Here is a 144,179-nt window from a genome sequence, read left to right as displayed (position 1 = left end):
CCTAGAGGCTTCTCCATGAACCCATCTGCCAATTGCAATTTCATTCTGGTAGCTCTCAAAGCTGGTTTTCCCCATTTTTTCCAGATTTCCTTGGTGGCAATAGCGACTCCTGCTCCACTGTCAAGAATAGCTTTGGAAACCACTCCTTGGAATTCTAATGGTAGCGTGGTGTTTCCATCTTCTCCCCGCAATACTCTCCAACCTTGTTTAAAGGTACTGTCCTAGTGTTTAGTTGAGGCCTGTCCAATTATCTGATCCCTTCCTGAAGCTTCGAGGTGGGGTTTTTCACTCCAAATTTTTCTAGGCATTTGCCTACTGTGGTCCACATGTTGGGTCGTAACCTTAGGAGTTCAGCTAATGTGATTGTGCATGCCACCAGGGTGGACAATAACTCAATAAGCCCTTGTGAATCCATCACTTTGTTAGACGAAAGTCTTTGAGATGGGATTGCTCTCACCTCAGACTTGGCTTCATACTCTCCTAGGTAAGAGGGTAGAGTTTTCAGCGAGTCTGGTTGGCTGTGCCCCAAACTAATTGATCCCTGGTCTCCCCCTTGTGAATGTATATCAAAGTTCATTTGTGATCTTGCCTCAAATTCTTCAATAGGAGGTAAGATATCATTTTTCTCTTTTCTCGTGTTGTTCATGTGGTAACTCACCCTGTTAGCTTCGAGGGCCTCACGGATTTGCTTCCACAGATCATCTAGACCGTTGCAATCCTTACCCATTTCTATTAATGTTTTAGGTTGGAACCCGTCACTTGTCTCATCTGTTGTATTTGGCAGTATGATAGGCTCTCCCCTAGGCTCATAAGCATTCGTGAGTCTTGCCTTCATTTCTACTTGTTCCTCTAAAGTTGGTTTGATAGGGTTGGAGCTGGTACTTCATGCCAATTTGCAGTAAAACAACTCTACAATTTGCAGGCATAAACAATTTCACTAAACCAAGTGAGCTCAATTTGGGATAAACAAAACCAAACATAAAGCACATAACCATATATGCAAGTAGCGAGTAAACAAAGTGCCACAAGAACACTGTTTGTGAAGATTTGACAATGGTCTAAAAAACATGTAGAACTTATAAAGCCTCTGATTGAATGTTAGCTGTAGCCACACGAGCATATGCAACTCTCACTCTTGCAAGAGTAAATATGAGAACATTAAATCTGTGTACAAACTGACAAAACCTATTAAAGTGAGTAAAAACTCAATCACTATCAAAGTGGGAGTCACGCTCCACCACTAAACCATTGCAGAGTAAACTGCAAATATGCACAAAGCATGACAATCTATCTCACTCTTGAACAATCGGCTCTATGGATCACTACATCTATCTAAAATCCATGTAAACTTGTGAATCTTCCACCTGCCAAGTGTACCTAATTCACTATGTATTCGCATATACATACATAGCATAAAACTACACAAAACCATGCTAAAAATACTCTCTAAAATGACCGACATAATCAAACATGAGCACAATGCTTGTGTTGCATGATCTACACTAGAAAGAACGTTCAACCTGTGAGCAAAATGCTAAAATCTGGTGCACACTATCTTGTTGATAAAAAAGCACATTGATAAAAACTCATACACAGAACAACCAACAGCCTATGCTTGTTAATTCTATCCAAGAGCTAAACTCGCTTGTGAGAAATATGCTCCAAAATGGCCCATCGGAGCTGTATGTGTCAATGTGTGTCATGAAATAAGGATAGGTTATTGTCGAGGAGACTATGTCAGATCCGAGTTGCTTTGGATGCGGGCTAGAGAAGAGCCAATGTCTCTCTCTCTCTCAATTTTTCTCCTAGTAAGTCAAGACCACGGTGTTGAGGAGAGTTCATCGGAGCAAAAGCGCTTTGGAATGGGTGTGGGAGGGGAGAAAATGTCAAGGATACAGTGGAGGAGAGCCAAACCACTCTTTCTCTCTCTTTTTATGTCAAAACCAAGAAGAACTCCAATGCCATCTTCCATCACCGAAGGGAAGTGCACTGATGTCAAATTGCCAAGTCAATGATGAAGACGAGAAGAATGTCGATGCTATCTTCTACCACTGTACGGAAGTGCATCAATTCCATAGCTTCCAATGATCAAAGCTAATGATAAGCTGATGCAAATATGATAAAAAGGTGTCACCAAAAAAATGTGCCTCTTATGTGTCAAGAGGTGTGACCATTGCTGACTAGGATGATGATTCGATTCTGGGAGATGCCTGACCTTAATCATCAATGTTCAAATATGATGCCTATGTGTGCACGCATGTTGAGAGCCCATGAACCCTTTCTCTTTTCTCCATGACTTCAAAAGAACTGTGTGTGTGTTCACACACACTAAGAGAAGTTTTTTTTTTTTGTTCCCTGCAGAACTATGTGTGCATGCAACACACACATTTTTCTTCTTCTCTGGATGCCTCTCTCTCTCTTATATATATACATACACACATATATATATATATAGTAGCACTACAAAAGGCCAATAATGTTTCCCATTTTCTTGCTTGATTCTCTTTATAGAGATTCTTGATTCCCACATGTGCTGGCTCTTGACTTGCCTTCAATTTCCCAGCATTGCACTTGTTTTGTGTGTGCTGCCCAATTTGATGCAATGCTCTCGACCTGCTTGACTCTACAGATGCTTGAGTCCCTTGCTCAATTTGAACTAATTTTAACCCTTCTATGATGATATGCTGGCCACTTTGCCTCTGCCTTCTAGATGTCCCTCCTTGCTCACTTTTGTTGGTGCTCGACTCCAACTACTTGATTTTATGTACACTTGACATAGTTCCCTTGACCTTGGATCTCCTCTTTGCTTTCAATTCCAAGATCTACCCCTTGAGGTTTTGATTTGTTGCCCTTATTCAATTCTCCCTCCCTTCCTTCAAGGTCTTTGATGCTTTATTTCCTACTCACAAGATCTACAAACTTGCTCTATTGCCTTTGACTCTCCTGCACAAAAGATCCCAGATCCAATTTTTGCTGAGAATTCATGATACCTCTCAATATTCTAAGCTTCTTAAGAGGGGATGCACATGCCAGGGAATGTACTCAAGCTCTGATCCATTTCCTCCATGTCTAATGTGATCAAGCTCAGAGTATAAGATGTAAAGTCTACTATTCAATTAAAGTAGGGATATTTTGAGAGAATGCAACAATCCATATAAGATAGAGGGGAAATCATCGGTAGACATAGTGCTTATAAATAAAATAGAGGATCTTCAGGAATTGAAATAAATACAAGAGGATGAGTGATGATGTCTAAAGGAAGTATTTAGTAAACTTTGATGTCCATAAGTACTTTAATAAGGAAGGTATGTTTATGTGCAGAGGTATTCTAGGAATTCCTAACATGTGTCCTATGTACTTATGAACTATGAAAGGAACATTACTAGGCAATCCTCTTGTTACTGTCCATAGCTATTGCCGGATAATGTGGTGCCAAAAGCTACTTTACTACCTCTATGTGTACTCCTTAGGTACACAGGTACTTTTATAGAGTTCCCTCAATTTTTTTTTGTTTCCATAGGTGTTCCAAGTGTGCCTATAATAACCGTAGGTAATCTAAGAGATCCCATAATGCCCTTAATTTTTTTTGTTGATCTCCATAGAAACCCTCATTATGTAGTATTTAGTTATGTAGTTACTTTTATAGGGTTTCCGCAAGAGCTATTGTTGATCTCGATAGGGAATCTAGGAGTTCTTACCATGTGCATAGGTACTTTTTATGATTTTCATAGATCTCTAAACGTAACCTAGGAGTGCATATAATGTCCATAGGTACTTGTGTACTTTATAGGAATTCCTTAGGTGCCTATGATGTGCATGAGTACGTATGGTGTTCATCGACACTTCAATACAATTTAGTGTCAAAGGCATTTCTACCTTCATTATTATTGGCTATTCCATAAGTACATACGTACTTTTATAGGATGTCCTCAAGAGCTATTATTGATCTCCATAGATACTCATGAGTGCCTACAATGTCCATATGTACTTTTTTTTAATTGTCATGAGTGCTTTTGTTGACCTCCATAGCAGGTACTGAAAGAGTGCCTATAATGTCCATAGATACTTGTGTACTCCATAGGAACTCCTTATGATGTGTATGAGTACATATGATATCCATAGACATTGCAATACAATGTGGTCTCAAAGATACTTTTTTACCTTTATATGTATTTGATGGGTACATAGGTACTTTTATAGGGTGTCCTTAGGAGCTATTATAGATCTCCATAGGTATTATAAGAGTGCGTATAATTCCCATATATCCTTTTTCAAATACCCATAGGTAATCCATGAGAGCGTACAATGCCCATAGGTACTTTTGTTGAACTCAATAGGTGCTCCATGGGTGCTTATGTTTTCATACTTTAAAGTAACTATTCGCATAAGCACTTTAGATATACATATGGTGTCCCTCTTCACCTAAGTTATTTGTATATATGAAAGAGACCTAGCTACAGGGGGACTCATGAAATCTTCTAAGGAATTGTGACATGGAGCCTATGGCTCAAAAGATAATGATATGTATTTTAGGGCTTAAAAAATGTTTTGAAATAGATAAGCCAATGTATGTTGTGTAGTATGTGTTGGAGTAAAGCCCCATGTGGTTAGGCCAAGCGCCTGCCCACTTTACTTATTCATTATGTACATAATAGAATAAGGGGCCATATATGTTGCTAGTGAGTTTTAGCCCCTGCAAACACGTCTTCTCTCTTCTTCATTGTTGCACACACACACACTCACTTGTGGACTTCAACAAGTATCAAACATAGAGGATCGGAGAGCACCATTGGAGCTTGGCAGGGAAGCACGCGAGAAAGCAACAAAAATTGCAGCACATTTTTGCAAATATTTTTTGTCATGTTAAAAGGGTTCCATTCAAGCCGATTCTCGCATTCCCAGAATGATTTTTCGTGGTTTTCAACTTTGTAGAAGAAAAAATCTTCAAAGTCTTCACACTGAGTTTGAGATACGTCACTCAGACTGCCTATAGGTCGTGTAGATTTTGCAAATCAGATTTCTATTGCTTAGAATCAGTGTTTCAGGTTGGTTCTTGAGAGAGCTAAATGTTTTTGCATGCTCTACAACTTTGCAGAAGGAAGATTTTGCACGGTTTAGGAGATATCTACTTCAGACAATAGGGTAATCTACTTTTGCAGGTTCTTCTGCTTACAGGTCCTTTGCATTGCAAGAGTTGTTTGGCGTATGTACATATAAACATATGCAGAGATACACTTGTAGATTGATATGCAGATGATGTATGCATATTGTGGTGATTTTGAGTGCTTTCTAAGCTAATTTTCTACATCCAAATAGCTCGCATCAAGGACTTCATTGACGTGATCATGATCGTGTGATCACGTTAATAACGCAAGTAATTACACTAAAAAAAATGTGATCACATTAATTGTTAACGTGATCTTGATGGTGACCTTCAAAAACCAATAGAACCGGTCGGCCCGCCAGGATTTTCATTTTTCTGATGGGCCCGACTGTATATAGTAAACCTCTTCTTACTTTGGCATTTTAACTAGGCAAATCCCTGGGGAGTGTATTTGAGCACCGGGTATACTCATCTCCTTGTGAATTGACCTAAGGTTACAAAGTCACATGTCCTTTTTTTGGGCCGAACGTGATTCTTAATTTGGTAACTACTTTTAAAATATTTAAATCCTTCATCAAACATAAAGGTACGAAACTAGAACAATTGAGAATTTGGAGAGTTATGCTCATTGTAACGAAGCCATTGGTCCATAAAAGGGCCGAAGTTGGTTTTAAAAGACGAGCATATTTAAATAACGAGTTGATAGTCAAGGGTCAAATGCCCTGTACTAGTGTATTGGGTATATACAGATCCTTGAAGTCTTGCATTTGTCACCATCATAGATTTGAATTGATATACATTGTCACTGCAGAATATGAGAACTATAATCCGTAATTGGGTGAAATTAGCTTTTATATATTGAATCGGATGCATTAGGTCTCCCCAATCTCAGAAAAATAAAAAATTCTTTCAAAAAATATTAAGTGCATAAGTGAAGGGTGAGCTTAGGAAATGAAAAGAAAGATGAAGGTGGAAAGTCAAAAGACAAATGAAGGTGAAAAGTCAAAAGACTTTTTGTGCCCATATAAAGAGGCGTTTCTCTTCTCCTTCATTTTTTCTTTAGCGTTTTCTTCTCTTCTCTTTAGTGTTTTCCTTACACTCTCTCCTCTCTCTCTTTGTCTCTCTCTCTCTCTCTCTCTCTCTCTCTCTCTCTCACACACACACACACACACACACACACACACACACACACACACACAAAATTTTGTATCCGTCCTTCCAAGCTAATACTATTCCAAATCTACGTGCTTCGTCATTGCTCATTGCTATGTGCTAGAGACTAGCACGTTGTTTTTTTGTTGAGGGAATCTTTGAATTAAGAATACCTTCACTATTGCAAATCTACGTGCTTCGTCATTGCCCATTGCTATGTGCTATAGACTAGCGCACCGTTTTTTTTGTTGAGTGTGTCTTTGAATTAAGAATACCTTTTAATTTTTTTGAAGCCATTAGGAATACCTTTTAATTGGATGCATAAGGGGGCTACAATCCTTGATTGGGTACAAAGTAGTCCTCAATTGTGTAATTGTATTGAAGATTTCATTGCTTTGTTTTATGCATTGGTTTATATAGGGAGTGCATTATGTATTATGAAATATTGTTAGTGCATGAGATGGTCAATCATCAACATTATTGCTTTCGTGTGTGTTTTGAAAATAATTATCATCATTTCAATGTAAATGTTGATGATTCTTTGTAGCATGTGAAAATAGTTGTGTCTTATTATTTTCAAATCATCGCAGAGGATGTATAACTAATCATTATATTTATAATTGCATTGACAATTTCATATTATTTCTGTATCCATAATGCCATGTAGAGAGTGCATTGCAATGTGTATGTTCGCTTAGAACATATATCGTCGATGTGTGGAATTGACTAGAGTGCATTGTAAATCTCATATTGTGTAGATTTGATTGCTTTCTTAGTGATTGTTTTTCTAATATATATTGAAAAAAAATTATTTTTAAAACTGAACATCTAGTTCTTATGTCTTCAATATTAAATTGAAATCAATGGAGAAAAATGTCGGTACAAGTGATAGAAGGCAAAGAATAAAAAAGCCCCTAGAAAACATGGGTTTTGAATCTTAAATAATAAAAAATCTCCCAAATTTGGCATGAAAAACAAACTTAGTATTGGAGTATAACTTGGCCTAAACAAGTTGAAGGTTTAGCCAGACAATTTCTACAGAATCCTTACAAAGTTGTCATTGGTTCATAAGCTCTAAAAGCCAATCATTCAATTCTACAAATAGTAGAAGTTGTTTTTGAGAATGAGAAATACTCAAAATTGACAGATTTATTGAAGCGAATGATGGATGGAAGTAAAGTGATCATATTTATGAAATCAAAAAGAGGTTGTGATCAAGTTACTAGACAACTTTGAATGGATGAATTTGCAGCTTTATCTTTCCTGATGATAAGAGTCAAGCTGAACGAGATTGGCTTCTTTCTGAATTTAGATCTGGCAATATCCCTATAATGACAACAACAGATGTTGCAGCTCGGGGTTTGGATGTGAAGGACATAAAGCACAAGAAAGCAAAACACCAACAAAGACCGCACCGACATTGACAATGAGGTCATGTCAGGGACGGAATGAATTTGGAGGGAGGGAGTGTTAATCCATGGGTCAACAACACAACATAACTCAATTTCCATACCAAAGCCTTATTTTTTATAGTTATGAAATGATGCGGATTATGGTTAAAAACATCATTTATAATAATGAGTAGTTATTCTAGTTGTAGAAGCCGGGGTGCAATGGCACTTCCAGATTGTAAATACAAAGCCATTTGACCCCTTGAACTCTATTTTGATTTAGCCTATGGTAGCCTTAATATATAAGGTACCTAGGTCATTTTGTAAAGAGAACTTAATCATAATCAAAGTTTTAAGCTCTCATTGACCATGTGTGAGAGAGCAAGAGAGAGAGTGTGAGCTTCATCCTGACGCTACTTCTTGCTCGCTCATCGCATTGGAGATTCAACTGCACCATCATGATTGGCTCGGAGAGAGAGACACAACAATGCCAAACGCTACTTCTTGCTCGCTCATCGCATTGGAGATTCAACTGCACCATCACGATTGGCTTGGAGAGAGCTACACAACAATGCCAAGCATTCCTCGTGAACCGGAGCACGTCTACTAAGGCATCTACGAGCTATTTGTGGTTGTAAGTGTATCAAATGATGTCTGTTTTTTGCATGCAAGTAGTCATTATAATTGTGGGGACACTAGGTAGCTCCCGCAATAGAGGTAGTCATTGATCTCTCTCTCTCTCTCTCTCTCTCTCTCTCTCTCTCTCTCTATCTCTATCTGTGTGTATGTGTGTGTGTGTGTGTGTGTGTGGCTCAACAAAAAACACCCAACGGGCCCGATTAGGGCCCTCTATATATTAAGTTACATCCCATCGGGCTTTAGGGTTTTCCCGACGGGCCCGTATGGAAAATGCAAAAGCCTAGCGGGCTTTTTGTGGATTTTTAGATCGCTCTGAACCGGCTTGTTTGTGATCATGTTAACTGTGACTATGTATAATGCCAACAAGACCTTGTGATCACACAATTTTGTTGGTAATTATGTAAATACTAAATCCCTTGCTCGCATTGAGCATGTTGGTTCTTTTGTTTTGTGAATATATGTTTTTCTCTTAGTGAAGAGTGTGGGTTGAAAATTTCAGCAAATTTATGCGCGTACGTTGAGAACATTTTGTGGATGTATACACTCTTGTGGACTCTCAAGATTCAAGAGTGGACAGGTTATGTGCATTGTTGACTTGTGTGATAGAGTAGATTTTAGAAAGTGTGGTGTATAGATTTGCAGAGAGTTTTGCAATCATTTCTAACATGACTGTGAGTTGAATTTTTGGCTGATTCGGATGCTCATTTGATACACATTTTGTGCATGCTTGATGCTCGTTTATACTGCCATGTGGATGCATGATGTACGCTTTTTGATGGATGATATTCTTTGCCTTGCAAAAGCATATGTGTGCTGATTTTCAGTTATTTTGAGCATCAATTTCTGTTATATTTTGGTTGGTTCGCATCCAGGTTTATGCTAGTATATGCCTTGCTTGTAGAGTGCGGTTGATGCACTTTGTGTATATAGGATTTGTTTTCCAAGTTCAGGGAGTTGAGACATTGGGGAAACTCATGTATGCTTGAGTGCAGATTTTGTGCATGATTTGCTCATGGTTTTGAGCAAGTCATGATCTGCTCATGGTTTTGAGCAAACCATAATAATCATACATGCCATAATCATGCTCAAAACCATGATTTGCTCATGGTTTTGAGCATGTTTATGGCATGTATGGTTATTATGGTTAGATAGCCAGGTTACATAGCCAAGATACTATCAAAACTCTACCGAATTTTTTCTTGTGTGCTTATTTGTTTATGCGCATGGTTTGCAATCACATTTGATTGCATATGTATGTGGTAATATCTTCAGAAGGAGATTGCTGATGATAGATTCATCAGTTATCAAGTAGTGCTCTTGGATTAGAGCGATCTTTTTGGCATCGTTTGAGCGGTTTTGCTTGGCCATATTTTTGAACAGTTCTCTTGGATAGCTTATACTACCTTATACTGTATTTTGACTATACTTGATGTGTGAGTTAGCCGGGATTTGGCTATTCAGTTGATTGATTTGTGTTTGATCTTCTCACAGATTATCACCATGGATTTTGCAAGTACATCATTATCAGCGGTTATGCTTTTCCATACGCAATTTAATGGTTCAAACTTTGAGCATTGGAAAGCAGGTATGCATGATGCATTCACTCAGTTGGATCAAGTGTTGCCACTATAGGGTATGGATGCTAGGCCAGACTCTATGATTGATGAGTGGGAGGACTTGGATGAGCTTGCACGTTCAACGATCATGTTACATCTTGGTGAGTCTGTTTATCGCATTGGTTTCGATGCATGCACAACTAGATATTTATGGCAAATATTGTGTACTTCTTTTGGCACAAATGATTATAGAGAGATGCCTATTATCAAAGGACAATCTTGCAGATATAGAGATGTTGTGTGTTGGCATTGTGGTTATACATGGCATGTATGTAGGCGTTGTTCTTGGTGGTTGAGACAACATAGGAGATAGCATAGGAGAGATGCTACCACTTTGGATGATGCGAGAGCAAATCTAGAGTATGTGGCTATGCATGACGAAGATGTGGACTTTGCTTCCATGTTTACTCTTGACTTTTTTATGTTGATTTTTGACAACACATTACCTTTGCATTGGATACTAGATGTGAGTGCTAAATTTCACATCACACCGAGTCCTGAGTGGTTGATAGTTCAATGCATGATATAGTTGGTGCAGGAGATGTGAGACTATTGTTGCCAAGTGGTGCATCATATGTGTTGCAACATGTATGCCATGTGCTAGGTTTGATGCAAAGCTTGATCTCTGTGAGTCAGTTATGAGATAGTGGATGCCAAGTAGTGTTGGATGAGCACATTTTTAGATTGCATCATGTACAACTAGTCATAGCAAGTGGTGCTAGTGTTGGCATGATTCATGCGATGCGAGTAGTCACATGCGAGATGGAAAAATATTTGTGAGTACATCGCCATGCAGAGAGATGAGGCATGTCTCCTTTGCGGACAGGTTGCATGATGCTCTAGTTTATGAGAATGTTGAGCTAGTTGTGCAGACATTTGTGCAACAGGGCATGCCATTTGTGGATGTGATGACGGATATAGATGGCTTGTGCACTAAGGATTTAGCCATGATTTATCCATTCATGGATATGCTTAGGCTAGAGGTTGATGCATGTGAGTTTGAGGTAGGAAATTCTCTTTCCTCACAAGGTTCAGGATAGACGGATGCGCTTGGTGTGCATGTGACATGTGATGGACACAAGGATGGATTCCAAGGATTGGATTTTGAGTGTTAGGGTGATTGCCATGGGCAGAGGTCTGAGCCAGATCTGAGGTGGTCAGATTGGTAGAGATTGCAAGGATTGCATCAGTATTGGAGAGTCTCATGTATGAGACTAGAGATTGCATTTGCAGTAGGTGCATTTGTAGTGGGAGCAGTCAAGCGTGCAGTGACTGATGTTGGCCTTGATCATAGGGGCAGGTTGCAGCGTATGGTGAGATACATGCGGGATGTGTGTATCTTTGGTGAGAGGTATGTGCTCGATCAATCTATACTTCCTTTGTAATTAGAGGTAGATGCACACAGATTCAGTGAGCCACTGGGTGTTGGCTGAGGTCATACTTGTGATGGCCTTGTACAATTTTTGTACGATTTTCTTTTCTCTCTCATGGACACATTGGCCATTAAGTGGGAGGTTGTTGGGGTAAAGTCCCATGTGGCTGGTTAGACCAAGCACCTGCCCATTTTACTTATTCATTATGTACATAATAGAATAAGGGGGCTCACATGTTGATAGTGAGTTTTAGCCCTTGCAAACACAAGTCTCCTCTTCTCATATCTTCTCCATTGTTGCACACACATACACACGCTCTCGCTCGTGCACTTTAGTATGTGAATCCATCATGCTAGCTAATGTGAAGTATATAACTAAAATGGCAATTACTTATTCCAATTTGATGTACTACACTATTTGCATGTGAAAATGGATTTTGACCAAAATTGACAGCGTTTTCATTTTTGCATACAAAGTAACATATGTATTCACTAAAAGTTTTCATATGAAATCCTTGTTTTGTTAAAGTATGGTGCAACAAATAAAGAAGGAAGATAGGGTTTTCTTGCAATCTACATTGGTTCTTGGCTGATACAATATAGAGGGTGTATTTGTGATACCAAAATCTTGGTATGTGGTGAAGCTTTGTCTACTCTTGGTTATGCTAGTGTGCAGACATCATTACTTTAAACGTTTTTTTGCATATTGGGTGGGGGAAGAGTCGGCATGTGCTTATGATGGATGTGGGGATACCGTTGTCGGAAAGTGTGCGGTCTAGCTGGGAAGGTGTAGAACCTCTGGCTGTGAGAGTTCGTGATGAGAGTCACAAACCCTTTGCGAGAAAGCGTTTGTGGAGAATCACCAACCCTCTTTCTAAGGGTGACAGAGAATCTAAGAGCATTCGTGATAGCAAAGTCACAAACCCTCTTTCCTATCATGCTTGGAAATTGCTTGTTTTCGTAGTCGAGAGTATGATGAGAGGATCATCAAATCACATTCAATTTCACTTAATAAGACCATTGACAAACACTAATGTTTCAGCCATGAAACCTTGATGCTCATGCAAGCACAATTCTCAATCAAAACCCAAACCTCTTTCATGGTATCATGTAGCCTCGCCCCCAATTACATAGTCGTAGCATCTACCAGTTGAAAGGAATGCTCAAGCTTCCACCTTCTTGGAGACCATTTTCTGATTTTTCAGAGATTTAATAGCTTATATATTGAAGCCCAAACACCATTTTGATAAGTGGAAACCCTAATTCACTCCCTCACAAGCTTAGATACAAGATTGCGAAGAGGCGGGACTGCAACACACATAGATTGGGCAACCATGGAAGCTATTAAACAGTAGAGAAAAATTGCTGGTTTTTCTGTAAAAAGCCCCCTTCTCTCTCTTCCCCATGGCATTTTCAGTTGATGTGTCAATTTTTGGGCCATTTTGCTACTTTGGACCAAAACTAGGTCATTTTCAGCTCACTTTTGACCCAAAAAATTCCATTTTGGATGCAAAAAATCCCAAACGGAGTCAGAAAAATCCCTAAATTTGTGGGATCACTCGCATAAGCATAAAAAGAATAGATAAGCATCATTTTCCATCAATATACCATTTTGGGTCACTTTCGATGCAATTCTGCAACGACGCATGTTAGCTGCTATTTTTGGCAAATTTTGCCCGCATCAATCTTTATAGGCGAGATGAGTGTGCCACCATGAAACACTCGGAATATATACATTGTAAAACCAAATTAAGCATCTTATCAAGTGTAAAAGCATGCAAATGCGCCACATCCAGGGCCACGACTCCCCGGATAGGTATGTACGTGATAATGACAGCAGTAGGCGCTTCAACATATATCACAATATGTACATGATTGCAGTAGGCGCTTCAACATATCTCACAATATGTACATGATTTATTTTATTTGCATACATCGAGAAGTGTCAAGAGTGAGGTGAATGTTTTTATTTCACACTATGTACATGCCACGACACGACATCCACCCCCTCTGAACCTGCACATCCTTCGGTATGTGCCACAACAACATTTGTAGAGCATTAAAACTCATGGTCAGACGCCATATTCTCACTTTCATCCTCAGTTTGCATATACTTGGCTTCATTATCCTCTTCACTTAGTTGTGCATCAAATGGACTAGAATCCCCTCTTCTTTTGAATAATTTAATTCTTTTTCCTGTAATGGGAATTTTCAGCTCTATCCCATCTAGTTCACGCAAGGTGTAAGTTGCATTTCCATGCACATGTTTGAAAACATAAGGACCAAACCATCTCTTTGTAAGCTTCCTTATTGTAGAGTGCTGGTTTTCAAGGTTACTATCGTACGCCAACACCCAATCACCTTCTTCAATGTATTTCGATCTGAGCCTATGCATCTTGTCAAATCTGTCTTTGTTTTTCAACCTTGCATTTTTTCGTCGAGATTTTGCAAGCTCAATGTCTTTAGGCCTTCTTTCTAGTTTCCGTATGCGCAATCCAAGAAGGTCTTCTCTACTCATTCCATCTTCCCATGGAAATACATTCCATGTAAGAACTACATCTTCAATTGGCATCACAGGTTTTTGACCATGCATCAATTCAATAGGCATATAGCCAGGGACTGAACTATGTGTTGTACGGTCAGCCCACAATGAAAATGGCAGTAACCTTGGCCACTCTCCAAGCTTACCTTCACAAGCCTTAGCTAAAGCTTTGATTATTGGAGGATGTCCTCTTTCACTTTGCCATTTCCCTCTTGGTTATAAGCACAAGTTAAAGCTAGTTTGATGCTCATTCTAGAGAAGAATTCCCTTGCTTCATCAGCATCCAATTCTCCTCTATCTGCAATTATCTTTCCCACGCACCCACAGCGACAGATCACATCTTCAAGAAGAAATTTACATACATCTTGTGTACTCTTTGTCCTCAATGCACGCCCCTCAACTTGATTAGACAAATCTTCTCTTGCAAGCACCAAATACCTCATTTGCCAAAGTCCCAAAGGCATTGTAACCAAATCCACAACCCATTTGTAATGCATGGCTAATGTATAAGTAGGATGTAGTCCATCACGATGCCGTACATTTGAATGCATTTGGCATGCCACACAAGACTCCACAAACTCAGCCACATCCTTATACATCCCTTTCTACCAATAGAGCATACTTCCACAATGTGGTCTCCATCTTGCATGCTAGAATCCATTATAGCTTCAAGCTCAAGCATAGTATCTACATGAGAAATTTGTTCAAAGAAACCTGAAATGTATTCACTATCCTCTATGAAACCATTTTCTATCATGTATTTCTGTACACTATATACATATTGTCGTGCACTTCTTTTCATATCCTCAAGCTTCATAAAACATACTGACCCATGCTCTGTTAATCCTTGGAAACCTGTAGAAAAAGCTTCTTCTCGCTTTGGAATCCCTGTACTCTTTGAACTCTTTGTTCGCTTTTGGTAGAGGATGCTCACGAAGACTATTGCGGTTCCTCTCGTGATTCACACACACAGTCAAAAATTGTGCAGCTCGCTTCCCATCTCTGCTCTTTACCCTAGCATAAGTAGAACCATCATCCAAGAACTTTGTTTCCATGCAAACGGCTGTGATGTATGGCTGCCCAAGGATAAGAGGATAGGTAGACATCTTCGGCACAAAGAAATTTTGCTCATCCTTCACATTACCAATCGTCACTTTCACATTTGGACAAGTCCCATATAGCTCTCTTGATGAGTTATTTGTAGCTCTAATCATCCACCCATGGTCTGTGTCTATCGGCCACTTACCCTTCATGTAAAGACTCTTGGACATAAGATTGATCTCAGAACCATGATCTATCAATGCAACATATGGCTCCTCAAGATCACCCACCTTGACTAAGGTTCCTGTCGTAGCTCTTGCCCAATGACTTTTGGAGTAGTGGCTTTTATAGGAAGCTTCATCATCATCATCATCATCTGCAAATCGAGCATGTGCATCTCTTTGATGAGACTGGTAGCATCCTACCACATTTTCATCACAATCACTCTCTTGGACATGTATTCCATGTGCCTTAAGTGACTCCCCTTCACCCTCAGACTGTGGAGGAATAGACTCAGTGAGAGTTTGCCTCTTTCTTTTTATGATATCTATAATTTCTTCATGAAACTCGCGTTTAGCAATGCCAAGAACCTCACCCAAGGTAAACTCAACTTTGCTATTCAAAATCCTTTCCTCCAATACCTGCTTTATGTTTGTTGCAGCTTCAATGTTAGATTGTAGTTTGTATGCAGGGCCTTTTGCTTTAGCTTTTCCTTGCTCTTTCTTCTTCCCTGTAGGTGCCTCCTCCATAGGAATCTCAAGAGCAGGAGGCACATGTGGTGGAGCCTCATAAGAAGGTCCTGGATCCTTTCTTCCACCAGCTCTTGCAACCCTCTTTGAAGTAGAAGGACCTGCATCTCCATTCTCACGTCTGCGCTTCTCTTCCACATTTGCTTCATTGTAATTATAGCATTTTGCAAGATAGGAATGCACTGATAAAGAGTCCACAGGGTCATCCCAACCTGTTGTATGGAGTATGCAATCACCAGCTTCATGTAGCACCTGTTTAGTTACCTTCCCTTTTTCAGCTGAGGCGACTGCAAATGGCCACAAGCTATCAACCTCCTCAAAAGCATATGAAGTAGACTTTAATTCTTTCTTTGGAATGAGCTCTAGCTTTGCCCCATACATAGCAGCCTCCACTGCAAAAATAGCATGATTGGTCGTCATATCCTCCACTAACTTTTGCATACCTCCTTTTCCAAAGTTAGTTCCTAATGGCATACCTATCTCCGGAAGATGGATCTTGCCATCCTTAAAAAACACAAGATCTCTTTTTAAGGCATCACTGAAGCTATCACAATCCCTTCTGCCATGGTCTGTGCCATCACACCATATGCATCTGTGTACAAATCCTTCTTTGCTTTGGAATTTTTGTCCTGCAGGTTGTCCTTTCTCTTCAAGCCTTGTTAGCTTTAACTTAATTTCTCGCATGCCTTTAACAAGATCATCAAGCATTGAATTATCATCTTTTGGACTCACAACAGTAGGCTTTGGTGGAATCTCTGACGTGCTCATACCACTCCACACTCATGGAATGATGTTGGCTCAATTAAGGAGGTTGGTCAAACACCACGCTTTTATGTACAAGAAGGGTAAGTGAAAAAGGAAGAACCTTCAAATCCCACAATATGTGAGCCAATTACCTAATTCCATGACAAGTACACAAGCAACAACTATGATGGTCAAAGAAGGGACAACAAATGAGTGTGGGAGGCTAAGAGTAGGTAGAAGATATGTTGTAGAGCAAATTAAATGCAATTGGAGCGGATGAGTTTAACCTACTTCTCAAGGGCATACAACAAGTAATGCCAAAATGGAGATGGTGAGTGGAGTCCCATGCCAATTTCATTTTTAGCATTATGGTGACTACGAGAATCCTTGTGTGGTGTGATTTGACTCTCTTTTTGTTGTCTATAATTTTTTTTGAGCTGTATTGATTGACAAATACAATGAGATTTTTTGGTTTATATACACTCTATCCATTCTTATTTGTCCTAAACAACACTTATGTTTATTGATTGTATTAGATAAGGCAACAAGAGTGACTAGAGCCTCTCCAAGGTTTGTTGTGAGAGACAAAAAGAAAATTGCAGCGTTAAATTATCATTCATTAGCTTGGCTAATTTTTTATAATCTATATATCATTATCCTTTTACGTGTCCATGTCATTAAAAGTGATCTTGTATCTTTTAGATGGGGATGCAAGGGGATCATACACTGCAAAAGATGGACCAAGCATTGAAAAGGAAGCAATATAGTCAGACACAATGGTCTAGAGAAGCAGAGGTATCCAACGAAAAGTACGACCATAGAACTACTAGAACCCTCTAGTCACAACATCTTGCAAACCACGTGCTTGCAAGATGTTGTGAACTAGCATTTGATTTAGCGATGCATTTTTGTAATACAAGCTATTTTTATGTAGCTAATTTTGGAATGAAAAGTGTATCTCCTTTTGTTATTTTCATCTCACTTGTTCTCTCGTGCAACTTTGTGTGTGTTTTGAATGTATTCCCTACACATGGGTTCACAAATTCCTAGAGACAAAAACACTTTAATACTACCTATTGAAGAGATAGAAATCAAGAGGTATCTTCCTATTAACCCTCCATGATAATTTTGAGAGGTAGATAAATAAAAAGACAAGATATTCTATTATATGTGAATGGTGTCTTGATGCATATCTACACCATCTCAGATGTTCCATAAGTAGTCCCAAGCCTTAAAGTAACTACCTTTCAAAAAGTTGTGGAGGAACCCAACAGGATTTTAAAAGCTTTGATGCTAGTCAAGTCTTGTATGTTAGAGCATTTCAATATAAATTTTCACGTCACTATCCAAACTTGCAAGATTCTATTTGTCTTTTTGATTGCATTGAGTATTTTGCGATGGCATGCCACATCGGTAAATTTTGTACATTTGGATCTATGTAATGCACAATGATTACATACATGCTTCAAAGAGGTGCATCATATTTTAAGTGATTGGATTGGCTAGGAGTTGTGTGAAGTGGGAGAGTATACAGTCCTAGGTGGCAAGCCAATGTTATTCACAAGACATTGCATGCCTTCTTTAAGATGTACCAATAGTATCACAAAAGAAATGTCTTTCTCATAGATACATGGTCCAAGTGTATGTACATTAGGGTGGGCACTTACATCATCGTGCCTAAAATTAAAAAGCACCTATGGAATAGCCCATCACCATGTTAGGCGCTCCGATGTAAAGTTGAAGACCGAATTGCATTTGCCTAGAGCTAGAAGAGACCAAAAAACTCAAGGGAGGATTCCCATAAAGTGGTGACTATAAAAGTATTAGGATGGCTATTAGATTTTGATGTCTGAGAGGCTACCTCAGGCCTGCATATTTGACACTCACAATCACAACCTGCACCATGTACTTCATGTTACTCTACCTCATCATATTTAGTGCATCCTTTAGAAAAATCATCTAGACATGATAAATGCAACAATATGCATATTGATCCTTTAGTTTGGGGACAAAAAGGGGCTTCGAGCCTTCAAAGATTCATAATGAGAATACAACTTGTGGATTCTACTCCCTGCATCTCTAAAAAAACTCACCCCATGAAAATATGCATAATAATCAATTAAACTCACAATAATCTATCAGTAATCAACCATACCTTTATAGTACCTTTGTAAGTGTCTATAAGTACCTTGAGTTTGAGAAAGGTACCATGATCAAGAACTATACTCATCAAGTGGACCCCCGTAAGATTGCAATTAATGATTTGAAGAAATTGACTTTTCAAGAAAAATTGAAGAGACCTTGCAAAAAAATCTCCATAACTTTTCCACAATTGTGCTATAGATAATTTCAAGTTTCATGTGAATATTTTTTTTACTTGAGAGTTTATAAAGTTATGGAAAGTTCTAGTGTTTGGGATGGCCATTTCAAGCATATCATTTTTTACAAAGAAAAATACACTTTTGATGTATTTGTGACTTTTAGAAAGGGATACATTGCTTACCCTCTCCATTGAGGACTCAAGGGGGCAAGTAGCAGTGCTTTGGTAAGAAACAATTATTGGATCATTTCAAATATTCAAACTACGCATGAGAAACTTTGATACATCAATCCTTGAGACATAAGCATTCAAAACCTCAAATACTTCAAAATTTCCATGTAGATCAACTAAATGTGTCAAAGTAAGTGGTACAAACACAATTGCGGCACCTAAAACCTTGGTTTCAATGTTATTGTGGGGACTTAATATTTTCAAAACTTTTTGGACAATAAAAAAATTCAAGATAGAGTTCAAGCAATGAGATTTATCTGAGTGAGCGAGTCGGAAAAATACGTAGTTTCTTGGTTTCAACATATAAAGTCATTTGTAGTTGTGAAACTGCACTAGAATAGCCCCAATTCCATGAGAGGACATTTGGAAGGCCAAAATTATGCTCTTAGTCAGCACATGCTCAAATATGAAATTATGTCTAGAGCTTGCAAGTGACTTGGAAGCTAGTCCTTGAAGGCATTCCGTTGTTTTGTAACCGTAAGTAGTAACTCTTGGATTTTACAAACATGAAAAATTCATCTCTACAAAAGGATATAAGAATTTGACGGGTTTTTTGGCAAAGTAGCTTGAAATTTTACTAAAATTTACGACTCAAAACTTATCATAATTCTCTCCATATGGCTTGTATTTTGACATGGAAGAAAATCCAATGCTTTCTTTCCCTCATAACCCACCCATGGTAGAACCAAGGTGTAAAAAACTTCTTTTTAGCTTGACAAACAAATTTGTCAAAATTTTGGTAGAAAAACATGACACTTTCTTGTCTACACTCAAGTGTCCAATTACAAGACTAGTGTTAAAGGTAGATTTTTCAATATTAAGGTATTGCTCATGTTCTTTTAAAGGTATTTGTCTTTGTGTAAGATATTTGAAAGGTTGTAGTCTCAAGTATAAGGTTTTTAAGATGATATGTAATGAGGTCATGATATATAAGGTACATGGAAGGTAGTCTACAAGACTTTAGGGGTGTTCTAAAAGTTCTTCATGAAAGGAAAGTGCTTGGCATAGTATGAGGTGTCAAAGGGGAATGCTAGAAGGTACTTGTTCCAATCTTAAGGTATTTCTTAGGTACTTGAAAGAAAATTGTAAAGGCACTTTACATAGGTTTGTGGAAAGTACTTTTTTCAAGCTCAAGGTACTTCTAGGTACTTCCAAATTTATTATGTCCATGGTGTCAAAGGGGCATGTTCGAAGATACTTGTTCCAGTCTTAAGGTATTTCTTAGGTACTTGAAAGGAAATTGTGCTTTTCATAGTGCAAGTTTATATTTTTAATAAACCCTCTAGCTAACATAGTTAAGCCTATCAAGAGGGTTTTCTTAAATACACCATCTAATGCAAGTACCATTTAATCTAAAACTGTAAAAAAAGGACACTAAAGTGCCATGTTTTGGTACCAAACTAGTGTTAAGGTACTGTAGCCAAATTAACTTACCTCTTGAATACATATGGAATATCAAAAGTACATGAGATTGCACCTATGCTTCTTCAAAATACACTTGATGTACTATAAAGGTACTTTAATTATTACCCAAAAGCCCTATTGGGTGAAAGCATGTTAACCTGTCATGCTTTTTCATGTCCCAGACAATGCTAGCTAGCACAATTTTGACATATGCTAACTAGTACAATAACTTGAGCTACATCTCCAAGATCTATGACATATGATATATCAATAGAAAGCACTTGAAACAAGGAATCCAAATGTACAACCTCCGACAAATTTTGATATTATTTGTAAAAAATTTACCGGACGCCCAACTTTTCGAAGATGTGCTAACTTGAAACTCCTAACTAGCACAAAAAGCGCTACAGGTTAACATGCTTTCACCCTATTGTGATAGTATGATACTTAAATTGCACCTATGAAACAAAGGTGACACCTTCCTAAGGTACTTTGAGACTACATACTTGAGAGAGAAAAGTGCTTTGGTAACTACAAAATACTAATGGCTAAAGATAGGTAGTTTAGAGAGGTTGTTTAGGAACTTCACAAAGTGTAGGAAGTTAAAAAGGTACATATAAAACATTAGAAGATTTTGAAGATTATTTGGAGGTCCTTCTAAGAAATTATATTTCTCTCTCTAGAAAATTTTATTAAAATGCCTTTGCACTTATTGAGTACGTCCAAAAGGACAATTAGACACTCTGAAAAGTAAACCTAACTTTTCAGTGTTCCTTGAAAACGGTCACCTTTTCATTAAATGCAAATGTCTTCAATATGGCTCTACACGCTGTTTCTAGAAATTCCCTTTTTACAAAAAGTTAGAGTGCCCCTCGTGCACCATTCATCAAAAACCCCTTTTTAGGGTTTTTTTTTCAATTTCTCCCTGTCTGGGTATCAGAGCAAGGCAAATAGACATTGGATTTTTAGGTTTTTGGGCATTTTGGACGCATTGACGGTGTTAAAATCTTCAAAGTTTTCCACTAGTTGATACTTTTGTGATTTTGTTTTCTCATTTTAGTGATGACGAAAGCCATATTGAATGAGTGATGCCAACCTCGTGAAAAAGACACTTGCATTTAATGAAAATGTTATGAGATTGGGCACCCTCATATTGTATGTGGTTAATTGAAATTCGGATAGGTAGCTTAATGGTTAATTATGTGTTGTCTATTTGATTGTATTAATAGTCAGTTGATGATTACTTGTAGATTGAAATTCTGGGAGTTCAAAAGGAGGTGATGGCAAATAATAACCCTCTCAATCATTTTACCTTTGTGCGATATTTTAGAATTTTTATTCAATAAGCCACGTTGTAAATAGTTCTAGGGAGAACTCACCCTTCTGGGACACATGCAATAAGTGATGTGCTCAACTCAAGTACGAAAGTGGACTAGACGTAAAAGAGGGGTCTCCAATTTTGGCACCCAAAACTCAAATAATATATTAAATACCAAACTCCACAAGAAGGGGTGTAGCGGAGGTTGGGGCTATGATTTTAGGCCATTTACTTGCAAGATTCTTTGCTCTCCTGTCTTAAACTATGCTAAAGCATGCTGTGTATCGTCTAATTATGTCTATATATCTTACATTCTGTCTTTGTCAAATCTATTCTCTTTGTGTGTGTGTGTGTGTGTGTGTGTGTGTGTGTGTGTGTGTGTGTTGCCCAGTCTCGTAACATTGACAAGTTGATGGTGATGTATGTGAGGAGTTTTTGAATTGTCCAAGCAATCGGTCTCCCCTTCTCGCCCAAATCCAAGTACACATGCACATAGACTAAACAACACACACACACACACACACACACACACACACACACACACACACACACACACACACACACACACACACACACACAAAGAGAAAAGCTTCGACAAAGACAAAGTGTAAGTGATTGTAAGAGATGTAGACATAATTAGAGGATACACAACATGATCTAGCATAGTCTAAGAGAGAAGAGCAAAGAATCTTGCAAGTGAATGGCCTAAAATCATAGCTCCAAACTTTACAACACCTCTTCTTGTGGAGATTGGTATTTAATTTATTATTTGAGTTTTGGGTGCCAAAATTGGAGACCCCTCTTTTACATCTGATCCACTTGACTACTTGAGTGGAGCACATCACTTATTGCATATCCCATAAGGACGAGTTCTCATTAGAACTATTTACAAGCAACCATAGTGGCTTATTGAATAAAAAGTCACAAATATTGTGCAAAGATAAAATGGCCGAGAAGGTTATTACTTATCAGCGCCTCCTTTGCAACTCCTAGAATTCCAATCTACAAATAATCATCAACTCATTATTAGTAAAATCAAATAGACAGCACATGATTAACCATTAAACCAGCTATCCCAATTGTAGTTAACCACATACAATAGGAGGTACACGGTCTCGTAACAAAAAAGGTGACAATTTTCAAGGACTATTCAATCTTTTAATGAGTGGGTGATATCATTTTCATATTTTGGTTAATATCAGCCTTTCTTCTATGTAACATTTGTGATTTTTCTCATTGGAGGAGTTCTTTTTTCTCTCTACTAAAAGACCTCCAAGATTTCCTAATGGCATGTATATATCAAGAGTAAAACATCAATGGCTCCAAACAAGGAACCTTCAAAATAATGTAAGAATGTACCTTATTGTGTCATAGATTAATTTTCCTCCAGCACCTTTGAGAGTTAAACAAGGACCTTAGAAATTATTCCAGATGGGATCATAACTTATTTACTTTCCAACAGCCTAAATAACATTCTTTGGTTTTTGATAAACACATGCATAATATTGACATCTGGAGATGCCAAATGTTTGAAAGAATACGTGTGGTTTGTTAAGAAGATGCACTAGTGTATGCCTTAAGAAATATTGAACACCCAACAACTTTTGGAAAACATCTTTTTTGTTGGGAGAAACTTGTGTCTCAAATTGCTAAAAATAAAAAACTAACTACTTAATGTCCATGGTAATGATGCTACATTGTGGGATTTTGTGCTCGCATAATCTCAAGCAAAATGTCATTTCCTCACATTGATGTAGACATGTATTTTTTGATGAACTTCCAAAAGTCGTGCCACCTGAGACTAAAAAATGCTCCTAGAAGCTTCACCATCATTTTTAGCAATCATCATACATGCCATTCATTTAAACTTGAGGTCATCTATTGAGCTTGGTTGCATTTATACAATCATATAATCAAAATTATACGCATTATTTGGAATTATATATTGTATTTCCGAATAATATTGAAATAGAAGTGTAATCGAGGAGAACCTTTGATCGAAGAAACCTTCAATTGCTGAATAATACAATTATACAGCTTGTTATATATAAGAAACTTCGATCAAAAGACTACAGAATACTTGAGTTGACTTTGTGTTATTTGATAGCTACTATGATCATAGCTTGCAGAGAACTTAAAAATGATCTTGTAAACAATTTTATTTATTAGTTTGTGTTGTGCTAGAGGGTTACCTTGCACAGAAAATCACTTTGCAAGCATGTAGAACTATTCCGAGGTTGTCTAGATTTACAAGTCACACTCTTGTATCTTTTCCCTATATTTTACAAGGCAACATGCACTGATGCACCCTTATGTGCCTTTTGAAAGGAATACAATTTTTTGCATGAACAAAGCCCACACACATAAAGTATATGACCTTCCTAACTCCAAAGTGGATGGAAAATCCTTAACTGATGCAGACTTCACAAACAAAGACCACTTGAAATGCTTTAAAGAGGTTTCAAAGAGAGGCAGTAAAGTAAAATGTAGAGATGTGAAGCTGGAGTTCTGGAACAAGAACCTCCAAGCAATTATGGTATGGAGGTGACTAAAGCATTTTCCATGGGCCTTGTTTTCAAAGAGTACGATCACACATATGGATGCAGCCAAATTGCAAGCAAAGAATTAAAGAAGAGAAATTTTTCATTACTCCTTTTCCCCTTATAGTTTTTGACAAATGACAAGGACTCCAAATCACTTGGAGGCAAGACAAGAAAGTCCAATCCCCCTAGATTGGATGATGTGCAAAAAGAAAAATCATTTGGTCGACCATCTCTTGCAGATTTAGGTATTATTTACAACTTGATTGAAAGAAAGTATGCTTTGGCATTGTCAAAGTATAATGAAGCTGTGAGGAATCTTGAATTGCATAAGGCATATGTGCACTTAGATGAAGGTACCAATCTCCTAGTGACACGCTTAGAGGGCAATTGAAGGATATAGAGGTTGCACTATAGAAAGAAAAAGATAGCATGGATGCTATGGATGTAGTGCATGTGGAGTATCTTAGCAATAATGTCGCTAGGTTGTCACTGACAATCCAAAAATTGTAAGAAATTGTTGTGGACAAGGCACCAGCTGAGGCCATGGTTAGGCCTCAAGAGGAAAGAGATTTAACACACAAACTGGAGGAGTGAGCACGTGCATAGATGGATTTTGTGAGAAGCATGCAGGTCAAAAGAAGTACAAATTTATTAATTCTGCCTCCATCAAAATTTCCACCTGTGGATATGGGCACCTTTGCTTTGCACAAAGTTTAGAGTGCTTGTGGGTTGATGACGTATATGGTATTCACCCTAACTTCATTTTGTAGCATTGAGTTAAAACTTATTTTATCTATTGGCTACCAAGGGAACCCTACTAATTGTAGCTTCTTGTATGATATAGGTTTTAATAATGACCATAGATAGATCAACTGATATCACATAATGGTGGATACCAATGTTAGGGTGGTAGATACCTTTGGTAGATAATATAGTTATAACTATGAGACTGGTACCTAACAGGATCACATTCTAGCTACTAATCATTAGATTGTCCATTTCCTAGACTAGTAGACACTAGTACGGGCTATAGCTACCAGCCTCGTACTAGTCGATGCCATGCTATTCTGGGTAAAGGTAGCTACCATTATGGAAATGGTAGCTACTACTCTACCATGGAAGTCTTGATGGTAGCAATGTAGCTACTTCTTTTAGCTTAGTAGTTTCCAATACCACTCCCATGTTAAAGGTAGCTACTAGTATGGTAGTGGTAGCTACCATTAGATACCATTCTCCCATGGAATTCCTATTGGTATCAAGGTAGTTACCATTGTTAGCAAGGTAGTTACCAGCCCAGTAGTGCTAGCTATCATTCTACCATTAGCTACCATGCTAGACCATGGTATTCTCAGTAGAGTTTTAGCTACCTCTATCAGCTTGATAGCTACCAACCTCATAGTGGTAGAGACCTCATGCATGTCTTGATAAAGGTAGCTACCAAGCTAATAACAGTAGCTACCAATATATCATCATTGCCTTGATAGAGTGGTAGAAACTACTACTAGCCTGATAGCCACCTTTACATAGTTAGCTGGCATGCTACTCCTTAGAAACATTACTACTAGACTGGTAGCTAGCTACTAGTGTCATCTTGGTAGCTCTCAATCATCCAGCTACTACTAGGATCGCATTGGTAGATACTTAGATATCACTGATAGCTATCAAGGTAGGATTGGTAGCTTCCAATATAGCATTGGTAGCTACTTGCATAGTAATAATAACTTTTAGTGCTTTCTTGATAGCTACCACTGTCATGTTGTAGCGACATGTAACTTGAAGCACCATCTTTAATACTTGAATACTTGTCATGACTAGAGAGGTTGAGCTTGCCAAAAATTCAAAGATTGTAGGAGGTAACAATTGCCAAGAAAAATTTATGGAGGCATACATACATGTTGAGAAGGAACGTGTGCTAGACAAAGATGGTCCTAAGAAGGGAGATCAAGTAGAAGATGATCCTTTAGTAATGAATACCAAATCAATTGAATCCATAGACATCAGTCCTTCCATCTTGCAAACCATACAGATGATGCAAAGGGAAGGAAAGAGAAAGATGACAGGTGGTAATTTTGGCTCTGTTTTGTCCTTAAGGCAAATAATATTGTTTAAATTTTAGTATTGGTCATTGTTGCTTCTTTCTTACACATGAGACTACCAAAAATCCTACAGAGGATGAAGAAGGGCCAACAAAAAAATTGAAGAACCACACGAAGAAAGATGCAAGAGAATATATTTCCAAAGATGTTGGAAGAAAAGGTGCTACAAGAACTAGAGCATTAGGAAGAATATGAATCTTCTAGGGGCCCTTTGGAATTAGGGTTAATTAGAGGCCACCAATAGGAAGAGGGTGGTGGATACACTCTATACCCTCAAAAACATAGGGGGACAGAGTCGCCTTACACCTCTTAATGGCCTCTTACCTAGTGAGAAGGTAAGGGAGGTGGCTAGGGGGAAGGGATCAGGGGGCGGGGCAAGGGGGGGGGGGGGGGGGGGGGGGGGCACTTTGACTTCTTTTTCCCCACTTGTTGGCCCGGATTTAAAAATACACTAAAAATTTAAAATTTTCAAAACAATTCAAATTTCAAGTTTTCCCTCCTTAAAAGGTCCTCAAACCTATTTCATGGTCAAAAGAAGTATTTTTGACCTCCAAAAGTTAAAAATGTGCACTAAAAAACCCAAAAATGTTTTTTCTCAAAGAAAAAATCAAAACATAATTTTCCACCCTCAGTCTTTCCAAACCTATTCTATAGCTAAAAAGTGATTTTCTCTCTCTACAAACCCTTTTCAAAGCTCTCCATTGCTGCAACAACCACATGCACTCCCTATAGTCTAGCATTATCTCTCTGCTAGCTTCCTCCCATCTCCATTGTAGCACCAAGAAAGATCCTCCCCCATCTCTTTCCCTTGCCCACCACAAAGTTTCACACCAAGCTAGATCCTCTCCCTTCTCTCACCTCCATTACAACATGAAGCAATATTCTACTTCTTCTACTTTCATTCATTCACAGTACATGGAAATCAGTACTGTTGAAAGTGGCTAAAGTATGAGCTCACATGACTTTCATACCACAACAACAGAAGGTGTGAATAGTGAGTGTGCATTGCAAGGATTCACCTCCAGCATAAAGATAGAATGGTAAGAAAACTACCCTTGTAGCTTACATTTAGAGCTTAACATAACCTCCATCTTTAATTTTATCATGCAAGAGAGAATTAACCTCTTTATGGTTTTCAATGTTTAGGGCTCACACCTCATAATATTGGGGTGTGCTATTTTGATGATGGCTTTGGTATGCCATCTATGGTTGTGTAGCATGTGATTGAGTCTCACCATGAAAGTAAGTTGTGTTATCTATGGAGAATTATCTAAGATTCTCCTTCTAATTTATTCTTTATATAGTTATCACTAGATTATAAGAATTGTACTTTATATCTTTGTGCTCACAAAATCTGGTGTTTACTTACAGAGTCAACTTGTTTTGAGAGGACATGAGCAAGCAACCATGTGCAGAGATGGAAATCACTCTGTTCTTGGTCGGTGAGAAACCTTTCACTACCATGTTAAAATATGTAATGAAATTGGCCTATTAACTTGAGAATAGCGGAAATTAATGAGAGTACTTTTGAGAAATTACTTTGTGAGCATAGCGGGTGAACATAATTGAAAGGAGCAACATTAACATAGCATTTACTTAACTTGTAATGAATAATACTTTTGCAAGAGAGAGAATTTACAGAACATGACAACAGTTGAGGACCGGATTTATGTGGAGCCGGTCCCCCCTCCAATAGGAATTTGTATTATCATTTCTCCCATTAAGAGAGACTTGTTACAATACAATCTTTGTGTTCCTTGTGACCTAGGAGATGCAATGAAGATGGAAAGCTCCATGCATCACAAGCATAACATAAACTTTGAAGAAATATTTATCCCAAGCCTTAGTTCCAAGACCTCAAACACCTTCGAAGGTGGAGAGAGCTAGCAGGGAATAAAAGTAGGGAAGAGGAAGAAGAAACATTTCATAGGAGAAAGAATTAGCTCCTCACTTATCATGACTCTTCTTGCTAGCATACATAATAGCATAGTAATAAATATGGGAGAAGATGTCAAGCTTAAGCATTGAAGCATGGATCTTGGTTGGATTTGCACTCCATAGCAAGAGTGTTGGTGTAGGCTCTCAACCTCTACTTGCTTGGAGAAGAAGAGGGAGGTCTTGCACTTTGCACAATGCATAATGAGAGTGTGTGTGAGTGTGTGGGAGAGGATACCCCCTAAGCAACCCCCTAGATTTCTTTGGTCGACCCCCCCTTGTAGCTCATGCTTGAAGCTCATTGGACCCCTCCAGGCCTGGCCAATCACAAGCAGGAGGCATTACAAGCAACAAGGGTATCATTGGGACAAGTGTCCCCCTTTCCCCTTTGAGAGATAAGACTTGATAAATGCAAAGACAATTAAAAAAATCTCCTAAATTATCATTGGACCCCTTGGTGGCCAACCAATAGGCTTCAAGCACACCATGAGGGCAACATGAGGAGGAACTTGACAAGTGTCCCCTTTGCTTTCTTTGTACTAGTCATGCCTTGTGTGAGTGTGTGTGTGTGTGTGTTCTCTCTCATCCCCCCTAATCTAGGGCTCGTGCCCTCCTTGCAGGGATTGGCATTGACCTTTTGCACACCTCAATCCACTCAACTTGGGCTTGGTTCCCACCACAAGCTTGGCCCTTAAGCCCTTCAAGCTTGGGCCTGGTTCCCACCTCGGGGTTCCCACCTCAAGTACAACCCTAGCATATCAAGCATCACAAGCACCTCAATCATCCCAATCATCAAGCACCTCAAGCATCTGAATCATCAAGAACCTCAAGCACCTTAGTCATCAAGCATGACAAGCACCTCAAGCCCCTCAAGCTTGGGATGGGTTCCCACCTCAAGCACAATCCTAGCTTACCTAAGGTCAAAAGACTTTTACACTCATTATTGGAGGTATTCAATGAAGCTAATCCTAAGTTCTGATGCTCCATTGATTAGTCTTGCTCTTTCATAGACCATCTCTCATTTGGGCCCCTTTACCATTGGCCCCGTGTTGAGATAGATCTATAAGAGAACATCTATCTTAACCCTTGTTCCCATTTATTCTCCCACATTCAATGATCAATTTAATATGAAAAAACCATTTGGTTTGGTTAGATATTAGATTTAATGACATTATCTCTCTTTTGAAATCATAGTTGTCCTCGACTGTAAGGTAGAGGAGATAAGGCCTTCGTCATTAGTAAATCTTACTTAGCGGGTAGAGGATCCCTTTTTACCCTATGATATCTTTCCAAGATGGATGACTAATCCATTTGGTGCTTAGGAGACAAAGATGCCGCAAGCATGTCTTGTCTTTAGTCAGAGTGACAAATTCTACTTGGTGTTTGAGAGACATCGTCATCACAAACACGATTCTAAGCATGCATACTATTTAAATTTGTGCACAATTAATAAGAGAACTAGTCTTATAAGACAAAAACATGGGTCATTTAAAAGAAATTTGTACATTTTCTTACTCTAATGTAGAATTTTAAGCATTGACAAGGTTCATACTATCCTTAAGATGTATTCCTTGCATCCATCTAGCATCTTCAAAAGGATTATTTTTGAACTTAATAAGATACCCTCAGATAATCTTACCATGTTGTAGTACTTTGTCTTCATGCCAAAGGATAGCTTCGGGTTGTAGCACCTCGTCTTGCTCTTCAACTTCAGGAGGGTCTTAAATAATTGGTTCACTTGGTGGATCTCCTTTGTAGCGCTTGAGTAGGCTCACATGAAAAGCATTGTGTATGAGCCAATGGTTGGGCAACTTGAGTTGGTCGGCCGTCGCATTGATAGGCTTCAAGATTTGAAAAGGACCATAGTATCTTTTTGCTAGCTTAGCATAATACTTTTGATAGCCCGTAGGATTTTTGTCTGTGGTTTGCCTTAATCGAGACTTCGAAAACTTAAGCAAGACCCAATCATTTTCTATGAATGTTAAGGCCCTTTTGTGCTTGTCAGTAGCGGCTTGTTGCCTTTGTTGAGATATGGATACAGCCTCCTTAATCTTTTGAAAAGATTCTTGTAGATCACAACTATACTCGAGTTTCCATTTGGTGTGACTTAATAATCTTTTTGACAGGAATAAAGTGTGCTTGTTTGCTAAACCTGTCGACTATTGTCCATATTCGCGTATTCCCATGGATAGACTTGGGTAATCCAAAGATGAAATCCATGGATATAATCTCCCGTGGTGAATTTGGGACAGGCAATGGCTGGAGTAATCCAAGTTGCTTCCCTCTATCATACTTGGTCTTTTGGCATACTACACATTTTGAAACATACTCTTGTATGTCCACTTTCATGGTAGGCCAATAGAAATATGTCTCTACTCCTCAAAGAGTAGGTTGAATACCTCTATGCCCCGCATAGGGAGGAGCATGGGATTCATACATAAATTTCTCACCAAGGGAATGGGTAACACATAGCCTAATTCCATGGAGAAGATAAACAACCTACAAGGTGAATGGTTCCTCTTTCTTCCCCAAAAGCTTCTGCTCCAATTTGTGATTGTATCTGGTATATTTTACCCATTTTGTGTGAGCTATTTGCCCATTGGTGTTGGCCCAAGCTCATTTGTATCTAAACATCAAAAGTTCTCCTCTTTTGAGCTGAGTTTTTTGGGTGTGTGTGTGTGTGTGTGTGTGTGTGTGTGGAGTGGGCAAGTGGATAGTTTCTCTTGTCTCACTCCAGAGGTGTGTTCCCTGTCTCGGCCAGGTGTGTTGTGTAAGCTGAGTGGTGCCCCATAGTGTCTTTGTGTGTATCATTCCAAGAGTGTGTGCCGGGTCGTTATAGAGGCGCTGTGTGTGTTTTCATCCCGCTCACATTCTTTTGGCGCCCCCACGAAGGATCTTCTTCGAGTACCTTCTGCTTCGAGCTTCAAGCTTCGAAATTCGGGGCTACAGGTTACAGGTTACAGGTTACAGGTACATGTACAGGTGATTCACACAGGTACAGGTAGCTGGAGTACATTGATATACTAGCAGTGATGTCACTTGCAGTTGTTGTGGGTATGCATCACTTGGCGCCTATTTGAGCGCATTGTCTGCTGGATTGTACATTACTTGTGGAAACTGCCATTGTACGCATTTGTGGAGCCATACTTGGTTGTATTTGGCAGTCCCAGCTGTTTCTGAGACTTGGTCTGGAAGATAGTTATTTTTGAGACTTGACTATACGCGATTTGCTTTAGCCTTCGCGTGAGGGTGGATAGTGTGAGGTTTTTATTGAGCTGGGGGACTCTCAAATGTGGAGATCCTTTCGGTGATACAGGTAGCTGGAGCACCCTTTTTGTGACCTCTCCATAGGCTATGTACTAGTGAGTCCTATTTGATGCTCGGGTTCTATTGTTGACAATTTATGCATATATATACAGTCTATATTTTGGGTTCCTACTGCTCTACTTCTGGGGAAACTCTGTCAAAATTTTTCCAAGTTATGATGGCTGGTTTCTTGGTCTTTTGATCCATTTATGCTGTTATGCTGCTGAAATTTTGGCAAAATCAGAGGTTAAGTCAGGTGTGCCTTCTTGGGAGCTTCATGGTTGGCTTTAATGGATGATCAAAATGGCCCTCAATTCACTCCTTTTCATTTAACTCAAAGAATCCAGATAAATGTTCATGTGTCCAGGAAGATTTTTTTCCAGCAGCGCATAGTCTTTATGTCCGGGCCAAGAAGATTACGAGAGATTCTGGAATGTCCTTTGCCTGTTGTCATTCCGATGATTAACTATGAAAACTCATTTGATGTGCATGTGTTTGTCCTTATCTAAATTTGAGCTCCATTGAAGTTTCTGGGGATTGGGTAGTGAGAAGTTTTGGGTTCTTGCACATGTGTTCGAAGGGGTTCTCAAAGCTTTGTAACTTGGGTAGCCATGGCTTTCTCTTATCCGGAGTTTCATGGAAGAAGTGATGAAGATGTGGAAGATTTTTTGGAAAAGATGGAGGTTGCCTGCATTAGCAACCAGATTCATGACCTTGTGCAGATGTTACATCTTCTCCAAATTTGTTTGAAGAGTGATTCACGAGTTTGGTCCAAAGAATTTGAAGAGGAGTTGTGTGTGGCTGCTTCACCTGTAAGATTGAGTTGGGACAATCTAAGGCATGGATTGGAAGTGGAGTTTGTGAAGATAGAAGATCCTGACAAAGTGTGGCAAGAAGTACAGGCTTTAGTGCATAAGGAAGGTGAGCCAGTAGATGCATACATACATAAGTTCTCATTGGCATGGGAGAGAATGTGCAAGGCCTTAGCAGCACAAGTACCCCCGCCTGACATGATGAAGAAGGACATGTTCTTGGCTGGTCTTTGGGAGAATATACGTTGGAGAGTGGCGCTAAAGAAGCCTAGGACATATGAAGATGCACTAGAGGTAGCAAGGAACAAAGAGTGGAAGTTGAGAAAAATGAGCCAGTTAGGGGTGGAGTCTTTGCCCATGACAATGGAGAAAAAGCCAGAGAGAGGTTCAGTAAAGGTGTTGGCAATGGATGAGCTACCAGACATTTGTCCAATAGTACATGTGTGGCATAAAAGGAAATATTTGGGACAAGGTTATGTGGATGGCGGAGCCCAAATATGCGTCATAACACACTCATGCGTTGAGAAGATGGGTCTCACAGTGGCTGGGGTGTCAGGTTTTCGGATCAGATTGGCAAACCATCAAAAAGTAAAATGCTTGGGTGTTGTAAAGAGCTTAGAAGTGGAGTCATATGATGCAAAGGCAGTGGTTGATTTTCATGTGATGCCAGCAGGGTTGGGAGCATATCCTATTATACTGGGCAGACCATGGTTACGTGCAGTGGGAGCTGTTCAAGATTGGCGACATGGTACGATTAGCCTCTATGGAAAGGCAGGTACCAAGAAGCTTTATAATATGGACACAAGGAAACGATTAGAGGAGCTTTATGAAGATGAGGATGAGTCTAGTGATGAAGACTCTTCCACGGTGACAGATGAGGATAGGGATAGCACTACCAGAAATGATGAGGATGCTGATGTTGCATTTCTTTTGATGGACAAAGAAATCTAGGAGTTTGGTTTAGTTGCATTTGCGAATGAGGTTGAAGATGAAAGTGAAGGGCCTTATGAAGTGATTGAAGGGCTGATGCAAACCAAGGTTGAGTTGTCAAAGAAGCAGGAATTGATGACACAAATGATCAGTGGAGACCTCTCAGCTATGGAGAAGGATATATATTTGCACATGCTGGCTAGTTTTCCGGATTTGTTCATTACTTCATATGAAGAGATCAGAGGGTTCAAAGGGCGAAGAGATGCATATAGAGTTGAAAGAAGGTGCTAAGCCAGTGCGGCAAAGGCTAAGAAGGATGGGTCAAGAGAAAATGGAAGCCTTACGAGAAGAGGTGGACAAGTTGTTGAAGGCAGGGTTCATAGTCCCTGTGGAGACCACAGAATGGGTGAGTCCAGTTGTAGTCAGTCCAAAGAAGGATGGGAAGTGGAGAACTTGTGTAGATTTTAAACCCTTAAATGCAGCCACTAAGAAGAACCCATATCCTCTTCCATTCATCGATCAGATCTTGGATTCAGTGGCAGGTTATGAGAGGTACAGTGTGTGTGATGGTTTTTCAGGCTATTTTGAATTGAAGATTGCTCTTAAAGACCGCACAAAGACCACTTTTATTACGCCATGGGGCTGCTATTGCTACACATTATTGCCATTTGGGTTGTCAAATAGACCTTCCTTCTATCAAGAGAGAGCAAATTGGGTATTGGAACCATTCATTGGTAGTTGTGTTAAAGCTTTCATGGATGACTTCTGTGTCTACAGCAGTAGGGTTGAACACCATGAGAAACTGCAGATGGTATTGGCTCGATATGATGAATGTGGAGGACAACTAAATCCAAAGAAATGTCATCTAGCACAGCCAAGGGTGAAGTTATTGGGCCATATGGTGTCAGAAAATGGCATTGAGGCTGATCCAGAAAAGGTTAAGTCTATTATTCTTCTTCCATCACCTACGAGTACGAAGCAATTGGCAACTTTTATACACAAAGTGAAGTACATGGCAAGGTTTATTCCATTGTCTTCTCAGATTCTTTATCCATTACAACAAGTGGCAAAGCATGATCCATTGCAATGGGATGACAACTGTGAAGAAGTGTTTCAAGAGGTGAAAGAGGTGTTAGGGGTGTCGTCAGCCATGCACGCTCCTGATAAGGAGCAAGTGTTTTATGTAAATCCATCAGTAGGGGAGGATTCCATTGGAGCCATGCTATTGCAAAAGGGGAAGGGCAGCCGTTATATGAGGCCAGTGTATTGTGCAAGCCGTGTGAAGCTGGTAGCAGAGAGAAAATTCTCGGAAGTAGAGCTAGTGATGGCCAGTGTAATATTTGCTTGTCGACGATTTCGTCATTACTTGCTACCACAACCTTTTGTTTTCTTGACGAGTTATTCCTTTTTGCCACAGTTAATTAATGGCACTAACATGTCAAATGTGGTCAAGAAATGGGTAATTGAGCTGCAAGAATTTGAGTTCTCTTTTCTAGTGGAAGATAGTACAAGGGCTACCCTAGCTGATTTGTTGACCTATAAGGAGAATCCCCTTATTGTTAAGGAAGAGGTGGTAAGAAAGGTAGTTGAAGAAGTGCCACAGATCAGCAATGCACATGTGTTGTTCTTTGATGGTTCATACAGAAAGAGCCATGATGCGGCTTCAGTGGGTATAGCACTTTATGATCCAGAGGGGAAGCTAGTATGCAAGAGAGGGTTCAAATTGGATGCTCATAGTAACAATGAGGCTGAATATGCTACTCTGGAATCCGGATTACACATTTGTTTGAAGCATGGGGTTCGAAGGTTGAGCATAAAAGGTGATTCCTTGTTAGTGGTAAAGCAAGTGCTTGGTGTGTGGAAGAGCAAGAACACCTCATTGAAGGAAATGTGCTTCAAAATTAAAGGCCTGTTAAAAAATTTCAAAGCATGGAGCATCAAACACATTGAACGTGCTCTAAATGGAGAGGCACATGAAGCAGCTCAAGGCATGATTGGGGAGCTATTTGTGTTGAGGACCACTTTACCTCTTTATCATGGCCGGGAAAGTTTGGCTCAAGAAGAGAAGTTTTTGCTAACAGGAATCATTCCAAAGGAGATTCAGAAGTCTAAGAAGTATGGTTTTGTGCGTAGGGCATACAGGTACAAATTGATTGGTGATGTCTTATACATGAAAGGGGTGGGACCCAAGAGCCGCGCGTATGCCAAGGCCAAGGCCAACTCCCATCTCACATGTGGTTCTAGGATCACATACACCCATTATACCTGCTCAAATAGGAGATTTGGCAGCATTTGCTCAAACTATCGGTCGCTCTATTGCGGAAAACATGCGTAGTGCATCTGATAGAGAGCCTAGGAGCAAGGCAGTTCAAGTAGCTAAGCTCACACAGAAATTCAGTGGAGACGGAGATGCTAGGAAGCATATGGAAGTCTTTGAACATGTGTGCGATTCCTTGGAAGAGCACAATGAGCTACATAAGTGTAAGGCTTTGAGTTTGACGCTAAGCGGAAAGGCTGGAGATTGGTATAGAACCTTAAGAGTAGAAGAGAAAACGATCTACTCTACTCTTAGGAGACTGTTCTTAGAAGAATACATACGAGAGGGAGTACTTTGGGGTGTAGCCTCTCAGCTCCAGAAAGCCCAACGAGAAGAAGGTGAATCCGTGAGAGACTTCATTAGTTGCCTAAAGGATTTGAATTCTCGATGCAATCCAAACGAGAGATTCAACAACAACCAATTACTTGATAGATTCATTAGGGGACTACGACATGAAAGTATTTATAATGGCCTAGTCATTAGAGGTATCACTACTTGGGAAGCAGTCACCATGAATGCAATCCAATTGGAGGATAATTTAATGATTGTAGGAGAAAGAGTGTCTGCCGAGCCAAAGTCTAGTAGCTCGCAAGCATCAGGGCATGAGCCAATGAAGATAAAGCCAATCGTGAAAGAGCAAACGATATCTGAGATGACTTTGGCAGATCTCACCAAGGCCATCCAAGAAAGCCTTAGGGGTAATCGTGCTCCACAAAACACTCATATGTATCCAAGAAGGGAGCAACAATGGTGCTCAATTTGCTTGGGCCCACATACTACGAGTGAATGCCCTACTTTCAAAGTAAAGTTTAACGGGACTTGTAACGCGTGTGGTAGGTATGGCCATCAAGCGAAGGATTGCCTAATGCTTAAACGCATCATGGAAAATAGACCGCCTATAGCTTGGGCAGACTCACCTCGAGTTCCTGCATTGATGCCTACCCCACCCATGGAGCAACAGTTTCCATTACAGCACATGGTCCCTAGAACCCAAAATGTGGTCCAAACCACACTGTTGCCACCTCCAGTGCTAGGACCGCAACCCCCTCATCCAAGAGTTACACCTATGAACCAAATAGGTTGCGAGTCATCTAGTACTTATGTAGATTGCGAAGAGGACATAGACTCTAGTAAAACCTATGGAGTTGACATGCTTGAGGAGTGTCCCATGTACTATATGGAAGACCATTGGGGACAAATCAAACCGGTATATCAAGCTACTGCGCTAGTAGCAAGAGGCCAAAACATTAATAGTTTTTCCAGGAGACTACCTCTTCAGTGCTACGAATGTGGTGGACCACATCGAGTAGCTGAGTGCCCCATTAGAATGCAAAAGAATGCTGCACTAATGCAAACAAGTCAAGGGAGTGAATTGGCAATGCCAATACTCATTTGTAATCGTTGTGGCATAGATCATTTGATTGCACAGTGTCCTAACAATCCAAACGCGTCGAAAATCACACCATTGAACATAATAGAGATTGTTGATGGGACACCACCAACTATAAACATAGCACCAGTGAATGCACTCACACGGTAGATGCTCCAAAAGCAAAATTACATCCTCGAAGAGAGAGATGCTGCATCCATTGGCCGAGCGAGAAAGAAGAAAACACGAAGAAAGAAATCCCTTAATGCTTCTAGCTCAAAACCTAGTTCAAAGACTAACATAGGGACAGGAGAGGATCCCATGTATATGAATGACCACGGAGACCAAAACTGTTACTACAAAGGAAAAAGCCAGTGAGGAGGATCACGAGAGGGAATTACGACGAACACCAAAAGAGTATTCAAAGTTAAACCACCCAGTTGCGAACCCCCAAGATAAGCCACGAGAGACAAAAAATGAGGATTGCATGAGAAAGATTGGAACCTATCCAAACCCAACAGTAGAAATTGAACGAGTCCAACAACTGAGGGGTTTGGTGGAAGAAACTCAACAAACATTAGAACCTGAACCCAAACATATCCAGATGTCGGACACAGTGTTTCCCACACAAGTTCAAACTCACAAGAACTACAGGCCGTTAGCTATACCCAGTATCATTCGGGAAGAGAGTGAGGATAGGACATCTGAAAGTGGACACACACCTTTCCTACTAGAGAGAATGTTTGGTGAGGAAATGCCCGACCCCCTTGAGGAAGTGGAGATTCCATCTTCACCATTGTCTTGTCAGGGTCCTACGTCCCACAAGATGCCATTAAATGTTGCCAAATTGATGGATTTCATGTCTTCAGAAGTTAGAACCACCATCATGTCCAAACTATATAAAGACCCCGAGCTAGTCTCAGCTCTTCGAGCCTTCCTCAATGGAGAATTACAGGCCGGATTACCACAGTTTGCACATATGAACAAACCTGACTCGGTAATGAATGATGAGGAACATTTAGCACCACCATCTGACCTAGCGGGACATGAATCTGTAATTGAAGTACCCGTTAACAAGTTGGGGCAATAATTTGAAGGTGATGAATCTAATGCTACTCTACCAATCACTACTAAAGGATTAAATGTAAAGGGGATCCTTGATGGTGGTGCGGGAGTCAGCATGGTGACAAAGAGTTGTTGGGAGTCTATGGGGCGACCTCACCTTGAAGCCACAAGCGTAGTGGTAAAAATGTCTAATGGATCTATTGTTACGCCTATTGGAATGCTAAAGGATCTTAGAATCAAGGTCTTGGGACACAAGGTAAGGCAGACTTTCATTGTTATGGATTTTTCCAAGCATCCTATGTCATTTGAGATGATCTTAGGGCGTACATTCATGAGGGAAGCAAAAATGGTGCATGAATGGTCCAAAAACCACGTCTACTTACAGTTGCAAGACTCTGTCAATCGAGTTGATCTTTTAAGTGGTCGAACGCATCCTCTAGGAAATAAATTCATCATTGATAATCGATCAGCCACAACAATTCACTCAGCTCCATTACAATATTGTTACACGTGTAACGAAGACACGGATATTGGGGAGAACTCTCCTTATATGGATATCCTACCCGGAATGGCTGAGTCAGACAATGTCTATTGGGTACACCTAGCGGAAACTATAGATACATGGGGAGCTAGAGGAACAACCGGGGTAACACCAGATGGGGAAGAGATACCACACATTGCACCAGTAAACATGTTAGGTGTAGCGTATGTAACATCCGATGATAAGAAAGAGTCACACCTATCTGAGAGTGAAACCGATGATTCCTCAAAGGCTTCACCAATACACGTCAAAAACGGAATCTCAGGGATAAATGGATTCAGAACCTGAGGAAACATCGAGTGAGCCAAGTATAGAAACTGAACACTCAAGGCCTAGTACGACCATCTATGGTAATTTATATGAGAGTGAAGAAGATACAAGCGAAGACCTATCAGGCGAGTCAAGTTCAAACATTTACCAAAATCAAAACCTTAACAAGAAACAAAGGTCATATAAGAGACGATGATATCGAGCAAATGTGAGAGCTAGGATAAACAAGGAAAGATCTACTACAGAATGGCTTAGCTATCTAGGGGCATGTGATGCTCATCGAAAGCTAGTAGACAATTGGGGTGAACATCTTCAGAGTGTCATGTGGTGCAGCCCGCGACCCATTGACCTCTCTCAATTGGAGGTTACAGAGCCGAAATGGAGTCGAACTATAAGAAGACGTCAAAACCGAGAGTTAGCTCAACAACAAAAGGAGGCAGAACTAAAAGAAAGGTCTCTGTCAGGACAAGAGCCTGCTGACTTACATAGAGCTCCTGAACATTTTAAATCTTATACCACGGGGGAGTGAAAGGTTGTGTATGCCAAAGCCCAACGAATACCTACCAATGGAAGCAGTGGAGTCTATGATGGTCCAGCGGTAGTTAAAGAGATAGAATTAGCAGAACTAGGTGAGGAGTCTAAACCATTCTTTATTGCTCAAGACCTTACCGAAACTGAAGAGGCTATACTTAAGGAGCTCCTCAAGGAATACAAGGATATCTTTGCTTGGACATATCATGACATGAAGGGCGTTCCACCTTCTGTGGTGCAACATACAATTCCCATGATCAACATTGCTAAACCCGTCCAGCAACAACCCTATCCAATGAATCCTAAGTACGCCAAAATTTTACAAGAGGAGATTGAAAAACTTATCCAATGTGGATTCATATAGCCTATTGAGCACTCAGAATGGGTTTCTCCAATAGTCATTGTGCCAAAAAAGAATGGGAAACTAAGAGTGTGCGTGGACCTCAAGAAAGTTAATGCAGCTACTAGGAGAGATCATTATCCCTTGCAATATTTAGAACATGTGCTTGAAAGAGTTGTGGGCAAGGAAGCTTATAGATTTTTAGATGGGTACTCTGCTAACAATCAAATCACAATTGCATTAGAGGACTAAGCTAAAACTACTTTTATCACAGAGTTTGGAGTGTTTGCATTTTGTGTTATGGCTTTTGGCTTAACAAATGCCCTTGCTACATTCCAACGATTGATAAACACTGCGTTTAAAGAATTTCTAAGGGAGTTTTGTGAAGCTTTCCTAGACGACCTTTGTGTTTATTCTTCTTGGGAGAAGCATTTGTTATATCTACGAAAAATATTTGAAAGGTGCAGATTTTATCGCATCTCATTGAACCCTTTCAAATCCCAATTTTGGGTTAAGCATCTAGGGCATATAGTGTCCAAGAACGGGATATCCACAGATGAGAGTAAGATTAAAGCCATTGCCAATTTGCCACCACCTACTAACTATAAAAGAGTTCAAAGATTTATGGGCCATGTTGGTTATTATCGAAGGTTTATTTTAAACTTGCCGAGATAGCGCGTCCATTGTACAAGCTTCTTATCGAGTTTCACTGGATGAAAGAATGTCATCAATCTTATGAGTTATTAAAGAAGGCCCTAACAAGTGCTCCAATCCTGCGCACACCTGATTGGAATGTACCTTTTCATGTGCATATTGATGCATCAAATTTTGCTATTGGGTGTGTTCTAACTCAACCAGGAGAACATAAATTGGACTATCCTATTAGCTTTGCAAGTCGCCAATTAAATGATGCCGAGATGAACTACACTACTACAGAGCGTGAAGGTCTAGCTATGATTTACGCAGTAAAGAAATTTTGCTATTACCTTCTTGCTACCAAGTTTGTGTTTTATGTTGATCATCAAGCATTGCAATATTTGGTAAACAAGCCGTGTTCCACATGTCAAATTACACGATGGTTGTTAATTCTTCTTGAGTTTGACTTCACTGTTGTTGTGAGGCCTGGGAGGAAACATGTCATGGTGGATCATTTATCTCGTATCCCTAATGGCGAAGCTCCTACGGGGGTTGATGATGAATTGCGTGATACTCCTTTGTTCATTGTTGAGACAATTCCTGAATGGAGTGAAAAGATTGTTAACTTCTTAGTTAATGGTTTTCCACCGAAAGAGCTGCGAAAAGATATAGCTCGAAAATTAATCAAGGAATTTGAACCCTATTGCTTACTGGCTAGAACTCTCTATAAGAGAGGAAAAGTTGATTTTCTTAGACGTTGTGCCCGCGAGGATGAGTATTTATATATTCTACAAGAGGCACACATGGGCGTAGCTGGTGGTCACTTTTCAGGAAAGTTGACTGCCCGAAAGATCTTACAGTCAGGCTATTGGTGGCCCACTCTGTTTAAGGATGCATCACTTTTTGCAAAGGGATGTGATGAATGCCAACGCTTCAAGAAGCCACAAAGAAGGGATAGGATGCCTCTACATCCCATCAAGGTAACCCAACCATTTGAAAAGTGGGGCTTAGACTTTATAGGACCGATTAGTTCGGCTGCACGTAACACGCAATCACGATATATCATTGTGGCTACCGACTATGTAACCAAATGGGCTGAAGAAAAAGCAACACGAAAGGCGGATGCAAAAACAACAGCTAAGTTCCTCTTTGAGAACATTATCACACGTTTTGGATGCCCCTTTGAACTTGTGAGTGACAATGGAGCTCATTTTATAAATGAAGTAATAAAAGAACTCACATCAAACTTCATGATATCTCACCACAAGTCTACACCCTATTATCCCCAAGCAAATGGCCAAGCTGAGAGTACCAACAAAACTCTCATCTCCATTTTGACAAAGACAGTTGAGGCTTATCACACTGATTGCTATTAATTGCACACCGTTTAAGATGGTGTATGACCAAGAAGCAGTTATGCCATGGGAGTTTGTCATTCCTAGTCTTCGAGTAGCTTCTCAAGAAGGTTAGGATGGTAACCTCTTAGTGGAGCGATTATATATCCTGGAAAGGCTAGATGAAGAGAGGCAATTAGCTGTGCGAAATGCTCTAGTGAAGAAGGATAGGAGAAATAAGTGGTTTGATAGCCATTTAAAGGATAAAGACATCAAGGTTGATGATAAAGTTCTTATGTACGGGGTACGTAATGAAAAGAAGAAATTGAAATACGCTCGTAAGGGACCATATCGAGTGTGTGTGAAATTACCCCGCAAGGTACCATTCGTGTGGAGACTCTAGATGGAGTTGAAACCATTGGATTCCTTAATGGGAGTAAATTCAAAAGATATTATGATCCTCTAAGCCAGGAAGAGTTGCAAGCCATCCATCAAAAGAAGGCTGCCAAGGAACAAGCAGAGCTTAAAAAAATCCAAGCAAGAGTTGAGGCTCGAGAACGACAACAACATCTTAGACGCCAACGAGACGCTAATCTGGGAATCACGCAAGCATTTTTCGAGGACACAGATGACGACTCATTAGAATTGAGTCACCCCTACGATACCCAATTGAGCTAAATAGCCCCTATGGGAAAGTACTATACAATGCCTTATTAGATACGGGAGCTAAACACAATTTGTTGTCCTATGGAGTTTGGTGTCAATTAGGGAAACCGACCCTCTCCCCGAGTACGATGCAAGTCAAGGGCATTAATAAAAATAAAACTGTTATTCTTGGATTCCTTCATACCCCTGTTGTCTATGACAATGGAAGTCTAGTGCAAAGGTTTCTAGTCATGCCCGCGGGAGCTATGGAAGGCAACGTAAACCTGGGACGCACGTGGATGTTGGCAACCAAATGCACTATTGATTGGGATACTGGTAGTGTCACGACGCGACCATCGACTCTTACCCCTATCATTCAAGCAAAGTCACCTACGTTGCAAACTCTAGAAAAGTTGAAGGATAGCCAACATTCACAAGCCAAGGTGGTTAACTCGTCTTTGTCGGCTACCCATGAACCTAGCACTTCAACACTTGTAGTTGCAGCAAGCAGTAATATTGCAAGTACTCAACCTGCACGACCTAAGAGTACATATCAATGGGTCCCCAAGGCCTTACTTCCAACTACCTCAACCCTCCCATCCATTCCAAGAAAAAATTCCCCTGGAAAACCAAGAGCGCGCTCTAGGAGAGTCAAGACCAAATCACGATGGATTCCAAAACGACTATTAGAAGCTCAAGGCTACTATGATGGAAATGAGAAAATCTGGGTACCTAAACGTAAAATGTGTCCTTCCCTATCGACAACAAACCCAAAGAGTCAAACAGTGTAACGCTAAAGCCAATGGCAGACCGTGGGAAGGGAAAGATCACAGAATGCTACACACCTAGTCCAGAGCTAGTTTGGGCTCCAAGGCAAAACCAATTTATTCCACCTAGCTCAGGAAGGGGGGAGTTCCATGAAGCTTCTAGCTCCTCATGTAATACATCCATAGAGGTAAAAGCTTCTACATAGCCTCCACCTACAATAGTGGACCTCCATGAAGCTACAAAGGAATCCACACCTTCCATTGTTCAAGAATCACCTGATGAACCACTTCAAGTTTGATCCTGGGAGAGTACCTTACCACCCTTGCAACTCGACGAGGCACCTAAGGTAATAGAAAACTACTGGCAAAAATCTTCACCTATAGCAACTTGGAACAACTGGTTTCAAAGGGTGACGACATCATTTCAAATGGTATGATCTACTCAAGGAAGGGGGGAGTGTTTGTGGACATCCATTATTCACTTGCTTCCCTCTCAACCTTTCTCCCTGACCTCTTAATCTCCAATCTTAGGGAATGTATATATAAAGCCTTATACTCACAAAAACGAGATAAAAAAGTAAAAGAGCAAGAGCCATAACACAAAATCATAAAAACAAATTATGCACAAGAACACGACCCTTGTAATATTTGCACTCTAACCATCATCTATTTGCGTGTACAGATATGGCTAGTACGCTAGAGTCATCCACTCCTGCCTTGGGTGAGAGGTACCCTCGTTACTTTTCATAAATATTTCACATGGTCTTTCCAGTGCTTGCATGTGAATGGGATTTCATAGGTATGCTAGCATGTGAGAGGAATTTTGAGGAGTTAGAATGGCTGATACGTCTCTTGACCACGTCTGATCAATACTTAGTAGAGAGCGTTTCTCCAATTGCACAAGCCTACCCTTTTGACCAAGATGACTATAGGCGTCTAGTGACCTTCTTAGTAAACATGGGCACCTATGATGAAGAAGAAAATTTACAAGACTACACGGATGGCACATATGGTCTCATGGATAATGACTTTGTTTATCTCGACGACGAGGATAGGGGTTTAGCCTTAGGGTTTCCCCCCAACCTCTACAATATCCTATTCCCTTGACTCTCTAGGGGGAGTACAACTAATTAGGTTAGGGTTCCTTATGTTTTTTTTTCTGCTCAATAAGTGTTGGTACCTTTTCCCACTAATGTGCCTCCTGGAGGTATTCCTTTTGTTTCCTAGTGTGTACAGGAGCGTGTTGCTAATGATAGGATTTGGACGTTCATGGAATCTTTATCTCGACACACTCTTCAAATCAAGCGCAACCATCGACACAAACAGGTGTTTCTTGTCCATTAGCATTGCCCCTTATCTTTTTTGCATCTATGATTGTCTGCTTTAATTGTGATTGGTAGCCTAATATTCACCGCATTTGCTTAGTATCAAACATTTAATTCAATGTAATTTTTTGTCATAATCACTTTTCTAGGTTTAAAAATCAAGCAGTCCGACTAATCTAGTTTGACCAAGTTAGGTGTTATAGATCTTCTCTTAATACCATGGGGAATGCCTTCCTAATAATCAATGGTTACGTAGGTTCTTAATCCGATTTAGGCAGCATTGTGTGAAATGTACTAGGGCTTTCTAGTGGGCTTGACCCTATTGACCTTTAGCTTAAGTATTATAAAGGGAGTTTACTAGTGTGATGAGCCTGGGGAGGTGTATCAGTGTTATATGACCCCCCAAAGTTACAAAATTAAAATGCTGAAAATGAACAAACAAAAAATCAAAAGCCACAATGTAAAATCCTAAGCTGGAAGAGAAATCTCAGCTTGATTTGGTACTTCACTCACATGTATTGCCTATGGTACTAGAGCCCTAGAGGTTCCCAGTGTGGGCACTTTTCCTTGAAAAGCAAAAAACCCAAGGCATACAAAATAAGCACACACATCAAATTGAATCACTATGAAAAGACTTTGGGGGGTCAAAGAAAAGGTAATCAGTCAGGCGATGATTTCATAAGAAATTCCTTTTATCGTAGCTTAACTACAAGGTCCTCTAGGTATAGCCTCTAGTCAGCCCTCGAACATGAAATACTTGGCTCTCGCGATTAAACAACTTAATTAACCAGAGAAAATTAAGAAGCTTATCCATGGTATTAATAGTCGATCTCTAGTGCCTTTCGACCGTTAAATTAGTGACCCCACACTTGTTTAATTTTTTACCTTTACATCTGTTTATGCATTTGATTACATTGCAATTTAATGCTTGTTGCTGACAAATTGTTTAAAATTCTGTTACCAATCAATTGTCTACCTAAAATTGCATATGTTTTTTAATCGCTTATGAGAATGCAATTACTGTGCAATGTTGTTTGATTTTGCAGTGACTAATGAAGGCTAAGGACATTCATCTCAAATGCTCTTCCACCTCGACCTACGAGCTTCAACTCAATAGCTTCTGAGGACGGAATCTACATCAGGAAGGGGGGCATGTTAACCCTCACGGCTCACGGACACCCTATCACCTACGAGACGCACGTTGTAACCTACGGTGGACATTGTATTATTTATTTGGTAGAGTCAGGTACCGGGTTTGTCGGTCCAATAGGAAAAGGGTAAGAGTGATCTCCGATGAGAGGCGCACTCTAACTGGGACATTCAAGGGATTAGTTGGCTAAGCATGGGTGCCCAAGTGTGAATGGGGTGAGCTCATATAAAAGCCAACTAAACCTAAAATTCACGCATTCTCTCATTTGTGCAATAGAAGAGTGCTCTTGCTCCATATCCATCTCCATCTTCTTCTTCTTCACCTCCTTGTGTGTGTGTGTATGTGTGTGTGTGTGTGTGTGTGAGAGAGAGAGAGAGAGAGAGAGAGAGAGAGAGAGTGTGCGATCAAGCATTGCGGCGGCACGAAGGCGGTGAAGCGGTTGAGCGTGACGTAGCGGCGTCTCCTTCTTCTTCGCGGTGAGGAATCCTCCACAGCAGGAGCATAGAGCGGTGAGTGACACACCATTGCCCTCTTTTGAGCTTACTAGTTAAGCTAGTTGTGTGCTTGGAGCCGTCTGTGGCTCACACACAGTGTTAGGCAAGTCCCTTGCTTCGACAGTGCGGCAAGGAGCGCACAGTTGTGTCTCACTAGAGCACTACAAGTCTAACTCTATTTCTACAAAGTCTACTGGCACATCCTACACAAATAAATGCTATGTCACATCCTCTATAGCTAAATGTTCTACCTCTATCTCTACAAAATCTACTAGCACATCCTGCACAGCTACATGTTTTGTCTCACTAGAGCATTGTGGCTCTACCTCTATCGAGCTACAAATTCTACTAACACATCCTGCATGGATAAATGCTCTATCTCATGAGTATATTGGAGGTTGGTTATGAAGGAGACATACCTCGTCTCTCACTCAATACATGCCATCAACAAAACCAAAACCATGTCATCTCATACCTGAGGTACATGCATAGGATATACCAAGACAGTGCGGGCTCCCTTGGCAAACACTAGTGATATGCAATGCATCTGGAAAGACTACTCTCTAATCAATGTCTAACAATCACAATTTGCAAAATTGTCTCACTAAGATCAAGATCTATCTCAACTGAGGAACATAGCAACATGTCGTAGCAAATATGATGCACCATCGGGAAATGACAAGCAAACATCTCCTCCATTTATGATGTCAAATTCCTAACCATCGTCCAAGTGCACACAACCAAATCTACCACTAGAGAATGTGTTGACCCACTCATGATATGGTGTGACAAGGAAATTTTCATCCTCATCTAGCAACCCGAGAAGTGCCACCTCTAGAGGAGGACACGTAAACAGGAGGAATGCTAAAGGTAAATGTGACATTACCATCACTGGCATATGAAGCCATTTATCTAGCATGTGTCAAAACCTCATTTGCATCATGCATACATTTTTGCTACTACCTCATATGTCTAAAACAGTGGCACCTAATGTGCCCTATGTGACAACAATCCCAACATCCAATATATTAACAACGACAAGACTTCATCTCTCATGAGTAATGAAACTATCACACATATCATAATTGAATATCAAGAAACTATGGTGATAAATCCTAGGAGAAAATTGGTAGAGTTTCCCCTGTAAATTGAGCAAGAACTCCCGGGGGATTCACTTACAGTTATGGGGGGACGTCACCTGCGTGTAACCATATAGGAAAAACCCTCTATCTACGGACCCTATAACAATAGTCCCAACCCCTATCTATAAATGCTAAAGTGGTTATATACCCCCCTTTCTACGGTGTTTGTATATTCAACTTAACCCCCTCTATAATATATATACGAATTGTAGATATTGTCATCTGTTTAAAAAAATCTAGAGTTTCATTTGTACATTGCCACTAGTTTCAAAATCTCATCATAAGTATGTCTCCTATTGAGGAGGATTGCTACAAGGGTTTTAAGGCTTCAAAAATGGAAATAAAACTAAAACCTCCATATGGATAAATTCTCTAGATATCGATTACAATAATGGCATGGTCTCCAATAAAAGCATCACCAAATCTTGAGAAAAGTGTCGTAGATCTTCAAAGCCCTCCAAAGCTTTTTAACCTGCAAGAAAGCATCTATTCAAACTAAGCTTCTTTCTAGTTTTGTTTTTTGCAAAAAATTGAAGTAAAAGTCTTTTAGATCATTGGTTTCTTTTATGTTTATCAATATACATTTAAGTACATGTTAGACTAAATTATTGATGTAGAACATGATACCTTTCACGTAGTCATTGAAGATCTTACAATCATCAGCATCAAGTTGATATTTCCTTGTCTCCAAATCATATGATAAATTAGCAATGGAAATCACTGATTCCAAGGGGACACATTGATTGTCGATAAGGTCATAAGTGTAGCTCCTTGTTCCCTTTGCTTTTTGATACCATGCTAAATGTATCTCCACATTAGGAGGACGATCAAGAAGATCAATTGGACCTCTTACCTCTTTCATAGCATAGCCCATCTTTCTTCTCATTGCCATAATCCTGCCCAAGTACCAGGTACCTTTTGTCACACCATGACTCGTACTCGCAAGTTTTCCTTTCCTTCGACACTTAGAATTCTCCTTTGAAGAGGTGCTTTCAAACAAAACAACACAGTCTGATCCTACTACAAGGCCTCTCTGAAACTTTTGTTTCATATCAATTGAGAAGCAAATCCCACTTTTCACCTTGGTAAGTCTATCCTTGGACAATGTAGGGTTTCCATTCAACTGACTGACAAGAGTACTCTTGCAGATTTTCTTTCCATCAATTTCCACAAAAGGAGATATATCACTTGCAATGTTTTCCTCTTCATTGATTATAGAGTCCATAACATGACGCAATTCAGACTCAGCCACACAAACTTCATCTTCGACACATACACTCATTTCAAATCTTTCCTCAGGGACCTCGAGAGAAATATCATCTACCTTATCTGCTTCTAAGAGTTCAAGTAGGACACCTGTATCGAATAGATATGAAAGATCTCTTTCTTCCCACCCTTCATGCAACCAAGATTCATCTTGCATACCTAACAAGACACAAATAACCTTCGCTTCTTTTAAACCCTCTTTTAAAGCATGTACTATATGCTCATCTATAGCCACAGAGGTAAAATCTCCAAGATCAGCCATGGCAACACCATGTGCATGGTTCATACTAGACCATATGCTTTCTTGTTTGGAGTGGGCAGCTGGACAAACAAGTGTCTCTCTTGATTTCATCTCGGAAATTCTATTTAGTGCTCCTGCACTACTTAATAAGTCATATCCATCATAACATCTTTCATTCCTGACCATGCCACCAACTTTGCTAAAGAAATTCTCACAAGCATCAAAACCAGTTGAAGAGAATGGAACTTTTAGCTTAGGATGCTTCTCTCTGAATACTTTAACCAAGAGAACCACAAAGTGACATGATAATTGGATATCCAAAAATGTCTCTCTGCTCATGAAGTTTTGTTTTAGACTATATGCATCGTGGTTCATGATACATGCCCACCAGATCCTGGAGACATACATAGAGACATTAAAGATTACATTGGAAGAAGATTTACATAGTTCACTTAGAATGTAAAAAGTGTGTTTCATACCATTTAGTGCAATATGATTGTCTTGCATACCTGAGAAAGAATGAAACTTTTCCAGCGGCTTTGACTCTCTCATACAAAGTGAGAGTTGTAGATAAGAATATATCAATATATGTTGCCACTATTGAAAGATACATCTCTGTTGCCAAAGTTCTTTCTTGATGGATACCTCCTTCATCCCTCATAGCTTTCAAACATGCTTGCACTTTTCTTCCTGCAAGTCTTTCTGCGGACCTCCAATTTTGTCGATCCTTTCTCTCAACGTCTCCTTCTTGCAATATGTGCTCATCAACCTTGAAACGTTGGTAAACAAAAGTCACATGGTTCAAGGTAGCAAGATCCCTACCAAGAACAAGTCTTTTGGATGCATTGTCCAATGGATTAATTAACTTCTTTCCATTGTGAATAAAGTCAGATTCATGCAGATCCAAGATGTTACCATCAACATCCATGTTAGTTGTTAATGGCCAACCTTTCCAAGGGATTGAGAACCTCTTACTTGCAAGGGAAGTGTAGTCCTCAATCATGATCTTCCTCCGTCGAGCATCCCCATCGGAGGCATGACCAATTAAAGGGCCAACTACATTCTTCAAATATACATTTCAATATGATAATACTCCATCCCATTGTTCTCTTATGAAAAAGGAGTCAAACCTATTGCAGGTGAGCTGAACTAAAAGAACAACCTTTGGTAGACAATCAATGAGAGGATTTGCAATCAAAACTCTAGCATAATGTGAAATCTCATTCTCTTGGAAAGAATCAACTATTTTGTTGCATCCATCCTCCCCCTCCCCAACTCGCACAAGAAAATTTGGTGTGCATATGTGTCCCTGTTTTTTCCCACAAAATCCAACAAGCTCATCATTTTTTGCTATCCATCTAACCATTCTTTTGATGACAGTTTCATCTTCAGCAACAATGATAGGCACAGATACCAAGGAGAGATTGTTTCTTATCATGTGATTCCTATATACTTTTGCCACATGCTCAAACACATTCTCTCTCAGACCTGTCCTATACTAGATGGCCTTTCTTGTGGATCTCATTGTCGTGGACATGTGTGGACCACCTAGATTCAATGAGAGAAAATTGTGCAATCTTGTTCCACCCCATATTTTTATAGCTTCAAACAAATCCTTTGTTGACTTCGAGTACCGCTTTCCTTGGGGATCTCTACCAATGTTCTGAGAGACATCCATAAGGAACCTCCATAATGCCTTTTTTCCCTCAAACAAGCCGAGATCATGTGCATTAATGATGTCAGTGCAAAACTTTTTGACATCTCCACGACCCAAAGCTTCAGACATACTCTCTTGGAGGCTTCTTACCCTAACGCTTAAAGCTGCAACCTTTGTCCGTGTAAACCAGATGTCTTTCTTTAGTTTGTGAACAAAGAAACTCTTGGTTCGAGCAATGTTTAGTATCTCTGAGTTACTAAAGTAATCCAACCTTCGACCTCCCCCAGTGTCTCTAGCGCCTCGCTTGAGAATGTCGATAAACTCGCATGAGAAAATCTCGTTCTTTAGGAATTTAAGCACACTCACAACATTGAAGAGTGTCATATGGCACACCAAGGACATTCACTCTTTTGCACTTCTTGTGACGAAACGTACCAAGAATTTTTATCATTGTTGTACCAATCAACAATGATGCTTTCATGGACGGTTCACAATACCAATTAGTGCCCCCTTTGCTATCATCCAAGAATGGGTATAAATCAACTTTTTTGCCCCTTATTGTATATGATTTTTGCCAAAATCCCCAACAAAGAGACAGTAATATAGTGTTTTCTGTGCAAACAAGCCACAAAACAAATAAAATATCATGTGAAATACTAACTTATTGATTTATTAAAATATGGTGCTACCTTGGTTATCCATGGTTGAGGGAGTGCATGCCTCTTTATCCGAATCTGCATGCACATATTTTCTCATGTTAGAGATGTAGTAACAATTTCATATTGGCATTAAAAATGCTTAACTAGTTACCTAGATTGGTTTGAAAAATCCAAGAAGATTTTTTTGCTTCTCATCTAGTACATTATTCTTTCTTGGACGACCAATCTTCTTAGGCACCGCTTGCACATTGGGATAACCTGCTTGAACATGGTTCTTTGACTTCACGTGCTCAAGCATGCAATTTTGGAGAGACCTTGTCTTCGGAAACAAAGGAAGCCATTTTCCATCTATGTTGCATGCTATGAAGGCTTTAGACAAAGTCTTGTAGTCACCAATAGTTTCAGGGACCAAATCATTTTTTTCAACCCCAAAAGATTGAACCTCTAACATTGCTTGTTGCACCTTGTCCTTGTTACAAGCAATCATCTCTTCCTCTGAGATTTTGCTAGCTTGACTTTTCTTATCAGACAATCCCATAGCTCGCATATGGCTTGCTGTCTTGATGTGGGAGTTCAAAAAGTTGTATATAGTATCTGGGCCCCCTTGTCCATAGGAACTCTCACACTCTGCACACCAAATTTGAAACAAGGGCTTCCCTTCCTTGTCTGTTGACATCAGCTCAAACCTGTCATGTCGACCTTTTAATTGCACCCTCTCTCTAGCATTTTGGATATCTCTCTTCCACTTTCTCACTTCAGATGAAGTAGCATTTGAGCTCTTCAAAAGGACCTTTGTGGCTTGCCTAGATATCTCCAAGTCATCACTACACACAGTAACATTAGGAATTTCAACCTCCTTCTCTAATCCCAAGGTACTCATTGTGGTCACTTCGTTGCTGGCATCACTTGAATCTAGTTGTGGACGCTTTGAGGGCATCACACTTTCAATTACATACTCGATTGTGGCTTCATTGTCATTGACCAACCACATCTGCTCTTGCTTCGTTGATATCGGAAGCATTCTAGAACCACCTAAGAAATGAAACTCATCAATGGTAACTCCCCCATCTTGAATCTCGTGCCTTAAGTCTTTGTATGTTCCACCCTCTTTCAAAAGGACAAATCCCAAAACTAAATTTTCTCCTTCTACATTGTGCAGCATAACTACAACCTCCTTGCTTGCCATGTTGTAAACCCGCTCTAATAAAAGATGAAAACCACACAAGAAAAAATGTAAGGAAGTGGCAAAACAACACTAAAGAGAAATACTTAACCATCTTTCTCTCTCTCTCTCTCTCTCTCTCTCTCTCTCTCTCTCTCTCTCTCTCTCTCTCTCTCTCTCTCTCTCACACACACACACACACACACACACACACACACAGTAGAGTTTGAATGTGGTGGTATTAACACTATTATTAACGAGCCAAAAATGAGTAATCATTGCAATCAAAAGACATTCTAGAATAATAGATTGACGATACAAATTTTTAAACAATCCATAGTTTATTACAAGGAATGACGCTTTTTATGACTTCTAGCCTTTCAAGGACAATTGTCGAAGATGTGTTAGCTCTATCAAAATATGTAACTTTATAGTAGTCAATTAAATTCAAGCTAAACTTCAAGAACAACAATCTCATATTCTCCTTCCACCACTCATTGTCATCAACAAAGATAAGCAATACACGGGTTGGCGGTCTCTCCCTTCCAAATAAGAAAAACATTTTTATAGGACATGCCATCATTCCCTCCATATTAAGGCCTACATTTTCAATTATATGGTCGACTATTGTCTCCCCTGCCATTACCTACACATGCATACATACAAAAATCTCATAAGAGTGTGGGAACATATTTCCTACAAGTGTGAATGCAAATGACAAACCAATTAGTTTAGCACTCCATATGACATATATATATCCATAAGATTGACATTGTAATAACACTAGGTTGGGACCCTAACAGTTAAGTCTATGCTGAGTGACATCCTATGCCTGTAGACATGTGAATCAGCTTTTGTGCTTTTGGGTTACTCAATAATACATGCATTCAAAAACTGGGGTCTAAGTATTGTTTAGTGTAATCCCCCTACAATTTTTGAGATTGACCTCAAATTTAAAATTTGAAGGTGAAAATCTACACGATTTAGAGATGTACTGTAATTTAGTATAAAAACCCTCAAATTTAATCAATTTGCCTACACTATTTTTCATGTGTAGGTTTACCAAGCTTTTGAAAAAATGTTTTCTTGAGCACTGCTTATACGTGGCATGCAAAGTCATGGCTCGCCAATGGTCAAGAAAAATGTGTCTCAGCTCGATTGGGAGTCCCTGAGTGAAGGCCCTCTAAAGGCTTGGTTTAAAATTTCCTCTTGGCAAATTCAAGAAACTGTACTTCCAACTCATCGTCGCGTCTCTAAATTCGTCTCCGCTCCTAGCCTCGCACTTGCCACCTGCCCATGCCTCTGCACTTCTCAGCTATCACATCCTCGACGCCCATTCTGCTTTCACTCGCATCTTCCAGGATTTGCCTTCATGATCCTTTTTCAAAATGTGTTCAACATACTGGCTATGATCTTTCTCGTATACTGGCTCCACCTTTCTCTTACTCTCAACAAATCCCCCTTTCTCTTACTCTCACAAAATGGAAATTGAAGAATTGAACCATCTACCTCATGGAATCACGATGACACTTCCATGTTGGAGTAAGCCATGCAAACAAACGCCTACGCCGTCTGTAGAAGTGCCCTTTACAGTTCTATAAAGAGGAAACCAACCCCCCTCTCTCTCTCTCTCTCCCTCCCTCTCTCTCTCTCTCTATGTCATGGGCCTGGGAAAATCTGCGCCAACACTCATTGATGGATTGTTGACAAGCCTTGTTTCCATGTGCATGCATGGCAAAGCAATGTATGCCGCTTTTTCTGCTAACGCTTCCTCGTCAGCATCATCAAAGATTCGTTTTAATTTTTCTTTGTTGAAATTTGTAGCACATACTACTACTACTACTGGCTCTACAAAAATAAAAACCCATTCAATATTGAGATTCTGTGATTATTCCCCTCCCCTACTTTCCTTTGCAAATTCCAGTGCGAGCGCCCCCACCCCAAACCAAAAGCTTTGCCACTTGCACATTCTTTCTCAATGCTCCTCTCCTCCGTGAGCAGCGGGGTTAATCTCTCCTTGTAGCTTCAACTCAAAGCACACCAACATCAGTAATTTGTCTCCACACCCTCGTCCCGCCTCTGCCTTGCGTAGAGAGAGAGAGAGAGAGAGAGAGAGAGAGAGAGAGAGAGAGAGAGAGAGAGAGAGAGAGAGAGAGAGAGAGAGAGAGAGAGAGAGAGAGAGAGAGAGAGAGAGAGAGCCTTGCTGCATGCAGACAGACAGACGACTGGAGGGGAAAGACCCTTGCCTCGCAAAAGAGAGCTGAGAGAGAGAGAGAGAGAGAGAGAGAGAGAGAGAGACATCAACACAGTCCGCGTTAGGAAAAGTGCAGATGAGGGGCCATGTGGAAATAGAAGTGCTACTTCCCTTTTTCATTTCAAACTAATGCCAACATTTTGTGATTTTTTCTAGCCGGGTACTTGTCTTAGTGAGATAAGCGCAGCAAATGCCAGCGAGCCCTGTCTCATCAGCACTAATCAGCGAGCTTTCTCCAGCGCCTGCTGAGATAAGCGCAGCAAATAGAAGCAAAGGCATGCATTGAAATTAGAGCGAGAAGAAGCAAGCAGGATGGGAGCATGCAAAGTTCCGTGAGAAAGAGAGCAACCAGTTTGCATCCAGGGCGGGTGCATCAGGAGGGAGTCGCATTCCAGGCACTTGCAGCTATGCCTATGGTGAGAAGCCGGAACGGGGAGGGTCATTGTTTCTTCAAAAAGGGGAGCCAAGTGCTACAGAGAAAGGGAAGGGTCTTTGTTTTCTATGCAAGACACAGAAAGGGAAATGTGATGCACTATGACATTAGGGGCTCTTGAGAAAAAATGATGAGCTTTGAAGAGAGTAGACATGTATGCAAAACGTGATGTACTTCTAAAAGCACAAGGTCTCTTGGACTACTTTGATCGCAAGCCACATGTGGCAGGGTATGATAGCAAGAAAGGGGCTCTTTTCGATGAATGCGCAATGAAGATTTCCTACTATGCCATGCAACAGGTGCATAGCAAAGAAACCCTTGGGCTGTTTTCAGTGAATATGGAGCGAAGGATTTCTCCCCGGATGTCGACATGTCTTGGACTACAGGCTGCACTTCTATGATTGTATGCTCAGCCAAGGGTGGTGATCGTAAGAAAAGCTTTGAGCTGTCTTCAAAGGATGCAATAGGCGACCGTCTTTTGAGGCAAAGCTTTCTAGCAAATCTGTATCCGGCTTCATGGTCACCAATGTCAAACATGAAGATTTGAGCTCATGTTCCATGATTGAAGCTCCACTTTTGAGGGACGAGCTGGGGAAGGCTGCACTCAAGCACTTGCATACATATGTTTAACCTCTCTCTCTCTCTCTCTCTCTCTCTCTCTCTCTCTCTCTCTCTCTCTCTCTCTCTCTCTCTCTCTCTCTCTCTCTCTCCATTGCTGCTTCAGCCAGTAAACTTACCAAAAAACTCTGAAGCTGCCAGTAATACCTACAAGGGATGATGGATTTGGTAAACAGCAGCGCCAAGAGGTCCCCAAAATCTGCCCGATATCTGCTTAGATGATGTTGCAGTATTGGGGAGGGGCAAAGGAACAGGTGCAGACAGTGGCAGCGGTAATGGCACAAAGTACACGTGCATTCCAAAGAGAGTTTGTGTGTGTGTGTGTGTGTGCACTACTTGGGCATGCGCACCACAAGAGATGGAAGCTTGAAGGTGGCCAGTGGGCACTGGGATAGTGGAGGGAATCCGAGGGATTGAGAATATAGAGCTTAGAAAAGGAAACTTGGAGTCATTTTTCCCTGACACCATTAATGCCCAGTGCTAATTTCCAAGCTCTTCCAACTTCCAAAGTGGCAAGTCAGGTAAGGTACTTTTGAAGTAAGGGCCTGTTGCTGCTGTTGCTAGGCTAGTCACTGCCACACACACACACACACACACAGGTGTCGGCAGTGTTAAAGAAAAATCAATTTCACAAATATACAAAATTCCCTTTAAAGTTTATGGTAGATTCAAAGAGGAATTTTAATCATCGATATTTTTTTGGAATTCTACTCTATTTTCTCAAATTTCCAAGCCATTTTCTCCTTCTTCTCCTCCCTTCCAATCGACTATTTTAATTCTTCAATCGGCTCAAGGTTAAGTTGAGGCACACTTTTTCCAAGCATCAGGTCGATCGTCTCTTCAACCATCCATTCTTTTCTTCAATGTTGCCCACAATCTGTGCTGCCTCACCTTCCATTTCAATTTCCCATAATCCCTCCTTGAATAGTTTTAGTATTCTCTTTAGAAGGTCCATTAAGACCTAGGTCGCACTTGTTTCACTGTTTTGCTATCTAACAAAAGTTATTGGTTACGTGAAGGTTATGTTGGGGCTCCAAGGTTTGTAAAAATTGGGGTTAAGTGTATTTGTGCTAGCTTTAATTGCAAAATGTCGGCTAGACTTTGGCCTTGCCTTGTAGAGAACCGAAAAAATTTAACAAGTTTTAGTGTAATTATAAAAAAATACTTCAAAAATTGGCTGAAAGACTAGAAGAATTTTGAGTGTGCTCTTATTTTCTTCAGTTTACTAAAAATGTTTTTGGCAAGCCCAATGTTGGGCTCTTTTAATGTGGTCAACCACTGAAGAGCGCTTTTAGTAACGTGAGGAATAGTTTTCACCTTCAATAGAAATGAAGAAATCATTATCTACATAGGCCATGTGACTGTGGGCCCCACTTGTCTGGCTGTGTGTATATGTGCTAGAACAGCACTTTCATGAGAGAGAGATGGGTTGATGAAAAAAAATGAGAGGTGACATGGAGAATAAAGTAATTACAAGAGGGGAGTGTGTTCAGAGGTGAATCTGTGTGAAGATGTGTGTGAACACAAGAAAAATTAGGTAACCACCGGGTGGGGATGGGTCTGTGGGCACCTTTTTGAGTGAAACTGAGTGTGTGTGAGTGTGGGGGAGGTTATTTAGCTACAAGACAAGAGACATGGCGCCCTTTAGAGAGAGAGGGGGGTATTTGGGTCATGGGATATGATAGGAGAGAGAAAGGGGGGTGGGGTATACTATTTTGGAAGATAGGATAAGTTGCATGTGAGTTAGGGTGCATTATTGGTGAGAGGTGGGGTAGCTTGAGGGGAGAGAGAAAGGAGAAAGGACAAGGGGAAAAGAGAGGGGGTTGACCTTTTGAGTGGAGGAGAGGAAAAGGGACACACGGTGGGGCAGAAGTGAAGAAAAAGGAGGCAAGGTGGGGATGGGCTGCCCCGCAGGCATGAGGTGGCCTATTTTACCTTTCTCATATATTTACATAATCATACTTTATTTTTTTCTTACTTTTTCCAATGCCTTTTATCACTCCCTCCCTAAGAGGGGGTTTTCATGGGGTGGGGACGAGAGAAGAGGGGTATGGGAGCTTGGCTTGTAAAAATCCCCCATCAGTCCTTTGAGGTACCTAAGAATGTGCTTCACTGCTTCCCAATGCTTGCTGCCAAGATTTGCCATATATCGGATCACCACTCCCATTGCAAAATAAATGTCTGGTCTTGTGGCCACCATAGCATACATGAGACTGCCCACTGCCAAAGAATATGGTACCTTAGCCATTTCAACTCGCTCAGCATTAGATTTGGGTGCATCTTCCCTACTAAGTTTCAAGAATGCCTACATTGGGATACTCAATGCTTTTCCCCTTTGCATATTGAAACACTGCAAAACTCTCTCAATGTATGTTTCCTAAGATAACTCAAGAATACAATGTTTGTAATCTCTTTTGATTCTCATGCCAAGAAAGTGTATAGCATCCCTCAAATATTACATTCCAAGATTTTTGCTAAGTGTTTTCTTCAAGTTGGCAATCTCCGCAATGGATTTCCCAGCTATAAGCATGTCATCAACATACAGAACTAGAATAATCATCCAGCCATCATCTAGATTTCTTATGTACAAGCAGTGATCCTCTTCGCTCCTTTTATACCCTTGAGACCTCATACATGCATCAAATTTATAATACCACTACCTTGAACCCTACTTTAAGCCATAAAGTGCCTTCTTGAGCTTACATACTAGCTCCTCACAAGATGCATTCTCTTGAACAAACCCTTCAGTCTGCTGCATGTAAACATCCTAATTGAGATCCCCATGAAGAAATGTTGTCCTCACATCCATTTGGACAAGTTCCATGTCCTCAATCGCTACAAGACCGAGTATGGTTCTAAGTGTTGTCATCTTGACCATAGGCGAGAAACTTTCATCAAAATCGACTCCCTTTTGCTGTTTGACCCTTTGGCTACAAGTCTAGCCTTGTACTTTGGATTTGGATCACCTGAGGTAAATTTATTCTTGTAAACCCATTTGCAAGGTAAATCTTTCGCATCATTTGGCAATTCTACCAAGTCCCAAGTGTCATTAGCTAGAATAGAGTTATACTCAGATTCCATAGCGTGCTCCCACTTCACCACATCATCCGTCATCATGGCTTCTTGGTAGCACCTTGGCTCACCATAATCAATCAACATGATGTAATCAAGACCTGGATCAAAACACATAGATGGACGAGAGACTCTAGTAGACCGTCTCACTCCTTAACCATTGCTATCCATTGCCTCTAGAGCATTGCTAGTGGAAGGTACATCACTAGCCCGCTGAGTTTATTTCACTGTCTCTGAGGCAACATCCTCAAAAGTGACTCTCTGATTCTCTATTACCTTGATAGGTTGTTTATGCATCTTTGACTCATTGAAGATCACATTTGAACTACGGATGACTCCACAAGATGTTGGGTGCCAGAGACGATATCCATCTCTCCATCTGCACCATATCCAATGAAAATACATTTGTGTGACTTTGTCTCTAACTTTTGTCGAAGTTGTTTAGGCACGTGAGCACAAGCTTCACAACCAAAAACACATAGATGGTCATAGTGGGGCTTATGCTTAGACCATAACTCTTCTGGAATCTCATAATTCAATGGCGTACTAGACAAATGATTTATAATGTGCACTACGGTCAACACGACTTCTGCCCAAAAGCCTTGTGTGAGATTTGCCCTAGAAAGCATGGCTGTGACTCTTTCTTGAACCGTATGATTCATGCGCTCATCAACCCATTTTGAGATGGTGTGTATGGTGGAGTAAACTGCCTTTTAATCCCCTTATAGCACAGAAATTGTCAAACTCCTTGGAGACATACTCTCTACCGTTGTCAGTCCGCAACCTCTTGAGTTTCTTGCCTGACTGATTCTCAACGAGTGCCAAAAAAATTTCGAACACAGGAAGAAATTGATCCTTATGTTTCAAAGGATATGCCCACACCTTTCGAGTAGAGTCATCTATGAATGTTACAGAATAGATGCCCCCCCTAGATATTTGGTTGACATTGGACCACAAGCATCACTATGTACTAAATCTAGAGGTTTAGCTCGCTTTTGACCCAATGGTAAGAGCATGGACCTAGTATGTTTGCCATAGATACAATCTTTTGACCCAATGATAAGTGCATGGACCTAGTCTGTTTGCCAAAGATACAGTTCTCACAAACAGGAAAGTCAACATAAGACAAGACATGTAAGTAGCCAAAACGGGTCAGAGTTCTCATTCCTTTTTGGCTAATATGACCTAGCCGGCAATGCCACAACTCAGTAGGACGACAACTCGGCTATAGATATGTAATCATGACCAACATCTGACACATGCATGGAATACAAGGTACCATGCTTCTGACCTCTGAGTACAACAAGATTACCTTTGCATTCTATCCATGAACCATTGCCAAATGTGGTGTTGTAGCCCAAATCATCAAGCTGACCAACAGAAATCAGGCTTTTAGTCAACTTGGGCACATGTCTGACATTTATGTAAAGTACGTGCCATTCCTTAGATGCAATTTGAAGTTTTCGACACCCTCAATGTCTAGTTCATAAGCATCACCAAGTCTCACATTGCCACAAGAGTGAGAATAAGAAGAGAACCACTCTCTATGTGGTGTCACATGGAAACTCGCACCAGAATCTACTATCCAATTCTATGCATACTGCACGTCTTCTGTAACAAGAGCCTCGATAGGTAGATCTGCTGTGAAGACCAGTACGCCAGAGGTAAGTGGCATAAGAACCACATGAAGAGTCTCTACAACAGGAGAATTTGAAGACTCTAGCACATTGATCTCCTCTAACTTTGCTTTGCCCTTGTTTGAATCATCAGACTTAGAAGTTTCACCGGATTGTTTATGTTAAGTATGGAGCCTGATTTACCCTTGTAATTTTCTATGGTAAAAGCGCACATTTGTAAGGCCCCCATTATGAGGAGAAGCCATCGTGCGTGAAGGAAAATCACTCACCGGAAACCAAAATTTTCACGGACAAGAATCAGGGGCAACTTTAAAGGCCTCGGGGGCGGAGGCCCCCAAGACTTTTTTTCTCCGGAATATTCTTTTTCACCGGAATATTATGGCTGGACGGCGGCCGAAAAGTGGTCGAAAAACAACCGGTCGGTTGGCCGGTGGCCAGGAGTCAATGGCCGGTGGTCGGAAGTCAATGGTCGGTGGCCAAATTCAAAAGCGGACTTGTCTTCTCAAGGGAGGCCACACATGGGCAGATTGGAGGGTCCGATTTGGACTTATTCGCACAAGGGCGGCTACACATGGCTGTCTCTCATAAGAGAGGGCAGCCCTTTTGGCCTATAAAAGGAGGCCATTTCTACACACATTTCATAGTGTGAAGTTGATGCAACAAGGTGAGTGTGAGGTGGTGAGGGTGAAGCAAGGCGGGAGCTCCATTAAGGGTATAATCCCTTTGTAAACTACTTCTTGTTTTGAAGTACTAAAGCCATTGAGTGGCTGCTTTCCCGTGGACGTAGCCCACATTGGGTGAACCACGTATATTGTGTGTACTCTCTCTCTCTCTCTCTCTCTACTCTATAATCTCGTGTATATAAATGTGTCTCTCTTCATTAAGTAATCTACTCAATTATCTATTTAGCTACGTCTTATTTCCTAACAGTTTATCCTTCTGGCTTTGCTGCCATTTCCTGCCATCCTTCTTCACATGCCCTTTTTTATGGTAGTGATAGCACTCAACATTACGCATAGAACCTCGAGACTTACTGCGTGATCCCCCACATTCCTTTCTTTTGGCACGACTTTGAGTGCGACCCCTCTGTCTATCACTAGCAACATATGCATCACCATCCTTCTTGCCTTCGAGGGATTTCCTGCGAATCTCCTCGGTAAACAGACTCCCAAGGATGTCATTGTACACTAGACCGGTACCAGGTGCTGAGTTACTAATCGCAGTATAGAACGTATCTCAAGACGAGGGTAAACTGCATAGCGAGAATATACATTTGATTTCCTCATCGAAGACCAAACCCTGAGTGGTCAACTGAGTGAAAATGATATTGAACTCATTAATGTAAGTAGAAATAGTGCCCTCTTCCTTCATACGAAGGTCAAACAACTTCTTTATCAAGAAAACCTTATTAGTGGCACTTTATAGCTGGAAGACAACTTATCCCATACATCTCTAGTAGTCCTTTCTCCAACTATAGTAAAGTACACAGATTCAGCCAAATGCAAACGGAGGGTAGATTTGGTCTTAGCATCAAGTCTCTCCCAATCAACATCTGTATACTCGCCCTCTGGGCGCTCCATGATAGGATCCAACTGGCCTTTTTCTATAAGAACATCTTGAATCTTCTCTTTCCAGATCGTAAAATTTGTCCGTCAAATTTTTGGATATTGTAAATATTATTTTCACCACTAGATAACATGAATGCAAGCTAAAGATAATATGGCGATAAAAACTGATAATTCTGGGAAACATTTGGCAGAGTTTCCCCAAAAAAACTGACAGAATCTCAATCCAAAACTGTCATAAGATATCAGTAACGCATCAAAAGTAATGCTCTCAGAGCATAAGACAGGCGCATCAACCACAAACTATGGATAAAAAGTAACAAAAGCTGACCTAAGACTGCCAACACGGCGTCATATGCACCTAGCCCTCTCTATACATGTCCTATGGCAAGGCCACGAAAAAGGGGTACTCCAGTAACCTATGTCACCGAAAGGATCTCAACATTCGAGAATCCCCTAGCTCAAGAAAACCTCACGCTGTAGATCCTCACAAAAGGTTATGTAGACAAGAAACCAGCCCAATCTTAGAAATGGCCTTTGACCAAGAATTTCTCCCCCCTCCTCCCCTATATAAAGAGGGGTCACCATCACACTAAACACACACACACAATATCACCAAAGAGTACACTATGCACTGTGTGTGCCTAGTGCACACACACAGACCCACACCATCACCATCACCGGAATCACCATGCTCCTCTTGAGCATGACCGCTACACCCTTGGGCTATGGAAGATGAAGGACAGCTAAATGAAGGATGATGGCCATAACCCTCGTGCGAGTCTTCGCTATCAGCTCCCACCTATCCGCCATGTGCTCTACCACTCTCTCCCTTCTCTTTCCCCTACCCTATGCTCCCCATTTCATCACCTTATTCTCTAAATAAAGCTTGAGGTTTTGTGAGTATGCTTTCTTGCAATGTTTTGCCCATGTGAGGTGTGTTGAATCACCACCTAGTCTTGTGTGTGGAGTAGAGAAAGGAAAATCCGTAGTAGTGGATCCACCCAAAGCAAAGGAGAGGGACAAGGGTAAGGAGAAGGTAACCTTTATAGAACCACTTGAGGCCATGACTGTGAAAAGAGCTAGGAGGGAGAAAGCTACACAATCAGATGATGAGAGAAGCATGAGAGGAGAAACTAGCAAGAGGCCATCCAAGCCACGATGGAAATTGGGCATCACCGACTTCCAGCTAGGGAAAAGTTCTAAGCCCCATGATCTAACATTGGATGTGGCAGAGCAAGGACCGAAGATTACATGGCCACAGCTGCTACATCTTGTACCTAAAGTAAGGCGACAATGGTCTAAATGGTAAGTACAAGACGCTCCAAAACAAAGGTAGCCGGAGCAATTTCGGGATGCAACATGGATGACATCCTTCCAATTGTCGACGTAAACATAAAAGGAAAGAGGGTTGAAAACACCTACATTGATGGAGGTGCACAAATCTGTGTAATGAGCGAAGCTATGAGGCTTCGATTAGGGCTCGAGGTTGACAGGCCTTCTCCATGCAAGGAAAAGATGGCAAACAATGCAAAAGTAAAGTGTGTGGGTGTGGTAAGTGTCGTAAAAATAAAAGCTTTCAACATTGAGGTAGAGGTAGATGTTTTTGTAATGCCTACTATGGGGGAGGGCTATCCACTAATCTTGGGAAGGCCATGGTTGATGGCCATGAAGGCAAAAAAGTACTGGGGTACTGGCCTTCTACGCATGACCGGTAAGAAAGGGGAGACAATCTACTACGACATGAGGATTGGCAAGCAGAAGCAAATGAATCTGGAAACATCGGCAGATGAAACCACTAGCGAATCTTCCAGTTCTGAGGAGAAGACCACATCCACCGACAAAAGTGACAGTTCCATTGATGTGATGGGTATCATTATGGAGGATCCCCAAAGGGTAAGCACAACCGGTGATCCATCACCAAAAGGGCAACCCAATGAAAAGGAGAGCAAATCACCTGGCCTAGGAGGAAGTAGGTTGAAGGGTATGTTGTCTACGGAATTAACACTTGAGGAGAAAGATAGTTTTTTGCAAATGTTGATGGGATTTCCTAACCTGTTCATTGACAACTATGAAAGAATCACAGGCATTACAGTGGTGGAACATCATATTAAGCTGAAGGAAGGGGTAAAACCAGTTGTGCAAAAGCTACGACGACTGGGGGTCATACAAGAAAAGGCAGTCTTGGCCGAGGTAAGGAAACTGCTGGAGGCGGGATTCATCTATCCTGTAGAAAACTCAGAATGGGTGTCACCCGTAGTGGTGACGCCTAAAAAGAATGTTAAGTGGAGGGTCTGTGTTTACTACAAACCACTAAATGCAGCTACAAAGAGAGACCACTTTCCTCTCCCTTTCTTGGATAAAATTCTGTATGAAGTAGCAGGTTTTGAATGCTATATCGTCTGTGATGGTTATTCTGGATATTTTCAAATACGCATAGCCTTGGAAGATCAGCTAAAAACCACTTTTATCACGCCATGGGGTTGTTTTGCATACAAGGTTATGCCATTTGGTCTCACAAATGCACCTGCCACATTCCAAAGATATGTCACATATGTTTTTCAACCGTTCTTTGGAACATCCATAAGATTGTTCATTGATGATTTTTGTATATATAGCTCCCGTATATCACATTTAGAAAAGGTAACTGAAGGTTTGGCCAGGTTGCAGAGCCTAGCCGGGCAATTAAATGTGGATAAATGCCACATTGGGGAGAGTAAAGTCATTCTACTAGGCCATGAAATTTCAGCAAAAGGTATCAACGCCGACCCAAGTAAGGTGTCCGCACTCATAGCCCTACCTTCACCAACGACCGCACGTCAACTGGTCTATTTTCTACAGAAGGTGAGGTACTTAAGTAGATTCATACATCTACTATCACAACTTTTTCTACCACTCAAACAACTCACTCAAAGATCAACTTTCACTTGGGACGAGGAAAGCGAACATCACTACAACAAGGTAAAGGAGGTCTTAGCCACTGTGCCAACTAATTCACCTAAGTGGGATGAAAAATTCTATGCCAACTCAAGTGATGGTGATGACTCATTGGGGGCTGTGCTACTCCAAAAGGATACGACGACATCTTTCATGAGGCCAATCTACTTCTCTAGTCGAATGATGACAGCAGGAGAGAAAGGTTTCACCCATGTGGAACACTTAGTCCTAGCTCTTAGATTTGCAACTACAAAGTTTAGGTCATATTTGCTGCCTAAGCAATTTGTGATTCTAACCACGGATGAAATATTTCCCTATGTTGTACAACACATGGATGTGTCTGCAAGAATTACTAAATGGATAGTTTGTCTGCAAGAGTTTGACTACACGGTACAGGTAGAAAGCACGACAAGGGCAAGTTTGGGGGGACTCATGACCTACCAAGTCTTTGAAGGGAAGGAGAATCAATCTAAGGAAGCAGAAGTCCGATTACCTCCAGTACCACCGATGGTAGAAGGAGCATACTCTCTCTAATTTGATGGAGCCTACAAGCAAGCGTCCGACAAAGCAACTGCAGGCATAGTGGTCTTTGATGACAAAGGGACAAAGGTATTTTCGTTGGGCCAATTGTTAGATTCACATTCTAACAATGAAGCTGAGTATGCAGCACTAACCAAGGGTCTACAATGGTGCGTCTCGCAAGGTGTACAACGCCTTAATGTATTTGGTGATGCTCTACTTCTGGTAAGGCAAGTAAATGGAGCATGGACATGCAAGAATCCTAGTTTAAGGACTCACTTAAGTGGTGTAAAAACCTTGTTGGGTAAGTTTGAAGAAGTTCAAATACGCCATATCCCAAGGGCTCAAAACCACGAAGTAGATGCACTAGCAAGTGAAAGACTACAGGAAGTGGTGGTTGGAGCAATAAAACTAAAGCTCCCTCTATTTCAAGGCAGTGATTCCTCGCCTGACATCATGCATTTTTTGGAAACAGGGGAATGCCCATCAAATTTAACAAAGGGACAGAAGCAATGGCTTACGCGGAAGGCCACAAGGTATCGACTCATCAATGATGGTTTGTACTGTAAGGGTAAGGACCAAATACTCAGGAAGGTCCCTCTGTCTCAGGAAATCACGGGAGTAATTTCTAGCTGTCACGACGGGGTTTGTGGTGGTCACTTTGCCCTAGACATAACAAGTAGGAAATTCTTGCAAGCAGGCTTCATATGGCCTAGCCTCCACCGTGATGTACACCACTGGTGCAAAACATGTAAGTTGTGTCAAAAGGCCGGCACTAGATCACTTATGCCTGAACCACAGACACCTATTCTCTCATATGGCCCATTTGAAAAATGGAGTATCGATGCCATTGGGCCATTACCTAGGGCCAACTCAGGAAAATTCTGTTAAGTATGGAGCCTGATTTACCCTTGTAATTTTCTGTGGTAAAAGCGCACATTTGTAAGGCTCCCATTATGAGGAGAAGCCATCGTGCGTGAAGGAAAATCACTCACCGGAAACCAAAATTTTCACGGACAAAATTCAGGGGCAACTTTAGAGGCCGGAATATTATGGCCCGAATATTCCTTTTCGTCGAAATATTGGGGCCGGACGGCGGCCGAAAAGTGGTCGGAAAACAACTGGTTGGTTGGCCGGTGGCCGGTAGTCAATAAGCCATCCTTCTGTGGTGCCTAAGTACTAATCCGCTATACTCTCTCTCTCTCTCTCTCTCTCTCTCTCTCTCACACACACACACACACACTTGATCTCATTTCCATTCCTCTTCATCATTACTCCCAAGCATCCATCTAGAGAAAGAACACCCCCACCCCGAGCACCACCCCCACGAACACAAATTCTATATCCACCCCAGACACTACTACAATCATCCATTCCACCTCTTCCACCAGCCCCACCACCTAATCGCCCTGTAAACATCATAAGGCTAGAAGAGAAAGGAAAAGCCGTAGTAGTGGATCCACCCAAAGCAAAGGAGAGGGACAAGGGTAAGGAGAAGGTAACCTTTCTAGAACCACTTGAGGCCATGACTGTGAAAAGAGCTAGGAGGGAGAAAGCTACACAATCAGATGATGAGAGAAGCATGAGAGGAGAAACTAGCAAGAGGCCATCCAAGCCACGACGGAAATTGGGCATCACCGACTTCCAGCTAGGGGAAAGTTCTAAGCGCTATGATCTAACATTGGATGTGGCAGAGCAAGGACCGAAGATTACATGGCCACAGCTGCTACATCTTGTACCTAAAGTAAGGCGACAATGGTCTAAATGGTAAGTACAAGACGCTCCAAAACAAAGGTAGCCGGAGCAATTTCGGGATGCAACATGGATGACATCCTTCCAATTGTCGACGTAAACATAAAAGGAAAGAGGGTTGGAAACACCTAAATTGATGGAGGTGCACAAATCTGTGTAATGAGCGAAGCTATGATGCTTCGATTAGGGCTCGAGGTTGACAGGCCTTCTCCATGCAAGGAAAAGATGGCAAACAATGCAAAAGTAAAGTGTGTGGGTGTGGTAAGTGTCGTAAAAATAAAAGCTTTCAACACTGAGGTAGAGGTAGATGTTTTTGTAATGCCTACTAAGGGGGAGGGCTATCCACTAATCTTGGGAAGGCCATGGTTGATGGCCATGAAGGCAAAACAGTATTGGGGTACTGGCCTTCTACGCATGACCGGTAAGAAAGGGGAGACAATCTACTACGACATGAGGATTGGTAAGTAGAAGCAAATGAATCTGGAAACATCGGCAGATGAAACCACTAGCGAATCTTCCAGTTCTGAGGAGAAGACCACATCCACCGACGAAAGTGACAATTCCATTGATGTGATGGGTATCATTATGGAGGATCCACAAAGGGTAAGCACAACTGGTGATCCATCACCAAAAGGGCAACCCAATGAAGAGGAGAGCAAATCACCTGGCCTAGGAGGAAGTAGGTTGAAGGGTATGTTGTCTATGGAATTAACACTTGAGGAGAAAGATAGTTTTTTGCAAATGTTGATGGGATTTCCTAACCTGTTCATTGACAACTATGAAAGAATCACAGGCATTACAGTGGTGGAACATCATATTAAGCTGAAGGAAGGGGTAAAACCAGTTGTGCAAAAGCTACGACGACTGGGGGTCATACAAGAAAAGGCAGTCTTGGCCGAGGTAAGGAAACTGCTGGAGGCGGGATTCATCTATCCTGTAGAAAACTCAAAATGGGTGTCACCCGTAGTGGTGACGCCTAAAAAGAATGGTAAGTGGAGGGTCTATGTTGACTACAAACCACTAAATGCAGCTACAAAGAGAGACCACTTTCCTCTCCCTTTCTTGGATGAAATTCTGTATGAAGTAGCGGGTTTTGAATGCTATACCGTCTGTGATGGTTATTCTGGATACTTTCAAATACGCATAGCCTTGGAAGATCAGCTAAAAACCACTTTTATCACGCCATGGGGTTGTTTTGCATACAGGGTTATGCCATTTGGTCTCACAAATGCACCTTCCACATTCCAAAGATATGTCACATATGTTTTTCAACCGTTCTTTGAAACATCCATAAGAGTGTTCATTGATGATTTTTCTATATATAGCTCCCGTATTTCACATTTAGAAAAGGTAACTGAAGGTTTGGCCAGGTTGCAGAGCCTAGCCGGGCAATTGAATGTGGATAAATGCCACATTGGGGAGAGTAAAGTCATTCTACTAGGCCATGAAATTTCAGCAAAAGGTATCAACGCCGACCCAAGTAAGGTGTCCGCACTCATAGCCCTACCTTCACCAACGACCACACGTCAACTGGTCTCTTTTCTACAGAAGGTGGGGTACTTAAGTAGATTCATACATCTACTATCACAACTTGTTCTACCACTGAAACAACTCACTCAAAGATCAACTTTCACTTGGGACGAGGATAGCGAACATCACTACAACAAGGTAAAGGAGGTCTTAGCCACCCTGCCAACTAATTCACCACCTAAGTGGGATGAAAAATTCTATGTCACCTCAAGTGTTGGTGATGACTCATTGGGGGTTGTGCTACTCCAAAAGGATACGACGACATCTTTCATGAGGCCAATCTACTTCTCTAGTCGAATGATGACAGCAGGAGAGAAAGGTTTCACCCATGTGGAACACTTAGTCCTAGCTCTTAGATTTGCAACTACAAAGTTTAGGTCATATTTGCTGCCTAAGCAATTTGTGATTCTAACCACGGATGAAATATTTCCCTATGTTGTACAACACATGGATGTGTCTGCAAGAATTACTAAATGGCTAGTTCGTCTGCAAGAGTTTGACTACACGGTACAGGTAGAAAGCACGACAAGGGCAAGTTTGGGGGGGCTCATGACCTACCAAGTCTTTGAAGGGAAGGAGAAGCAATCTAAGGAAGGAGAAGTCCTATTACCTCCAGTACCACCGATGGTAGAAGGAGCATACTCTCTCTACTTTGATGGAGCCTACAAGCAAGCGTCCGACAAAGCAACTGCAGGCATAGTGGTCTTTGATGACAAAGGGACAAAGGTATTTTCGTTGGGCCAATTGTTAGATTCACATTCTAACAATGAAGCTAAGTATGCAGCACTAACCAAGGGTCTACAATGGTGCGTCTCGCAAGGTGTACAACACCTTAATGTATTTGGGGATGCTCTACTTCCGGTAAGGCAAGTAAATGGACCATGGACATGCAAGAATCCTAGTTTAAGGACTCACTTAAGTGGTGTAAAAACCTTGTTGGGTAAGTTTGAAGAAGTTCAAATACGCCATATCCCAAGGGCTCAAAACCACGAAGTAGATGCACTAGCAAGTGAAAGACTACAGGAAGTGGTGGTTGGAGCAATAAAACTAAAGCTCCCTCTATTTCAAGGCAGTGATTCCTCGCCTGACATCATGCATTTTTTGGAAACAGGGGAATGCCCATCAAATTTAACAAAGGGATAGAAGCAATGGCTTACGCGGAAGGCCACAAGGTATCGACTCATCAATGATGGTTTGTGCTGTAAGGGTAAGGACCAAATACTCAGGAAGGTCCCTCTGTCTCAGGAAATCACGGGAGTAATTTCTAGCTGTCACGACGGGGTTTGTGGTGGTCACTTTGCCCTAGACATAACAAGTAGGAAATTCTTGCAAGCAGGCTTCATATGGCCTAGCCTCCACCGTGATGTACACCACTGGTGCAAAACATGTAAGTTGTGTCAAAAGGCCGGCACTAGATCACTTATGCCTGAACCACAGACACCTATTCTCTCATATGGCCCATTTGAAAAATGGGGTATCGATGCCATTGGGCCATTACCTAGGGCCAACTCAGGAAAATTCTGTTAAGTATGGAGCCTGATTTACCCTTGTAATTTTCTGTGGTAAAAGCGCACATTTGTAAGGCTCCCATTATGAGGAGAAGCCATCGTGCGTGAAGGAAAATCACTCACCGGAAACCAAAATTTTCACGGACAAAATTCAGGGGCAACTTTAGAGGCCGGAATATTATGGCCCGAATATTCCTTTTCGTCGAAATATTGGGGCCGGACGGCGGCCGAAAAGTGGTCGGAAAACAACTGGTTGGCTGGCCGGTGGCCGGTAGTCAATAAGCCATCCTTCTGTGGTGCCTAAGTACTAATCCGCTATACTCTCTCTCTCTCTCTCTCTCTCTCTCTCTCTCACACACACACACACACTTGATCTCATTTCCATTCCTCTTCATCATTACTCCCAAGCATCCATCTAGAGAAAGAACACCCCCACCCCGAGCACCACCCCCACGAACACAAATTCTATTTCCACCCCAGACACTACTACAATCATCCATTCCACCTCTTCCACCAGCCCCACCACCTAATCGCCCTGTAAACATCATAAGGCTAGAAGAGAAAGGAAAAGCCGTAGTAGTGGATCCACCCAAAGCAAAGGAGAGGGACAAGGGTAAGGAGAAGGTAACCTTTCTAGAACCACTTGAGGCCATGACTGTGAAAAGAGCTAGGAGGGAGAAAGCTACACAATCAGATGATGAGAGAAGCATGAGAGGAGAAACTAGCAAGAGGCCATCCAAGCCACGACGGAAATTGGGCATCACCGACTTCCAGCTAGGGGAAAGTTCTAAGCGCTATGATCTAACATTGGATGTGGCAGAGCAAGGACCGAAGATTACATGGCCACAGCTGCTACATCTTGTACCTAAAGTAAGGCGACAATGGTCTAAATGGTAAGTACAAGACGCTCCAAAACAAAGGTAGCCGGAGCAATTTCGGGATGCAACATGGATGACATCCTTCCAATTGTCGACGTAAACATAAAAGGAAAGAGGGTTGGAAACACCTAAATTGATGGAGGTGCACAAATCTGTGTAATGAGCGAAGCTATGATGCTTCGATTAGGGCTCGAGGTTGACAGGACTTCTCCATGCAAGGAAAAGATGGCAAACAATGCAAAAGTAAAGTGTGTGGGTGTGGTAAGTGTCGTAAAAATAAAATCTTTCAACACTGAGGTAGAGGTAGATGTTTTTGTAATGCCTACTAAGGGGGAGGGCTATCCACTAATCTTGGGAAGGCCATGGTTGATGGCCATGAAGGCAAAACAGTACTGGGGTACTGGCCTTCTACGCATGACCGGTAAGAAAGGGGAGACAATCTACTACGACATGAGGATTGGTAAGTAGAAGCAAATGAATCTGGAAACATCGGCAGATGAAACCACTAGCGAATCTTCCAGTTCTGAGGAGAAGACCACATCCACCGACGAAAGTGACAATTCCATTGATGTGATGGGTATCATTATGGAGGATCCACAAAGGGTAAGCACAACTGGTGATCCATCACCAAAAGGGCAACCCAATGAAGAGGAGAGCAAATCACCTGGCCTAGGAGGAAGTAGGTTGAAGGGTATGTTGTCTATGGAATTAACACTTGAGGAGAAAGATAGTTTTTTGCAAATGTTGATGGGATTTCCTAACCTGTTCATTGACAACTATGAAAGAATCACAGGCATTACAGTGGTGGAACATCATATTAAGCTGAAGGAAGGGGTAAAACCAGTTGTGCAAAAGCTACGACGACTGGGGGTCATACAAGAAAAGGCAGTCTTGGCCGAGGTAAGGAAACTGCTGGAGGCGGGATTCATCTATCCTGTAGAAAACTCAAAATGGGTGTCACCCGTAGTGGTGACGCCTAAAAAGAATGGTAAGTGGAGGGTCTATGTTGACTACAAACCACTAAATGCAGCTACAAAGAGAGACCACTTTCCTCTCCCTTTCTTGGATGAAATTCTGTATGAAGTAGCGGGTTTTGAATGCTATACCGTCTGTGATGGTTATTCTGGATACTTTCAAATACGCATAGCCTTGGAAGATCAGCTAAAAACCACTTTTATCACGCCATGGGGTTGTTTTGCATACAGGGTTATGCCATTTGGTCTCACAAATGCACCTTCCACATTCCAAAGATATGTCACATATGTTTTTCAACCGTTTTTTCTATATATAGCTCCCGTATTTCACATTTAGAAAAGGTAACTGAAGGTTTGGCCAGGTTGCAGAGCCTAGCCGGGCAATTGAATGTGGAGAGTAAAGTCATTCTACTAGGCCATGAAATTTCAGCAAAAGGTATCAACGCCGACCCAAGTAAGGTGTCCGCACTCATAGCCCTACCTTCACCAACGACCGCACGTCAACTGGTCTCTTTTCTACAGAAGGTGGGGTACTTAAGTAGATTCATACATCTACTATCACAACTTGTTCTACCACTGAAACAACTCACTCAAAGATCAACTTTCACTTGGGACGAGGAAAGCGAACATCACTACAACAAGGTAAAGGAGGTCTTAGCCACCCTGCCAACTAATTCACCACCTAAGTGGGATGAAAAATTCTATGTCACCTCAAGTGTTGGTGATGACTCATTGGGGGTTGTGCTACTCCAAAAGGATACGACGACATCTTTCATGAGGCCAATCTACTTCTCTAGTTGAATGATGACAGCAGGAGAGAAAGGTTTCACCCATGTGGAACACTTAGTCCTAGCTCTTAGATTTGCAACTACAAAGTTTAGGTCATATTTGCTGCCTAAGCAATTTGTGATTCTAACCACGGATGAAATATTTCCCTATGTTGTACAACACATGGATGTGTCTGCAAGAATTACTAAATGGCTAGTTCGTCTGCAAGAGTTTGACTACACGGTACAGGTAGAAAGCACGACAAGGGCAAGTTTGGGGGGACTCATGACCTACCAAGTCTTTGAAGGGAAGGAGAAGCAATCTAAGGAAGGAGAAGTCCTATTACCTCCAGTACCACCGATGGTAGAAGGAGCATACTCTCTCTACTTTGATGGAGCCTACAAGCAAGCGTCCGACAAAGCAACTGCAGGCATAGTGGTCTTTGATGACAAAGGGACAAAGGTATTTTCGTTGGGCCAATTGTTAGATTCACATTCTAACAATGAAGCTGAGTATGCAGCACTAACCAAGGGTCTACAATGGTGCGTCTCGCAAGGTGTACAACACCTTAATGTATTTGGGGATGCTCTACTTCCGGTAAGGCAAGTAAATGGACCATGGACATGCAAGAATCCTAGTTTAAGGACTCACTTAAGTGGTGTAAAAACCTTGTTGGGTAAGTTTGAAGAAGTTCAAATACACCATAATCCCAAGGGCTCAAAACCAAGAAGCAGATGCCCTAGCAAGTGAAAGACTACAGGAAGTGGTGGTTGGAGCACTAAAGCTAAAGCTCCCTCTATTTCAAGGTAGTGATGCCTTGCCTGACATCATGCATTTTTTGGAAACAAGAGAATGCCCATCAGATTGAACAAAGGGACAGAAGCAATGGCTGACACGGAAGGCCACAAGGTATGGACTCATCAATGACGGTTTGTACTGTAAGAGTAAGGACCAAATACTCAGGAAGGTCCCTCTCTCTCAGGAAATCACGGGAGTAATTTCTAGCTGTCACGATGGGGTTTGTGGTGGTCACTTTTCCCTAAACATAACAAGTAGGAAATTCTTGCAAGCAGGCTTCATATGGCCTAGCCTCGACCGTGATGTACACCACTAGTGCAAAACATGTAAGTTGTGTCAAAAGGCCGGCACTAGATCACTTATGCCTGAACCATAGACACCTATTCTCTCATATGGCCCATTTGAAAAATGGGGTATCGACGCCATTGGACCATTACCTAGGGCCAACTCAAGAAAATTCTACATTATCATGGGGGTCGACTACATGACTAGATGGGTAGAGGCCACAACCACCACTAGAATCACAACGGTAGAGGTAGATAAATTTATCTACGAGCACATATGTTGTAGGTTTGGCACACCTTTAGAGATCATCTCCGATAGAGGGCCAGGTTTCAGAGCAGACTTGGTAGGAGAATTAATGCAAAAACTGGGCATTACAAGGAGGCACTCTTCACCATATTACCCTCAATGTAATGGCCTAGTTGAAAAGGTAAATGGAATGGTTTCTAAAATTATTACCAAGCAGGTAAAAAATCATCCTGGAGACTGGGATAAGTACCTACTACCAGCTTTATGGGCCTATAGAACTTCATTTCGTACATCCTTGGGATTCACAGCGTATCATCTAGTATTTGGTAAGGAAGCAATCTTGCCCATTGAAGTGCAACTACAAAGTCTCAGAGTAATGGCAAGCCAACTTCAACAGCCCAACATGCATTTGAGAGATCACATCATCAACTTGGAAAGACTCCAGCTGGACAGAGAAGAAGCAATAAATTATTATGCGGCACAAGCAGAGCATAGACGGCTTAGCTTTAACCAGCATCTCCGGCAAAAAGAATTGAAGAAAGGAATGTTGGTGCTCCTCTCCGACAATCGCTTCGACACGCGCAAGGATAAGAAACTCCTACTCCGATGGGAAGGTCCTTTCATCGTCAGGAAAAAGTATGCCAATGGAAGCTACCAGCTTATGCAGGCTGATGGAAAACTTCATAAAACCAGGGTAAATGGTTGGCGACTTAAACCTTATTTTCTTCGATTTGAACAGGCTCCACCTATTGACATTCCAGATGAGGACACACCATCAGCCGCCACCTCCGACGATAATGATCAAATAGATGAGCTAGAGACATTAATGCCTCTAGCCAAAAGGGGAGGGCTAATGATGGGGGATTTTTACAAGCCAAGCTCCCATACCCCTCTTCTCTCGTCCCCACCCCATGAAAACCCCCTCTTAGGGAGGGAGTGATAAAAGGCATTGGAAAAAGTAAGAAAAAAATAAAGTATGATTATGTAAATATATGATAAAGGTAAAATAGGCCACCTCATGCCTGCGGGGCAGCCCATCCCCACCTTGCCTCCTTTTTCTTCATTGTTGCCCCGCCGTGTGTCCCTTTTCCTCTCCTCCACTCAAAAGGTCAACCCCCTCTCTCTTCCCCTTGTCCTTTCTCCTTTCTCTCTCCCCTCAAGCTACCCCACCTCTCACCAATAATGCACCCTAACTCACATGCAACTTATCCTATCTTCCAAAATAGTATACCCCACCCCCCCTTTCTCTCTCCTATCATATCCCATGACCCAAATACCCCCCTCTCTCTCTAAAGGGCACCATGTCTCCTGTCTTGTAGCTAAATAACCTCCCCCACACTCACACACACTCAGTTTCACTCAAAAAGGTGCCCACAGACCCATCCCCACCCGGTGGTTACCTGATTTTTCTTGTGTTCACACACATCTGCACACAGATTCACCTCTGAACACACTCCCCTCTCTCCCCTCTTGTAATTACTTTATTCTCCATGTCACCTCTCATTTTTTTTCATCAACCCATCTCTCTCTCTTAGTCTCTCTCTCATGAGACTGCTATTTTGGCACATATACACACAGCCAGACAAGTGGGGCCCACAGTCACATGGCCTATGTAGATAATGATTTCTTCATTTCTAAATTCTAGAATTTCTCCCCCCTCCTCCCCTATATAAAGAGGGGTCACCATCACACTTCACACACACACAACATCACCAAAGAGTACTCTATGCACTGTGTGTGCCTAGTGCACACACACACACACACACACACACACACCCACACCATCACCATCACCGCAATCACCATGCTCGTCTTGAGCATGACCTCTACACCCTTGGGCTATGGAAGATGAAGGGCAGCTAAATGAAGGATAATGGCCATAACCCTCGTGCGAGTCTTCGCCATCATCTCCCACCTATCCACCATGTGCTCTACCACTCTCTCCCTTCTCTTTCCCCTACCCTATGCTCCCCATTTCATCGCCTTATTCTCTAAATAAAGCTTGATTTTTTGTGAGTATGTTTTGTTGCAATGTTTTACTCATGTGAGGTGTGCGGAATCGCCACCTATTCTCGTGTTTGGAGTGAGCTTGTGTGTGTGTGAAGGATGTGCGGATTCGCCATCCTTCTGTGGTGCCTAAGTACTAAGCCGCTATACTCTCTCTCTCTCTCTCTCTCTCTCTCTCTCTCTCTCTCTCTCTCTCTCTCTCTCTCTCTCTCTCTCTCTCTCTCTCTTGATCTCATTCCCCTTCCTCTTCATCATTACTCCCAAGCATACATCTCTCTTGGATGAAAACTTTGTTGTGGTGGTGTGTTGTTTGCGTCCTAGCCGCTCAAGCTAGGTGGTGCCCCCTGTTCGCTTTACCGTGATAGGCTCGAGGCGCGCCATTTGGCCTCGGTGTTTTAGAGGCCGTCGGGGTTCAGGGTTCGCTTTGCTCCCGTCAGTACGGTTCCTAGGTGTTTACGCTTTGGGAAGAGTGATGAATCCATTGTGGGTTATGCGCATGCAGACTATGTGAGTTGTGTCGACAATAGGAGATCGACATCTGGCTATGTCTTCATATTTATTGGAGCAGCAGTATCTTGGAGGTCATGTCGTCAAGATTGTACGTCGTCTTCCATTACGGAAGCAGAGTACGTTGCATTGTCGGATGCAAGTAAAGAAGATGTATGGTTATCTCGCTTGGTCAAAAATCTTGGCATTGATGAGACTCCAGTGAAATATTGTGATAGTCAGAGTGCTCTTGCATTGGCAAGGAATCCTGTGTTTCACTCTATATCGATACACATTGAAGTCATGCATCATCTCGTGAGAGATTTCTTGGCCAAAAAGCTCATTGATTTGGTCAAGGTACACACTGTCGACAACCCAGCAGATGTTTTGACGAAAGGCTTAGCTTTGGAGCGGTTTACACATTGCAGTGAGTTAATGGGTATAGGTTGAAGCCACTAGATTGCTTCACGATTGTACATTCTAGGTCACTTGGGATGCATTGGCCTTCAAGTGGGAGTTTGTTGGGATTCGGGCCAAGTGGCCGGACATCCCACTTACTACTAACCCATCTACTAACTTAACCATTATACACTTATTCTTTAATACAAGAAGAATAAGGAGTTGCAACAGGATTACATTGTCAAATTAGGTCTCTCTCTCTCTCTCTCTCTCTCTCTCTCTCTCTCTCTCTCTCTCTCTCTCTCTCTCTCTCTCTCTCTCTCTCTCTCTCTCTGCTCTCGCACTTGCACTCGCACACGCTTCCCGTGGCATGTTCATGTCAAACCTTGTAGCTTATCAAATAGATCTTCTATCCGTGGTACGGATTTTTTTTTTTTTTTTAGTGATACGATTTAGTGCTCGATAGTCCACACACATGCGGTATGTGCCATCTTTCTTCTGCACTAAAAGGACTAAAGAACAAAAGGGACAGAAGCTAGGCCTCACCATCCCCTTGTCTATCACCTCATGCACTTGCCTCATAATCTCCTCTTGTTGAGCTTGAGAAACTCTATACGGAGTTTATTAGGCGGTGAGCTCTCAGGTAGAAGCTCTATCATATGGTCATCATCCTCATCATCTCGGGGGGTTCACCGTTTAGTACCACCTATATAACGTGCATTCGCGGGGTATTAAAAAAATCCCTCTTTTAACATGTTTGAATGAATAGAATGATCCCTTATATTAGGATTTTTTCCAAAATTGAATATAAAACCGCCTTATTTTAATGTATCTCTGTTAAATTACCTATTTTTTGCATTTTACAACCTCCCTATTGAACCCATGTTATACATTAACATGATTACATAGTGCACCCCCTAAGTCATCATCCCCTCGTTTTGGAGGTAACTCCATAGGATGTCATCAATAAATACATCTTGGAATCTATTTAGAAAATTAGACAATTCCAATTCTTTTTTATTCCTACCACTTTGTTTTGTTAAAACATTAGCATCATTTAGAGACTCTTTGACAAAAATCATATATGAGGAAACCGAGATTTTCATTGACTTATCAAAAGCAGGTGAATTTACAAGTGGTATAGTACGACCGGACTCATTAGCATCTATATACATGCTCTTTTCCCTGTAGGTGAAGTAGATTCTCCTTTTGAGGAACTTCATGTTGGCAGCCATGCAGTTGAACCATGGTGCCCCTAGGATAGCACCCTCATGTTGGACTGGAGAGATGAAAAAGTCTTCTTTGTTGACGTAGCTTTGTACATGAAGCCTCAAGTTCCTAATCAAGGGAGAAACGAAGGCTTGTTGTCTCTTGAAAGCCCCATCGGCAGTTACAAGATCTCCTATCTCAAAAGCTTGTATGCCCAGCTTTGTGGCCAACTCCGTTGATATGAAGTTGTGAGTAGAGCGAGGATCAAATAGGATGAAGGCATCATGCTCCCTCACCTTCCCCCAAGCATATGAAAGGGATGATCCTTTGCAATGAACATCCTCTTTTGAAGCTTCGATCGTGGAAGCTCTAGAAGTCTCATTGCGGGCATTTCTTTTGGGGCAAGAATGATAGCCATGTCCTTGCTCCCCACACTTAAAGCATTTGTGATCTTTACAAAGAGCCTCTAGCTCTTCAGGAGAGAGTTTGTTTTTACCTTTGTAAACTCCTTTGTCCTTGGTCTTGTTCTTGTTGTTTTTGTTGTTGTTGTTGGAATTGCCTTGTGATGAACTTTGAGTATTGTTCTTTCCCTTTGCATCATTTTGATCTTTATTTTCCATGGGCTTGGCATTCCTTTTAGCCCCTTGTTGGAAATTGATATGAGATTCAACCATAGTGTGGTGGATGACTTCGGTGATAGAACCGGGCCAGTGGGAGTTGACATACTCAACCATTTCTTCAGGTAATCCCACACAAAATTGTTACTTTTTCTCGACGAAGTCTATCTTCTTTGCGATGTAGGTTCTAAAACTTGTCTACATATTTGTGGATAGACTCATTGGAAAGTAACATCAAACTCCACCATTCGGTGAGCACTTTATCTTTGGTGTAGCTTTGCAAGGAATTGCTTCATGATGGAAACTCGTAGAGTTTTCCATGTCTTTGGAGGTTCACCATTGCCACAAAGGTTAGCCCACCATTGAAGAATAGATTTTTAAGTGCATAGCTATGTGATGTATCTTGGAGGATTCAGTGAAGCCTCGTCTCCAAAGGCCACATCAAATTGCTGGATGAAGGCCAATACTTTGTCAGTAGCACCAAAGGTGCCATCATAGGTGAGAAAAGAGACACTCTTTCCTCCCTCTTTGAAATTATTAAGCTTGTGGGACCTTTTCCAAGCAGGGTAAGATTTGTGATGTCTTCTCCTCTTGTATTATCTAGGAGAATAACCACTACTTTTGTCATAAGAGGAGGAAGATGAAGAAGAAGGAGAAGAGGTGAACTCTTTCTTGCCTTTCTCTTCCTTTGTTTCCTCTCTTCTCTTTTGGAGTGACGAGGAGATGGACTATAGGATGATCTTTTCCTCTTGGGAGGAGTTGGGGATTGTCGAGACTGTTGTGGAGCCACATCTTCAGAGAATTCAAAGATTCACTTCTTTCTTGTTCATTGGATTCCTCCTCTTCTCTTATTGGAGAGAGTCTTCTTTTGGAAGTCTCAACAAGAGGCTTCCTAAGCTCTCTCTCTTCTTGGAGAGGTAGGGAAATCCCATAAGCACGAAGTTGTTGGGTAACTTTGTCTTGCAAGGCTGCCCATAGCTTGTTGCAACCTAGTAACAAGATACATCACAAACATTGGGACATCATCAGTAGCACCTTCATATGCAAAATCAAAGTTGTCAATATTCATTCTACTCTCTTGATTATTGTCAATCATGCTAATTAAACTTATGTATATGCTACTTTATGCTTTGGTACCCTCAAAAACCTTAGTTGCTACTATTCTTTAACTTTGAAAATTAGCTCTAAAACAGCCACACCCATGGTTTAGAGGATCTAACATTGCCCGGTTGATTATGGTTCCTATTGAGCTTGCTAGTATCTTAATAATGATTAAGCCAAAGGTAGCCCCGAGAGACTCCATTATTAAGTCTATAGTTCCCAACGGTGTACCTCAAACTACGTCCTTTTCAACCAAGATAATAGATCCTTGTCCCACTTACCCTCTTGCAATGAACAGGTCCAGCCTTTCATGGACAACTTAAGGACCTCTCTTTTTAAGCAAGAGAAGAGAAACCGATAGCTCTGATACCAATGTAGTGGAAATGCGACAATGAACATTGAGAATATTGGAATTAAGAAAATTGTAGTAAGTATTTTTATGAGAAGACTTTGAGAAAATAGAGGTGAACTTGATTAGGGTAGAAACATAACCGTTATACTTAATTAACTTGGCATGAACAATACTTTGTAAGAGAGAGAATTAGAGAAATTGACAACAGTTGAGGATCGAATTTATGTGGAGCCGGTCCCCCCTCCAAAAGACTTTTGTATCATAGCTTCTCCCATAAAGACAGACTTGGTACAATACAAGCTTTGTGCTCCTTGAGACCTTGATGATGCAATGAAGATAGAGAGCTTCATGCACCACAATTATGCTCGTAACTTAGCTAAATGAAAGCATTAACTTGTCCCCGGCCTCAGTCCCAAGACCTCAAACACATTTGAAGGTGGAGAGAGATAGCGCATAGATCATGCTGGTCTAAGATTCACTCAGGTTCATGTGGTTGGATAGGAGGTTCAATGAAATCAACCAGAATCTATTAATCATTGACATTGGCATCCCCATGCAAGCGTTTACATAAATGACTTACATGAAATATCGGATGAATACGAGAGTGTGCAGGTAAGGAAAGTTTGTAGACCTGATCACCAACTCGCTTGAGTATCTTAAACGGATCACAGTATCTCAAAGATAATTTAGGTGTTGAGGTGTTGGCCCAGTCTTCACACTTTCTGAATGCTCTGGCATACGCAAAAATACCTCTTCTCCTTACTATGTGAAGTTAACTTGCCGACAATTCTCATCAGCGTACTTCTTATACCAATCTTACACTTGTCAAAAAAATTTGACGAGCCAATTTCAGCATATCCATATAGTCTTGGATAAAATCCTTGACCTGTTGCAGCTTTTTAGTTTCCAACCCCACCGTAATTGGTGAACTAGGTTCAAAACCATGCATTAGCATGACAAGACTAAATCCATAGTTCGTTACATGCTTGGCACATTTGTAAAACTCAAGGATAGGTAGATAATATACCCAGTCTCATTGCTTCTTGTTAACATATGCTCGTAGCTTATCCTCTAGCACTTGATCGACTCTTTCAGTCTAACCATCCATTTCATAATGATCTATTGTACTTAGGTTGAGTTGTGTGCCTAATCATTTAACAGAGCCCTCCAAAAATCACTCTTAAACTTGGGATCATGATCACTCACAATGTTACTTCTCAATCCATACAATCTATATGGATTTTCCACAAATAACTTAGCTAACTCTGAAGTCTTGATTGTTTGTTGATTTGGTTGGAAACAAATTGCATAGTTTAGTCAACCAGTCTAGATGCAGTCCCAGCTCATGGCCTAAACTCCATGCTAGGTCGAGTGCTGAGAACTCTTCCACTATGAAAATGCTTCCGCAACTCTGATGTATATTGAAAATTGTATAATGAAAATTGTATAAAAGTGAAAATTGTTTATTTTGTGTATAGACCCCTAGGGAGGGGTTTCTCTCAACAATGACTTGATATGCACCTAGAGACTAGTGCTATGTTTGAATTGGTGTTATGAATGAAATCATACTCAAGAAAAATAGCATTGTGGAGAGTGAATATAAGTGTACACCGCATTGCAAGAATGAAGAGAGAGAGAGAGAGAGAGAGAGAGAGAGAGAGAGAGAGAGTTGAGGGTGAAATAGAGTGCATAGAGACACAAGAGAATGACAAAAGAGAAATTTTAAATGCCCAATCTAAATGAAACATGCAACCATGTATTAATGCAATAACAAAATATGGGTATACCATAACATCAAAAAAGTACAACAAAATAACTAGCAGAGCATCAAAACCTGTGTATGGATCGATCGGTCTACCCATCCACTTTCGCTCTACTATGGACAAAGAGAATTTCACTTCGCTAGGAGCAAGCTAGAACACCTCCAACCTACCTGAGCTATACATAGGCTGAGACTGCTTCACCTCCCTCCATGAACCCGAGCTTTGAAAGGATCCCAAATACCAATTGGTAGGATATCAACACCAACCATGCCAGTTTAGGTGCCATGCTTCTTTGATACCAAGCATCGGGTGTTTAGGCAAATCCAAGGCAAGATCCCTGGCGCGTTAGGCGTGTGTTGTTCAACCCCTGACGCACTAGCCGTGTAAATGAGCCTAACAAAAAATAAGACCTAGTCAACATCCCCAAATCCAGCAAAGCCCGAGGTCAACAACCCTTTTATCTAAATCTAAGCGATGTATATAATCCTAGTCTTGTAGAGACGCTACCGTGAGAACATAACACATGAGTCCAGTCACAATAGCATCTTCCTTATGCACAGACAATCTTTTCCAAGCAGTCAAACTATAGAGGGTCTCTACCCTTATGCGTCTACCATAAACTATCACTACATGATCCAATCCCAAAACCATAAACCATAATCCAAACACATCACATGGGTGAGCACTCTACTCAACTCAAGGTGATGCACAACCAACCCTGCATAACCACTTTAGAGCATTACATGGCTACAAAAATTTCAAGAGCATAACCATATCCAGAAAAAAAAATCCAAGAGCCACACCGGCTTCCACAATCAAAATCACAACCATAATCCGTGAGAAATCTTAGCCCTTGATCATAAACCATATTCACATTGAACCAACTCCCACACTTGGAGTTTTGATATATCCACTGCATTCAAATTGAGCCCATACACATGTCCCTTAAGACAAAACCTTTTATGCATAAAATAAGTCCGAGCAACTAGACATGATATCAAAATCCAATTTTGATAATATCCAATCATGCATAAGGGATGCACCATATATGCACTTCACCCTTCTAGCACATAAAGCTAGTTTTGACCTAATAAGGTGAAAATCAATCATACACATTCACATGAGGCATGCACATCTATCAGTAAGGTTCCATACATCCTATGATATCATTCCATCAACATAAACATGATGCAAAACAGCTATGACAATTAGGTCAACCATAAACCATAACTTCAAATATATGCGAATAACAACTTTTTGACATTTTTGGGAAGAAAAGTGTTTGATCCCAAACCAATGCATCAAGATCAAATCCATAATATAGAATAACACCTTATCACATTACTTTGCCCATATAATACTCATGCAACAAATGATAACACAGAAAGAAAGATATTGTATTCATATATGTCCATACGGTTCAAGTTGACTAACCATATACCCTCACATAAGTTTATAGACATATAATACTTGAAATTAACTCATCAAAACAAACCATAAATCATATATAAACTGTAACATTTAATGGTCTAAAAACTTATGTGTAGCGGAATTTAGCATGAACATAGTGGGCATTTCATTAGAATAGATTCCTAATGAGAATTACAAGAGTGCTTGGGTGGAGAGAGCAACAAAAAGCATAACACCTAGTTAGATAGCATCAGCAATACTTTCAAAAGAGATAGAAATTAAGCTATTAACAACAGTTGAGGACCGGATTTGCATGGAGCCGGTCCCCCCTCCAAAAGGCTTTGTATTATGGTTTCTCCCATCAAGAGAGACATTGTACAATACAATTCTTTGTGTTCCTTCAAGACTAGCTAGTACAATGAAGATGAAAGCTTCATGCACTAAGAAAAACACTTAGTAAACATAACTTTAATTATCCATGTTCTCAGACCCAAGACCTCACACACCTTCGAAGATGGTGAGAGCTAGCAGGGTATGAGAGTAGATTGAGAGGAAGAAGGAGTATCTTACGAGAAAGATGTACATCTCCTCACATAATCACTCATATTAGCATAGCTTTAGCTTAGTAATTAGCTTGGTAGAGAAGATGAGCATGCATTGAAGCTTGGCTCTTGGTTGGATTTGCATCCACAAGCCAAGAGTGTGTCGATGTAGGCTTCTATCTCACAAGCTTGGAGTAGGTGATGAGCTCTCCATTAAAGCTTGGGAAGAGATAGTCTTCTCTTTCTTCACACATGAGATTGTGTGTGTGTGTGTGTGTGTGTGATAATGCCTTGCAAAAATCAGCCCCCTCTCTCTCTTGGGCGAGCCCTCTTGCTATTTGGTCTTGCAGACTCCCTATTGGACCTCCCCAAGTCAAGCCAATGGCTATTAAGCAGCATAAGTGATAGCCTTCTGACATGTGTCCCCCTTTCCCCTTTTGTGAGATATTTAGGTAATTTAATAATTAAACTAAACTCTCATTGGACCCCTTTGCCTCCTGGCCAATAGGAATCAGGCAAGCCATTGGGCTCCTGAATGCTCATTGGACCCCTTGGGAGACTGTCCAATAGTCTTCTAGGAGACTTAATTCTCATTGGTTCTTTTATTAAGTGTTTTTAAATTAATTAAACTAGATTTACTCTAGCCTAATTCTCATTGGTCCACCTCCAAGGCCATCCAATAGGAATTCGGCACACCTTGTGGGCATCTGGGCTAGGGAGCTGACATGTGTCCCTAATTCCCTTTGTGTAAAGGGATTCTGTGTGTGTGTGTGTGTGTGACTTTCTCTCTCATCCCCTAGAAGAAGGGCTCGCCCCCTCCCATGTAGGGATATGCAAAGACTTTTTAGTTACACACAAAGTATCCAATTTCCTCTAGGGTTGACCTTTGGACACAACCTTTGAATTTTGGAACCTTAGCATTTTGGAGGTCTTAATGGGCTGAACCTTAGGGTCTTTTTAGCCCATTGTTGCACATGGCTCTTTTTCAGATGGCCCCCCCTTTGAATCCCTATTTTCCCTCCTTTGGATCCCTAGTGTGGCCGGTCTGCTAGCTTAACCAATATTCTAGCTTTTTCTCCCCTAGCACTTCCTCACATTAAATGATCGGTTTAATATGAGAAAATAATTTAGGAGAATTAGATATTGATTATTATGACATTACCTCTCTCTTGAAATCATAGTCGTCCTCGACTATGGTGTAGAGAAGATAAATCATATTCATGAGTCCTTTTCTTAGCGGGTAGAGGATCCCTATGTTACCCTACGACATCATTCCACAATGGATGACTAGTCCATTTGGCGCTTGAGAGCCTGAGGCTTCCGCAAGCATGTCTACACATTAGTCCTATCAGTCTTCCATAGTAGAGTCACAAGCTCTACTTGGTGTTTGGGAGACGTCGTCTCCGCAAACTTGATCTAAGCATGCATACTACTTCATTTTTGTGCACAATAAAGAAAAAGAGAGAGTCTAATAAGACAAAAAACTTTGTTCATTTTTAACATTTTGTACATTTTCTTACTCTTGGGAAGCATTGAAAGCATTGACAAGGTTTAGGTTATCCTTTAATTGTATGCCTTTCATCCATCTAGCATCTTCAAAAGGATAATTCTTAAACTTAATAAGATATCGTCGGATAGTCTTACCGCCTCTTAATACCTTGTCTTCATGTCAGAGAATGGACTTGGGCTGCAGCACCTCCTCTTGGTCCTCGATCTCCGGTGGGTCTTCAATAGTTGGTTCTTGAGGTGGCTCTCCTTTGTAAGGCTTTAATAGGCTCACATGGAAAGCATTGTGTATGAGCCAAAGATTGGGCAACTTGAGTTGATAGGCCATCTCATTGATTGGCCTAAGAATCTAGAAGGGACCATAGTGCCTTTTTTCTAGTTTAGCATAGTACTTTTGGTGGCCCGTAGGATTCTTTCTCGTTGTGTGCCTTAATCAAGCCTTGGGAAACTTTAACAAGACCCATCGTTTTCTTTAAAGGTTTGGGCTCTTCTGTGCTTGTCAGCAGCAGCCTTTTGCCTTTGCTGTGAGATAGAGATAGCATCCTTAATCTTTTGAAAAGATTCTTGTAGGTCTCGGCTATACTCATCTGCAGCGAAGATCTTCCCATGTACCTTAAGTAGCACGGGACTTTTTGATCTTCCCTCAATTACCTTGAAAGGTGCTTTTCCCGTGGAAGTATGTACAGTGTTATTGTAAGCATACTCCACTAAGGGTAAGTACTTCTCCCATTGGGATCTTTGATCTACTTCCGTTACATACCCTTTTAGTAGATTGAGAATGGTTAGGTTAGCTATTTCACTTTGGCCATCCGTTTGTGGATAATAGGCCGAAGAGAAGTTTAACCTTGTTCCTAAATTCTCAAAGAGACCCTTCTAGAAATTACTGGTCATTCTAGGATCTCTATCTGACACTATAGACATTGGCAAGCCATGGTACTTGAAAATTTGTGAAATGAAGAGGGTTGCCATTTGATGGGCTTTGATAGTCTTTTTGACAGGTATAAAATGAGCTTGTTTACTGAACCTGTCTACTATCGCCCATATTCCCGTATTCCCATGGATAGACTTAGGCAATCCAAAGATAAAATCCATGGATATACTCTCCCATGGTGAATTAGGGATTGGCAACGGTTGAAGCAATCCAAGTTTCTTCCCTCTATCAAATTTTGTCTTTTGGCAAACCACACATTTAGAAACATACTCTTGTATGTTCACTTTCATGGTAGGCCAATAGAAATATGTTTCAATTCCCTTTAAGGTAGACTGAATCCCTCTATGCCCCGCATATGGTGGAGCATGAGATTCATACATTACTTTCTCACGTAGTGAGTTAGTAACACATAGTCTATTGCCATAGAGAAGATAACCATCTTGTAAAGTAAATGGTTCTTCTTTCTTCCCTAATGCAAGGGCTGAAATCACATATCTAAAATCGGGATCAATAGCGTACTCATCTATCATTGAAGATAGATCATTGTGAGTTGCTATGGAAACCGCATTCGCTCTCGGTCGTCTTGAGAGTGCATCAGCTACTTGATTATGCTTGCCAGCAATGTGAGCAATATGAAAATGAAATTGCGAAAGGAAATTTTCCCACCTCATTTTTTTGTCGGAGAGCTTAGTCTGCGTCATGAAGTACTTAAGACTTTGGTGATCCATTCGCAGAATGAAAGGAGTCCCCAATAAATAGTGCCTCCATGAGTCTAAGGCATGTAGAACTGCAAGGAGTTCTTTTTTCATATATGCCTAGAGCTTGCTCAACAGGGTCGAGCCTTCGACTCTCATAGCCTATGGCGTGCCCTTTGATGGCGGGAAAAAGAGCAGTGCAATCGGGTGGCCTCTGTACTCGTGCACACTCCACAAACCACACCTCATGCAAACAAGCAAAGAACAAAACAAAGGGGCACCACCCTAAATTAAGAGGTTTAGGGACCTCACACATAGTGCACAAAGGCAAGTGAGATTTCTGGCATTATGATGGCATCAAAACATATGACAAAACACATAGAAACGAAGCTTAGGGACCTTATGTAGCATATATATACACAAGACATCAGCTTAACAATACAACGGCATCCGATCATACATAACAAGGATATAGAGAAGCAATCCAAGGATGGCATAATCCCTTGTCAAAAACAATCAACCCAGCAAGTAGGTATGGTCCTACTAGCAACACATCAATACCTTAGAGAATTATGGCGAGGATGGTGGCCATGGAGCATGAGAGAAGACTCCTTATTTAGGTTTTAGGGCTAGTAATGTAGCATACTAGAGGGAGAGAGAGTAGAGCTCCATCCATAGCTCCTCGTTGTGAGCAATGTCGTCATAGCTTCGTTGCTTGGTGAAGTGGGTGAAGTGTTGTGTTTTGAGTGAGAGAAGGCCTCCTTATATAGGTTTTTGAGAGGGTTTAGGATTAGGGATAAACATGCTTAAATCCGTTGATTGGGGTTACTTTTTGCTTGGGGTGGTCAACAGATTGAGGTCACCTGATATGTCACCATCAAGATATTCTCTAGAGTGATGTGAGAGGGGAGGGTAAATGCTGATTTTTCTGATTGTGACACATGGGGATAAGGCCTTGACCAGCATTTAAGAGCAGGTAGGTGGCTGTTGAAACTGGAGGTTCTGCACATGTCAGGGGGGGTCCTGTTGGGTCCTCCTGAATATCAAATTCTCAAAAAATCCTCAACCATGGCTTCTTTTGACATGTGTTCGTTGAAAAAATCAGCATGTCTCTTTTCAACTCAAAAGTCTTTATCCCTGTTGACTCACCTTTACCATAAGATTTTCCCTTTTTCTCCTCCTGTAACTGCATTGTTGATGCCCAATCACTGCTTCTAGTAACAGTGAATTGTTACCTACCAAATACTTATGGTGCAGTAAAAAATATTTACCATGGGAAAGTTACTGTAGGTAAAACGTGATTTGTATTTACCATGTAGGTGAAAAATATTTACTGTGGTAAAAAATATTTACTGTCGGTAAAAAGGTGAAAACGGAGTATGCTGTGCTGTGAGTCCACACGAACATCCTCGTGTAAATTTCACTAGAAATTCACACCTAGAATGGGCTATTCTGTAAGATATAGGTTGTAGGCATGCATAAGAGCTCGTTCCCACGTATCTTCTATCCATGGCACTTTTTACTCTTTGGTGCTTGTGAAGTAGATTTTTCTTCTCTTTCGAGATCCCTTGGACTAGAGTATCCTCATCTCCCCAACAACTGACTGTGCCTTTATTGCATCTTCAGAAGGGGTCCTAAAAACCATGCATCATATAGCCCTCCCCCTTAAGCTAGAGGTATTTGATGCCTCTAGCCGTAGGTTGTGCTACAATAGGGTTCTCTTGAATACTTACCCACCTGGTACCAATTGAATTTGCCATGTTACTGCTTTCTTGGCTGATGCACCCTGTTTAGTCCTTTCTGATGAATAATTGTATCCATCCATGACTAACAACTAGTCTCCTAGACCCTTGAAAGCCATACCCCATCCATTGTCAATATCCGCTTTCATTGGTAGCATTCTCTTTTTTTCTTCTCTTTTTTTTTTTTTTTTTTTTTTTTTTTTTGTCCTCTCGTTGAGCATTCATGCTCAACCATAGTATTATTTAGGTAAAGGATGACTATATAGAGAGAATTATATAACATAGATCTATAGACTGCATAAGAAAAATGATAGTATAGTGGCTATATAGATAGGATAGAGATAGAGAAAAAAGCATCTGCTACTGCATCACCCTCCAGGGTCAAATGGAAAGCTCAAAGCTCCCCCACGCATGGTGTAGAATCCACCTGGATCAAAAGTAAAGCATTGCTCATTGCCATCAACCTGTAAAACATGTATATCCAAGCCTTCCTTTGCACTTGTAGGCCAATAGACAGGCCACCCTTCCAGCTCTTTATAGCACGGAGCTTCGTCACCCTGCATCCATAATCCTTCGTGTCCACTATAAGCATACTTTCCATCACTTGAGAAACCTGAATCATAAGCAGCTATCCTACCATCTGCTACAGAACCCTCCATGGTATAGTCCACTTCAAAAAAAACTCGCCATTGACACAAAAATATATGTAAAGCAACCTCCAATAACACATGTATCCATAGAATCACATAACATAGCAAGACCGTGCCATTTGCCTCCACTTGCTGCATAGCCAAGAAAACCTGATCACTTTTCAAACCTGTATCCAAACCCTCTGTAAACGTCTCCACAACCATCTCTTTATACTCAGAAACATGACCTACTAGAGCTTCAACCTATGCAAATACCTCATCACCAACAAGGTTGACGGCACCTTCCTTTAATTGGATATGGTGTTGGGTTACCGTCACTCCTTTAATGTGCTCGTAATCAGTTATAAAGAGGCCAGCATGCTTCTTTAGTACCTGCAAATAGGGTTCTCTCTCTTCTTCTAGTAGGTCCTTAGCTAGCATCTCCTCTAAGCCTGTGGCTTCTTCCTTGTTTAGAGAGTCTTGACCACCTTCTCCTTCTGGGTTTCGCAGTATCATACCCATGGCTTCCAAAGAGCTAGCATCCTCCTCAGATGACTCATCCTCAGATGAAGAGCAGTTGCTTGTGCTCCATTCATCCATAGAAGTCTCCATCTCTAGGTCTTGTTGTCTACCCTGCTTCATGCCATACACAATTTTTTGTTGCTTGCCACGTACCTTATGATTTGGTCGCAACTCAAGGGAACCTATCTCCCAATCTTGCCTAGCTTTCATAGCCATAAGCCAAGGTCTTCCAAGGATTAGCGGATATCCCTCCCCCTTAGTTGGGATCATATAAGCATCAATTGAGATTGCCACACCAAAAGCTGAAACCTTCACTCCATTAACCTTTCCCACACAAGCCACCCTTACATTATTTGCCATCTTAGCTTGTAAGGAAGTTTGCTCGTTTACTTCCAAACCCAACCTGTGCATTAATTTCTCTATCATAACGCAAATCTCGGCTCCACCATCTACGTACACATTGGAGACTCTCTGACTCTTAATCTCTGCATCAATGACTGGCACGATATCCTTCATGCCTCTTGCACTAATAGACCCAACTGACTTTGCCTTAGCCCTCCTGGTGCTGACCATCTTAGACCAGGTTCTACGCATCTTTGGGGAAAGGTGGAGGAGTTGCTGCCATGAAATCTTTGGTCCTTGCTTACTCACATCTGCTACCAGGTTGTAAGGTATGGATCCTACCCCAAGTGGAAAGTCTTCTACTCCTATGTGCCTCCTTGACCTACTCTTCCTTTTCTTGTCTCCTATCACTTGGGAGGAACCCTCATTCCCTTTATCCGGCTCTGAAGCTTCCATTTCATCAGTTCTTTGTCTCCTAACTCTCTTTATTGGCATGGCAACAGCTTCCTCTATTTTTTCTTTCCCTTTATCCTTACCATTGTCAAGACTTATGACAGAGACAGCCCTGTCCTCCCCTCCCGATGGTAGTGGAGGGATCTCTGCTGGTGCTTGTGGTGGTGGAGGAGGGGGTCTCAATATTTGGATTGGTGGAGCCACGTGTGCATTTTGTCCATTTAGTGGCCTAGCTTGAGGAGGAGTGACTTGCTGGCGAGGAGGCCGTCTTTGATTACCATTTCCTTGATAGCGTTGTGGATGGGGGCAATAATACATGCCATGACCTACCTCTCCACAGTTGTAGCAAATGTACTCACGTGCTTGCCTTTGTCCTTCTTGTCTATTTCGTTCATTTCCTGGCTGGGGAGCCCTTACACCTTGAACCAGATTGATGGACAGGCTCTCTAGTTGATTGGTGATTTGTTGAAGTAATTCTTGTTGAGAGGACTCTTGGTCTGTTTCTCCTGTCCCTGCTACTACCCTTGCCGTAGGTTGAGCTAGCGGAGGAGGCTCCATTCCCCCTTGTAGTTGAGCTTGGAATTTTAACTTCCTATCCTTCTCCCTTGCATAAGTCATAGATTTATCAAAGGTATCTGGGAATTTACCTTTTACCTTTTCTCGAAGGATGGGGTAAAGTCCTGCCAGGAAACAGTCCTTCTTTAGGCATTCTGGCGCCCTTTCTCCTTCACCTAGTGATGCACACCATTTCTCCCATAGGTTGGAAAACTTTCCTTCATAGATTCTATAGTCATTGGGTGATGTTTGGCGTAGCTCTAAGAGCTGTCTCCATATCTCCTCTGGAGGCTCATGGTGGCGAAATTCTTCGATGAAGGCCATCTTTAAGGACTCCCAGTCTCTTCTTTCTTCAGGTGCCAAAGTTTGATACCATAATTTTGCACCTTCCCTCAAGACCAAAGGAAAGGCCCTTAACTTAGTAGCTTCGTCATCCCTTCCCGATACCAGAAAGGCAATTTCCAAATTATCCAAAAAGTCTGGAGCAACCTCCCCAGGCTTACCATAAAAATTAGGGAAGGCCATAAGTGAGAGGGTAAACAATTACACAAACAGCTCCAATTTATTTTAAAATAGAGTATGGTAATTACAATTTGGAGCTTTAGCACAACTTAGCTCAAAATAGGATGAAGATCGACACATCAAAGGAATGGTAATAGTCTAGTAAGGGTAGAATGACAGGATGAGGAGAGCGCAAGATTTCTCCAAGTCTCTCGGCTCCAAACAACAGGGCTATTCTTTGCTGATAAAATATTTTTCTATCAATACAAATATTCACACGGATATGACGCAAAAAGTGGAAAGGAAACATGCGGGGATCATCATTCTCATTATTGGCATCCATACTTACACACAAGAGCCTAGCTTAGTTGCACCACCTTGGGACCAATGAGCCTGATCAGCCACAGAAGGTCAGCACCTCGGATCACTTCGACTCTTCCTGATGCATCTGTGAAGACGTAAGGCGTGATGGCAACACTTTGTACAATGCTGATCCTTTTAGCAAGCAACAATTGGATGCTATTACCATAATCAGCATGACGAATGAAAGTGACACCATTAATGTGCAGCACATCATCAACTAAGATAGTTTCCTTAGATTGAGATAACTTCTTGAAAATTAGCAGCAAAGGTAGGGCAGGGAGGCTTTTCACCCGGTCTCCAAAGCACTTTGGACAATATCCAAAGTGATCTTCACGCGGACAGGAGGTTGGCTTGGGATTGGTGGTGTCTGGATTCACAAAGTGCACTGGGAGCACTCGCAGACGGGCGGCAATCTTGTAGGCAAGCCTTCGCCTCTTTGCTTCAGGAGGATTTAGGGGTGAGAGTCGTAGTTGCAAGTTGGAGGTTGAAGTTGGTTTCTCACTAGCCTTTTTCTTGCCTGTAGTGGTCATGTAATCCCTTATTAATGAGATTAAGCCAAATGTTACCTTACGCTTGAGCACGCGCTGCGGCCTTGGGCCACTTAGGTGTAGAGGTGATGTTCCTCCTCTTAGTCGGCTCCTCAGGAAAGAGAGGTCTGGTGATGCTTTCTCTTCCCTTAATGTGTGTCACAGTACCTTCGTGTATGTTGATGTAGAATATTTCAAGCTCGTGTGCGTTGGAGGTTTCTAGAGCACTCATAGGTTGAGAGGAGAGGTATATCAAGCTCTTCTTCTCACTCTCCTTCATTGGCGACGATCACGAACAAGGCATGTAGAAGAACTTACTTCTTGAATTTCAATGACACTGCAACCTGGTAACAAGACCTCGATGAAAGCTTTTAAGGCCTCTAAAGCCTCCTCCTCTTCTGTTCTCCAATTTGCAAACTCCTCACGCCATTCGTCCATGTTGTAGATTGCACATCTTCATTGCTTGTGGACTGAAGGTCTGTGTAGCCCTCCTCCGTGGGGGCACCAAAATGATGGCGGGAGAAAGAGCAGTGCAATCAGGTGGCCTCTGTACTCGTGCACAATCCACAAACCTTGCCTCATGCAAACAAGCAAAGAACAAAACAAAGGGGGCACCACCCTAAATATATTAAGAGGTTTAGGGACCTCACACATAGTGCACATAGGCAAGTGAGATTTCTGGCATTATGATGGCATCAAAACATATGACAAAACACATAGAAACGAAGCTTAGGGACCTTATGTAGCATATATATACACAAGACATCAGCTTAACAATACAACGGCATCCGATCATACATAACAAGGATATAGAGAAGCAATCCAAGGATGGCATAATCCCTTGTCAAAAACAATCAACCTAGCAAGTAGGTATGGTCCTACTAGCAACACATCAATACCTTAGAGAATGATGGCGAGGATGGTGGCCATGGAGCATGAGAGAAGACTCCTTATTTAGGTTTTAGGGCTAGTAATGTAGCATACTAGAGGGAGGGAGAGAGAGAGAGGGAGAGAGAGAGAGAGGGAGAGAGAGTAGAGCTCCATCCATAGCTCCTCGTTGTGAGCAATGTCGTCATAGCTTCATTGCTTGGTGAAGTGGGTGAAGTGTTGTGTTTTGAGTGAGAGAAGGCCTCCTTATATAGGTTTCTGAGAGGGTTTAGGATTAGGGATAAACATGCTTAAATCCGCTGATTGGGGTTACTTTTTGCTTGGGGTGGTCAACAGATTGAGGTCACATGATATGTCACCATCAAGATATTCTCTAGAGTGATGTGAGAGGGGAGGGTAAATGCTGATTTTTCTGATTGTGACACATGGGGATAAGGCCTTGACCAGCATTTAAGAGCAGGTAGGTGGCTGTTGAAACTGGAGGTTCTGCACATGTCAAGGGGGGACCTGTTGGGTCCTCCTAAATATCAAATTCTCAAAAAATCCTCAACCATGGCTTCTTTTGACATGTGTTCTTTGAAAAAATCAGCATGTCTCTTTTCAACTCAAAAGTCTTTATCCCTGTTGACTCACCTTCACCATAAAATTTTCCCTTTTTCTCCTCCTGTAACTGCATTGTTGATGCCCAATCACTGCTTCTAGTAACAGTGAATTGTTACCTACCAAATACTTATGGTGCAGTAAAAAATATTTACCATGGGTAAAAAAAGTTACTGTAGGTAAAAAGTGATTTGTATTTACCATGTAGGTGAAAAATATTTACTGTAGGTAAAAAATATTTACTGTGGTAAAAAATATTTACTGTCGGTAAAAAAGTGAAAACGGAGTATGGTGTGTTGTGAGTCCACACGAACATCCTCGTGTAAATTTCACTAGAAATTCACACCTAGAATGGGCTATTCTGTAAGATATAGGTTGTAGGCATGCATAAGAGCTCGTTCCCACGTATCTTCTGTCCATGGCACTTTTTACTCTTTGGTTCTTGTAAAGTAGATTTTTCTTCTCTTTCAAGATCCCTTGGACTAGAGTATCCTCATCTCCCCAACAACTGACTGTGCCTTTATAGCATCTTCAGAAGGGGTCCTAAAAACCATGCATCACCCTTCTTGGAGAAAAACAGCTCCAAGGCAATCACCACAAGCATCACATTGGACCTTTAATGGTTTTGAGAGATCCTGTAGTGTAAGCACATGTTGAGAGATAAGCTTTTCTTTAAGCTCTTCGAAAGCATTGTTCTCCTTAGCAGACCATGTATACCTAATGCTTTTCTTTGTTAGGTCATGTAACGGTCCCACAATTTGTGAGAACTTTTCTATGAAGCGTCTATAGTATGCACACATACCTATAAAGCGTCTTAGTTCATGAAGATTCCTTGGTTTAGGCCATCCTTTTATTACCTCTAACTTTGATAGATCCATTTGGATGCCATCTTGAGAGATAATGTGACCTAAATACTGAATTTCTTGCAAGAAAAATTCACTTTTCTTTTGATTAACATAAAGTTTATTCTCTCTCAAAACTTGAAATATTACCTGGAGGTGTTGCTTGTGTTCATCTAATGAATTAGAAAGCCAAAAGGCATGACAATGTATTCGTAAAGACCAAATGTGGTGCGAAATGCGGTCTTTACAATGTCTTGATCAACTATCCTTATTTGATGATAGCCACTTTTTAGGTCAATCCTACTGAAGTAGGTCGATCCTTGTAGGTTATCAAATAGGTCTTCTACCCGTGGAATGGGAAACCTATTCTTGATAGTGATCCTTTTTAGTGCTCTATAGTTGACACACATACGATATGTGCCATCTTTCTTTTGCACTAATAGCACCGGTGAGCAAAATGGAGATGAGCTAGTTCTAACCATGCCCTTCTCAACTAACTCATGCACTTGCCGCATAATCTCCTCTTGTTGAGCTTGAGAAACTCTATAAGGAGGTTTGTTAGGCGGTGAACTTCCTGGAAGAAGTTCAATTGCATGGTCATCATTACCTCGTTTAGGAGTTAGCTCACAAGGGATGTCGTCAATAAAAACATCTTGAAACCGCTTGAGAAAATTGGATAACTCTAATTCCTTTTGGTTGCTTTTATTTTCTTTTGCTAAAGCATTAGGTTCATTTTGAGAATCTTTAACAAAAATCATGTACACGGAAATAGATCTCTTTATTGACTTGTTGAAAGCTGGTGTATGTACAATGGGGATAGTGTTACCCATTTCCTTAGCATCTATATACATGTCTTTTTCCCTGAACTTAAAGGAGATTCTCCTTTCAGAAAATTTAACATCGGCAGCCAGGCGGTCAAACCATGGTGCCCCTAGGATTACATCCTCATGCTTGAGAGGAGAGATAAAGAAGTCCTCTTTGTCCACATAGCCTTGGACATGAAGCCTCAATTTCTCGATTAAGGGAGTGACTGAAGCTTCTTGCCCCTTGAAGGCACTGTCTGTGGCGGGTAGGACATCTCCCATCTCGTAGGATTGTATGCCTAGCTTGGTGGCCAACTCTATAGATATAAAATTGTGAGTAGAACCAAGGTCAAAGAGAATAAAATCATCATGTTCTCTTACCTTTCCCCAAGCATGGCATAGAGGAGATCCTTTGTGATGAGTTTGGTGAGTCTCCTCCTCTTGGATTTCAACCAAGGAAACTCTAGGAGGATCTTGGCGGTTGTTCTTTTGGGGACAAGCGCGGTATGCATGCCCTTGTTCGCCGCACGTGAAACACCAGTTATCCTTGCGATAACGCTCAATCTCTTCAAGAGAGAGTTTGTTCTTACCTTTGTAAACTCCCTTCTCTATAGCTTTGTTGGAGTTGCCCTTAGGAGACTTTTGGACATTGTCCTTCCCCTTAGGCTCATTGGAACCCTTGTTTTCCAGGGGCTTATTATTTCTTTTAGCCCCCGTTTGGAAATTGATTCGTGAGGCCACCATAGTATGGTGTATTACCGCCGATATGGTACGTGGCCTTTGGGAGTTGACATACTCCGCCATTTCTTCGATTAAGCCCGCACAAAATTGTTGCTTTTGCTCTCCAAAATCCAACTTTTTAAAGACAGTGGCTTTGAGTTGTAGGTCCGAAAACTTCTCTACATATTTGTGGATGGATTCATTGGGAGAGAGCTTTAAGCTTCGCCATTCGGTGAGTACTTTGTCTTTGGCATCGGTGGCCAAAAACTGCTTCATAATGGAATCTCTTAAAGCTTTCCATGTTCGTGGAGCTTCACCGTTGGCTCCTAGGCTAGACCACCATTGCCTGGCGGACGTTTGAAAGTGCATAGCTACATGGCGTAGCTTAGAGGACTCTGTGAAGCCCTCATCTCCAAACGCCGCATCAAATTGATGGATAAAGGCTAAGACTTTGTCCGTAGCACCAAAGGTGCCATCATAGGTAAGGAAAGAGATGCTCTTCCCTCCCTCTTTGAATTTCTTCAGCTTGGATGACCTCTTCCATGCAGCATAGGATTTCTATGGCCTCTTCTTTTTGATGGTTCAAAGGTTGCACCATCACTTTCTTCAAAAGGTGAAGAATTTGAAGAAGGTGGAGAAGAGGGTGACCTCTTTCTCGCTTTTTTCTTGTCTTGATCTTCGTTGTCTTCACCATCACTTTCATGAGAGGAAGAGGATGAAGAAGATGGAGAAGAGGGTGTCCTCTTTCTCGCCTTTTTCTTCTCTTGATTTTTATCATCCCTCTTTGAATTATGGCATGGAGAAGAGTGTGATGGTCTTCTTCGCTTTGGTGGTGATGGAGAGCGTTTAGCCCACCGTCTTCGTGGAGCCATCTCCGTCGAGGTGGTGGGAGACTCACTTCTTTCTCGTTCCTTTGGTGGAGGCTCTTGAGTTCTTCTTTGGGAAGGAGATGCATCATCAAGAAGTAAATTCTTGATCCCTTCGTATGGATTCTCTTCTTCTTCCCGAATCGGAGAGAGACCTCTTTTGGGAGTGTCACAAGGAGGCTTCCTAGGTGTTCTCTCGTCATGGTGATGAGCTTGGAGAATCCCATGAGCACGGAGTTGCCGTTGCACTTCGCTTTGGAGAGATGGATTGCCCATGGCTTGTTGAAGCCTAGAAACAAGATAGTTAACAAGCATTGAAGCATCATTAGTAGCTTGCTCATGAGCAAAATCAAAGTTATCAACATTAATTTCACTCTCTTTACTATTGTCAGCCATTCTAACAACTTTTAGGTGTAAACTTTTTAGGTGTACTTTGGCACTTCAAGCCCTAGTTGCTACTCCTCTTTACCCCTTTAGAAAAAGCACTCAAGCTACTGTACCCGTGGCTCGAATACCATTAATTGCAGAGAATAGAAGAGAGGGTCTTTTGACACCAAAATAGCACCGGCTCCTGTCAAGCTTCTAATAGATCAATAGTGGTTAAGCCGTAGGCAAGCCCCTAGGACTCCACTATTAAGACCATAGCTCTTGACGGTGATGCCCCGTTAACTGCACAAAGGCACGCGCACTGCAAGGCTAAGAAATATTCTACCTAAACACAAGCAATTAATAATACCAACCATTTATAGCTAGCTTGAGGACCTCCCTTCTTGAGCAAGAAAAGAGAAACCTTGTGCTCTGATACCAATGAAACATTTAATGGTCTAATAACTTATGTGTAGCGGAATTTAGCATGAACATAATGGGCATTTCATTAGAATAGATTCCTAATGAGAATTACAAGACTGCTTGGGTGGAGAGAGCAACAAAAAGCATAACACCTAGTTAGAGAGCATCAACAATACTTTCAAAAGAAAGAGAAATTAAGCTATTGACAACAGTTGAGGACCGGATTTGCATGGAGCCGGTCCCCCCTCCAAAAGGCTTTGTATTATGGTTTCTCCCATCAAGAGAGACATTGTACAATACAATTCTTTGTGTTCCTTCAAGACTAGCTAGTGCAATGAAGATGAAAGCTTCATGCACTAAGCAAAACACTTAGTAAACACAACTTTAATTATCCATGTTCTCAGACCCAAGACCTCACACACCTTCGAAGATGGTGAAAGCTAGCAGGGTATGAGAGTAGATTGAGAGGAAGAAGGAGTATCTTACGAGAAAGATGTACATCTCCTCACATAATCACTCATATTAGCATAGCTTTAGCTTAGTAATTAGCTTGGTAGAGGAGATGAGCATGCATTGAAGCTTGGCTCTTGGTTGGATTTGCATCCACAAGCCAAGAGTGTGTCGATGTAGGCTTCTATCTCACAAGCTTGGAGTAGGTGATGAGCTCTCCATTAAATCTTGGGAAGAGATAGTCTTCTCTTTCTTCACACATGAGATTGTGTGTGTGTGTGTGTGTGTGTGTGTGTGTGTGTGTGTGTGTGTGTGTGTGTGTGATAATGCCTTGCAAAAATCAGCCACCTCGCTCTCTTGGGTGAGCCCTCTTGCTATTTGCTCTTGCAGGCTCCTTATTGGACCTCCCCAGGTCAAGCCAATGGCTATTAAGCAGCATAAGTGATAGCCTTCTGACATGTGTCCCCCTTTCCCCTTTTGTGAGAGCTTTAGGTAATTTAATAATTAAACTAAACTCTCATTGGACCCCTTTGCCTCCTGGCCAATAGGAATCAGGCAAGCCATTGGGCTCTTGAATGCTCATTGGACCCCTTGGGAGACGGTCCAATAGTCTTCTAGGAGACTTAATTCTCATTGGTTCTTTTATTAAGTGTTTTTAAATTAATTACACTAGATTTACTCTAGCCTAATTTTCATTGGTCCACCTCCAAGGCCATCCAATAGGAATTGGGCACACCTTGTGGGCATCTGGGCTAGGGAGCTGACATATGTCCCTCATTCCCTTTGTGTAAAGGGAGCATGTGTATCTGTGTGTGAATTTCTCTCTCATCCCCTAGAAGAAGGGCTTGCCGCCTCCCATGTAGGGATATGCAAAGACTTTTTAGTTACACACAAAGCATCCAATTTCCCTTAGGGTTAACCTTTGGACACAACCTTTGAATTTTGGAACCTTAGCATTTTGGAAGTCTTAATGGGCTGAACCTTAGGGTCTTTTTAGCCCATTGTTGCACATGGCTCTTTTGCAGATGGCCCCCCCTTTGAATCCCTATTTCCCCTCCTTTGGATCCCTACTGTGGCTAGTCTGCTAGCTTAACCAATATTCTAGCTTTTTCTCCCCTTGCACTTCCCTACATTAAATGACCAGTTTAATATGAGAAAATCATTTAGGAGAATTAGATATTGATTATTATGACATAAACAGCTTGGTCAACTCACGATGTCATATGGTACTCCCCCTTGGTAGCACCCCTACACGCATAGGTAAACCCGGTTATGGCATAGTCAATAACTCGCATTCCCAAAGGGAGAATGGAGACCTAAATACATTTATCATCAATATTTTTAGTTGATTATGTGGGTTTGCTCACCGGTGAATGTATATAGTGGTTCTCCAAGGAGCCTGGGGTCCAAAACTTTGACTTGTGCAATGGGCAGTAATTTGTTTTGTGACCATAACTCTTAGCTCGTGTGTGATTTTCACATGACACCAAGAGAGAAAATTTTCTAGATGATGTGTTTTATGTTACCATATACATGTGGTAGTGATGTGTGTGAACACACTAGGACCATCGGGGCATTTTTTCCCTCTTTAGGAGATTTTTTCCTTGAGCATTGTATATACACCCATCACTCTAGGGCTATCTATCTTTCTATTGCACACTAAGTAACATACTCTCTATTGTGTGCCTTAAGCTTCCTTTGTCTTCTCCGAGCTATGTGCGTTTCTCTGCTACCCTAATTCCAACAATTGGTATCAGAGCAGGTTGCGTCCTCCTGGGCTTAGTCACCAGCAACAGCTCCAGCACACGCCCTCTCACTTTCTCTAATTTTTATGAGCTTTAGCTCAGATTTTTTATTCAGACTCGTTTCGGTCTCCGTTTCCACTACAGCACTACTGCACAGGCTATTTTGTCATTTTGTGCAAAATTTTTGTCAGCGCCGTTTTCTCATAACAGGTGCCTTATAGTCTTCTACGGTTTGTGATATATATCACGTGTTGTTTCTGCTTTGTTTCTCCTCTTTTCGGGCATTTTTCACATCAGGGGAAGCATTTACCGTGGGGCTGACAGCAACACAGATGTGTTCAAGATGTTTGCTGCTGAGGATAGATTGGATGGGGACAATTACCCTATGTGGGCTTACCTGATGCAACATGCTCTTGTGTCAAAGGGCGTCTAGAATATTGTGCAGGGCATTGATGTATGTCTTGGTTCTAAGAATGCAGGTGATGTTGAGGATGTAGTAGGTCTTACTGCAAGGATTGCTGCTATTAGAGTTTTTTTGCCTACGGCAAAACAATGGTGCTGGGATGTAAAGGATGTGCAGGCTCATACATTGATTGTGTTTTCTTTGAAGTGCACCATTGTTCCTCAGATTCGTTCAGCAAAATCTACAAAATAGGCTTGGGATATTTTGGCTGGTCTTTATGCAAGTCGCAATGAGCTAACATTGCTTTGTTGCGTAAAGAGTTGGAGTCAAAGATTATGCATGAGGAAGATGATATGGACACTTTCCTTGCTGGTGTCAAGGATATTAATGAGCAACTTCTTTCTGCAGGTGAAGTCTATTCAGACGGTTCTCTTGTGCAGACTGTTCTTGATGCCTTGCCAAATGACCCAAGGAAATCCTGAAGTTGTCAAGTTTGATGCATTATGTACGTTGCTGTTTTGCAAGAATCACTTTCCAGAAAAAACAGGATTAGACAGGGTGCAATTGAACAGGCTTTTATTGCTTCTCAAAGAAAGGGTGGTAACAGTAATGCACCCACTTCTTATGGTTCTACTACGAGTGGCAAAACTTCTGATCCTAATACTTCTGCTGGCACTGCTAGCAGCACTTCGTCTGGCAATTCAGGTGATAAGGGCAAAAATAATATGCGTTGCCATTATTGTAAAGCTAATGATCACTTGATCAAGCAGTGTCCTAAGTTGAAGGCCAAAGAGGCTAAGAAGAAAGAGGGTGGTTCCACTGCAAATGCTAGTTCCACTACAAATGCAGCCATTGTTGAGTCTTCTATAAAAGGAGACTGTGATGTTGATGTTGATGCAGAATGGGCTTTTAGTGCAGAGTGCACTTATAATCTTGTTGTCCATGATGCATGCATGTCAGTTGTTTTACATTCAAATGTTTGGTATTTCGACAGTGGTGCTACAAAGCACATTACCTCACATCGTGAATTGTTCACCTCTCTTGAGTCTGTCCCTCATGGGAATTCAGTCATATGTGCCAACAATGCCCCTTATACGGTTCAGGGAGTCGGAAAGATTGTGCTTATTGTTGAAAATTGCAGTTCTTTCACACTTGTTCATGCACTTTATGTACCTAGGATCAAGTAAGAATCTTTTGTCTGTATATGCACTTGCTAGACTTGGACTTGTAGTAAAATTTGTGGATGACAAATGTACAATTCATGATCTCAGTTTTCGTGATGAAATTGTTGCATCTGGGCGTTTGTGCCATGGGTTGTGTAAGCTCACTCTGTATGACAAGTGTGGACAAAATTTTGCAAATGCAGTTGCAAATTCAAGGGCTATTTCAGATTTGGCATGCATGTTTTGGGCATCTAAATTTTGCCAGTTTGCTGCGTTTGAAGAAATCTGATATGGTTGCTTCTTTTCCGCCTCTTGAAGCACCTGTCAAACATGTTTGTGAAGGATATATTTTGGGTAAAATGCAGCGTCCTAAGTTTCCAAAGGATGGTTCAATTAGGGCCACATGCAGGTTGCAGCTTGTGCATAGTGATGTTTGTGGGCCCATGCAAACTCCGTCCTTAGGCAATTACCTGTACTTCGTGACTTTCATTGATGATTACTCCAGGCATGCATGGGTATTTCCGCTTAAAGCAAAGTCCGAAGTTTTAATGTGCTTCAAACAATTTCTAGCTATGGCTGAAAATGTATCGAAATATACTATGGGCACCCTCTGTTCCGATCGAGGGGGGGAGTATATGTCTCATGAATTTAATGCATTTCTGGCTAGTCATGGGATAAAACACCAATGTAAAATGCCTTACACACTGAGTCAGCAAAATGATGTTGCTGAGAAGAAAAATAGGTCACTTGCGGAAATGGCATGATATATGGTCAATATTCAAGCTTTGCCGCATTCTTTTTGGCTTGAGTTCATCATGTGTGCCACTATGTACTAAAGAGGTGTCCTATGAAAACTTTGCAGTCTATTACTCCATATGAAGCATGGCATGATAGAAAGCCTTCTATTGAGCACATGCGTGTTTTTGGCTATTTGGCATATGCTTTGTTGGTTATAGTTCTGAAAGCAAAGGTTACATGTTGTATCATCCACGAACAAAGCGTATTCTGGTTTCACGAGATGTAGTGTTTGTGGAAGATTTTGTCCAACCCTTGTTGTCATGTACTAGAGACAGTAATGTAATCTCACAGGACATTTGTGACACTTTGTTGCCTCTTTTTAGTGGTGGAAATACGAATGTAAATTCCAATGAGGACAATGTACAACCTATCGGGGTTTCTGAAAATGTTACAGATCAGCCTATTACTAATTCAGATGTACATGATGTACTTGATGAGTAAAGGGCTGAAAATGAGCAGGCCAAAGGTATGCCAAAATGGCTAGTGCATAGATTGCGTGACAGTAAATTGGATGCACATTTGTCTAGTCGTACTCGTTCAGGCTCTCACCATGCATCTTATGCATCAGATTGTTATGCTTTGGCTGTGTCTAGCTTACATGATGTTGAGGAACCTGTGTCTTTTGATGAAGCACAAAATTCAGAAAATTGGATGGCTGCCATGCAATCAGAATATGATAGAAAATCACACATGTACTTTATGTGATTTGTCTCCTGGCAAAAAGGCCATTGGTACAAAGTGGGTATACAAGTTGAAACACAAGCCAGATGGTGAGATCGATCGCCATAAGGCTCAACTTGTTGCAAAGGGTTATGCACAACAAACAGGCATAGATTATGAAGAGACTTTTTCTCCCACTTGTCGTATGACTGCTGTGCATTTTCTATGTGCATTGGCAGCTCATTTTGGTTGGGATGTACATCAATTAGACAATGTTACTACTTTCTTGAATGGTGACATATTTGAGGAAGTTTATGTAACGCAGCCACGCAGTTTTGTCAAGAAAGGGCGGAGGACAAAGTATGCAAATGTAACAAGGCTTTGTATGGATTGAAGCAATCTCCTCGTGCTTGGTATGAGAAACCTGACACTCATTTGGTCAAACAAGGCTTTCGTAATAGTCCAACAAAAAGCACATTGTATGTAAAGCGTGAGGGTGATGTACTTCTCATTGTGGTTCTTTATGTAGATGATTTGTTGATCATCACTGAACCAAATGAGAGACGTATTTCTGAATTTAAGGCTAATTTGAATGCTACTTTCAAGATGAAAGATTTGGGGTTGTTGCATCATTACATGGGGATACAGTTTAAGCAGTGTGATGGTGGTATTGCCTTGTGTCAAAAAATTTACATAGAGACATTGCTATGTAAGTTTGGACTTGAGGATTGCAAACCTATTGCCACTCCCATGGAAACAAGTTTGAAATTGAATCTACATGATGTTGGTGATCCTACAGATGTCACTCTTTACCAAATTGTGGTTTGATGCCTCATTTATGTATGCAACATGAGGCCAGATATTCAGTTTGCAATCTCACAGGTCAGCAAATTTATGCATAGCCCAAGGTCTAAGCATTAGCAAGCTGTCAAGAGGATTTTTTGCTACCATAGTGGCACTTTACATCTTGGCTTGTTTTATCCCAAGGGGGGATCATTGCCGCCAGACTTACATGCTTTTTCGGACTCAAATGGGGCTAATTGTTTTGACACACGAGTGTCCACGAGTGGTTTTTTTTCATGCTTGGTAGTTCATTTATATCATGGTTGAGCAAGAAGAAACCTACTGTGGCCACTTTGAGTTGTGAGGCTACGTACAAGGCAGTCTTCACAGCTACGGTTGAGTGTGTATGGCTCAGACGCCCTATGGATGATTTGGGTGTTGGACAGGACTCTGCCAACACTATCTACACTGACAGTCAGAGCGCATTGGCAGTTGCGAAGAACCCAGTTTTCCATGCTCGCAGAAAGCACATTCAGGTGTATTACCACTATGTGCCAACACAGGACAACCTTGAAGATCTTTTCACAAAGGCATTGTCTCGTGAGAGGCTTGAAGCTTTCTGCAAAGCTTTGGGCTTACTCCCCTTTGTGGACTGATCATGTCCTCAAGGCATGGCACTTTCCTTTACTCATGTGCCAGATCTCGTTCACCGCATCACTCCATGGGGGGATTTCTTACCATATACATGTGGTAGTGATGTGTGTGAACACACTAGACCGCCGGGGTATTTTTTCCCTCTTTAGGAGGTTTTTTCCTCCGATCATTGTATATACGCTGTGAGCGGGATGAAAACACACACAGTGCCTCTATAACGACCCGACACACACTCTTGGGAAGATACACACACACACTATGGGGCACCACTCGGCTTAGACAACACACCTGGCCGAGACAGGGAACACACCTCGGGAGTGAGAGGAGAGAGACTATCCACTTGCCCACTCCACACACACACACACACATACACACACACACCCAAAAAACTCAGCTCAAAAGAGGAGAATTTCTGATGTTTAGATACAAATGAGCTTGGGCCAACACCAATGGGGCAAACAGCTCACAAAATATGGGTAAAAGATACCAGATACAATCACAAACTGGAGCAGAAACTTCGCTCATAGGAGAAACTTACACAGAAAAAAAGCAGAAAAAGAGTGAGGAATTTGGCAAAATGGACAGCGCCATCGCGTCTGGAACGGCCCAAAACCCCAGTCTACAATGTCAAAGTGCTCAAATCCGACCTCGGATGAGAAGTTTACGGCCAAAACAGGCTCCAAAATGGGCAAAAACACACCTGCGGCTGTTCCTCCTCTCTTCTCCACGTTTTTTCTGGTCTTCTCTCTGTTTTTTCAGTTCCCACACTTAGATTTTTTAGTTGGGCACCCTTGGCCTTTTAGATGACCTCAAACGGACCCCGAACAGGCCAAAAACTGACCTCGCAGTGCATAGTTGTCACCTTTTTGCATCATTCGCACACCTGGCACTCAGCTTTTTTCCAATAATGCATCTCGCCACCACGTGAAGTGGCCCCAAAAAAAGGTCCTCATGATGACCTTTCTGCATAACTCTCACAAGCAAACACCCACGTTGTGTCCGTCCTCATCCGCGTGCAAATATTGACCTCGTTCGCCCTCCTGACGCCACTAGATGCCATCTGAGGTACCTGCTGACCTCACGTCGTCGGCCCGCGGATAGCTTCCTCGAGAAGTTTTACGCGCTACCAACTCCTCCTTATTGTAGAAAAAACACACTAATAATGATAATAGTGAAAATCGCTGCACTATGTACATGCTGTCCTACCTGTACACATGTGGGCCCCACGTAACCACCTGGCTAAGGAAAATGGGCAATCCTTTATTTGATGCACCATGCATGTATATGTACATATGCAAAATTCCTTGCTCCAAAAAACTCCTGACATAATTTGCCCATCCCCTAGCCTGCTAGATCATTCATGATCAGCAGCAGCAAAAAGAGATATGAGACTCGCCGCATCACATGTCTCCTCATCCCTCACAGACATCACTCGCTCTTCAGGAAACTCATCTTGCTCCACCATCATCAACCTGGCATAATACAATTTAAGACGCAACCCATTTACCCTTGACTTATGTAGAACACCATCCAGGTTAGCCAGCTGATATGTGCCATTTGGAAAACACTCCACTACCTTGAAAGGGCCTTCCCACTTAATTTGAAACTTCTTTTGGAAGGTGTTGTCCAGCTTACTATTGTAGCGCAAAACCAAGTCATGTTTCTTGATACCCTTACTTTTAACCTTTTCATTTATCTTTTCCAAAGCCTTATCCTGCATCTGCCCATAATGCTCCAATGCGCTCATCCTATCCAACTGGACCTCTTGTAACTGCAAGAGCCTCTCTTTGAATGCATCACTAGGCGGCCCAAGCAACTTTTCTAACATCTTGACCGCAGGCAACTCTACCTCCACAGGCAATAGTGCTTCTTTTCCATACACCAAATGAAATGGAGTAAACCCTGTACCTGTCTTCACCGAAGTACGGTAAGCCCATAATGCACTAGGCAATTCCAAATCCCAATTCTTTCCTTGGTGCTCCGTCACTTTCGAAAGAATCTGTACCAACTCACCATTGAATCTTTCATTTAAGCCATTACACTGTGGGTAATAAGGAGTGGTATGCTGGTGCCTAATCTTCATCTTTGTGCATAAGAAGTCTAGCAGTTTAGCTCTAAATCCTGGCCCCTTATCTGAAAGTAGCTCTAATGGCACCCCAAACTTGCAACATATTTCATCATACACAAATTTTTCCACATCCTTTGCAGTGATCTGTTTTACTGCTATAGCCTGTGCCCATCTAGAGAGATAGTCCACTGCCGTCAAGATATAGCTTTTGCCCCTGCTTGTGATAGGTAACGGGCCTATTGCATCAATCCCCCACTTTTCAAACACATCAAACGCCATAATGGTTTTTCGTAGCTCTGGCTTCAACACTCTCTTCCCAAATGCTTGACACCTATTGAAAGACCTACACCAATGGTGAACATCCTTGTGCAAACTAGGCCATACATACCCCTCTTGCAAAATCTTATGCAAGGTGATCTTTAGAGCAAAATGGCCACCACATGCGCCTTCATGATTCTCTTCCAACACTCTGTAAAGCTCCTCCCGCCAAGGTACACGCCTCAACACGAGATCAGCTCCTTTCATGTATAAGACATCGCCAATCAATTTGTACCTGTATGCTCTACGCACAAAGCCATACTTCTTAGACTTCTGAATCTCCTTTGGAATGATTCCTGTTAGCAAAAACTCCTCTTCTTGAGCCAAACTTTCCCGGCCATGATAAAGAGGTAAATTGGTCCTTAACACGAATAGCTCCCCAATCATGCCTTCAGCTGCTTCATGTGCCTCTCCATTTAGAGCACGTTCAATGTGTTTGATGCTCCATGCTTCAAACTTTTTTAACAGGCCTTTAATTCTAAAGCACATTTCCTTCAATGAGGTGTTCTTGCTCTTCCACACACCCAGCACTTGCTTCACCACTAACAAGGCATCACCTTTTATGCTCAACCTTCGAACCCCATGCTTCAAACAAATGTGTAATCCGGCTTCCAATGTAGCATATTCCGCCTCATTGTTACTATGCGCATCCAATTTGAACCCTCTCTTGCATACTAGCTTCCCCTCTGGATCATAAAGTGCTATACCCCCTGAAGCTGCATCATGGCTCTTTCTGTATGAACCATCAAAGAACAACACATGTGCATTGCTGATCTGTGGCACTTCTTCAACTACCTTTCTCACCACCTCTTCCTTAACAATAAGGGGATTCTCCTTGTAGGTCAACAAATCAGCCAGGGTAGCCCTTGTACTATCTTCCACTAGAAAAGAGAACTCAAACTCTTGCAGCTCAATTACCCATTTCTTCACCACATTTGACATGTTAATACCATTAATTAACTGTGGCAAAAAGGCATAACTCGTCAAGAAAACAAAAGGCCGTGGTAGCAAGTAATGACGAAATCATCGACAAGCAAATATTACACTGGCCATCACTAGCTCTACTTCCGATAACTTTCTCTCCGCTACCAACTTCACTCGGCTTGCACAATACACTGGCCTCATATAATGGCTGCCCTTCCCCTTTTGCAATAGCATAGCTCCAATGGCATCATCCCCTACTGATGGATTTACATAAAAAACTTTCTCCCAATCAGGAGCCTGCATGGCTGACAAACCCCCTAACACCTCTTTCACCTCTTGAAACACTTCTTCACACTTGTCATCCCATTGCAATGGATCATGCTTTGCCACTTGCTGTAATGGATAAAGAATCTGAGACGACAATGGAATAAACCTTGCCATGTACTTCACTTTGTGTATAAAGGTTGCCAATTGCTTCGTACTTGTAGGTGATGGAAGAAGAATAATAGACTTAACCTTGTCTGGATCAGCCTCAATGCCATTTTCTGACACCATATGGCCCAATAACTTCACCCTTGGCTGTGCTAGATGACATTTCTTTGGATTTAGTTGTCCTCCACATTCATCATATCGAGCCAATACCATCTGCAGCTTCTCATGGTGATCAGCCCTACTGCTATAGACACAGAAGTCATCCATAAAAGCTTTAACACAACTACCAATGAATGGTTCCAACACCCAATTTGCTCTCTCTTGATAGAAGGAAGGTCCATTTGACAACCCAAATGGCAATACTGTGTAGCAATAGCAGCCCCATGGCGTAATAAAAGTTGTCTTTGTGCGGTCTTTAAGAGCAATCTTCAATTGAAAATAGCCAGAAAAACCATCACACACACTGTACCTCTCATAACCTGCCACTGAATCCAAGATCTGATCGATGAATGGAAGAGGATATGGGTTCTTCTTAGTGGCTGCGTTTAAGGGTTTAAAATCTACACAAATTCTCCACTTCCCATCTTTCTTTGGACTGACTACAACTGGACTCACCCATTCTGTGGTCTCCACTGGAACTATGAACCCTGCATTCAATAACTTGTCCACCTCTTCTCGCAAGGCTTCCATTTGCTCTTGACCCATCCTTCTTAGCCTTTGCCGCACTGGCTTAGCACCTTCATTCAGCTCTATATGCATCTCTTCACCCTTGAACCCTCTGATCTCTTCATATGAAGTAATGAACAAATCAGGAAAACTAGCCAGCATATGCAAAAATATATCCTTCTCCATAGCTGAGAGGTCTCCACTAATCATTTGCGTCATTAATTCCTGCTTCTTTGACAACTCAACCTTGGTTTGTATCAGCCCTTCAATCACTTCATAAGGCCCTTCACTTTCATCTTCAACTTCATTCGCAAATGCAACTAAACCAATCTCCTGGATTTCTTTGTCCATCAAAAGAAATGCAACATCAGCATCCTCATCACTGTTGGTAGTGCTATCACTATCCTCATCTGTCACCGTGGAAGAGTCTTCATCACTAGACTCATCCTCATCTTCATAAAGCTCCTCTAATCGTTTCCTTGTGTCCATATTATAAAGCTTCTTGGTACCTGTCTTTCCATAGAGGCTAATTGTACCATGTCGCCAATCTTGAACAGCTCCCACTGCACGTAACCATGGTCTACCCAATATAATAGGATATGCTCCCAACCCTGCTGGCATCACATGAAAATCAACCACTGCCTTTGCATCATATGCCTCCACTTCTAAGCTCTTTACAACACCCAAGCATTTTACTTTTTGATGGTTTGCCAATCTGATCCGAAACCCTGACACCCCAGCCACTGTGAGACCCATCTTCTCAACGCATGAGTGTGTTATGACGCATATTTGGGCTCCACCATCCACATAACCTTGTCCCAAATTTTTCCTTTTATGCCACACATCTACTATTGGACAAATGTCTGGTAGCTCGTCCATTGCCAACACCTTCACTGAACCTCTCTCTGGCTCTTTCTCCATTGGGTTAACCATCCTCTTCCACTGTCGCTTTAGCTTAGGCACCATCTCTATAAGCTGCCCAAAAGTAACAATTGCCTTCCTGCTCGTCAGATCCTCCTTCAAGTCATAGCTTAATTGCCCATCCCCTAGTGGAAAATCTGAAACATGAAACTTTCGACGAGCTCTCCTTTTCCTCTTGGCCTTGACATCCTCGCCTTCATGGCTCTTTCCCTTCTTCTTGCTAGGACCTGGGACACTTCTTCCTTCCTTTTCCTCTGTCGTCCTCTTCCCAATAGGCATCACTAATGTATCCTCTAGCTTTGATGCCTTCTCCAAGGTGACTACACTTAGCACTTTTGTCTTTCCCTTTTCCTCCTGGGTCAGTCCACTGGTTCCTTCGTCTCCCTTAATTTCGATGCCGTAATCATTTGACCTAGTTAGCACCTGTCTTGGCAATGGATACATGTCTCCCCCCATCCTTGGTGGCTTATCACATTGCGGGCTGATGTGACCCAACTCTCCACAATTATAACATGTGGGTGTCTGCCTCCAAAACCTACCATTGCTTTGTCCAACACCATTCCTAGGCCTTTCTTCACCTCCTGGCTGATTTGCAAACCTCCCTCGACCTCGATTATTTCCCACTTGACCTAGCATGTTTAGGCTGAGATTCTTCATCAAATCAACCACTTGCCTCATGTCTTGCCTTAGGCCATCATCTTGCACTGCTGTAGTGACCACTGCTGGCATAACCTGAGTAGTAACAGGAACCACTGGTTCATGATGAACCCCTGACATACGACCTTGTAAAGAGTCCATAGGCTGAAATTCAGACCTCATGGGCAAAGACTCCACCCCTAATTGGCTCATTTTTCTCAGCTTCCACTCTTTGTTCCTTGCTACCTCTAGTGCATCTTCATATGTCCTAAGCTTCTTTAGCTCTACTCTCCAACGTATATTCTCCCAAAGACCAGCCAAGAACCTGTCCTTCTTCATCATGTCAGGCGGGGGTACCTGTGGTGCTAAAGCCTTGCACATTCGCTCCCATGCCAATGAAAACTTTCGTATGTACACATCTACTGGCTCACCTTCCTTTTGTACCAAAGCCTGTACTTCTTGCCACACTGTCAGGATCTTCTATCTTCACAAACTCCACTTCCAATCCATGCCTTAGATTGTCCCAACTCAATCTTATAGGTGGATCAGCCATACGCAACTCCTCTTCAAATGCTTTGGACCAAGCTCGTGCATCACTCTTCAAACAAATTTGGAGAAGGCGTAACATTTGCGTAGGGTCATGAATCTGGTTGCTAATGCAGGCAACCTCCATCTTTTCCAGAAAGTCCTCCACATCTTCATCACTTCTTCCATGAAACTCCGGATAAGAGAAAGCCATGGTTAGAGAACCCTTCAAACACACGTGCAAGAACCCAAAACTTTTCACTACCCAATCCCCAGAAACTTCAATGGAGCTCAGCTTTAGATGAGAACAAACACATGCACATCAAATGAGTTTTCATAGTTGATCATCGGAATTACAACAGGCAAAGGACATTCCAGGATCTCTCTCAATCTTCTTGGCCCAAACATAAAGACTATGCGCTGCTGGAAAAAGATCTTCCTGGACACATGAACATTAATCTGAATTCTTTGAGTTAAATGAAAAGGAGTGAACTGAGGGCCATTTTGATCATCCATTAAAGCCAACCATGAAGCTCCCAAGAAGGCACACCTGACTCAACCTCTGATTTTGCCAGAATTTCAGCAGCATAACAGCATAAATGGCTCAAAATACCAAAAAACCAGCCATCATAACTTGGGAAAATTTCGACAGAGTTTCCCCAGAAGTAGAGCAGTAGGAACCCAAAATATAGACTGTATCAGTATGCATAAATTGTCAACAATAGAACCCGAGCATCAATTAGGAATCACTAGTACATAGCCTATGGCGAGGTCACGAAAAGGGTGCTCCAGCTACCTGTATCACCGAAAGGATCTCCACATTTGAGAATCCCCCAGCTCAATAAAAACCTCACGCTATCGACCCTCACACGAAAGCTAATGCAAATCGCGTATAGTCAAGTCTCAGAAATGACTATCTTCCAGACCAAGTCTCAGAAATGGCTGGGACTGCCAAATAAAACCATATATGGCTCCACAAAGGCGTACAATGGCAGTTTCCACAAGTAACGTACAATCGAGCAGACAATGCGCTCAAATAGGCGCCAAGTGATGCATTCCCACAACAACTGCAAGTGACATCACTGCTAGTATATTACTGTACTCCAGCTACCTGTACCTGTGTGAATCACCTGTACCTGTACCTGTCCCTGTAACCTGGAACCTGTAACCTGGAACCTGTAACCTGTAACCTGTAACCTATAACCTGTAACCTGTAACCTGTAACCTATAATCTGCAACCTGTAATCTGTAATCCCGAAGCTCGAAGCTCGAAGCTCGAAGCAGAAGGTACTCGAAGAAGATCCTCAGTGGGGGCACCAAAAGAATGTGAGCGGGATGAAAACACACACAGCGCCTCTATAACGACCCGACACACACTCTTGGGAAGATACACACACACACTATGGGGCACCACTCGGCTTAGACAACACACCTGGCCGAGACAGGGAACACACCTCGGGAGTGAGAGGAGAGAGACTATCCACTTGCCCACTCCACACACACACACATACACACACACACCCAAAAAACTCAGCTCAAAAGAGGAGAATTTTTTATGTTTAGATACAAATGAGCTTGGGCCAACACCAATGGGGCAAACAGCTCACAAAATATGGGTAAAAGATACCAGATATAATCACAAACTGGAGCAGAAACTTCGCTCATAGGAGAAACTTACACAAAAAAACAGCAGAAAAAGAGTGAGGAATTTGGCAAAATGGACAGCGCCATCGCGTTCGGAACGGCCCAAAACCCCAGTCTTCAATGTCAAAGTGCTCAAATCCGACCTCGGATGAGAAGTTTACGGCCAAAACAGGCTCCAAAATGGGCAAAAACACACCTGCGGCTGTTCCTCCTCTCTTCTCCACGTTTTTTCTGGTCTTCTCTCTTTTTTTTCAGTTCCCACACTTAGATTTTTTAGTTGGGCACCCTTGGCCTTTTAGATGACCTCAAACGGACCCCGAACATGCCAAAAACTGACCTCGCAGTGCATAGTTGTCACCTTTTTGCATCATTCGCACACCTGGCACTCAGCTTTTTTCCAATAATGCATCTCGCCACCACGTGAAGTGGCCCCTAAAAAAGGTCCTCATGATGACCTTTCTGCATAATTCTCACAAGCAAACACCCACGTTGTGTCCGTCCTCATCCGCGTGCAAATATTGACCTCGTTCGCCCTCCTGACGCCACTAGATGCCATCTGACGTACCTGCTGACCGCACGTCGTCGGCCCGCGGATAGCTTCCTCAAGAAGTTTTACGCGCTACCAACTCCTCCTTATTGTAGAAAAAACACACTGATACTGATAATAGTGAAAATCGCTGCACTATGTACATGTTGTCCTATCTGTACACATGTGGGCCCCACGTAACCACCTGGCTAAGGAAAATGGGCAATCCTTTATTTGATGCACCATGCATGTATATGTACATATGCGAAATTCCTTGCTCCAAAAAACTCCTGACAATGCCCATCACTCTAGGGCTATCTATCTTTCTATTGCACACTAAGTAACATACTCTCTATTGTGTGCCTTGAGCTTCCTTCGTCTTCTCCAAGCTGTGTGTGTTTCTCTGTAACCCTAATTCCAAAATTTTATCTCTAGTTTAAAGGGTTCGTGCTAATTCATAACGGTTTGTGAGTTATGGCCAAAACAATGGCTTACATGTGACCATAAGCACATCATGTGCATAAATCAGCGTATTAAACATGATAAAATAATCATGGAGAAACTTCATACACACCGGCAAGTCCATGTATGCACTCATATGCGAAAAAGCAACCATCGAGAGGGTATCTACTCAGAAGAGCGACATAGAGAGAGAGAGAGGTTATGGCTATGGATTTTAGAGCTTCTCACTGTGCTTTCAAATTGATTAGGGCCTATCAAAAGGCTTCTTTCTTTGTTGCAAAAGAGCGATGATGAGAGCTACATAGAGGTTTTCACCACGAGAGCCTTTGGAGAGCGCATACACTGTGAAACGAGAGAGGAGATAGTAAGCAAGTAGAGAGAGAGTATTCTTCTTCTTCTTCTTCTTGTGAACGAGAGAGAAGAGCTTATGGAGATGGTGATGAAGAGCTTGCACCACTCCATATAATAGTATTACCTTGCGATAGACGCAACTGGTTATGACGAGCTTGCACCACTCCATAAAATAGTATTAGCTTGCGGTAGTAAACGCAACTGAAGGCACTGAAAATTGGGGCTTGCAGGTTATTTTATAGGCACTACAGATGGTTGGGTGTTGCCCAATCCATCTACTAGCACCCCTTCTCAGCTAGGAATAGCTCCATGCTTTTTGAGACTTTTTCCAAAAACAAGGCTTGGCCTTTGGTGGTCAATTACTCTCCCACTTACCATTCAATTTTTACAATAAAAATTGACTAACCGGCTAGTATCCCTACAATTAATGAAACCAAGACTAGAATATGCCGCATCATGATGCCTCGATATAATTATGACTTTTCCATACTGCCTGACGTATTTACGGTATCGCTTTTTATAAAAATAATTATCATAAAAATTCCATTTAATCTCTCTTTTTTCTTCGGATAGTGATTTTTACATCTGATGGAGACTAAAAATGATATTTCTATGTTTAAGTCATCCTAAAAAGCACGTTGCTTTTCAAAAACACCAAAAAGTGTGAAAAGTTAAAAATCGCGTAAAAAGCAAAAATAAATAAAAATCTAAAATTGAACCATGGGTCCCCCTCGTTCATTGGAATAAGAAAGCGGACTTCTTTTTACTAAAAAGCACTAAAAATCATGAAAATCTAAAAATACCATGAAAAGTGTCGAAAACCAGATTTTTACAAAATTGAACCATACCTTTTCCGAAACTCATAGATTAAGGATCCGGCCCTGCTTTTTACAAAACACACCAAAAAGCATAAAAAGCATGAAAAAACACCAAAAAAAGTGAATTTTTCCAAAATTGAACCAAACGTCCGTCTGACCTACTAGAAGATGGAAACAACCTTGCTTTTCACTTAAGAACCTTACAATACTGCCAAACAAGCATTTAAACCAAAATTTGGCAAAACAAATATTAGAGTCTATTTTTCTTATTTTTAAAAGAGACCCAAAATTTGGGGATCTTACAATTACCTCGTACGATGGTTGGTAAACCCACAATGTAATCCAAAGAGATACTTTCCCATTTACCATTAGGAATCTCTAATGGATGCAAGAGACCTCCTTTAGGTGCTTTACTTTATTAACTTGACATTTTTGGCAATGCAAGACATAGTTTTGGACATAGCTGTATAAACTTGGCTAGTAAAATTGTCGTCTTACGAGAGCATAAGTCTTCTTAATGACTAGATGCCCTCCTGCAGTTGGGCTCTTACGACATTCATAAAGAATTTGGTGTCGACTGTCCGTGTAATGGAAATGTCCTATAAACTTTGAGAATAGCAGAATTAAGAGAATTAAAGTGAGTATTTTTATGAGATCACTTTGAGAACATAGAAAGTGAACTTAATTGATGGTAGCAACATGAACATAGTACTTAATTAACTTGGCATTAACAATGATTTTGCAAGAGAGAGAGTATTAGAGAACATGACAATAGTTGAGGACCGGATTTACTTGGAGCCAGTCCCCCTCCAAAAGGCATTTGTATTATAGATTTTCTCATCAAGAGAGACTTGGTATAATACAATCTTTGTGTTCCTTGTGACCTTGGTGATGCTATGAAGATGGAAAGCTTCATGCATCACAAGCGTACTAGCATAAACTTTGCAAAAAGCAATAACTATCCCAAGGCCTCAAACACCTTCAAAGGTGGAGAGAGCTAGCGGAAAATGAGGGTAGGGAAGAGGAAGAAGAATCATTCATAGGAGAAAGAAATAGTTCCTCACTTATCATCATTGTTTTTGCTTAGCATAGTATAATGAAGATGAAGAAGATGGAAAACCTAAGCATTGAAGCATGGATCTTGTTTGGATTTGCATTCCATAGCCAAGATTGTTGGAGTAGGCTCTCCACTTCTCAACAAGCTTGGAGAAGGAGATGGAGCTCTTGCACTTTGCACTCCACACAATGAGAGAGTATGTGTGTGTGAGTGTGGGAGAGTATATACCCCCCCCCCCCCCCCCCCCCTCTCTCTCTCTCTCATTGTGTGGAGACTTTTCAACACTAAATTTCGGAGGTCTTTAATGAAGCTAACCCTAAGGTCTTTTAAGCTCCATTAGATGCACGTTGCTCTTTGATAGACTACCTGATTTTGGACCCCTATTGAGATGTAATCATATCTCCTCTTGGTCCCTTGATGAGGTATATCTAGAAGCACTTATTGCACATTGCTCTTTGGTAGACCGTCTCTTTTGTACCCCTATTGAGGTGCAACTATTTCTCCTTTTGGTCCCCTATTGAGATAGGTCTAGAAGCACACATCTATATCCTAATTCTTGTTCCCCTTCTATCTTCACATATTAAATGATCATTTTAATACAAGAAAATCATTTGGTAAAGCTAGGTATTACATTTTATGACATTACCTCTCTCTTGAAATCAGTCATTCTCGACTATGAGATAGAGAAGATAAAGCTTAATCATTAGTCCATGTTTCTTAGTGGGTAGAGGATCCCTTTTAACCTTTGATATCATTCTAGAATGGATGACTAATCCATTTGGTGCTTGGGAGGCTTAGTTGCCAAAAGCATGTCTGCTATTTAGTCCATATCATACTTCTAAAGTAGAGTGACAAGTTCTACTTGATGTTTGGGAGACGTCATTACCACAAACATGATCCTTAGCATGCATATTTCTTAAGTTTTGTGTACAATAAAAGAAAGATAATGAGTCTTATAAGACAAAAACATTGTTCACTTAAAATGCATTTTCATTTGCTTACTCTAGTGTAGCATTGTAAGCATTGACAAGGTTCATATTATCCTTAAGCTAGGTTCCTTGTATCCATCTAGCATCTTTAAAAGGATAATTCTTAAACTTAACAAGGTATCATTGCATAATGTTATCGTTTCTTAGTACCTTTTCTTCGTGTCGAATAATCAATTAAAATGCAACACCTCTTCTTGATCTTTGATCTTTGACAGGTCCTCCATTATTGGTTCTTTTGGTGGCTCTCCCTTGTAAGGCTTGAGTAGGCTCACATGGTTAGCATTGTGAATAATACAATGGTTGGGAAACTTTAACTAATAAGCCATCTCATTGATTGGCTTAAGAATTTTAAAAGAAATGACCATAGTATCTTTTTGCTAGTTTGGCATAATATTCTTGGTGGTGATAGCCGTTTTTCGGCTCTCCGTAATTGCCATAGTAAGTTACTCCACACTACCAAATTCACCCAAATGCTATGGCTATCCCTACCATTTCACTGTACATAGGCATGTGTGAGTTAGGGGGCTTTTCCCATATCTTCTTAAAAACCCTCAGCTAGCTAGTCACTGGGCTAGTGAGCCAAAAAAATAAAAAAAATAAAAAAATAAAAGTATATTATGGCCTCTTTGTGTGTAAATATTTCATTGTATATATGGCCTAAATATAGGGATTTTTTATAATTATTTTGGTATTTTATTTAAATATTTCTACTTAGGTGTGTGTTTTATTAAACCTATGTATACCTTCTTTCATCCTCTTACACCATAATTATATTTTTTGCCAATATGTACATACTCTAACTTCATATTTTTCCTTTATACAAATCACTCCCACATTTTCACCCTCACTCTTGTGAAAACAAAAAATTGATTTCTACTCATTGGTTACGTTTATTATATTATTTGCTTGCATACCTTTTCCTCTTTCACCCAAAATAATTCAAGGAGGGACCATATCATATGATTCCAATATCTTTCCATATCCATAACTCCTCCATATTTTTATTATTATTTTTACTTATTATTCTAACACCATGTGGTCATTGAGCTAAAGTCCATGAATAGTCCATACACTAGTCCCACCATGTATATATTTCTTTATTCACCAATAATCCTCCTCCATGCATGGGTCAAGGGCAAATTGTATGCTTTGTATTATAATATGACAAAGGAGGGGCTCACTCTTGGATGCATTGTACAAATTCAACAAAGGAGGGGGCCACTAAAAGACTTTTGCAGGCATAAAAACAGGCTTTTTGGTGAGAATTTTGGCACCTATCTCCACTCCAAATTTGGAGCGGTGGTCACAAGAGAAAATGTAGCCCACGCTATGAATAATCACCTCAAAGTTTTTCATGATTTTTGGAGCTACCAGCGGTGAGCTATGATTTTTTGAGTGGACCCCAGTCTGCTCACTTTTCTCACAAGTAGCCCTTAGTCTTCTCTCACCCTTCCACACACCTACTCACTCTTACACATCCCTCCCTCTCCTTCCCTCACTCAAACCTACAATTTCCATGGCTTCTCCCACCCTCTTCACCATTACCCTTCTCTCTCATCCCTATAGTTCTTTTATGAACCTCTACATACATACACCCTCTCCATGTCTCTCTCTATTGCTTCTATGTTACAATTTCATTTACCTCTCCTAAAAATATCTAAAATTCAGCATCTTAACCATGATAACTTCTGCAAATTGAGGATTTTTCATCAACAAATCCTCTTTTCATCGTGGTGGTCAACCGTGGCGGCGGCGTAAAGAAGCGAAGAAGAAGAAGAAGACCAGCGGTCATTTTTTCCACAATCTACACAAGGGTGAGTTCAAGCTTCTTCAAAGCTTCACCATCTCAATGATTCTCTTTTAATTCACCCCTCTTCCTTCATCAAATCAACTCATCCTACCCATTGTAAATGTATCACTAAAAATTCTAGTGATTATTACCACTAACAACTAACTTCTCTTGTAAAAATGCACCCACACTATCAACATATGGAGTAGGCAACCACACAAGTAAACCAAATTCACTCACTCCCATGGAAGTTTCTCTCCTTTCACCACATCAATAATTCTCTTACTTGAGCCCACATCCATGTGACTCAAGAGAAAAGAGAGACCCCATTCTCATTTGAAATTCATAAAAATTCATAATCCTTGATCTTTCCTAATAAAATTGATTAGGCTTAATCCTAATCAAGGCTTCTAAAACCTATAAATAGAACCCATTCCTCCTTGTAAAAGATATGACTATACCATTGCACACTAGATTGAGCGTACCACACGCCAGTTCTATCTTGGTTGTAAAGAGAGAGTAAGCTTTCTATACACCATCACCTTGGTGCATAGAAAAGCTTGAGCTAGTTTGAGTGAGTGCGAGTAGAAGATATTCTTCTTACCATTGTTGTATCTACCCCAACATCAATGAATTGGTAGTTTTGGGTGCAATTCATGTCCAAAGGCTCATGCTTCTCCTCTAATTTGGCTTGGCAAACTCATTCAGCTTCATAAGGTGACTTGTTTCATTGAAGGTTGTTGTTTTGTTGCTTGTGATTCATTGGCTATTGTTTGGATACCATTGTAAGAGGATGGATGGTGAGAGGGCTCCCATAACCCTAAGACAATGTGCTAGTGATGCTATAACCAAATCTTGTCACTTGATTCCGCAAGCTCTAAGTTCCTTTTTGTGCAAAATATAAAGTTGAAGCTAAGTTGTACACCATCTCTCTCTCTCTCTCTCTCTCTCTCTCTCTCTCTCTCTCTCTCTCTCTCTCTCTCTCTCTCTCTCTCTCTCGTGTTTTAGTGTGTGAGAGTGTTCCATTGGTGTTAGGGTTAGTGTAAATTCCTTGCTTGTTGGTGGGTTGCTCTAACGATTCTCCTCTTTTGCATCCTAGTTCGCTCTTAAACTAGGTGGTGCCCCTTGTGTAGTTGGGATTTGGCTGTGGGTTTGTTGTTTTGGTTTGTGTTGTGTTGTGCCCTTCTAGAAAGTACTTCCAAGATTCTCAAAGAGACCCTTCTAGAAATTACTGGTCATTATAGGATCTTTGTCTGACACTATGGATGTTGGCAATCCATGATACTTGGAAATTTGAGATCTAAAGAGGGTTGCCGTTTGATGTGCCTTAATAGTCTTTTTGACAGGCATAGAGTGTATTTTCTTGCTAAGCATGTTGATTGAAACAATCCAAGTTGTTTCCCTCAATCAAATTTCAATTTTTTGTTATACCATGCATTTTGAAACGTACTCTTGTATTTTTACTTTTCATGGTAGACCAGCAGAAATACATTTCTACTCCTCAAAGAGTAGATTATGGAATCCCTCTTTTCCCAGCATAAGGAGAATCATGGGATTCATACATGACTTCCTTATTGTATGGGTGAGTAACACATAGCCTATTGCCGTTTGAAAGATAACCATCCTTCTAGGTGAATGGTTCTTTTTTTCTTCCCTAATTTAGGGATGTAATTACGTACTTAAAGTCTCAATCAATAACAAAGATAGATCATTGTGAGTTGCTATAGACACCACATTTACCATTGGCCATTGTGAAAGTGCATCGACCACTTGATTGTGCTTGCCAACAATGTGAGCAATATGGAATTTGAGTTACGAAAGAAAATTTCCCCACCTCATTTGTTTGTCGGAAAGCTTGGTTTGTGTCATGAAGTTCTTGAGGCTTTGTGATCCATTCATAGGAATAATGAAGCCCCCAAGAGATAGTGCTTCCATGTGTCTAGGGTATGTAGAATAGTAGTAAAAACTCTTTTTCGTATATACACAAGACCCGTTCATCGACATTGAGCCTTCGGCTCTCATATGCTATGGCATGCCCTTCTTGAAGCAAAACTGCTCCAATGCAATCACCACAAGCATCACATTGGACCTCAAATTGCTTTGAGAGATCCGAAAGCATGAGGACTGGTTGAGAGGTAAGCTTCTCTTTGAGCTTCAAAAGCACTTTTCTCTTTAGCACTCCATGAATACTTAACATTCTTCTTTGTTAAGTCATGTAATGGTCCTACTATTTGAGAGAATTTTTCTATGAAGCGTCTATAGTTTTCACACATACCAATAAAGCATCTTAGCTCATGTAGATTCCTTGGATTAGGCCATGATTTTATTACCTCCAACTTTGATGGATCCATACGGATACCATCTTGAGAGATAATGTGACCTGAATATTGAATCTCTTGTAGAAAAAAGTCACTTTTCTTTTGATTAATGAAAAGCCTTTTCTCTCTCACAGCTTGAAAGATTACCTGGAGGTATCACTTGTACTCCTCAAGAGAATTTGAGTAGCCTGAAGATTTTTGTACACCGTTAGTTTGAATGCGGTTAGAGCATTTGTCACAGGCCAAAACTTGTAACTTTTCAAATAGATCTTCCACCCGCGGCATAGGAAATGTTTTTTTTAAAATGATCCTATTTAGTGCTCTATAGTCAACACACATGTGATGTGCCATCTTTCTTTTGCACTAAAAGTATTGGTGAATAGAATGGAGAGGAGCTAGGTCTCACCATCCTTTTTTCCACCAATTCATGCACTTACCTCATGATCTCCTCTTGTTGAGTTTGTGAAACGCAATAAGGAGGTTTATTAGGCGGTGAGCTTCTTAGAAGAAGCTCCATTGCATGGTCATCATCCACTCATTTTGGAGGTATCTCACTAGGGATGTCATCAATGAAAACATCTTGGAATCCATTTAGGTAATTAGACAATTCTAAGTCCTCTTGCTTCCCTTTATTGCTACTTGTGAAAGCATTAGAATCATTTACAGGTTCTCTAACAAAAATCCTATACACAAAAAATAGAGCTTTTCATTGACTTATCAAAAGCAAGCGTATTGGGATGTGGTGTTCCCCAAATCATTAGCATCTATATACATGCTCTTTTTCCTATAGGTGAAATAGATTCTCCTTTCATGGAACATCATGTTGGCAGCCATGCGGTTGAACCATGGTGCCCCTAGGATAACATCCTCATGTTGGAGAGGAGAGATAAAAAAAAGTCTTCTTTGTTGATGTAGCTTTGGACATGAAGCCTCAACTTCCCAATCAAGGGAGTAACAAAGGCTTGCTATCCCTGGAAATCTGCATCGGCAGTTACAGTATCTCCCATCTCGAAAGCTTGAATGCCCAACTTAGTGGCCAACTCCGTTGATATGAAGTTGTGAGTAGAGCCAGGGTCAAACAAGATGAAGGTATCATGCTCCCTTACTTTTCCCCAAGCATAGGATAGTGATGAGCCTTTGCAATGAGCTCTTTTGGAGCTTCAACCATGGAAGATCTAGGAGTTTCATTGAGTACATATCTTTTGGGGCAAGAACGATAACCATGTCCTTGCTCCCCACACTTAAAGCATTTATGGTCTTTACGAAAGGCCTCTAATTCTTCGGGAGAGAGCTTATTTTTACCTTTGTAAGATCCTTTCTCCTTGGCCTTGTTGTTGTTGGTGTTGGTGTTGCCTTGGGAAGCGTCTTGAGCATAGCTCTTCCCTTTAGCTTCATTTTGATCCTTGTTTTCCATGGGCTTGAAATTTCTTCTTGCCCCTTGTTGGAAATTGATCCTTGAAGCAACCATAGTGTGGTGGATGACTTCGGTTATAGTGCTAGGCCATTGTGATTTGACATACTCGGCCATTTCATCAGGTAATCCCACACAAAATTTTTGCTTTTGTTTGGCAAAGTCTATCCTTTGAAAGACTGTAGCTTTGAGATGTAAATACCAAAACTTGTCTACATATTGGTGGATAGACTCATTGAAGAGCAGCTTTAAGATCCGCCATTCGATAAGCACTTTGTCCTTTGCATCGCTTGCAAGGAGTTGCTTAATGATGGAAACTCGTAGAGTTTTCCATGTCTTTGGGGCCCCGCCATTTCCACGAAGGCTAGCCCACCATCGACGAGTAGATTTTTGGAAGTGCATAGCTACATGGTGTAGCTTGGAGGACTTTGTGGTGAAACCCTTGTCTCCAAAGGCCGCATCAAATTGTTGGATGAAGGCCAATACTTTGTCAGTGGCACCAAAGGTGCCATCATAGGTGAGAAAAGAGATACTCTTTCCTCCCTCTTTGAACTTCTTGAGCTTTTGTAATCTACACCATGCAGGGTATGATTTGCGATGTCCTCCCCTCTTGTATTCTCTAGGAGAATAGCCATAGCTTTTGTCAGAAGAGGAGGAAGGTGAAGAAGAAGGAGAAGAGGGTGACCTCTTTCTTGCCTTTTTCTTCCTGTTTCATCTCTTCCCTTTCGGAGTGATGAGGAGAAGGACTATGGATTGACCGTTTCCTTTTGGGAGGAGTTGGTAATAGTCTAGACCGCTGTTGACGGCTAGGTCAATGAACGACATAACTCAACAAAGCCTTATTCTTCGGAATGCTGCGGATTATGGTTATAAACATCATTTGTAATAAGTAGGTAGTCTAGTAGTAGAAGGCGGGTGCAATGGCACTTCCAGATTGTAAATACAAAGCCATTTGACCCCTCAAACTCTATTTTAGGTTTAACCTAAGGTGACCTTAGTATATAAGGTACCTAGGTCATTTTGTAAAGGGAACTTTATCATAATCATAAGTTTTAAGTTTCCATCAACTGTGTCTGAGAGAGGAAGAGAGAGAGTGTGAGCTTCATCTTGACACTTCTCACCGCTCATTCATCACATTGGAGATCCGACTACGCCATCATGTTAGCCTCGGCAAATGACAACGCCAAGCATTCCTCACGAAATGGAGCATATGCACTCGTCCATCTACAAGCTACTCGTGGCCATAAGTATATCAAACAATATCTGTTTACTGTGTGCAAGTAATCGTTAGAATCATAGCGACATAAGCTATGCATAGGTACTCATAGACTTTAGTTTCGGGCACTTCAAAATTTTGCTCTGTCTTTATACGCATTTTACACTAATGGGTTTAGAGCTAGGGTTTTGAGTGTAAAGGCTTAGGGACAGGTGTATCCTAGTGAGAGGGTGCTGTTCCTTAAGTTTCGTATGATTTTGGTATGATTTGATGGGTTTCCTTCCGTTTGTGTGTATGTAACTTAGATGGTGTAGTTGAGAGTAGTGAGATTCTAGATTGTGGTTTAGTTGGCCTTCCAGAGTATTGTATGTGTAGGATGGTCTAAGCCTGACAAGCTAACAAGATCTCCTATGTGTGCCTAGCGTGTCCTTTGTGTCCTCGATTGACATTATGTTGATCTAGGTTGTGTTACATGCACTTTATGGGTGGTGTGATTCGCTCCCCCAACATTGGCACCGCTGCCGGGGAGACAAGGACTTAGTTAGGTATTCCTACTAACACTCGTGTGAGGGTTGCTTGATTTAGTTTCGGCTAAAGAAAGCATTTTTCTTAAATGGATCCGGAAGAGGTTATTCCGAGATCAAGTGGATAGCCAGGAAGCATTTGTCTTGCCGAGGGTCTGCAACTAGGTAGATTTAATTAGGATTTGTAGATTAGAGTAGGTTTTGGTGGTCGAGTGATTTGTGAGGTGACAAAAGCATTTGCTAGTCCGTGTGTGTCATTGAACCGTTTTTCTACTCATACATGCAAAACCCCATATGATTTGTAGGAGTAGCTTTAGGTAAATAATCTGATTTTGATCTAGAGCTATTCATCAGTTATTTATTTACTAAAGTGCTTGTTTGCATTTAGAATCTGTAAAAAGACTGCTTTTGAGGAAAAATGCAATAAAAAGAGTTCTGTTGACTTTTTTGCATGGCAAATTGGTGCTAAGTATATAAGAGGACATTACAAAAACTGCAATTCTGTAAACTTGGACATCATACACATATAATGTCTCAAGGGGCATTTGGAGACCAAATTTGAAAAGTCTGACTGCATCAAAGTGTTCAGATGGGGGGTTTTACCCTAAGTATGTACTGAGACTAGAGTTTTGACCAACTCTTGATACCCAAAAGGCAAAAGACGGAGAGTCTAAAATGGAAAATAGAAAAACTTGTAATTATGAGCACACTTTTGCATGAAAATTGGTAGAAATTCTTGAAAACCATTGCTAGACACTTGGGGATACTTGTGAATGATTTTTGACCAAAAATTCATTGGCAAACATTACACGCATATGATGTCTAAAGGGTGATTCTGGTAGCCGAAATGAAGTTTTAACATTATACCCATCTTCTGCATGTAACAAATTTCATATCATTTGGGCTTATAGATTAAAAACAGAGGGGATTTTACTCTTTCAGGGGATTTCCTTATCAAAACTGATGATTTTCTGCAATTTTGACATTCAAAATTTGTTGTGAGGACATATTCTTGTTCCACACACTAAGGAGCACATGTGGTAGAAACATGACTAAAGTCTGAGCAAAAGACATTATACGCGTATAATGTCTTAGAGGCCAGATCTGAGGTCAAAAGTTACAACTGAGTGTACCCTTGTGATCTACAGCATTTAGGGATCATATAGGCCAAATTTGAATCATGTTTGGGCTTGCAAAGACCATAAGATGCATCTAGGAAAGTTAATGCTTGTATTGGCCATAACTTGCTCAAAAAGTGTCAAAATACAATTCTGAAACTTGCTATGAGTTGCCAGTATGAGGAACCTGCGGAGTGAAGCTCACTTCATTCTCACTAGTTAGACATCATTCTCACTAGTGATAAAGAATCAGTGGAACAAAAGTCGCCTCATTCTGCCACATAAAAGACATTATACACGTATAATGTCTCAAGTGTCAAAATGAAGGTCAAAATCATAAACTGAGCATACCAGAGAGTAGAGAATATCAAGGAGACTCACAAACCAAATTTTGTCAAAATCTGAGCACATAGACTTTATACGCGTATGATGTCTCTAGCCCTAATTTGGAGGTGAAAACTCACAATGAGATTCTAGAAGTGTTAAGCACTATAAAGTAAGCCTAGTGACCAAGTTTCAACAAATTTGGGTCACATTTGGTCAAGATACAATCAAAAATCGTTGATCCTAAAACTGTTTTGAGTGTCGTTTCAAGTGCAGTTCACCAAAACTGCTCTAAATTTTGATAGACAACTCCAAATTGAGTCAGGTATAGCCAGGAGAAAATCTTGCGGGTAATAGGACACACCTAGACCCAGGTTTCCTAAATACAAACTTTTAGGGTACCCAGGTTTTAGAGCTATATTTCCCAAGTTTCCTAAATACAAACTTTTAGGGAACCCAAAACCAGTTATCTAGAGGTCAAAAGACCACCCATACTTGACTTTTAGGGACCTGACAAAGGGCCAAAGGTTCTTATTAAGGACTATCAATGTAAAGAGTGAGCCTGACAGTAAGAAAGCTAAGATCATCATGATGGAAAGCCATTCTACCAATCCTTTGGTAGATATGACCAGAGGTATGTCAAGCCAAGTTAGAAGTGTTGAAATGCCAATCTATCCACATTTTGATACAAGCCCAGCTACATTGACCATGGTTGTACCCAAACACAACCATAGAACATGAATTTTATAGAGGTGGATATTTGGTCAATGAAGGAACATAGATATCGCCACCAAGCACGAGTAAGCTTAAAGAACTGTGGATGTGTAGAGCTTCGCAATGTGAAAGCTTAAAGCGAGAGGAAGGCATCCTAGAAAGGGAAATTGAAGATACGGATTACCTCCCAGAACCCTTTCTTGAGGAAGAATTAGAGCCACTTGAATGGGAACACATCTTGGCTACTCTTGATGTGTGCGTTATTCAAGATGATCTAGCAACTAAGTTTTGTGATGAAAATGGCTATGATATCGTTCCTTACTTTGCAATGAGTGTAATCCAGGAAAATGAATACGAAGAAGAAGAAAAATTCTACAACTCGGTAGAATACTTGGAGCTTCAAGAAGATGCAAACAACGAAAATTTGGACGACACAGCAGGTGACATAAACAAAACTTTATAAAATGCACGGTTTCATGATTGTCTATATCAAAGACCTAGGAAACAATGTGATCGCTACAAGAATAAAGTGCATCAAAAATGGATTCCAAAATCCTCGGTGGAAATGCAACTGCAACAAGCATCCTCATACGTGGCTCCTATCCATGAAGAAAAGACTCAGTTAAGAAGAACACAGCCATGTCAACGAGCTATCAACGCTCTAATCAAGTGGATACCAAAGTCATCCCAGAAACAACAACCCAAGAGCAAGAAGACAGTAGCTTTCCATAACAAGTTAAACCACAAAGGGAAAGTGCTAGAATGCAACCTTGTTGAGGCTAGCAGTGACAATGATGATTCTTTTGACATCCCCTACCAGGTGCTCAGGTCACCACCATCACTAGCAACTTCCATAACAACCAAAGAAGGCGAAAAGAAAAGAATAGGTCAGAACCAAAAGTTTGAAAAATCTAGTTACCAAAGAGCCAAATTAGCCAAAAGCAAGTATGGATCAAGAAGACCAAGATCTCTGATGAAAAATCACAAGATCAACACCAAAAGGAAAACAATCGGAGCTCTTAAGAACATCTAAGAAAAGCACAAAGTCCTAAGCTTTCGCAAATCGGATTTGGGTTCCAAAGAAGTTGACTCAAGCACAAAGAGGTCAGGAGTTCGTTTGGATTCCGAAACGATTAAATTGTGAACTTCCAAAGTCTGAATCTTGTCTTCAACCAAGAGTACAAGAGTTGAAGCAAAGACCGTTGAAGACTCACACAAAGACAAGGTGGATCCCAAAGAAGTCTCTTCAAACACAAACGAAGCAGGGACAAGTATGGGTTCCCAAACGAGCATCATCAACAAAACAACCAGTAATCACGAAGAAGTGGGTCCCAAAGGAAACCAATAACACTATTGTTACTGCACCGCCGCTTGAATTCTTTCGAATTCCTCCTACGATTACAGTACAGTTAAACCCAGTCTCAAGAACAATGCCAAATACAACAACCAACCACAAGGCTAAAATGGGTCCCAAAGAAGCATCAAACCAATAAGTAAGCCTTCAAAACAGCTCTACAATCTTCCATCAAGCAAATGGCACAAGAGCTTCAACAAAAATTGCATTGCTTAGAATTGGAAGCTTCGCCAGGAAATGCCAATAAGAAAATTGCTTATACCCACATCTTGCACAACATAAATCCTTTCCATGCATTGACTATTTCTGCATGATAGGGCTACATTACAAGGCTTGCATAGACACATTTTTTGATTGCCCAAGCACAACACATACCCTTGGTGATACCCTATTGTCAAGGAGTACTCCAAATAGTAGGGGGGGAGGCATTCTAAATGCGGACCTACTATATGAATAATAGAGGGCAACATTTTGTAAGTTGTATTGAATTTTTGCATTTGATTGTGACATTTCTTGACAAAATTCAGAGTGTATACCCTCATAGTAAAATAATAAGAGAAGTACAAGGAAAAAGCTATATATGAGCCCCTAGGGACATGTGTATAGAGCACATAGCATTTAGGATTCTATTAGAATGATTTTCCTTTTTTGGTTGAGCTGATTTTTTGTTTTATTTAGTTGTTTTTGAGATTTTCAAAAAAATAAAAACACAACAACCATAATTCAGATGAAGAAAAGACTGAAGAGATGTCAAGCAGTACAAAGAGAAGCAAGTATAGAAAAGTGACAAAACTTCATGAGGTATGCCTCAAAAGTCATCTGCACAAGGCTATGATGTCAGAGGTGAGAAAAGGATGTCGATCAATCTTCAACAACAACATGAGGCCAAACATGACTAAGAATGTTCATCAAACTCTAGGATGGCCTACAAGGACAAAGAAAGTTGGTGATGCGACTAAACAAAAGCGCCCATCAAGTGTAAAGTTGCCTATCGAACACTTCACGCAACGACAAGGCCATATACAGGAAGTAAATCTTCTATCTTGTATGTGACTTAATGAAGCCTAACAAACAAAAGGGACTAACAATACTAACAAGAACAGAAGATCCAGAGATGACAATTCAACATATGATAGATGTCTGCAAGAGCAACCAAGGGTCAAGCCAAATTCTGGTCATCATCATTAGTTCTACATGTAAAGCAAAATACAAGTCCAAATCGAGCTAAACTTTGTTAGGAGGCTACAAATAGAGAGTACAAGCTAAGGGTTTATTTATAAATTAAAAAAAGTAAGTATAACCCTAGCTAGACAAAGATGCAATTTTTTCAAATATAAAGCCTTGATAGCCATCTACATACCCTGTACATCATGTATATGAATTTTGGGGACAAATGGACAATGATAGCTCATAAATGATCATCTACCATGAATGATGTCAGATAAAGCCCTTTTGAAGAAACTTACTAACTTGGGGACTCTATTTGGGGTTTGTCATGCTTTAATTAAGTCATGTATCAAGTAGAAATAGTATAATGATTTACACAACACACAAAAGTTGACATTGGAAAATGAGACGTTGATAATCTTGATGCAGGAACAAAGGAGTCACCAACGAAGAAGAGCAAACACAAGTGGTAGAAAAACCAACCTTTGCAGGGTTACGTATCTTGTCCTTGATGAGGCGGATCAAATGCTAGACATGAATTTTGAAAATCAAGTCAAAAAAATTATCTCCCAGCTTCGGCCTAAAAGACAGACTTTTGTATTGAAGTGCAAATTGGCCTAAAGAAGTTGAAGATTTAGCCAGACAATTTCTACAAAATCCTTACAAAGTTGTCATTGGCTCACAAGATCTAAAAACCAATCACTCAATTCTACATATTGTAGAAGTTGTTTATGAGAATGAGAGACACAAAATTGGCTGATTTTCATCATCAATTATGATTTTCTTGAATCATGTTAAGACTATGTACATCGGATTGGACGAATAGGATGAGCTTCTGCAAAGGCTACAGCCTATACTTTCTTTACATCAACAAAACAACAACAAAGACCACGCTGACATCAACAACTCGGTCATGTCAGGGACGACATGAACGTGGAAGGGGGGAGTGTTGATGGCTAGGTCAATCCACGACATAACTCAGCAAAGCCTTATTCTCCCGAGAGTTATGGAATGTTGAGGATTATGGTTATAAACATCATTTGTCATAAGTAGGTAGTCTAGTAGTAGAAGTCGGGGGGCAATGGCACTTCTAGATTGTAAATACAAAGCCATTTGACCCCTCAAACTCTATTTAAGGTTTAACCTAAGGTGACCTTAGTATATAAGGTACCTAGGTCATTTTGTAAAGGGAACTTTATCATAATCATAAGTTTTAAGCTGCCCATCGACTATGTGTGAGAGAGGAAGAGAGAGAGCATGAGCTTCATCCTGACACTTCTCCCCGCTCGTTCATCACATTGGAGATCCGACTACACCATCATGTTAGCCTCGGCAAGAGCTACGCGACAACGCCAATCATTCCTCACGGAACGGAGCATATGCACTCATGCATCTACAAGCTACTCATGGCCGCAAATATATCAAATGATGTCTGTTTATTGCGTGCAAGTAATCGTTAGAATCATAGTGACATAAGCTATGCATAGGTGCTCATAGACTTCAGTTTTGGGCACTTCAAAATTTTGCTCTGTCTTTATATGCATTTTCCAAAGATGGGTTTAGAGCTAGGGTTTTGAGTGTAGAGGCTTAGGGACAGGTGTATCCTAGTGAGGGGATGGTGTTCCTTAAGTTTCGTATGATTCAAGTATGATTTGATGGGTTTCCTTCCGTTTATGTGTATGTGGCTTAGATGTTGTAGTTGAGAGTAGTGAGATTCTAGATTGTGGTTTAGTTGTCCTTCTAGAGTGTTGTATGTGTAGGATGGTCTAAGCCTGACAGGCTAACAAGATCTCCTCTGGGTGCCTATCGTGTCATCTGTGTCCTCGATTGACATTATTTTGATCTAGGTTGTGTTACATGCACTTTATGGGTGGTGTGATTCGCTCCTGCAACAACCACTGTCTTCATGGAGCCACATCTTTAGAGGAACTTAGGGATTCACTTCTTTCTCGTTCTTTGGATTCCTCCTCTCTTATGGGAGGGAGTCTTCTTTTGGGAGTCTCATCAAGAGGCCTCCTAAACTCTCTCTCCTCTTGGAGAGGAAGGGAAATCCCATAAGCATGAAGTTGTTGGGTAACTTTGGCTTGCAAAGTAGGGTTGCCCATAGCTTGATTCAACCTAGTAACAAGATAATTGATAAACATGGAGGCATCATCATTAGCACCTTCATGTGCAAAATCAAAGCTATCAATGTTCATTCTAGTCTCTTGGTTATTATCAGCCATGCTAATTATACTTATGTGTTTACTTAGTGTATTCTTTGGCAATTCAAAACCTTAGTTGCTACTCCTCTTAGCCTTCGAAAATAAGCGCTTAAGTATCTACACCCACGGCTTGAATTGGTTAATTATAGAGAGTAGTGGCTAGGTCTAACATAGCAGAATTGCTGAGGGATAGCTCCTTTTGGACTTCTTATGGCTCAATAATGGTAAATCCGTAGGCAAGTCTAAAAAGACCCCATTATTAAGGCCAAAGCTCCCAAGGTGTGCACCATATTCCACATAGTGGGCTCAACAAAACCAATAATAGATCCCAATCCCACTTACCTCAATATAATTAACAACATCAACCATTTATAGGCTACTTAAGTAAAAGAACTTAGGGTTGGCTTCATTAAAACCTCCAAAGGTAAGTGTTAAAAGCCTTAGATCATAGTCTTTAATTTCGAAAGTTTCGGCAATTAAGGTCCAAGCAGGCAAGGGGGCAGCTTGCTTAAGCAAGGGATGTGCTTAAGCACGAGGCCTGCCTGCTTACCAAGTTCAAATAACTTGCTACAAAGAAGGGGGCGAGCCCTACAAAGGAGGGATATGAGTAGGATGTATGCACCTCACCAAGGGCCCATACACTCATGAGAGGAAAGGGGCCACATGTCAGGTGTAGAGGCACACTGCTCAAGCAGGCAAGGGTTGTGCTTAAGCAAGGACTGTGCTTAAGCAAGGGGGGTACTAGCTTAACCTCACAAGAGGGAAAGAAGGACACTTGTCAAGAGATTACACAACTTGCCCCAAAGGGAGCCAAGCTATCATTGGCTAGAGGGCTACATGGCCCAATGAGCTTCAAGGAAAGCCTAGAGAAGGGGGTCGACCAAGCTACCTCTCTCTCTCTCTCTCTCTCTCTCTCTCTCTCTCTCTCTCTCTCTCTCTCTCTCTCTCTCTCTCTCTCTCTCTCTCTCTCTCTCTCTCTCTCTCTCTCTCTCTCTCATTTGAGCATCCCACGAGCTCTGTCATTCTTCTCTTCACACACTCTTGTGAAGCAAGAACTCCATCTCCTTCTCCAAGCTTGAGAAGTTGAGTGCCTACTACAACAAGCCGCTTGGCTATGGATGCAAATCCACACAAGAGAATGCGTATGCTTGCTTAACAATCTCTCTAATCTCCATTATCACTATGCTAATCTATTCTACAAGAGCTATGAGTGATTACGAGCAAGGGGTTATTGCTTTCTCGTAGAGCTACTTCTACTTCTCTCCGCCTCACTACCTGCTAGCTCTCCTCACCTTTCATGGTATTTGAAATCTTGGGATTGAGGCTAGGCATTCTTCAAGTTCATGCTAATTATGTTTATTATTGTTACCATGCTAATGCTTGGTGAGTGAACCTTGCCATCTTCACCTCATCAAGAAGGCCTCAAGAAACACAATCAATTGTATTGTAAACAAGTCTTCTGTCATGGAAGAATCTATAATACAAATGCCTATTGGAGGGGCGACCGGCTCCAACTTATCCGGTCCTCTATTGGTGTCAATTTCTCTAAACTCTCACTCTCTTTTACAAGTATTGTTCATGCCATGTTAATGAAGTAATATGTTAGTGTTGTTAAGTATGGAGCCCGATTTACCCTAGTAATTTTCTGTGGTAAAAGCGCACATTTGTAAGGCCCCCATTATGAGGAGAAGCCATCGTGCGTGAAGGAAAATCACTCGCCGGAATATTATGGCCGGACGGTAGTCGGAAAACAACCGGTCGGTTGACCGGTGGCCGGTAGTCAATGGCGGGTGGTCGTAATTCAATGGCCGGTGGCCGAATTCAAAAGCGGACTTGTCTTCTCAAGGGCGGCCACACATGGGCGGATTGGAGGGTCTGATTTGGACTTATCTACACAAGGGCGGCTACACATGGCTGCCTCTCATGAGAGAGGGCAGCCCTTTTGGCCTATAAAAGGAGGCCATTTCTACACACATTTTATAGTGTGAAGTTGATGCAACAAGGTGAGTGTGAGGTGGTGAGAGTGAAGCAAGGCGGGAGCTCCATTAAGGGTATAATCCCTTTATAAACTACTTCTTGTTTTGAAGTACTAAAGCCATTGAGTGGATGCTTTCCCGTGGACGTAGCCCACATTGGGTGAACCACGTATATCGTGTGTACTCTCTCTCTCTCTCTCTCTCTCTCTCTCTCTCTCTCTCTCTCTCTCTCTCTCTCTCTCTCTCTCTCTACTCTATAATCTCGTGTATGTAAATCTGTCTCTCTCCATTAAATAATCTACTCAATTATCTATTCAGCTACGTCTTATTTCCTAACAACTGGTATCAGAGCTAGGTTTACTCGTAGCTAAATTATCTCAAGGAAATGATTCCTTGAATTGAGTGGGAGTTATGGCAGAGTTAGGGAAGCTCAAGATTGAGAAGTTCAACGGCAAAATCTACCAACATTGGAAGATGCAGATTGAAGACTATCTCTATCAGAAGGACCTCTATTTGCCAATCCGGTTAAGCTTGGCGTCAACGGTGGCCTTCAATGTTTCGGAGATGAAGACTACAGAGGACTTGATGAAGTCACTTGACGACTTCTACGAGAAACCATCTGCATCCAATAAGGTATTTCTTATGAAGCGCTTGTTCAATCTAAAGATGGCAGAGAATGGTTCAGTTGTAGAACACCTAAATGACTTTGACACAAACATAAGTCAACTTCGATCGATGAAAATCAATTTTGATGATGAAGTGTGAGCTCTCCTTGTACTATCATCTCTACCGGATAGTTGGGACAACCTTGTGATGGATGCAAGTAATTCTATCTCTGGTACAGATACTCTTAAGTTTGATGATGTTGTGGGTGTTTTCCTAAGCGAGGAAATGCGAAGGACAAGTACAGGAGAATCATCAAGTCCTGCACTATCAGTGGAAACAAGAGGAAGGCCTAAGGAAAGGTTCAAAAACCAAAAGGGTCGTGATCGCTCAAGGTGGAGCAAGTCACGCACAAAGTCAATTCTTGAATGTTGGAACTGCGGCAAGAAGGGCCACGTCAAGAAGGATTGTTGGTCCAAGAAGAAGAAGGAGACAGAGTCTCAAGACAACAAGCCAACATCGGAGACCAATGTGGCAGGTAAAGTAGAGCAAGATGCTCTAATTCTCTCATTAGACAATGTGTCTAATTCCTAGATAGTAGATTCCGGGGCTTCATTCCATGCGACACCACACAAGCAACATTTCCAAGACTACACCAAAGGTAATTTTGGGTATGTATACTTGGGAGATGATGAAGCTTGTGAGATTGTCAGCAAAGGTACAGTTTCTGTCAAAACTGCTAACGGAAATGAATGGAAGCTTAAAGATGTTAGGCATGTTTCTTCTCTTCGCAAAAATTTGATCTCTACAAGACAATTGGATGATGAAGGTCACAACATTGCATTCGGAAACAAACGATGGAAGATCTCAAAGGGATCTTTAGTGGTTGCCAAAGGAGAAAAGATCGGTACACTTTACTTGTGTACTGTTAGCATGCAACCTTCAGCTTGTGCAGCAACTACAGAAATTGACAGTGTGGTGTGGCACTACCGCTTGGGCATATGAGTGCCAAAGGAATGCAAATCTTTCAAACAAAGAAGCTTCTACCAGGTTTGAAAGAAGTGGACTTAGAGTTCTGTGAAGATTGTGTTTATGGTAAACAAAAGAGGATAAAATTTCAGAAATCAAGAAATGAAAGAAAAAATAAAAAACTTGAGTTGGTTCATTCTAATGTTTGGGGTCCTGCAAGTACACCATCACTTGGTGGCTCATTGTACTATTTAACATTCATAAACGATGGGACTAGAAAAACATGGTTTTATGTCATGAAGAATAAATGCGATGTATTTTCCATATTTCAAAGGTGGAAAGCCTTTGTGGAGAATGAAACAGGTACCAAGGTTAAATGCCTCAGATCCGACAATGGAGGCGAATATTGTAGCCAAGCTTTTGAAAGCTTTTGTGCTAGCAATGGCATTCGGAGGCAAAGGACAACCCTAAGGACACCTCAACAAAATGGGATTTCGGAAAGGATGAACAGGACAATCATGGAGCGAGCACGAAGCATGCCGCTACATGCTGACCTACCGCTTGAGCTTTGGACGGAAGCTGTGAGTACGTCTCTATACTTAATCAATCGGTCACCCTCAACGGCATTGGATGGGGGAGTTTCAGAAGAGGCATGGACAAGTAAACCGGTGAATTATGCATTTCTCAAAGTGTTTGGGTGTGAGGCTTTCATGCACATAGATAGAAGCCTAAGATCAACGCTAAATGCAAAGTCCAAAAAGTGTTTCTTCATTGGCTATGGAGAAGGTGACTTTGGGTATCGCCTATGGAATCCTGAAGATGGTAAAATCTTAAGGAGTAGGGATGTAATTTTTAACAAACAAAATATGTACAAAGATTACTTGGAAAGAAAACAAACAAAAGAAACAGGTGATGAGTACATGGAGCTTGAGGACGGTGAAGACTCAAGGACTACAAACAATGACAATGTGCAACAACGTCGACCAAATGAGGAGCCTCAACCTATTCCCCGAAGATCTACAAGAGCAAGTAGACCTCCAAAAAGGTTTGTTCCTTCCTTCAACCATCTCTTGATCTCAGATTCTGGAGAGCTAGAATCATACGAAGAAGCTATGCAACATGAATCCAAAGAAGAATGGACGAAGAGCATGCAAGTGGAGATGGACTCACTACATCGTAACCAAACATGGGAGTTGGTTGAGTTGCCTAAAGGTAAGCGGGCACTTCAAAACAAATGGGTGTACAAGGTGAAGGAAGAAGAAGGTGGGAAGAAAAGGTACAAGTCTAGGCTTGTGGTAAAAGGTTTTTCTCAAAAGAAAGGTATTGACTTCAATGAAATATTTTCTCTTGTTGTAAAAATGAACTCAATTAGGCTTGTCTTAAGCTTTGTGGCTGCACATGATCTAAAATCTCAAGCAAATGGATGTAAATACGGCATTCCCTCATGGCGGCGGTGACTTAGAGGAGGAAATCTACATGCTTCAACCAAAGGGATATGAAGTAAAAGGTAAGGAGAAAATGGTTTGCAGATTAAAGAAGAGCTTGTATGGTTTAAAGCAAGCATCAAGACAATGGTACTTGAAGTTTGATCGATGGATGTTGGATCATGGATTCACAAGATGCGACTCGGATCATTGCGTCTACACGAAGAATTTGGGAGATGGGAAATTCATCATCCTAATGTTGTATGTTGATGACATGTTGATTGCAAGTGCTAACATGTAGGACATCAAAGACCTAAAAGAGGAGCTATCTAAATATTTTTCAATGAAAGATTTAGGTGCTGCAAAGAGGATACTTGGTATGAAATATCAAGGGACAGGACGAAGAAGACAATAAAGCTATCTCAAGAAGATTACATCAAGAAGGTACTAGAAAGGTTTGCAATGCAAAATGCAAAACCAGTTTCTACACCTTTGGTTGGTCATTTTAAACTAACGAAGGATATGTATCCAAAGACACAAGAGGAGATAGCCTATATGTCTAAAGTTCCATATGCTGCAGCGGTAGGTTCTCTAATGTATGCTATGGTCTGGACAAGGCCAGACATTGCACATGCAGTGAGAGTTGTGAGTAGGTTCATGGACAACCCAGGTAAAGAGCATTGGCAAGCTGTGAAGTGGATACTTAGGTATCTAAAAGGGACAACAACAAATGCTTTGTATTTTGAAGGAACTGACATTTTTCTAGAAGGGTATGCTGATGCAGATATGGCAGGTGACAAAGATACTCGAAGGAGCACTACTGGCTATGTATTCACGGTTGGAGGCACAACAGTAAGCTGGGCTTCAAAGCTGCAGAAAGTGGTTTCGCTTTCTACCACGGAAGCAAAGTATGTAGGAATGACGGAGGCAAGCAAAGAAATTAGGTGGCTTCACAGATTCTTAGAAGAGCTTGAATTCAAACAAGACAATTGTGTCTTGTACAGTGATATCCAAAGCGCTATCCATCTTGTGAAGAACTCAGCCTTTCATTCAAGGACAAATCACATTGAGGTGAGATATCACTTCATACGCACTCTTTTGGAAGAGGGACAGCTAAAGCTAGGGAAGGTGCATACAAGTGAAAATCCTGCAGACATGTTTACAAAGGTGGTCAACAAGGAGAAGTTAAGCTTTTGCTCATCTTCAATCGGCATTCAAGGATAAGAAGCCAGAATGGAAAGTAGTCACAGGTTTGGTTTGGAGATCAGTCTCCAAGTGAGAGATTGTTAAGTATGGAACCTTATTTACCCTTGTAATTTTCTGTGGTAAAAGCGCACATTTGTAAGGCCCCCATTATAAGGAGAAGCCATCGTGCGTGAAGGAAAATCACTCGCCGGAAACCAAAATTTTCATGGCAAAAAATCAGGGGCAACTTTTTTTTCCCTTGCTGGAATATTGCTTTTCACCGGAATCTTATGGCCGGACGGCGGCTGAAAAGTGGTCGGAAAACAACCAGTCGGTTGGCCGGTCGCCGGTAGTCGATGGCCGGTGGCCGGTGGCCGAATTCAAAAGCGGACTTGTCTTCTCAAGGGCGGCCACACATGGGCGGATTGGAGGGTCTGATTTGGACTTATCTACACAAGGGCGGCTACACATGGCTGCCTCTCATGAGAGAGGGCAGCCCTTTTGGCCTATAAAAGGAGGCCATTTCTACACACATTTTATAGTGTGAAGTTGATGCAATAAGGTGAGTGTGAGGTGGTGAGAGTGAAGCAAGGCGGGAGCTCCATTAAGGGTATAATCCCTTTGTAAACTACTTCTTGTTTTGAATTACTAAAGCCATTGAGTGGCTACTTTCCCGTGGACGTAGCCCACATTGGGTGAACCACGTATATCGTGTGTACTCTCTCTCTCTCTCTCTCTACTCTATAATCTCGTGTATGTAAATCTGTCTCTCTCCATTAAATAATCTACTCAATTATCTATTTAGCTACTCTTATTTCCTAACATGTGTTGCTCTCTCCATCCAAGCACTTTCTTTCTCACTATACATCTACACACAAAAGAATGCTCAAGGAAATGCTCAATATGTTATTCACTTTTCGCTCCGACTCAAGTTAAAAGACTAATTCCATTACAGTGGTATCAGAGCATTTGGTTTCTCTTTCCTTTCTTAAGAAGAGAGGTCTTTAAGTAGCCTATAAATGGTTGGTGTTGTTAATTATATTAGGTTAATTGGAACTTGGATCTATTATCGGTTCTGTTGAGCCCACTATGTGGGATATGGTGCACACCCCGGGAGCTTTGGACTTAATCATGGAGTCTTTTTAGACTTGCCTACGGCTTTACCATTATTGAGCCATAAAAAGTCCAAAAGGAGCTAGCCCTCGGTGACTCTGCTATGTTAGACCTACTCCTCTACTCTCTATAATTAACCACTTTGAGCCGTGGGTGTAGATGCTTAAGAGCCGATTTTCAAAGGCTAAGAGGAGTGGCAACTAAGTTTTTGAATTACCAAAGCATACACTAAGTACATACATAAATTTGGTTAACATGGCTGACAATAATCAAGAGAGTAGAATAAACATTGATAGTTTTGATTTTGCACATGAAGGTGCTAATGATGATGCTCCCATGTTTGTGAATTATTTTGTCACTAGGTTGCAGCAAGCTATGGACAACCCTGCTTTGCAAGCCGAAGTTACTCAACAACTTCGTGCTTATGGAATTTCCCTTCCTCTCCAAGAGGAGAGAGAGCTTAGGAGGCCTCTTGAAGAGACCCCCAAAAGAAGACTCTCTCCCATTTGAGAGGAGGAATCCAAAGAGCAAGAAAGCAATGAAAATTTAAGTTCCTTTGAAGATGTGGCTCCACGAGGACAGCGGTCTAGAAGATCGTCCACTCCTCCCAAGAGGAAAATATCAACACACAGTCCTTCTCCTCGTCATTCCAAAAGAGCAGAGAGGAAATAAAGGAAGAAAAGGGCTAGGAAGAGGTCACCATCTTCTCCTTCTTCTTCACCTTCCTCCTCTTCTGATGAAAGCTATGGTTATTCTCCTAGAAAATACAAGAGGAGAGGACATCACAAATCATTCCCTGCATGGAGAAGGTCCCAAAAGCTAAAGAAGTTCAAGGAGGGAGGAAAGAGTATCTCTTTTCTCACCTATGATGGCACCTTTGGTGCTACCGATAAAGTGTTGACCTTCATCCAGCAATTTGATGTGGCCTTTGGAGATGAAGGCTTTACGGAGTCCTCCAAGCTATGCCATGTAGCTATGCACTTTCAAAAATCAACTCGTCAATGGTGGGCTAGCCTTCATGGCAACGATGAAGCCCCAAAGACATGGAAAACTCTATGAGTTTCCATCATGAAGCGATTCCTTGCAAGCGATGCAAAGGACAAAGTGCTTACCGAATGGTGCAGCTTGAACAAGTATGTAGACAAGTTTTGGGATTTACATCTCAAGGCCATTGTCTTTTAAAAGATAGACTTTGCCGAGCAAAGGCAACAATTTTGTGCGGGATTACGTGAAGAGATGGCTGAATACATCAACTCTCAACGGCCTGGTTCTATTAGCGAAGTAATCGATCACACCATGGTTGCTTCACCCATTAATGTCCATCAAGGGGCTTGACGGAATGGCAAGCCCATGGAAAACAAAGACAAAAATGATACAAAAGGGAAGACCAATGCTCAAAATTCTTCCCAAGGCACTTCCAACAACAACAACAACAAAAATCGGTCCAAGGAGAAGGGAGTTTACAAAGGTAAAAACAAACTCTCTCCTGAAGAGCCTAAAGCTTTTTGCAAGGACCTAAAGACCGCGTTTTGTATAACGTTTGGTCTTTATGAATATTTAATCATGCCTTTTGGTTTGACTAATTCACCAGCTACATTCAATCGTCTAATGGAGAAAAAATTTAGACCGTACTGTAAATTCACTGGAGTGTCCTTTGATGATATCATCATCTACTCCAAGTCTTTAAAGGAACATAAGCAGCATCTCCAAGTGATTTTTCAAGCATTAAGGGAGAATAAGCTTTTTCTCAACCAAAAGAAAAGCAAATTTTTCCTTCAAGTGATTCAATACCTAGGTCATATTATCTCTCAGCATGGTATCCGTATGGATCCATCCAAGTTAGAGGTAAAAAAGTCATGGCTTAACCCAAGGAATCTACATGAGCTAAGAAGTTTTATTGGTATGTGCGCATACTATAGATGCTTCATAGAAAAATTCTCTCAAGTAGCAGGACCACTACATGACTTAACTAAGAAGAACGTTAAGTTTGTATGGATTGATAAGGAGAAAAATGCTTTTGATAAGCTCAAAGAGAAGCTTACTTCCCAACCAGTCCTCGTGGTTACGGATCTCTCAAAGCCATTGGAGGTCCAATGTGATGCTTGTGGTGATTGCATTGGAGAAGTTTTGCTTCAAGAAGGGCATGCCATAGCATAGGAGAGTTGAAGGCTCAATATTGATGAACGAGTCTTGGGAATTTATGAGAAAGAGCTTTTAGCTGTTCTACATGCCCTAGACACATGGAAGCACTATTATTCTACGAACCGACTGAAGTCGCGGAGCGGAGCGTGGGTCAACTCTCTCTCTCACACACACACACAGCTTACACAGTACACAGTACACAGAGATCTGTTAGAAGGGTTATCTCCCAAATCCTTAGTATTCACAAAGAATATGTTAGTATATACAAAGAGTTAGAGGTAAGTGAGTTAGGCGGGCGGCCGGCCATATCAGCATAAGAGGCCACTTGGGCTTTAATCCCAACAACCTCCCACTTAAAGTCCAATGTGGCACTTTAAGTAACTGTAAATCTATGAACATAAATGTACAAAGATTTACATGGCTGCCATCTATCCAATGCCCAATAACTCACGACAATGCACAAAGCCCTCTCCTGGAAGTCCCTTTGTGAGTAGATCAGCAGGATTGTCCTTGGTGTGGATCTTCAGCAGTTGTATCTGCTTGTCTTCAAGTACTTCCCTAATGAAGTGATACTTCACATCAATATGCTTAGTCTTCGAATGGAACACTGGATTCTTTGCCAATTGTATAGCACTTTGACTATCACAATATAACTCTGGCATATCTGCATTGATTCCCAAGTCTGCAACCAATCTACCAAGCCAAATAGCTTCTTTGCATGCCTCATTTGCTGCAACATACTCAGCTTCTGTAGTAGACTGCGTAACACAATCTTGTAATCGAGATCGCCATGATATGGCACCTCCAGCCAATGTAAAGACATAGCCTGATGTAGATCTCCTCTTATCCAAGTCTCCTGCATAATCTGAGTCAGTGTATCCTCTGACACTCAAATCCTGACTACCATAGCATATGCGCATACTCTTTGTATGTTTTAAGTATCTCATGATACCTTTAACTGCCTCCCAATGTTTCTTGCCGGGATTTGACATATATCTGCTAACCACTCCCACTGCAAATGCAATATCCGGACGTGTAGCAATCATTGCATACATCAAACTACCCACTGCAGACGCATATGGAATCTTATCCATTTCAGCCTTTTCTTCCTCAGACACAGGACAATCTTGTTTGCTAAGTTTCACATATGGTGGCAATGGAACACTCAATGCCTTTCCCTTCTCCATATTGAAACGTTGCAAAACCTTGTCAATATACTCTGTTTGAGATAACCAAATCAACTTCTTTGATCTGTCTCTCTCAATGCGCATACCAAGTATATGACTTGCCTCACCCATGTCTTTCATGTCAAACGATTGTGCCATCTTTGACTTCAAAGCTGAAATTTCTTCCAAGTGTTTGCCAGCAATCAACATGTCATCCACATACAAAATAAGGATCAGCCAACTGCCATCCTTAGCCTTCTTTGTATATAGACAGTGATCGAACTCACTACGTTTGTAGCCTTGAGAAAGCATAAACTGGTGGAACTTATGGTACCATGCCCTCGGTGATTGTTTTAAGCCATAAAGACTCTTTAACAACTGGCATACCAAATGTTCCATGCCTTTCTCAACAAACCCTTCTGGCTGCTGCATGTAAATTTCCACATCTAAATCACCATGCAAGAACGCTGTCTTGACATCCATTTGGTGCAACACCAAATCCAATATAGCAACCAATGCAAGAAAGCATCTCAATGTAGTCATCTTGACCACTGGAGAGAAGACTTCATCAAAGTCAATGCCTTGTTCTTGCTTAAAGCCCTTGGCAACAAGCCTTGCTTTGTACTTTGGCTGACTATCATGAGCGGTGATCTTATACCTGTAAACCCATTTACAAGGTAGAGCCTTTTTGCCCTGTGGTAATTTAACCAACTTCCATGTCTGGTTTTTATGCAGAGCTGTCATCTCTGACTGCATGGCCAACTGCCATTTTTTCGAGTCAACCACTTGTAATGCTTCCTTGTAACAAGATGGTTCTCCGCAATCTGTGAGCATGACATAATTTAGAGATGGCACATAACGATCAGGTGGTTTGGAGACACGCTCAGAACGTCTCACCACAACTGATTCTGCCTCTCTAGCCACTATAGGCTGTTCCTGAGCCTGACCATGCTGTCTTGATGTGCTAGCACTAGGTCCATCTTCCCTGAAGACAACTCTTCTGATCTCCTCCGTCTTCTCTGGTTTAGCGTGAAACTTGGCTTCATTGAAATGCACATCATTGCTACGAATAAGCTTTCTGGACTCAGGATCCCAAAGCCGGTAACCCATCTCGCCCGATTCTCCGTAGCCAAGAAATATACACTTCTTGCTCTTTGGTTCTAACTTATTTCTGAACTCCTTAGGAATATGGCTATAAGCTTCACAACCAAAGACTCTGAGATGCTTATACGAAGGTGCCTTGCTTGTCCATAGCATCTCGGCCACTGCACTCTTATCCAGAACCCTACTAGGAGACCTGTTGATCAAATGGACTGCTGTAGCCACTGCTTCCGCCCAAAATCCATCAGGCAACTCAGCATTTGACAACATGCTTCTGACCTTCTCTTGTATGGTCCTATTCATACGTTCTGCAACCCCATTCTGTGAAGGATTATATGGTGCAGTAAGTTCCCGCTTAATCCCTTTTGCTTCACAAAAGTCTTGAAAAGCTTTGGAAACGTACTCTCCACCATTGTCAGTTCTCAAGCACTTCAGCTTCTGACCACTCTGATTCTCCACCAGCTGCAAGAATGTCTTAAAGACCTTGAGCACCTCATCCTTGTGCTTCAAGAAGTAAACCCATACTTTGCGAGAATAGTCATCTATGAATGTACAAAAGTACGCTGCTCCCCCTAGTGACAAACTAGGCATTGGTCCGCATAGGTCACTGTGTACAAGAGCTAACCGTTCGTCCCTACGATTCCTCTTTGATCTGTGCGGTTCCTGTGTTTGCTTACCATAAACACAATGCTCACAAAACTCGAAATCTTGAAATGAAAAGCCAGGCAAATAACCATAATGAGAAAGTATTTCCATTCCTCTTTTTGACATATGTCCCAACCTACGATGCCACAGTGACACACTTGGCTGCTCAATCACATTAATTACATGGTTTTTAACCTCTGAAACATGTAAAGTGTACAGAGTTCCTGACTTGCTGCCATGTGCTACAGTCATCGAACCTTTGGAGATCTTCCAAGCGCTGTTCCCAAAAACTGTCACATAACCCGCATCATCCAACTTCCCTGTACTAATCAAGCTCTTTCGGATTGCTGGAACATGTCTGACATTCTTGAGCCATAAAGAAGAGCCATTCTGAAACTTCAACTGCACATCTCCCACTCCAAGTATGTCACAAACCTGCTCATTGCCAAGTCTGACATAATCTTTAGTAGCCACATATGATGTAAACCACTCTTTGTGCGGAGAAACATGTAAAGATGCCCCTGAGTCGATAATCCAATCACTCATAGCATGTCCATCCTCTGCAGTCAAGAAAACAGAATCAAGATTGCTTGTAAGGAAGATGTCACCAGCTGCTATACCAGAATCACTGTC

Source organism: Adiantum capillus-veneris, chromosome 10 (genome assembly GCF_014529385.1).
Source record: "Adiantum capillus-veneris isolate H3 chromosome 10, ASM1452938v2, whole genome shotgun sequence".
Lineage (NCBI taxonomy): Eukaryota > Viridiplantae > Streptophyta > Polypodiopsida > Polypodiales > Pteridaceae > Adiantum > Adiantum capillus-veneris.
Note: the sequence above shows the minus strand (reverse complement) of the source record.